Source organism: Anticarsia gemmatalis, chromosome 2, assembly GCF_050436995.1.
Source record: "Anticarsia gemmatalis isolate Benzon Research Colony breed Stoneville strain chromosome 2, ilAntGemm2 primary, whole genome shotgun sequence".
NCBI lineage: Eukaryota > Metazoa > Arthropoda > Insecta > Lepidoptera > Erebidae > Anticarsia > Anticarsia gemmatalis.
This window is the reverse complement of record NC_134746.1, coordinates 851673-995851: the sequence shown is the minus strand read 5'-3', so window position 1 is coordinate 995851 and position 144179 is coordinate 851673. Positions and strand designations below refer to the sequence as shown.

At 33.3% G+C, this 144179-nt stretch overlaps 1 protein-coding gene across 2 annotated transcripts; it reads left to right on the top strand.

Moving 5' to 3' along the window:
- The first annotated feature begins 24117 nt into the window (after positions 1-24117).
- Positions 24118-141134, top strand: Nlg3 (Neuroligin 3). 2 transcript variants are annotated; one of them, XM_076123780.1, is made up of 12 exons: positions 24118-24534; positions 83458-84020; positions 98300-98452; positions 109587-109784; positions 122970-123086; positions 123431-123556; positions 129935-130079; positions 132366-132578; positions 135022-135160; positions 137068-137219; positions 138065-138223; positions 138445-141134. In XM_076123780.1, exons 2-12 carry the CDS (start codon positions 83567-83569, stop codon positions 139292-139294), a joined length of 2706 nt encoding a protein of 901 aa, XP_075979895.1. In that variant the 5' UTR covers positions 24118-24534; positions 83458-83566; the 3' UTR covers positions 139295-141134. The 2 variants fall into 2 exon arrangements, with proteins under 2 accessions (XP_075979895.1, XP_075979885.1); XM_076123770.1 differs by having other exon boundaries at positions 24119-24534; positions 98297-98452.
- Positions 141135-144179: the final 3045 nt, after the last annotated feature.

The window sequence follows — 144179 nt, the reverse complement described above, 5'->3', positions numbered from 1 at the left end:
TTTATTATTTTCTACAGTAATAATGATTCTTAACTGCAAATGTAATCTTGTAATCTTATACATTTATATGGGATTACAAAGTTAATGTTGCAGTTAGTGTATTTAGAAAACTGGACCGAAATTAGAAAATATAGAATTTTTCCCATGATTAAGACACTTAACCCTATTTGTATTCTAAATTTTAAGGTTCTAAGTCTGCTAGAAGTACCTTATACTTTTGATGATCGGTGAGTCAGTGAGTCAGTGAGTCAGTGAATCAGTGAGTGACAAAATTCAAAATTTTAACAAGTTGTCATTTTTAAACTACTGGTTCAAATTGACTGAAATTTTAAATATACCGTGTTTATACAATGAATAATTAGTAGCTGAAAATTCAGGCTTCTTGTTTTATCCACAACGACATTATAGGGGGGTCGAAAATAGCCCGAATTGCTTCGAGAAAAGGATGGTACGGCCGTGCCGCTTTTTTTTGCTCGACTTGCGGGGGCACTTCCGTGCCCCCAGATAGGGACTGGTCTGTCAGTATTATTTCAAATCTGGATAGCTACGTACATATATTTTATCCTGATTAAACCACTAAAAAAAATGTCGCCTTGAACTTTCTAAGTTTCTAATTTGTTATAACATTTAATGAATGTAAATATGACAGGAATAGTGAGTACCATGCATACAATTTAAATTCATTTTTAATACTAAATTTTATTACTGCCAATAGAATATCTTTAGTGATAAAATTAACTCCCATAAACCAAAGAAAATGGGCCAAATTCAGCCAAACATACCCACTTCGTATTCAACTCACAAACAAAGCGAAACTTCTTGAATTATTTACCTCAAGACAAATCAATCACATCATTCCTAATAGGGAAACTTGTGCCGACTTCATACGAGTCCTATAATATAGACCGACAACTTGGTACAGAGTAGGTATTGTATGCGAAGTTCAAGGGTAGCGTAAGTTACCAAATAATGTATCTATAGTTGGGCCATTATAAACGTGCGAACTATGACATAATTAAAAGAATGACAGCAATAGGGCAGTGTGTAAGTGCGAGCGGGAGAGCCCGATTATGTGGTATGACGTAGTTCGCACGTTTGAAATGGCCCATCTATACATAGTACTTTTATTACCTCGTAGCCTTACGCAGCTAATGGTGGCCTGTTTGGTACAGCTACTTTGTTTTATAAAAACACAGAATATTTTTTTTATAATATAATCAAATCCTTGACTTCTTCACTTATGCCTTATTTCTGAGGCACATTTAGCGGTAGTTTATCTATTTCAACTGTCATTTCTATATGAGCTTAAACGTTATTGAATAGATAAACTACCGCTAAATGTACCTTAGAAATCGGGGTTTAATCCCTCACGATTTATCTATCGTAGATATCAAAGCTCTATACAAAGTCGTCGAACTATACATAAACCGTGGATACTAAGGTTCTCTACTAAGTTGTGGTACTATAGACCGCATTGAACATAGAACTCCAATAAAAAGTATATAAGTTGAACTTAGAAACTAGCTAATTCATCATTGTCGTTGCAAACGGTGGTCGGAAAAACTCACTAATGACCTGCCAAGGTTTTTGTTCATCATGAAGTGGAACTGACTTTCGTGTTTTAGTTTCGGTAATCTTGCTTTAATTTGCGCTGATGTTGGAGTGATGTTAGACAGCGTTTTAGTGAGATTTTAATGATTATTCTCTTTTATGGGAACGATTATGATGTTGTTACTCAGATGCGATATTGGAAATACTTATATACTAACCTTGTTATTTATTAAAAATAATGTAAAAAATAATAAATTGCCTCGTTCAGGTAAGTTTTTGAACATGATTCGATTTTATTATGTTTTAAACAAATATAAAACTCATCTCGTGTACTGACCCACCTTCAGCAAGCAAATATACGACATTTTTAGTGAGATTTTATAAACATTTTGAGAATGTGACTTAGTTATAAGCTTCTGTAGAAGTTTCCTCTGTTGGAACTGTATATCTAACAATTCTTATGTTTCAAAGATTTCAAATTTCTGACTTATATAACGTTTACATGTTTATACCGTGTATGTTGATATTTCACTCACATGAAAGTACAGGATAAATAAACGCAGAAGACCGTTACCATATTGGCAGGTGCCAATAATAATTTAATGAATATTGACAACCTGGCTTCAATAAATATTGAGTTTTTCACTCCTTTTTTTCATTGAATTCTACTGTTTCACTCTGATGCATATCGGAAAAAAGATGACAATGTGCTTAGCCAAAAAAAAATGTTTTGTTTATTGACAATGTATTTCAAAGTATATAAATATCTCTCCTAGGCGGCTCTTGAACAGGGTGATCTGAAATTTAGTACGGTTTTTGTGACAAGAATCATTAAAGTATTTAGTCATATAGGTACTTATGTAGAACCAAAAAATATCTCATTAAGCAACCGAAATATAAGTCATCTATCCAAACTTATGGTTACCTACACCACATTCACCATAGAAATAGTCTAATTATATGGCCTAGTCTTCATGAACAAAAATGTTCGTTATATTCAGCAACATTTTTATCTAAGTCCAAATCTATATGTCACTCTAAATTCACAGTACCGTACAAAAACTCATAACCTTACTTCATAATTCTTAGCAAATTCATAAAGCTAGGTCTACACGTGTATTACCTCAAGCCGTTTCATTACTTCGTCTGTATTTGATGAATGAGACGCACGCAATTTGTTGCTAATGGTGCCACTTATTGCTCAGAAAACATCTAGGGCAGGTTTTACTTTGGGTCGTGTAGACTAGGTTTTTCTTTTGGTTAGAAGTATGAGTTTGTGAAGTTCTGCATGAGATGAATATAGGCCAATAGTAATGATGATTTAAGAAGAAAATAATGCTTTTTGTCACTTTATTGAACAGTGTGTTGTGTACTACAAAACAGACATACTATACAAACAAAATCCATGCTAATATTTTAATGCGAATGTACATTCCTGTCCTATATAGGTATATTTACGGATAAATTGCTGAAACTAATACGATAAATATATTTCGAAAAAATATTGTAAAGAGTTAAGGTAGCAGTTAAATATTCGATGTCAGACATACGCTGTTAGTTATATTTTTCAGAATTTCCCCCTAAATAACTAAAAGAGTGGGTGAATTATTTTGCACGGGCTATCTAGTAAATTATATAATTCAAAACTAATTGCCAACAAGTAAGTCAACAATAATGATTCGAGTAGCTGATTACGAAAATCTTAAACGCTTAATCTGGAATAACTGTGTAACATTTGCAGTTTAAATCCAAGATATTAAAGGTTAATATTTGTTTTAATATCTTACTGAATTTAAACTATGAAATTGAAATTAGGTAAATAGAAACAATCTTAATGTATTTATTAAAACTACTTTGAGCTGCTTTCTTTGGGCCGAAAGTAATTAGAAATAAATTACTCCCATAATATTAAAGATCGCTTAGATTTTATAAAATGCTTAGTATTATTTACTCTGATAAAACATTAATTATAGAGCTTAATTTCTAAAATAAAGTAAAAATAATAGTTTTATGATTTATTAAGTAATTTAGGTGGTTAGAAATAAAAACTGACGGTGGGTTCCACCATTTCTAAACTAATGTTGGTATAATGGTATAATAAACACACACAAAACTGTTAATAAGCTTTTATTACAAGTTTTGTTTAACAATATTGTAATCAAACATTTGTTTTTATTTTATTAATCGTATAGATTACTTTACACCTTCCCATAAGTCCCGAAATTGCCCCTAAGAAATATCTAAAGTACAATTTCTAAACAATAAAAATATACTAACACCTCATCATAGTAAAGGTTTGCTGCGTATGTATTTATAACACTTTTTATGCACTCCTTTGCAAAGATGATAGTCTGCGGTCTATCGTTAGCTTCGTAATCTTAGCTTTACAGTTTAGATACTCATTATAGACGGTTAAATATTGTAAATAGAGCAATAAAATAGTAGCAGAAACAAAACACAGAGTGTTAATTGCTCCCTACCTACTTCCTCGATGAGAAGGCATGATTGTACTACGCATATACTTACAGTATATAACATTGAACAGCAAAATAACAACACAGTGAACATTAAAGAGCTCGTTACGTTATTTTATATGAAAACTGAAGCAAATTCGTTGCAATCAGCAAAAGTGAATGGTTCTTGAACATAACGTAACGGGTGAAACGTGATGTTTCAAACACTTCAACGTGTTATTTGATTTACGCTTGTTTGTATTGGTGTTACAATATATTGTATATTATACAATATGTTTTTTTTTGTTTCCGTAACCCAAAGAATATCAGTTGTGGGTCACGATGTTGTATTTTGACTATAACATTAACATCTACCTATCAATGAGAGTGCTTAAACATTTAAATTGTGGCAAATCATCGGAGTATAATCTTCTACTCCGCCAAATTTCATCGACATGGGCTCAGCTGTTTGGTGGTGGAATTGTAGCAGACGGACAAACAAACGGCTGTACAAGCAGCTGATGAAGTAATAATACACGTATATTGCAAACCAAATATAATCAAAATCTATTGAAAACACTGAATCGCAAATAAAAAACCCAACCAAAGAAAAAAATCCTCAGATAAAATAATCAAGTCAACGAAAATACCAACATTTTCCATGAAAAAGTAAATTAATACAAAAATATTGTTTTATTCAAAGCTACTTCCACAACATGGAAGAGCTTATAATGGACCTGTCAGCTTCAATTCCTTAACAATTGCCGCTGTAGGGAAACGTTTTATCGTAGAACGGACTCGACAGTATTGGTTATAGTTGAGGAAAGTATTTCTCTTTTAGCTAATGATGCAATTTATAAAGGTCAAGGTCTTATTTGAAAGATTTGTTTGTAGGTTTTTTGATTGTAGATTAGATGTTAGTTCGTGTATTAGATTTTTATTTATTTGGAAACCTACTCTGTTTTTTTAATACCAATTGAATTTATTATTAAAAATATTTGTAGACTGGTCTACAATGGTGTTGATGATTTACTACTATAATCAAATATTAATTACGTAATTACTAAATACATGAATCGTGCATTCATAAAATAATGTTATCGAATAGTTTGGGTGTGCAAAAGTAAAAAAGTAAGTTCTTAAAAGGTACAATTAATAAGCTCACAAAATTCCACTTTAGGGGATAAACTTTAAGGGTCCTTACATAATATTCTTTACTAATCCAACCTAAAATGAAGTAGCAGCATCTCGCTAGTTCCAGTAACTTAAATCACAGATCAGTAAAACTGTAAATGAAATATAAATGTTATTGAAAAGGTGTTTGTATGGAATAATTAATATCATATTGCATATTTATGTTACTGTGAAAGTGACGTGTTAATAAATAATTTATAAATCTGGGAATCGTATTGAAATTATTTCGAACGTTTTTAAAACCTTTTTTCATATCGAAAATGCTGTCTTCTATTTTTTTATGATATACAAAATCAAAATATTATTATTACATTTTCAACATGTTTTTGCTCATCGTTATCTCTTAAAAACAAAAATATCACAATACATACTTTTGATACATCGAAGTATAACATCAAACACATTTTACGAAATTTTGATCTTGAATATTTCTATTAAATCAACCTGATATTTATATTTAGCTTGATCCTTATAAACATTATTTTTACAACCCTTTTACTAACCTCAGGTCAAAGGTCAAAGGTCAGTGACCTTGACCTTGTAAATTAACGTTTTTATTGGACGCTAAATTAATGTGAGTAGAGCCCCAGGTGCAATTACTCTTTCTCGTGACATTAGATCACCGACCTTGGGCCGAGAAGACCTTGAAATAACATGTTACGCAACGTAACAAGGGTAATACAAAATTGCTTTGTATTATGTAGAATGAAGCTGAGAATTTGTAGGTAAACTTTAGTGAATTTTGTACATAGTTTACTAGTTAGAGAAGGTTTAGAGGTCGCTGTTGCATAGTCATAAAGTACGTTGCGAGATGCTTTGTACATAACTTAAATAATTATTTTACTTTTATACATTTATTTTCGTGATAGGGTTCACTTAGGTTTATCTATAATTCTGTATAGAATATCGTGTTTACTAAGCTCCCAGATTCAACTATGGTTTTGGATATTTTATTCTTTGCTAACAAGACGTGTTGAGATCATAAGTTGCAATTCCGATATGATTGTGAAATACTCAAACCATCACTACTGATATAAAATATTGCTTTTGATCACACATACATATACATTGTACATGCATCTTGTATTGTTTTAAAGTTACATAAAACATGCACGGGGCATCTTGCTAGTACAAAAGTTTTTATTGTTTTTTGATAATGCAAAGTGCCTCGGTTTTCTAGATAGGTTATTGCAATCGTTTGAGGCCCTTTTGGTATGTACTATAGAACATGTGTATAAGGCCTGATACCATTTAATCTAGACGAAAACTCATGGCAAGCAGAAGTGCAGAAATAGGTTAAACATTTATTAATATTTCGTCCGTACCTTACAGAACTCACCGCTTGTAACAAGGTACTCGTATCTTAATGCCAACGTGTCCTAGCCGTTATAAATATTATATTAGGCTAATAATTCTGATGCATGCGAGAGGGGCCTGGCGCGTGACGTCGCATGTTTCTACCAACATTAGCTCGTCAGAAGCGGTTGAAGAATTTTTTATTATTATTTGAGAGGCCCCTCCTGTTGACATTAGCTGGGTAATTTGGTTTTGAAGATTTTTTTGGAGAAGAATTTTGTAAAATTTTCTTATATCTTTAATTTAGTTTTAACCTTCAGATAGTCGACCGACTTTAATTTCTCTTGTGTCCAAGATGGTTTTTGTGTCCATCATCTTCAACCTAAAAAAACCTTATATTAGATATGCAGCCGTATTTTACGTGGGTGAAATAATGTTAGTGTTATGTAAGGAATATTAATTTATGCGTTTAAGCTAAATAAATACTTAGCATCTTGATTTCAGCAACCCTATTCATCCATAATATAATTTGAGATTGATGCAAAGCTTTCTCGAGTATTTGACATTGTACACTTATATTTTTAAATATGTTTCATACAAAAACAGTTTTAAGTCAATCAATTAATTTATTCAAAATCATTAATTACAGGAAGCGAAATTTACAAGTAGGTATATTATAAATACAACGTAGTATGAAAATGTAGATATTTATCGAAGTGGGCGTGGCGGTTCATGTAGAAAATTACTAGTCTCAACTTTAACGGGAAGGTTTAAGTTACAACACGCAACGAACGGTGACAGGGGGAGTGTAAATCGTTTGCTTTTTTTAGTTTGGTATACAGGGTGATGTTTTGATGGAAGTTAGCTTAGTTTTTGTAACATGTGCCTTATAGTCAACATACATAAAAACCTTTATTACCAGTCCAGTATTACAAATTTTACTCATTACTATGACAACCCCACCGGGCTTATTTTCTTAATATAATTAAATAATCATGTTGAAATAATAATATATTAAAATAAAAGGGGCATAGTTTTGAATTATTTTAAATAAGTTACTGCCAATCCTTATAATTCAATGATAATTTTATCCCATTATAAAGAAAATGAGATTTTAAGTTTTTAAGTTTTATAGCTACTAAATTTAACCATAGCCTAAAACTATAAAGTTGGTCGTCGAAACAGGCATAAATCACAGCTACGTAAATCACAACACCCTGTACAAACCGTTTTGTCGACACCTTTTGTACATGGATCGGATTGCGAAGGTATTTTGTAAGGAAATCTCACTAGTCGAGGTAAATTTCAGCTCTTTCCTTGATGTCTAGATTTAGAGAAAGGATTTTATTGAGTTCTATATCTGTTTTACTTTGATGTGCTTCGGTTGTTGTGTATTGGATGTCTTTTTGAAGTTGCCTTGAATTCTTTACATACGGCAAAATGGTTTTAGTTTTATCACGCATTGGATTTAGGTGCCAAATATATGAGATTTTTATCTAATTATGTTCTGGATAAGCTAGAATAATACGTCAACAGGGTAAGGTTTACTTAGAGATCTATTCTCAAAATGACTAGTGATCAACACAAGAGCGTACAACATTTTTGCGTTCCATTATTAAGTATTTCTTTGAAATTATAATTTATTTAAGTTTCGTTCAAAGTTGCTTGCCAGCCTAACTATAAATACTGCCTGTTAACTGTCATACAATTTTTTTTTATGATAGTAAACATGTCATTTATGTACATGTACATACATAAAATCACATATGAGTAAGCAAAGACTTAAAAACGCCACTAGCTACGATCCCTACCAATTTCCTTGCTTCATTCGCATCCACACATTCTTTCTAGAAACACAACAAAAACAATATAATTACATAATCTTATAAAACAAGAGAACTTTCAACGTTAATCTCGTATAACGCGGCACTGACAGTCGCCCATCATTCTGTGTAATGCGCCCACTTACTGACAAAACCTCGCAAATGTCCCGGTATTACTGACTGACGCGCTTCCACAAAGAAAGAAGTTACTTTAAAGTGTTCCTTAAATAGAATTGAAAAGATATAATTAAATCCTTGAAAGTGAATTTTAGCAGAAGTTAATCGTTAATGCAACATTTTTTCTTAAAACTCCTTTCCTTACAGGAATCATAGTTATAGGATACTTATTGTAAGATATTAAAAACATAAAAAATCTGAGGATTAGCTTACACATTAATGTTTCTTAAGATTTAAGAAGTCATAATTTCATAGGTCGTTTTATGGTTTGATAATAACTAATATTAATCAGGATTTGCAGGTTCAAACACTACGAATAAGTTATAACTTTGACTGTTTATGCCTCTGTAAATAAACAATAACTTTGATAATGGTTAGTTTTATAGAACGATATGTATTCACAAAGAAATATTCAAAATATTCTCTCTCGTCATGACATAGCAACAAAATAACACCAAGAAATTAGTCAGCAATTCACATCAGAAACCGCAACTTCGTTTATATTTGCTAAATACCTCGCTTCTCGCACTTTGTAGGCTCTGGCGTTAGAATACTAATACGTTATAACCACTAACTAAGCTACTGTTCGTACTGGATGTTGTTTGTTTAGTATATTAAGGTTTTGTTTGAGTTATCTGATTTCTTATAACGCGGTTGTTTGAGGTACTTCAGAAGGAAATAACGTAGACAGTAATTACTTAATATATGTATCTTAATGTTTCTCGATTGAATCTTATTTTGTCGCTTTAAGACATAAACTGGCTTTCGCGTTTAAGAGCTATGGTGCCACAGATAGACGCATAGGTCAAACTAGAAGGTCGGGTGTAAAAACAGTTTTAAATGTCACTTTAAAATGTGATTGATTGTTGTATTTATATTCTGTTACTAAGCAGTACATATTTTAGATAAAACTGAGATTTTGTTTTATGATTTTAAAAACCAGCTGAGCATCAGCAGCATCAGCAGATCTACCAAAGGTTTCACTGCTGTTTGGTTAATACGATTAAGGCAGACCCTGATTTTGTATGTAAAATTATCCTGAAAAAATAACAAAATCTAACTGGTTTTAAGATTAAACCTACAAGCTAATTAAGCAATATAAGGCTAAGCTGCAATCGGAGGCTGCGGTTTGTTAAATAAAACTCCCACCAATTTTGGACTTAAGCCAAAATCGGGCCGGACTTGTGAACTGGATTTAGAAAAAAAGTAAATTAATGAAAACGTTGTCTCAGCGAACATAAATCATTTGGATGCTTCCCCCGAGTGTCATGAGAGGAAACTAAAGTGTCAAGGACACTGTCATATTGGACATTTTTCATAATTTTTGAAAGTGGACGTCATGTTTTAACCACTAGTATAAAAAGAGTGATGTTTAAATTGTTGTATAAAATGTAGGTTGTAGATACTAACCCTCTTATTCATAAACACACTATAAACCTATTTTAGTTAAAGAACTACCACCATCAATTAGGATCAAAAATGCTTAGTACTAGAACTGTCATGTCTGAAATATACATATTATGTACTTCATACAATCTGGCCAAATCGCCAGTTACCTTTTTTTAAGTTTAGATTTTTTATGAAGTTTTGTTATCCCTATGTATTTTATTTGCGTTTCGTAATTAACTTTTCTCTCTCTTTTTAAAGATAATGAAAAACTTTGTGTATTCCATGACAACAATCTTACACTACAGTACTACCAATCCAGCATTAGTTTGCTACTAAATACTAAAAACCACGTCAAAATTTCTTCAAAAAATATAAAAATAAGTACCAAGTAACCTCGGAACCGTGTCTTTCTCTTTTTCGTCCAAATGTCCTTCGTACACTACAATGCGTTTCACAATCCCCCAGCCCGCGCCCAGAGGACACCGGAAATCTAAATTTTCTTCACGATACTTACAAAAGTCATCGACCCTTCGTGCATTTTTATGGACGAATATTTCTTTTTTGCTTCCTTTTGTGTTATTTTCCTGCTTCGTTGGTTCAAGTGGTAGTCTGTTGATTGCGGTGTTTAAGTTCGTTTCTGGAACAGGTAAATTTTATTGTTTTTTAGGTTGTATTTTAATAGTGAATTTTGGGGGTGATGATTTTTTCTATTACGGGGTTTGTGATTTGTCGAGATCAAGGTCAGGTCAGATAATAGCTATTTTATTTTTTTTTTATTATGAAAGTAAGTCCTTTATTTAAACTTTGTTCAGCGGTTTAGTTGTTAAAGCATGACTGACAAGCAAAAAGTTTTTTTTCGCATTTTTATTATTAGATAAAGATCTTTGAACTATTAAATTTGAACTTTAAACTAAATTTATTGAGGTAGTCTTTTTCATAAAAACATTTATTTTTCAAAGTAATTAGATAGAGTTATATTAAATGTATCTGTTTCCTTAACAAGCGGTTTTCTGTTGGAAACAAATACGTTTAATTACAATACAACTTCCTGTTTTGAAATGAAAAAAATCTTTGCTGATATATATTTTACAATGTTATTTGACTTAAGAAATGTTTTTGTATAATAGATACTTAATTGTGGACAGATATGACATTTTTTTCATTTTCTCAGATGAATAAGTGGTAAAAAGACTTAGATTCGATTTCCAAATCGAAGAAAATGTATATTGAGATTGTTTTAACCAGATAATAGATATTTCCAGGCTTTGGTAAGAATACTGTCACACGCTCTTTGCCAGCGTGGCAGACTTGAGGCCAAACCACCCCTACCCCTCATTCTGGGAGCAGACCCTTGCTTTGCAGTGAATATTTTGATTTATATAAAATACCCTTTTTGGAACTAAATACTGGACAGTTTTTTTGGAATATTTCAAAAGCTATGAAAAGTGCTATATTTTTGTTTAAAAAACAATATTATAAACAGTATTTAATAGAAATCAAAATATACAAACAAAATATATTAGACCTATAACAATACTAAAATAACTGGTAACATTAAATTAACAATTTTAATTAAAACTATTGTTTGTTTGGATCCAATACACCCTTGTCAAACTAATGTTATACAAGTACATATATGAAAATGTTTAATTACAAATTTGTTTGTTGATTCTCTTTAAATAATATTGTGATATGTACAATATTTTTTGTTGGAATTAACAATATTACGTCTGTATGTCTGTCTGCTTGTAATAATCATCTCTGAAAAAAAATAACTAATCTTACTGTCACTTTGATTGAAAGAGAATCTTATCCTTGAATCGTACTTATACTCGTGTGCAGATCGAAGTTCTAATTTTGTGTGCATCGTATCACATTATAAATACGTAACTGATATGTTTTCAGAGGTAAAAAGCTAAATTAACTGAGATTACACGATAGTTTATTATTGTAGAGGCAGGATATAGGACTACATGAAATAAAAAAATAAGCCTTTGATCTATTAATGTAATAAAATTAGTAAGCGACGAATTAGAAACACAATTTCATCACAAAAACGTAAGAATCTACGTGATAACTGTCTATCAAAACAACTCTCTGTCATATAAAAATCCATTCTCTCAAAAAAATCCAACCATCTTTCACAAAACCTCTCGAAACGAAGCCTCCAACGCTTTTCACATACAAATCAGAGTACACTCTCCCGTCACAAAGGACCGATTAATTGTTTAATTCGTTTTAAGGACACGTTCTCTTGAGTTAATATTATTGCGTTATATTTAGACAAAGCTATTGTGAGAGCGATAAGTTTGTTCTGCGGATTCGTGTGTGGAGGAAATGTCAATGTTGGATTAGAATTGAGGGTTTTATTTTGTAAAGCTCAAGTATTACGTGTGGGAGTTTTGTAAATCTATCTGTGGCAGTATAAATTGAACTGTTTAAGAAAAGATAAAGTTATATAACTTCTTCCTTTCTTAGTTTTGCTACACGCATATTCGGTTCGGCATTAATCGGCCTAGCCGGGTAGGAAAACTGAATAAGTGTAGCTGAATCCAAACGGCACAAAACAAGTAAGTCGAGACGATTTTGTTGTTTGGTAAATTTTGACGAAACGAATATGTACGTACGAGTACGTATCAAGCCTTACCACTAGTGAAGAAGTGGTTCAAGCCGCCCGAAGATTTAGTTGTAATATTTGTAGACAGCCAACTTTAAAGTATGCTGCTTTAAGTATAGAGCTTCTACTTGCATTAGCAAATACAAGTGTAAGAAATATCCATGGCACAGATTATTTAACCAACTTAAGGCTTATTCGTCGTCCATAATGATTTAACTACTAAAATTGCTTGTCATGAGTTGATTTTATATGACATTTTAGAAAATTAGCTTATACTAATTCAAAACAAATAGTTTCATTATATCAGTTTGAACGAGCAATTTATTAGCTAATTAATAATCTCGTCATAAGCCTTCAATTACATTAACGCATCATAGAATATAATAATATTATTTATATTAATATTAATGAAAACATCCAACAATGTTATTGCAATGAGGCACAATCGATAACTCTGTTATTATATTAGATTATAATTAATTTGTTGCATGTAATTATCAGTTTACCATTAGAATGATTACGCAATTTTATACGGTATTAATTTTATAATAATGTTCACTGAATATTTTACTAGTTGGGTGCATAATCAAAATATAATATTTACCCAAACGCAATGCAATCTGTAGCTCGATTCTCTGCCACTACAGACTACCGACAACCGGCTTGTCATCGATAAATGTTGTATGAAAATCTGATCAACGCCTCTGATGGGCATCGTAGGAACTATATTGGCAGTACATTTTAAATGTCAAACTGTGACTGCCGCTGTGGCGCAGTGCTTTAGGTCGCCACGCCGATACCACTGCAACGAGAGGTCGTGGGTTCGATTCCCACGCGGAGCAATTATTTGTGCGATCCACAAATAATTGTTTCGGGTCTGGTTGTGCTTTGTGTCCGTTGTTTGTATGTTTGTAAAAGTCCCCGCGACACAAGAGCAATTCTTAGAGCGGGAGTTGTCTTTAAAAAAAAAAAAAAAAAAACTATATACTCGACAGTATCGACTGTAAAGAATTGCGCTACTGTAAGAACTGTTTTGGCAGTACATTTTTGGTTCACCCTTGTTTGGTATAACAACGTTTTGTCGAAAATCGCTCCGTCGAATTTTAGTTACAATAAAGTCATTACGTATAATTATTCATTTGACCGAATAATTAATTGGCAGATTTTTATTTAACATATTTATTTCTTTGAAATAATGTCATTTGACCGAATTTTCAAAAGTACTAGTTTTATTTAAACGAATGTTTTACTCAACTAATAATGATTTAGTCGAAAAATCGTATCGAATATTAAGTTCATTATTAATTCGTTTCCTTTCATCTATAATATAAAAATAAGTCGGGTTTTCCTTCCTGACGCTATAACTCCAGAACGCACGAACCGATTGCCACGGTTTTGCATTCGTTGGAAAGGTCTCGGGCTCCGTGAGGTTTGTAGCAAACAAAATTCAGGGAAAATTTCACCGACCTCCACGCGGGCCGAGCCGCGGGCGACCGCTAGTTGTCTATAGAACTAACATTGTTCCTTCACCTACTGAATTAATTAATAATTATTTATTATTAACGCCACGCCGCCGCGAGCCATACGTACATATTACCATATTACGTAATTTTGAAACTTACACAGAATTAGATTTACTTAAAGCGATCGCATTTAATTTAAGATTAGTCTAAGTGTGTTCTTTTTCAAAATAAATATTTTGCAAATATTTACAATGTTTTATTTTCTGCATTACATTACACCAATTGAATATTCGATAAAATACATGTTATACCACACCTGAACATTACATCAAATGAACATTATACCATTTGATCAATAGCGCAAATGTTGTTATCGCAAATAAATATTCGATGAAATGAAAATTATGTTAATCGATATTATACAAATTGATTATTTTCTTAAACGTTGTTCGAATTAGTAACATTACATCAAAAGTTGTTATACCAAACAAGGGTGAACCTACATTTTTAATGTCAAACTCTCGATACACGGTATTACCGACTGAATTGAAAATTGCGGAATTGCGCTACAACTAACAAAATAAATGGTATGAGTAATTATGTCACCTTAATATTATAATTGAACCTAATTCCTTACTAGGCTTTTATGAAGACTAAGAATTAATCTAAAAGCGATTGAACCAAAGATGAATACAAAAAGTTTATTCATCAGTTTGTCTGTTTGTCGCTAACCTGCTATAGCGGTCTACGTCTGTAGTCTTTATAGTTCCGTGTATCATAAATACATTTTTATAATCTTTTGTACACATACATGATATGATTGTAATTTGGCACTTCCATATCACACTTAGGATTGTGGATTTAAAACCCCCAAGACACCTTTAATCCGAATGAAGACTCAAATAAAATGAAAAACGTAATTACCCCTCCAAAATATTTAGTTCCAATACTGCACACAGTAGACTTCATATCCACCTTCAAACTTATCTTTAGTACTAATTAGAGTTCGGTACTAAAGAACGTTCAATGAAGTAATTTGGCACAAACTATTGGCTGGAGCTGGCGAACAAAACTTACAAGAGACAATGTGGAGATAAGTCTGCCAATTTAGTGGTTTGGTTTTTTTGGTATTGTTTAGTAAAGAGGGGTAAATACTGCTCTATATATTTCGATAGTGTTTACTATTGAATAAATATCCAGTAACTAGCTGGCTCTTACTTAATGATATCGTTTCTGTTATGTCAAAAGGTGTGTGAAGAGACGTAAAACGGTATCCATTTATGTTGGTCCCATGAAATATAATATTCTGAAGATTACTTAGTTCTTACTTACACGCCTATTAGTATTGAAAAATATTCCCTAGCTGCTATTAAGAATATTTCTGTAGTAATTAATAACGCAGAAAAATTGTTCCCGACTCAAATCGAACCTGAGATATTTTGATTTGCAGGTCCTTTAAACATAACTTTGAAAGATAGTTACAACAAACCACATACAGAATAAAGTAATGGCAAATAACTGGAATTAAGTATAACTACGAACTTGTCCCAAAAACCGCAATAATCCGCCAAAAAATGTTATCGACACATTGGCTTCAAAAACCGTCCTATATTCCAGTGCAAAACAATACAGTTAGTAGAAACCTCTATCAATCAATGTTACACAGAACCTAGGCATCAAGTTTGATTGGAAACTTTTTCAAAGAACTGTCGTATTCAATTGTGATAGGCTTGAAGAGTAATATAGAGTGGTGGTTAGTTTATTACAATAGATGGATGTGGATATAATAAGATTATATCGTAATTAATGTCCCAAATAATAATAAACCTGAATTTTGTTCAACGGCACAATTTTGTTTCATTTCAGGTATTGTGCGATTTAATTCTTAAATGCTTAGAAAATATTATCTAAGTTTGCATTTGGCTAGCATATGGGCTCAAGGCCCAAAAGTGGTAAAAGACCGTTACTCAGTCGCGGGTTTTATTTTATTACTTATCTTTTTTTTAGTTAGTTAACAAAAGTTAGTGAAAATGGATGGATGTACGTTTGTTCCTCCTTTACGCAAAAAACTACTGAATAGATTTTCATAAAATGAGGTACACGTGTAGTTTATAATCTAGATTAAGAAAAAAAAAACCTCCTCCCCCACGAAATGTTTTCTCGCAGACGAAGTAGCGTGTAGAAGCGAGTTATAGAAAATAGGATTTTATCTTTCGGATTTCCACGAAAGTTTCAAGTACCTATCCTATGTTCTACCTCGTGCTATAATCGTGATTAATTTATTTATTGCTATAACTAGGCACTACTCTACAGTTTCAAGGCTAGATTTAGATTAATTTTATCTGTAAACTAATATAGACATTAGTGGTTTGTAAACTTGTAAGTTAATCAAAGCGTAGGCGAATATTACGCATGTACGTAATGTAATTGATTCATGTGAATTTTAATACCAATATTAAACTTAATGCCTGTGGTTTTGTGTTTCTGCTAGACGTTAATTAACTTTTTGATTTGATGATTTATTTAAATAAATCTTTAAATTATAGTCATTTTGACATTTAATCTTTTATAAACACAGACACACTTTTGAAAATTAAGAATAAAATAAAATAGACGTCTAGAGAACTAACACGAAGAATCTTTTAGTTGAAAAAAAAAACACTTTGTAATGGAATATGAAAAAGTTATATATGTCTATGGCGACAAGGGTAACAACCATTCTGATTTATCTAGAGAGCATAAATATATTGTTAGTAAAATTAGCTCCTTATTCATAAGTTTTCACCAATATGTTATAGGTGCATATTACTTCACTTTGAAACATTTTTCCATACATATCTGCAACAGCAAGATGTAGTTTAAAAATCAAACTACATAGAAAATGTCCGTTGAAACAGAACACTATAAAATTCACATTTTAGTTGAGTTTCAATGAGAATTTCATCCGAAGGGATTTACAGTTTGAGCTGTGGTTAAAACTTTATTACCTGCGATCGAGATTGGCTTTGCTAGTACAAGTAGTGGTGAAAAGTCGATGAGATGACCTGTTCTCGTATTCATTCGGTTTTAATAAAACTGCTTTAGAGTGTAGTGAGATGAGGGAGTATTGACATTCTAGAGTCTAGAGTAATGCTTTAAAAAACGTGTATGTTTCTATATGATTATGTTTTGTGACATTTTAGTCCGATGTTCTTTTTTGATCTAATAGAATGTTGAGTGCAGTGGTTGAAGTGCTCACCTCGCAGCAATAATAGTAACAAAGCTTAGGGTGTTCGAATCCCACCCAAGACGAATATTTGTGTGATGAGTACGTGTATCTGTGCTTATGTAAATGAATCTTCATATATTTATGTGTTAAGAAGTATATACGTATGTTTATCAGTGGTCTGGTTACCATAATTCAAGCTCGGCTTAGTTTGCAATCAGCTGGCCACGTGTGAGTTGTCTAAATATATTTATAACACTATAATTATAGAGTGTAAGTAAATATTTAGTAGCCAAAAGGTTCATAATCAAAATGGGGTTACTTACAACTACTAATAGAACTTCTACACTAAACAAAAAAAACTCACAGAATTAGTAAAAGTCAGATCTGAATTTCAATCCATTTTTCAAAACGACGAAATTTTTACTTACTTTTCCCTGCATTTCACTCTCCACTCTTGAAGATATCTATTGAAATCATTGCGTCATATCGTAATACCGTAGCTTAGGGATTCCATGCACTCTGAGCTATCTGTCTATTGACATAGTAGTTCATAGTACATTGTGTGCTTAGTGCGAACAGATACTGGTATTGATTTTGAATAAGGTCTTGTGTCATATGATCTGTTGTTGTGAAATAATATTTAATAAAAATTGAGGCTGAGGTATTTTTTTTTAAATATTTTGTCTATTCAAATGTTGTTTTAATAATCACGAGAGAAGGGCTAACAAATAAATACTTTCAGTAGTTGTTAGTCAGTAGTAGTTAGTGTTATTCCAGTATAGTATTGTGTCTGCCGACCTTGGTGAATACATTACATTGTTTTAATTTTGAGTATTGGAACCAGATAACATACCGTTCGATCTTATTACCACCTGACAATATAAATGGATGTAATTACCGGCCATTGGTTCCTGGAATGAATATCCGGATCAAACAGGGTCATTATGTTATTTTCTATTCGGAAATTCGCAGAAGCCCGCTTTAAGTCAATACTGTCCTGCACTGGGCAGAAGTGTTTAAGCCTCATAAGATACAAATTTAACCTTGCGTCCAATAGGCTGGCCGAAAGCGACTATGCATTCTTTCAAAAACTTACTTGCTTGTAAAATTTCAGTATCGCATGTGATATTATTTATAAACCGTGTAAACAACAAAATCTTCGATATATCGCTTAAGGTTTTGACGCCTTCGATCTTTAAATAAACATAGCAAGCAAACCAAAATACCTCTCACTACGCTGTGACGTCACAGTGTAATGCAAAGGAGTTTTTCTTTGCATTTGAATGACAAAGACAGATCGGCTGTCAAACGTTACTTCACCTCCCCGAGGAAAACATTAAGATAACACGCCGCAGCATGACCTACAAAAGAATTAAGGGGAGAAAATCTTTGGCGAAGATTTTTTGTTCCGTGTGGATTTTGTATGTATCAGCTTAATTAGTTGTAGATTGATACGTGTATAGTCATGAGCATAAATATATGTATACTGTATACCTGCGCACTAGTACTTCGATTCTCTTCCACTATCGACTACCGACAACCGGCTAGCTACCGAAATTTTGACATTTAGAATGTACTGCCAAAATGTTTCCCACGACACCCGTCAGATTTTCATACAAAATTTCTCGATGACAGTTCGGTTGTCGGTAGTCGATAGTAGTAGAGAATCGAGGCACAGCTGTCGGTGTAGGCAAAAGGCGGATATACATACATATTTCATACAACTCTGTTTTTTTTAGGTATACATTGTTGTTTGATGTGTTGCACATCCGTTGCAAGCACTTTTCGGTTAGCTTGGCTGTTTAGCTAAAGTGTTTGTCCTTTCTTTAAGTTTGTTAAACAAATCTATGGCAGTCTTGTAACCGACGGTTTTGTATGACAAGTATGTGAGTGAGGCATGGGAAGTTTGTAGATATTGTTCAAAGTGGCGTTCTTCGGTCTGTCCCTTCTCCTGTGGAAAAAGGCGTGATTTTATGTATGTGGTATTAGAATTATTTTTTAGGCAATGCTACTTATTTTTTTCTTTGTTGTGTACAGCGCTTTTTTAACTGTCTATAATAACAACACTAAACTATAGCTCAAACGTTTACTTATATAAAATATTTCTAAAATTCAAATTCGTTTTGATACCATCTCTGCTACATATAAAACAGCGAATAAGTACACCGCAATATAAATAGCCCCAAATATTTGTAACTGCACTGCACACAATAAAAGCATAATAATAAATAACTGGATATAAATATGAGCAAAACAACTTAGTGTACAATTGTAACGTATTTGCAAAGTAAATCATAAGTCAAGCAGTGCATGAAAGCTGTGCTTTGGGACAAAGAGTATGTAGGTCGCAGATATACTGCAGTAGAAATAGAAACTCAAGTATTTCTATGCTGAATTAGTACTTATAATAATTGAGATATTTATAGTTTATGTGACGAGATGCTTTCTCCTCATATGTAGTAAGGGTCAGGTAGGTCAGTAGACCAAGGAGAATTAACTTGGCTTAAGTACCTACTAAACAAAGGTTTACCGCTTTCGAAAGGAATTTGATGATTAAATGACTTCAAAATTAAGACAATAGGTGGTTCCTGAGATTGCCGCGATAAATCCAATTAATCTCTGCAACATAAAAATGTCTGCAAAAAGAAAATATTTGTTTTATTATTTTTATGTCATATGGATACATACACTCGTAATATTACGCTTCCTTCCCATAGGAGTAGGCAGAGACCAGAGAACACCACACGATCCTTACAAACTTCATTTGCTTCATTCACAGCCATACATTAATATCATTTTTAGTATCACATTTTTTCATAATTTTCCATTACAATTATAAACAAAATCAACTAAACACATTAGGCATTAAACTACTAACTGTCTTCCCTAATCTTTGTCCCGGCGTCGGCGAGACGAGAATTGGGTCAAGCGTTCCAGAAATTAACAATTTACTTACATCCCTTACTCGCAACTAACGTTCGTTTAACCGGAGCTTTAGTTTTACTGTTACGATACACGGACTGTGGAATAATAGTGTCCTAAGATGTGTGAGAATGAGCTGGATTACGAAAGAAGATATTGTATCTAATTGAATACATTCATACATATGTATGTATATGACATCAAGCCTTGTAATACCTGAAGATATAGGCACAGTTGCATAGCATATACCTACGTTTCTAATACCCAATGGTTTATGGGAATCTCAAAAACAATTTTTACTGTTATGACGCGTTTAAGATTATTCTGCATTGGCAAAACGAAAAAACTCCAGGATTAATTTTAATGATTATTTCACAACCACATATTAAACATATTTTGTACAGTGGTTTCTAAAGTTTCTTGAACTTAAAGTTGAACGTTTAAAGTGTTCTGCCAAAATAGTGTCTATGACGATCGCTAATTCTCTAGATGAAATTTCTCGATTGCTAGCCGGTTGTTGATACTCGATAGTTGTACAGATTCGCGCTATGGTTGTTGTCAATTAAGAAAACAGACGTTAAGTCATGTTCGTCTTCAGGCGACTTGACAACTTTGACCACTAACCACACGATGAGAAGAAGAAGAAGAATTCGTAAGTAAATTCAAAATGAGTACACTCGCAATAATTTTACATCCCAAAATACTTTTTGTTAATAGTGAGGGTACAGTCGTTAACATAATTGTTAACAATTTTGCTTAATGTTTTTAATGAGATAGTTTGTCGGTCTTGCCTAATAGACGGACAGATAATTTTAAGTTTATTACTACTTAGTTACAAGGTCCGAGGGTAATGGTAGTACTGGTTTTTAATAGACACTTAGAGAGTTAGCAAGGCTTTAAGTTTTGGTAAGAATTGTATAAGAAAGTGGCATGTATGTTGAACTATTTTTTTATATCTTTAATGCATTACTATATAATATAACTTTGCAGGTTTAATAAGTGATTACCGCGTCTAGCAAAGTATTACTAGGTTGTAAAGAGAAACTAATATTTTTGACGAATTTACTGACTTAATTGAATTTACATGTCATGTCACAAGCATCTTCAACCTCTTTGTTGACGTCGAATATTAAGAAGCAAACAATAAGCTGTAGCTCAAAATAAAATCTCATAGAACCCATTATTATATCCCAACTGAATGAAATTATTTAAACTTTATAATTGTTGTTCTTCTTCTGTCGTGTCAACGACTCACCATAGTGTAACAGATACAATTGTTGACCAGAACCCGGTGACGTCAATACTTAATATTATGTATTAAAGTTTAAACTACAAGGCGTAGTGTTTCATCTGAGTTATATCCTTACAATGTTGAAAAAACCTAAAAATAAAAATACCGAACTTAAAAATCCGATTACAAATTCAACGCTTCAAACACAAAGCGTACCAATACGAATAATATTTAATCGTTCGATTTCCAATTCACATTTAACTTTAAGATAATAATGCGATTATCATAAATTTCTTTCCCAGTTTCCTTCTAAGGATCAGTATTTAAAAGGTAAGGGAACAATAGAGGATTTCTCCGCTCTTGAGCAAAGAAAGATAATTACTTTCTCATATCTTTTCGTATAAAAGATTTTTTGTTAAGATACGAATTAAATGTATTAAGTACTTATTTTCTTGATTCTTTGGTTGTGGTTGGATTGTTTTTCAAACCTTTCTACTAAAACAATTTCAAGTAAGTTATAAAAATATATGAAGTTATGAAAGGCTTATAAAGAGTTTTGTTTCTTCCACTCCTTAGCGAATAGAAATAAAGAAAACATATTGTGGTAGATTTTTAACTAAAATAGGTTTATAGTGTCTTTATGAATAAGAGGGTAGATGTTTTATGGTATTATAAAGCTTTTAAATACATTACGGGGTAATTTTGTAACCAAGATATTATAATAAACAAGTTTTTTTTTTCATATAACACAGCCATAAACCATTCAGCCGACAAATGCAGATTCCTTAAAAATGCCGTTTCAAGGACTGTTTAAGGAAGGAACGAACATTTCTAATCATAAATGTGGAAGAGAGTTATAGAAAATGTTTCGTTTAGCAATCTTAATTTGCATGCAGAAAGACATTCGTATTCTAATAGCTTTTACCCGCGACTTCGTTCGTCACCTGAATTTTCCCATGGAAATGCGTCATTTTCCCTTGGTAAAAAGTAGCCTATGTCCTTTCTCGGGTATCAAAATATTTCCATACCAAATTACATGCAAATTGGTTCAGTAGTTTAGGAGTGATTGAGTAACAGATAGACAGTCAGACAGACAGAGTTACTTTCGCATTTATAAAATTAAGTATGGATAATCACTGTACCAATTTTTCAACCATTTGTGAACTTGCAGGACTGATTGATATGTTTAGGCAAAACCACTTTCATATCATAAAATAGTTCAATCCGATTTATCTACTTTATGTTTTAATAAAAAATCTCTTTCTAGATAAAAGCAAACATGATTGAAAATCCATTTTAATCGTTTTAATCCAAGGCCATTGTACAATCAAAGCCAAAAGTTTTATCAATTCTAATATTTATTTTTCATGTCCATTAGAGTAATGGATGAAAATTGTTCGTAGTTTTTTACTATTTTTTATCTATTAAGCTATTTTGTTTTCATCGGTGATGTTAGTTACAAATTATGATGTTGATGAAATCACCAATTTATCACTAAAATGTGTTGAAATAAAAACAAAATGTTGATTGAAAATAAATATAATGCTTGTAATTTTTGTATATCTTATTTATTCGTTACTATTCTATGTTAGTTATTGCAGTGTCATCTTATTTTTGGTCTCTCGTGTAGGTAGGTCTACGTATGTGTGTATATTCCTAGGTCCATGACAAGCGATATTGAGTTTCTTGGTATATTAATTTAAGGTTCAGTCCGGAGGATGGTAAGGAAGTCGCAACACATTAGATTGCAACGGTCATCTTTGCTTGTTGTGTCTGAATACATGTTTGTCAGTGTTAAGGCCACTATAGTCCGATATCACAGTGCATAGTTGAATGCGCATATTTTTAACTTCGTAATATACATATTTAAACATAACAACTTTTGAACAACCAACATATTCCATAAAGCATTTCAAATTTCAAAAGCGAACGAACAAATACATTTTTTTTCACAGCACACATGTTTATCCTTTTACTCAAAGAAAGATAGCCGGAAAAAATTCAGAAAAGGCTATCACGGTCCGATTCTTCGCTCACTCACAACTTACCAACCTAGTCTCCAAACAAAAATAAACCTTGAAATCATAGGCATAAAACTCCACGTAAACGCAAAGTTATCTCGGTATGTCCATGTAACTGTGTACTCATAAAAATAGCGTCCCGTTTACGACCGGCCGATGATAACCGAAGACGCCCGAACGTATCCGAACGGCTATAGAGTCAACAGCCTCCCGTTTTCGCTGACTTTGGGTACGAGCGAAAACTTTTTCAGTAAGGCAATTTGGAGTGGAACCAAATTTACATATGTGATTAGATAGTAAAAGGAAATTTGTCTTCGGCTCTTCGTCTGGGAACTTGGGATTTGCATAACATGGACCAAATCTTTTGATCACTGATAATAGTTTGTGTTTTTCCTACGTAATTGTTTTCTATTTGCTTCTTCCTCTTCAAGTTTTGTTTTCAAACAATGACTCGTAGAAATTCTCAGTAAATTAAAGTGAGTTTGAATGAGGGTGCGCTGGAACGAAATAGAAGGGATTCATGCGTCCATTGTTCCAGAAAAAGTCGTTTGAGGAAACCCCGTTTTAATTTAATACCAACCGCATACATTACGCGTGCTCGCATAAAATTACACAGTGCCATTATAAAGCAATACGTATTCACAATAAGCCAACATACCCATAAATCCGTAACACAATAACAGAATTAACTGCGATTTATCGCCGTACGACGTTACGGAGGTACCGTTAACGAGGGCCGCGTCACGGCAGCTGAGAAATATTCGTCACTATTCGGCGTTCGTCGTGCTAACAATCGGCACGCGCCATTTTCATCCCTTTTCAGACGAGGCTGCGCGGGCAGGCATGCGCAGTGCCGCCGCCCCGTCAAACGCCGTCAGAGTAGCGGCGCGCCTTGCCGCACCGTGTTATAACCGCGCCCACGACAGTGCCGATACAAAAATTAACAATAATATTTTAAATTGTCCAACGTCCAATGCCGCGAGCGTTCGAAAATCGATCGTAAAAAAATTACGATTTTTACTGAAACACTTTTGCGCGCGATCGTATCTTCGCGTAGTGTATACGATTTCGAATTTGTAGTATAAGTGAGTTACTGTGTATGTAAAAGTGCAATGGAGTATGCCGGTTTTGTGTGTGTGTTAAGACTTTTGACGATTTTGTCGTTGATTGTACTAGGATTATCCGAATGGTAAGTACATGCTTGAGAAAAAGTGATAAATAATTACAATGATTATTAAGTAGATTCAAGTAAGAAGCGATTTAGTGAATCATGTTTTTATATTGTGGATTTATGAAGGTATGACACCGATATAAACTCGCGCTTCGGTGATAAAGATTCTACGAAAGAATTTTTACGATCCATAAATTTAATCATACCTCATACTGTGAGCCGCTTTTCGGAGATTTCACCGACGAAATTCGATATTTACGGTTCATTTACGAACATTTTCTGATAGAGTTAAATATTAATTTCATTTGGATGGACAACTTTGGGTCTCTTACATCTCATATTTCACCTCCTGTAATATAAAATGTTTAAAATTTTAGAGAGCCAAAATACACGTGTGCTTATAACCTACATTTTACTTACACCAAATCCAAATAACAAAGTACGTATAACAAACCATTTTAAAGCAAAAAAATTAAAACACGAACTCACAACCAATAAATTTCTTCGACAACTCTAATCCATAAACATTAATCATCCCTCGGAAGTTAATCAAGTTATTTGAAGTAAAACTAAAAGCAATTAAAGCATCGTCGTGTAAGATTAAGTGTTCAAACGTTAGAACTAGGGCGAGCTAGACTGTGACACTGAATTGTGTGTCGACACTGTGTTAGAATAGCTATTTGATATCTTACGATTAGACTTACTGTAGTACCGTGTGTGCACTGTAGTGTATAGTTGGAAAACGTGTTTGTGTATTCTAGACTCGTATTGGTATTAAGTGTTTAACTTTACACAATAAGAAGTAATGCGTAGGACGACGTTTATTGTAGTGATATGTCAAATATTTTCATATTTAATTGTCTTTAGTTTTCGTTTCATGAAATAGCTTACAAACCTATTGATGTACGCTAGTCATACTAGCAGGCTTCTGGATGAAAATTAATACTCAACCCAGGAATCAAATTTGTCACTCTCCGATCGAATTTCTACTTAAGATTTCTGATTGCATTAATGTTTCTGTGAAAGATAGGGGCTTGAATGCCTTTTGCTAAGGTATACGTAGGTACTAGTCTCGTCTTAATCGGTTCAGCTTTTTAGCTATAAAACGGTACAGACAGACATACAGTTACTTTTATATTTGTAATATTAATATGTATGGGAATACAAAAGGTACACATATCGTATTATAGCCTCTAAGCCGTACGTCACAAGAATAAGCCGTTTTGATCCTTACTAACGAACTAAATAGGTTGAAACCTATTAAGTGTAGGTAATTCGAACTAACAATCGGTCACCGATTACTTTAATCGTTTAGCTTCTAGTAACGTTTAAAGTATCAAGAATATACGGTTTCTTAAGTTTAGTTAGTATAGTACTAGTATCAAGATTGTTTAAGCCGTTTGAAGGACATTCATTGGGACCAATGGTTTGGTGTTTTAAGATCAAGCTGCTGGAAAAATTAAATTTAGCTTGAAAGTGGTTGTACTATGAGTGATATTAACAATAATAGGAATACATTTACTGCAGTATGGTTATTTTAGTTTAGTTACTTTAGTAATAGTATCAAGACTATTCAAGCTACTTGAAGGATATAAATGGGTATAGTCAAACTGTTTGAGGGATTTACATTTTTCTATACAATTATTAACCAATGAGTCTGTTACATTCTGGCTACTTTAGTAATAGTATCAAGATTGTTCAAGCCGTTTAAAGGATAGAGACGTAGTTTACTGTCGTTTGTTCCAAGTTATAAACAGAAATAAGAACACATAGGTCTGTTACGGTATAATTTAGTTAGTTGAGTGATGGTATCGAAACTGTTCAAGCCGTTCTAAGGACATTGATTGGGCTCAGTGGTTTTGAGGTGGTTCAAGCTTGAAGGATTAACGTTTAGCTCCACAATTTGGTTATACCATGACCGATGGAAACAATAATAGGAATAGGTCTACTACAGTAATGGACATTGGCTATTAGAAGATGTTAAGCTTACTGTTGTTTAGATATTAATACGAATTTTGAGGCTATAAAACTGTGTTAAGGTATGATAACTTTTAAACTTTCGCGTTGCATGTTTCTTACATAATAATACAAAGGTGTCAGCGCAAACATGTATAACTTAAAGATATTGAGAACTGAAAAAAGAGCAAAATTAAAAAAAGAAGAAAATAAAAGTACAAAAAAAGGGACAGGTATCCTGTTTTGACCTTTCTTAACAACAATGGTATAGATTTCGGTTGCAGTAGTAGATACTAAAATCAAGTTTACACTTTTGCACTGCCTTTAACAATTTACTTAACCATATGAAAAAAAGGAAGAAAAACAGACTGTAATATTCGTATGGCATTTTATAAAGCGTCGGTTTTTGAAAGCACCATGAATCTACGAAACGGGAAGGTATTCCTTACAAAGGGATTATGCAAGCCCACGGAAAATGGCGATAGCTTTTATGAGTGATGCGTTCCTTATGGGTTGACAAAAGATAACTTGAGGTTTAAGATTGTATGGGGATCGTCAAACTTTAGTAAGTGGCTTGTAAACCATGGTAACAATTCAAGTTTCGATTGTAACTAGCTTTTGTTTAGAATCTTTTTACAAAGTGATAACGATGGTTGAATGTATTTTGGAAAGGTAGTTATAATCTTTCAAATCTTTTCGTATTTAAAAATAAACACAGTTTTTGATTTATTTGTTTTTTGTTATCGAAAAGCTTTAACTTGATACTATATGATGTAACAATTTATATCAAATGCGTAATATTTTCTCAAACGTTAAAACGAATAAGTATTTTCGAATGTGCTGTGATTGAACTATAGAAACAGTTTAATATATTGTATTATCGATGACTATTTTGAGTCTGTACTAAAATGTATCCTAACCTTTTAAATTAAATTTTCAATCGCGTATAACACCCGTTGCATTATATTATTATTATTATAAGCGATTGAAAATTTGTACTAAAAGTATCAAAATAATTTGACCGTACTATTTTCCATACATAGCTCGATCTACAAAACCCATTACATTCCCTTCAGCGTTTGTCAAACAAATGATCTATTACTAGTAGATTACACCTCTATTTAGTTAGTAGATAGTGAGATAAGCACATAAATTATTCACATTACGTCACTCAATACACAAATTACGAGGCAGATAAACACTATACACTATTAATGTATTTGAGTTTGATTGAGTTATGGAAAGTTTTGTGTATGGACAAATATTATTAGTATGTTCACTTTCCAGTGTATTCTATCAAAATTTTGCGAGGAAATTAATATATGCTTTAATTTGAAAGTCGATTTGCGATTGATATTTGTTTAGTCGATAGTGTGAAAGCTAGATATTATTATATTTGTTGTCAGAATAGAATAATTTTCATGTTTATTGTTTGCAAATTCTTAAAGAATATGATAGCCATCACAATAACATATTGAATTTTAAACATACTATTGTCATAATGATATCAGGCTTTTATCTACTACAAGATTTTTATTTTAACGGTCGCATTGCTGGGCAATGATATCTTTTACGAGTGAAGGGTGGTGGTGCCTTGAGTCCACCACGCTAGAAGTGCACGTTGTGCGGTACAAAAAGATTTTTTTTTTACCTAATTGAAGTTAACTTTCTACAAAGTATACATAAAACTTCAAAGCTACAAGTCACCCGACACCTGCGAGTCAAATCGTCCGAATTCAAAATAACCGATTCGATTTCGTCACTTATTTGCGTTAAAAACGATACATCCGTTCCCGACAGTCCATTAGCAGTGCGACGACACGATAAGTGTCCCTATTCTCGGATACAGAGTGCTTTGTTGAAAGCCTTCAAAAAATTTTCCAAATTTATTTTTCGGCCAATATTTTTTTTTCTTAATAGGTTTTGAGGTTAAGTGGGTCAGGCTTATTGGAAGGAGTTTTGGTTGCGAATGTACTTCGTTTGAATGGTGGAAATGTGTCAAGTACTTTTTTGTGAGGATTGCATTTTTTTATCATTAGTAACTTTCGTCCAGCAACTCGGTAGAGAAACATTTACGCAAGGTTAATGGTTATCGCAGTACACAAAATCATAATTTAAAACATTTGTGGTCTGTAGGTTTATGCAACTGACGATAGCCTTTCCAACACAGATACTTTATAATGGATATACACAGAATGAAAATATAATCAAAATAAATTATGGATACTAAGTCTTTACTAGGTTGTTAAACAATACAGTACAGTATCAAAATCGTACATCCAAGTATACAAGTGTACAGTCTTTAACAAATATGTTTACACTATAATATTTTACACTTGAAAAATACAACTGATATACTTTCAAGCTTTAAAATATTGTAAACCATAGATAAACATTTTTTGTTACACGCAAGCAAGAGCTCTTTATTCTTAAAACGAAAACACTCAGATAACAAAATTATTTCAGTCGTACTGTTAAAATATTTTTAAACAAAGATACTAAGCTTCGTGTTAAATCAAAAAGAAAAAATATATTATACGTACTGAAAGCGTGACAAAGGTGATTTGCATTTTACTTAGGTATATGCAAATGTGGGTATGCTTTTGATTCTAGAATAAAAGAAATAGTGCTAATGGCTGAGTTTTTATTCGAGCTTTGTATTGAACACGAATAATAAAGTTTGCTTTGAAATATAGAGTAAGTGTAGTTTTATACACGAGTGTAATATTTCATAGCGTAATCGTTTTAAGAAATCGATGATAGACGTGTAGTGGTTAATATTGCTTATCACATTCCCTGAATTGACGTTACATAAGCCCCTAAAATTGTATGTCAATTTGTACTAATCATATATTTATGTGGTACTGCTTATGATTTTTCCTAATTGATAAAATGTATGGATCTATATGAAAGAACGGAACTTTGCAGGGATACTAGCACGTGGCGTACTTTGGCCTCTGCCTACCTTTACGGAAAAAAGCGTAATCAATCAATCCCAAATGCATAAAGCAAATCTCACAGGAATTGCATGCTCTCTTTCGTATCCAATCAACTAACCTAAGATCTTACAAATCCTCTCCACACTACATACCAATATAACATTCTCTAATCTCTTAAAAGGGTAGCCGATGTTTCATCGCAGAACAAAATAAAAAAAAACACACAAAGCATTTTCACATTTTAAGTTCAGGCGGTATTCGTACCTCTAAACGCACTGTAATTGTTTTGAACGAGAAACATGCGTCCCCAGCGAGTTGGCAACGCAAATAAAATTGTGTAAAAGCCTACAAAAAGTATCACTGGGGAGTTTTTTTAAAGACATTGCGCTCACGTCAATAGTCTGTTGTGTCATGAGTGAGTTATAGCGAGATCTAAATGGTTTGGCATTTGATGAAGACGAATTGCTAGTGTTAGAACATGAGAAATTTTATATAAGAATTTTTGTAATTTTGTAATTTTTGTTACTTGAAGGCGATTAATTGTTGACTTTATTTAATAAGCTTACTGATTTTTCATTTGGCAGATAGCTTTATAGACGAATAATTTTGACGTTTCGACTGATATGGATTAAGAATCGGTCAATTCGGCATTCATTCATTGAATCAAATCATTTATTAAAGGAATATCTTCTTCTACCAGTATATTTAAAAATGAATCACAAATATAATAAAGGAATCATCATCAAAATCAAATAAAATCGACCTATCCTTAGATTGCCGCAACTAATCTCACTTAACCTCTTGTCTTTCAATAAAGAAATATATACCAACGCCACAGGATATAAGAAATCTTATGCCCATATAATTAAGTGCTATAGTTCTACCAAAGCCAACAACAGGGCCTACAATAATATTGTTCCCAGTAATAAATTAGTTACCAACCAAGAAACTTCTCAAATAATATTATTATAGTTATTGTTGTTGCATAAAATGTTCAAATAACACTACGTACGGTAGACCATGAACCATTTTGTATCGTGAAGGGATCGCCAAAGAAAACAATTGGCTTTTAGTCCATTATTTTTTTGTTATCTTTAGGTTTTCTGACGTTTGGTGGGAAAAAACGTGTAGGTTATATAAAATGGGAACGTTTCCGAAAAATAGGGTCGGTAACTACATTTATTAGGATTCCCGATAGACCTAAATTATTTCGTGTTACTATTATTACGTGTAGCCTTGGTACCCTGATTTCTCGGAAGGGTGTTAGAAAACTTGTAGTTCTTGGTGACCTTCCTATAAGATGAAGAAAATACGTGATAAAAGAAACGTGTTGGTAGCTATATGGCATACTGTGACAATATGAAAAAAGGGTTAAAAATTGAATGAAATTTCACCATTTATGAACAGTCCGAAACAGCGTGTTCTCATGTCATTCCATTTGTAAGTTTATAGTTCTGTGAGGATATACTACTGAGATATTATTTGGCATAAGATTTACATTTTACACTGTTCATACATAAAATTATGCCTTTTTTCATAGGGGTAGGTAAAAGTCGAAAAACGCCACCTGATTCACAATTATTTTAAAAATAAAAAGATGGAAGTCATATCACACCAAAAACCACAGTAAAAAACTGAACAATATGTTCCTGCAATTGTCCTCTTGCTACTTTTTTATTCATTTTTATACATTCCTCTCTTTTGGTACCAGCACAAAACAGCATCAACAAACAAGACATTTGCTATTAAAGAAACAATCTTTGAAGTCAATGTGATAGCACATCACAAAGAAGATCCCTGGAACAGTGCAACGGCTAACTTTAAACGTAGCGATACAGTTCTTTGATTTACTTCACATAATAGTTTCTAGGAGCTTCGCTTGAAGTTTCAAAGTATTCTTACTTGTTTTTAAAGTAGAGGAAATCGAAATCTAAAATATGTAGAATTGTTTTGATGTAGAGAATATTGAAAACTGTTCTGAGCTTCTTTCAAGAGAATAACATGTTCTATTTGTCGTAAAGATTATGGCTTGTTCACAATTGACTTCGTTAATGGTCATATTCGATTCTCCGAATTTACTGTTTCATCAATTATATAATCATCCGTTTACCACATTTTAACTTCAGTACGAAACATTATAAATCGTCAGTATCAAGTCTAGTTCCGTGACCGTCATCAAATTGTATTTCATAGTCAGTAATTGATTCATCAGCATCTCAGTTTGGAGTGCCTGAGTGTCTGAGGCCCTCCCAGGAGGGTCGACAATGACGTAGAATTAATGGTCCCTCACCCCTTGTAATCCGTTTCTGCAGAATAAAAGTCGTCACGTCGAGTTTGATGTCCGTTGTCGAGATTTTGCTGTTCATCTTTATCTGCAATGCAACGTCATCGTTTTGTTGCTAACAACGGAATAATGTTTGCAACTCCATTGTTTTACCACTGGCAGATAAAAGGTGATTTTATCTTAAAGTATCAACTATTAAAGCTAGAATAGAATTCATAAATAGGAAAATATAAAAAAAAAATATCTTTGGCTTGCTGAAAACTATAATAGAATATGAATGTGCTAGACCAAAAGCGTTTGGTTTTATATAAATAGACAACAGCTCGACATAAATCTCACTTAACGTGTATTTGAACACATAACAATATCATCAAAGTAAAACAACAACATCATAAATTAAAATATTTCCCTAATATTATCACATTACTCCACATTTTGCGAGTGAACAACAAATAATGCCGCACAAAATAATTCCCCAACGTTATAACAAAAACATTTTAACGCTTAAAATACCATTTATAATATACATCTACACTTGACAATAGGCCGCTAGCAGGGCATGTGTGATATATCGTAGTACAATGTGGTACAGCCGTCCGATGCGGGATTAATCTGTTATCAGTAGCGCGCATAACGTTCAACATTATTAATATAATGCAGATTGAATAGGATTGCGACAGTATAAATCTAATTCTGTGTACATGACGCGTGGCATATTCCCAAGGGCAGTGCTGTGTTTCAAGGAAATTCGCGGAATACTTTGTCCTTGGGATTTCTGTCTTCGAAATCAGTTATAAGAGAGCTTTGCTGTGTGATTACTAAGTGGATAACAGGTCTTCTAAGAACTCACTTATTTTAAAATTTCACGCAAGTCCGGTACTTACGAACCGAGAGGTTACTTTGCATTTATTACGAGTATAATGCATCAAATTCAACATTAATCCGAATTTAATTGATTGGATCCTGGCATGATACAATTTGCCAACCCAAGTGTTGGTTTCGTAAAATAACATTAAAAATAAAGTAAAATGTTTAATTTGAAAAAGGAACTTATCCAGCAAATCTCACTCAAATATCTGAAATGTTTAGAACATTTTATCAATCTTTTTAGTGATGTCAAACCGTCTACTCCCGACCTAATCCATTACAGATTATATAAACCTTACATCAAAAAGCCAACAATCTTTCGCCAGTCACTATCATCCCTTTTTAATCCAATATGTAACACCCTAAAATTATTACCAAAATAATCTCCCGATTTTCCCCGTAGGGAGAAAAGCGTGACGGATTATAACCATTAATTTTATTATCTAACATCTAAGCAGCTTACATCCATCTACTGTGTACTTACTACTCAAATATTTATCACTCATAAAATGTTTGATTATATCTTAAAATTGACGTAAAAGCTTCTTGAAGTAAAGAGGCCTTGAAGTCTGGATAGGTTTATGTGTTGTTGTGATTAACTCTATTATGAAGTAGTAAGCTTAAACCTCGTTTCAGCTCTTTTGAATTTATATTTGAATATTATAATACACAATGTTGTTTACTTTGTCAGTAGTTCCCAAGAATCAGGAAAAATTTAATGACTTTTATACCTTTAAAGGAATTAACAAAAGTAGTTACTAAGGAAAATCAACAGTATTTCTTCAATCTTATTTAAAGTAAATAAACACTTTGTTGGCCGGTTAATCACGATAATTATTGTTTGAAAAATCGACTTAGAAATTTTGATTTATTGGGAAATATAAATGAGATTCATAAAAGAAGATGTACTTTTTCAATATCCGATAGTAAGTGATATCCTTTTGTAAAATATCAAAATATTTAATAATATTCGTATCTGAATTTGTCTCTCTCATCGTTCTGTCTCCACATAACTCCGTATTACTTCCTAAACTAACCACACAAGTGATGAAACGTTCTAGTCCAATCAAGGCACGTGACACGTTTAGAGCTGCGGCTTATGGCTATGAATAGAAACTCTCATATATCTTCTCGAGAGCATGAATTTAGAATACCGCTACATATAAAATTGTATCATAAAAGATTTGCTTAAGCTTTTTTTAGCTCAAAATATTATCTTTTTTTTTCAATATTAGGGAGAAACGATTACAAATTGGAATACACTATTATCATGGAAACATTATAAAGGATTATTGACAGTAACAAACAGTCACAGAACAATTTAGTCCAGAGACTTCGATGAGAGTGGCACAGAGCTGAGATGATACACAAATTAAAATCTGAAGGTTCTGGCGAAACTAAGTCCTTTGTCACTTACGCTATTTGCATTTTTGACTTAAGGACTAAGTCAAAAATGCAAATAACGTCACAATAAAATGTGTAAATACTACAAGACGGTAAAAATATAGGAAACAAAGGTTGTACCTAAGCTGCTAAATCCTTGAGTTTTAGTCTAATCCTTTATCTCAAGATAAAAGAGATATGTCTTGGTATAGCTTTGATATGTCCCTGGTATTCTCCCCACCTCGTCCAATTACAGGTCTGACCAAATCATCCCTGGTTGTTAATATTAAGACACGTAATCTGGTTATTGTGTGAGATATTACCGACGAATGTGCGGTCCATTTCAACTATTACATGTGTAATAGGATTACTTGTCGTAATTGAAATGTGGGCAGCCATAATATACAATGGAGCGGATGTGAATTTTGAGTGACTAGGCGGAGTGCAGGCTTCTAAGTATCACTTAGCCTCATATTATTATAACACTTCTTCCGTTTTCTCAACATTTCCTTTCACTGCTCTGCTCCTATTGATTGTAGCGTAATGAAAAGTATACTATAACCATGAATTACTGTACCAAGTCCCCCAAGTTCCCCGATACAGGCTGCGCCCCGATACAGGCTGCGCCTAGTGGGGTTGTCGTAGATATAAACATAATTTTGTAATACTGGACTGGTAATTAATGATAAATGAAGTTTCGTAACAATCCGTCAAGTGAATTTGTTTCTATAAAGAATACACAGACAGACAGACAAACAGACAAAAATTTTACTTATTGCATTTTTGGCATCAGTATCGATCACTTTTCAACCCTGATAGTTATTTTAAAATAATATTAAATTTAATGTACAGCATACTCTCTACAGATTTATAATAAGTATAGATTAATACTATGTTAAGAAAATTCGTGACAAATGTATTTTTTACTTTAGCTATAGTAATGACAGTTAATTTCTAGAGTGTCCCTCTAGGAATAAAATGTGGTCATATCATATATTGTTTGCAGTACAAATTAATTCAGATATGTATTTTGAAAACATTAGCAATTGGATTTTATATCTTACTTTCCCCTTGATCTTACAGACAGGTTCAAATAGGAATACATAACATTTTGATGAAAGAGTAATCATTATTTGCTCCGTTGTTAGGGAGTAGGGACCCACACTCATAAGGTTGTGCAATGTTAATTGTGTTATTCGATATTTTAGGTACATTTTAGTGAAACTTAACTGCCTACATAAATTATTTTATTAGTTTGAAGTGCTGTGTGGTACTAAGAATTTTCTAGCTACAACTAGTAAATAAAAACGATTTCAAAGAATTTCCCTAACATAGCTGTAATTTGGTTGTGAAAATGTACTATTATTTGTACGACGTGATCGCAATGTAAAAGCAAAAAATAGCAATTTACTTATCACAAGGAAATTGTGTGACTTGATTCTGAGAAATTCAGTATTAATTACTAACTTAATATGTATTCAAGTGAGAGTCTTAGAGAGAACTGACATTCATACATGTATTATATGAATATATAGACAGAAACACATTTTCTGGGAATCATATCAATAATACAGTGATTGTATTTTCGAAGGACAACGACAAAGTTAAGAATATAATTCCTCGCATCATAACAATTTTACTTTAGTTACAAATTACTTCTGCAATAGGTATAAAAGTAGCTACATCTGGATAAATTGCATTTATTTCAGTTTTACAAGTTTTAGGTAAGTGTCGGTTAACTTAACAAACGAAAATATTGACCAAGGTTTTCATACATTTGCTCTGTGTGTTCGGGAAATATCTATTGGATAAGTTATCAGACACTGAAATATAAGCCATAAAATCAGCTCTTCATTTAAATCACTACTTTTTTGTAAACAGAATAAAACACCTTTTCACTTGCTCTAGTACCATGGAAACATCTTTTTTGTGAAATACCTTACATTTCATCCGGTATGATAAATTATTCTCAAACTGCTGATTCACTCTAGATATACGTTTTACGCCTATACGAACATTCACTGTCATTCTTATTTTGCACATATCACTTTGCATCCGTGATATAGATAGGCATTATTCTATCTACAACAAAAAAAAACAAAATCACACATTTTTAAAGAATACGGTTCTGTGTCGCGAGAAACCGACAAAGAGTTCATAAGAATGACTAACGCAAATGTGATTATTTTCTGTTCTTCTTCGTATGATAATGTATGGTCAACCTAGTGTCAAAGTTGTTCAAACCGCCCAAAGGCTTTTGACGTGGTTTCACGAATTTTAATTGGCAACAACCGGGACCGACTTCGATTTGCGTGCCCTCCGAAACACGGAGACGCCCAGTTCAAATACCACTATGCGATCACCTATCTATGGAATGACCGCGCCAAGGTTTGCTTAACCCACAGATCGTTTACCGACCGGTGAGCGCCACTGGCTATAGTCACCTCAATTGAATATATTTTCTGTTTCTCTGGTATATTAGAAGTAATCAAACAATTCAAGGAGAAACTGAAATTTTCTTTGTCGTCACAGAATGGATCTTGACTTTGTATCTTTCTACTACGTAAAGATTTCTCAATTGTTTTACCAATAGTCCAGCATCCCTTCATCCTCATCTCGGTCCATCCAACCTACATCTTCGGTAACTATATTATCTGTCTCGAGGGCCACTTATACATTACTGTAATTAATTAGCCCACTGTATAATGGAGGGTTTAATTCATTCAGAGTTAATTACGTATCGCTTTTGTGTCTATGTTTAGGTATTACTTAATTACTTCGGCCTGCTAAGGGTCGCTATGGGAGTTTAAGTTGGCATTGACGGAGCTCGACTCAGTGACTCGATAAGTCTGGCTTTAGAACTAAATCCGGTTTTAACAAATTTCGTGAAAGTTGAGAAAGGTTAACAAATAGATGTAGTTAAAAAAATAACACTTTAGCGAATAACAGAAACAAAAAAACATTCTAATATTTTTCAAAAATAAGTAGTAAAATCTGGTAGAAAAAATAAACAATAAAATTATGCAAATTTAACTTCTAGGTCAGCTCAAAAATGCAAAGTAAATAATTTTAGAAAAGTATTATTTGTATTAGTAAATATGCTAGCAAAAGATCATATTAACAATATTACCACCAACAGTTTCTTAACGTGCCTATTATCCTTAAATACCCACATTACACACACTTAATTTAGACAACAATACCCCGAAATATTCCGCAACATTATATCAATGTCACCTCCACAAACCCAACTGACCTACGTCAAACAAGATCATACAACGCTGTTATTTCACGCCCTACCGAAGACACAATAAAATAAAAGAAAAATAAAACAATTGTCAAAGGCGACGACCTAAAAATAATAGTGTTAGACCCTCGAAATCCAGTTAAGAATACAAATCTTTCGCTCCAACGGTTCATCAGACAGGTTTAATCAAATACTTCAATCGTTATAACGGTCTAAATTCAGGTTCAACGTAAATGTAATTGTTTTACGGCTGGACAGTGAAAAGTTTGTTTTAGAAATAAATAAGACAGCTATCGTTGGTTGTGTAGGAGGTAGATTTCTATAGACATTTGTTATAAATATCTAGTAAGGAGACATTTTTGTCTTCATTGTAATAGCTGTTTTGAAATACATCACGAATAATTTTGCAATCAGCGGTAAGGTAATTAAATTGTTTCTCTCCTTTTTAAATAAATGTTAAATTATCTAATATTCTTTCAAATATCAACCACTATACAATTTTTACGCTTGAACTTTCACCTAAAGTTAAAGATTGCAAAGAACTTAAACTTGTATAAGAATGCATAAAAATATTTTCCTTAAATAAAATTCCAGTAACGTCAAACACTATGAAGTCGTACTCAAATCCAATACCTACGACACCTAAAACAAAGCGGCAGTTAGACATCCAATAGCTTTTCAATGTTTTCCTATTCTCCAAAAGCCGTTTGCAGACGCTGCTTTAAACGCTACGTTTCGAACCGAAATTGTGGCCTAAATCGAATTCCAATTGACGTTTTCTATGTCCTCAACGTGAGATGAAACAGCTCTCAATAGCAGCTAAAGTAACGCGATTAAGTTGTTTTCTAGGATTGCAATAAGACTTGTTAATGAAGAAATAAGAACATTGTTTTATTGGATGCAAGGCTAAGTAGAATTTATTGTTTAATCTTCGTTGATTGGTTTGCTGTGGGTTGGATCAAGAATGAAATATTTGCTGTGAACGATCTTGAAAGAATAAGTTTGTAGTAAATTAGGTACTAAGGTTTAATTAAGTTTTTGCTCTACTCGTAATAGCAGCAAGTTGGTTGCTGCTATTTACCACTTTATTCCTATTAAAAAATCACTATTACACCTTTGTCACAGTGTTCGGTAGCGCAATCCTATTAATTCGGTGCTATTGAATCCCGAAAGTTTGACATTTTAAATGTACTTCAAAAATCATTTCTATGGCATCCGCTAGAGGCGCTGATCACATTTTGTTTTGTTTTTTTGCTGGTTGATAGTGGTGGAGAATCGCGGTACAATAAATAGATATCGTTATCATAATTCTCACTATCGACTGAACAACGTAAGCATCTCACTAATATGACCAGTCATATCTATTTTCTAACATTCCGTGACACAAAATCTATTCATATTACCAACTTCATCTCTCAAAACAAGATATTTTTTCCCACCATTTCTATAAGAAGACAAAAACAGTAAACTACAAACCTAATAAGATTATGAAGAACAAAGAACGTAAATAGTCAGCTACTTACGACATTTTCCATAATGGTTTATCGAGCGTAAGCGGAAAGATGCACATGAAATATTACTGGCGCAAAATAAAAAGGGACTTTTTTTACTTCAGCTTATAGCCAACGTTGTTTAAGTCCTTGAGATGATTAAGTCTGATATTTTGTAATTATTTCCGCATTTTTCTAGTAGAAATGTAGTGTTGTAATTCGGCCGTCTTTACGTTTTGGTTCAGACTGGGAGGCTTTTGTGTATTTCTGTTGACAACTGTCTGATACCCGCGATTCTATATGTCGTTCTTGGTTAAACTAACTATGATTAATTATATACTTCCTCAAAAATACTGCAGAGTGACTTTCAAACTGACATACATTAGTACCTCGATTCTGTACCACTATCGACTACCGACAACCGGCTAGCTACCGAAATTTTGACATTTAGAATGTACTGCCAAAATGTTTCCTACGACACCCGCCAGAGGCGCTGATCAGTATTTCATATAAAATTTCTCGATGACAGGTCGGTTGTCATCGAGAAATTTTATATGAAATACTAAAAATAACGTGTAAAAATCGACACTTACCTTGTACAATTTTTTTATCAAAATTTCAAAAGGACAAAACATTGGGTAACATTCACTTGTTTTTTATCCTGTCATAGATTAAAACTCAATAACCTCCAACACTAGATAACAAGTTGATGTTTTATACCTTGACAGTTGATATTAATAACTATGAATGAATAGCTTTATTGCCAACGTAACTACTGATCATGATAAATTGTAGTAGGATTACTAGGTCGGACTGTATAAAAGGTTTCTTTGTAAGGAAATTCCTAGTAGTAGTCTAGTTAGGCATTATATTGAAGGTTTCTTTTGGATTACGTCTTCGTATAACATTATTTTGATTAGTTTTTAAGGAAAGAAAGAATTTAATATTATTAAGGTCTGCGAATAAACAGCAATGAGAATCGTTGCCTCATATTATTTTGTACAAAAATAACTTTTCTACGATGATCTGCTCATTTAATAATAATAATACAATCTCATTTGGACATGTTTAATTTCTTTATCAGAGTATTATTTATCAGCCTGCCGAAAATATAATCAATTTTATATTCGTGTTTTGCTTCATAGATACTCATGGTTTTAATATTTTTAGAAGAAAATACAAATATCTTTGTTAATCTCCGGTTTCAAACAAATATGGATGTAATCCCCATAGTATAGTTTCAGATGTAATAATACTTACTAACCAAGTCCTTGCTTGTAACGTAAGTGATAAGATTAGAAACGATGTCATAAAACTGTTTAATGTTAACTAGACAACAAGAACAAAAAGAATCTTCCATCTTGAACCCAATTCTTCCCAGCTCTCAACCACGTACGAAGCTAACCACAATGATTCTACTTTCATTCAAGCGCAAATTTCGCGAACTAATGAATAATTCATGCGGGCATAAGGTACATTTAGAGCCAGAGGGGAATTACCCCTATCTATTGTTAAAATACTCCAGGGTATTGAAAATGTAGGAGAAATATTTTGCATATTCGAAGCTGATATGGAATCAAGGAACACGTGGTTTTGTGACTAGCCTAAGGATCGTTCTTTGTTTTGCCCTGTTATTGAAGGTCATTGATCCTATCCCGGTGAATGGTAAACGTGATTGAATACAACCTTTTAAATAAGCAATGACCAAGGGATCTCTGAAATTACAGTATTTGTTCTGCAGGATTCTTTTGTTTGTAAATTCGGGAATGTTTACTTTATTTGTTTTCTCTAGCTATTGTTTGCAAGAACTTTTCTTTGTCTTGCGTGCGTTTTGCCTTTGTTTGATTTGATTCTGGATCTTCAATTATCTCTGCCCACAATTTCAATAACTTAATTTGACACTTTTATTATATTTCTATGGTCTGGACCTTGACATGATATCCCCAAACTGTAGCAATGCGATGTACTAACGTGCAGTTAGTCTTAGTACGACAGCCACCAAAACAGGCTTCTCCATTTCGCCCGTGAAATATAGCCCAATACCAAACTGAATCGGTACCGTAACCTCTTAAGTGCCCTAATGCCAAAGACTCAAAATAGGCCAAAGCGGTATTCACGTAAAGACGTTAATTGCTTAGCAGTAAACATTTAGTCTAGGCTTCAAGAACGGAATAAAAACTAAGGCTAAGAAAATAAAAGTAAAATAGGTCATGAAAGAATTTAGGTTAATTGTTATAATTTAAAAAATCTTGTTAAGCAAATTACTAATTATAATAGAATGAGTTTTAGTGTTAGTTCGCTTAACTGGTTTTACGCAAATACTGGCAACTTTCAGTTTTGAAATAGAAAGGACTGTTTTAGTTGTAATAGTTTTATATTTATCTTTATTTCCACCTAGACTGGAGTCTGTTTGACTAAGTTGTTAAATATTTTAAAACCAGTAATTAAAGTACCACGAAGTTACTCTTTTTAATCCAGATTTATAATTCTGGATAAAATTATAAATAGCATGACTGTCATTTTTTAATTACACGTTGGAGTTTAAGATTAGAATACTCTTAGACCATAACTTTGTCTCCAAATGAATGTGTGTACAATTGTACATACTCAATATTACACAGTATACATTGAATTTATTTTGGAATTTTGCATTAGGTTCATACACCTCTGCCTACACCTTCGTGTATAACACCATTCATATTATGTATGTGTGTATTTGGAATTTTATAAATTCTCTGACGACGAATGACTTTTGAAATAGTAATACAGATTTTACCTCATCTTATATTTGATGCGTAGTATATCGTCTTAATTGAATTCATCCACCGCTGCATTCTCAATACACACATCGTATTCACATCAACTCCACTTATCATTAGCTGCCAGTCGTTAAGCCAAGTTTCTACTTCCATTGTTTCACTACCCGATGGTAAACAATCAGCATTGAATGCAACTGACATTACATACAAACATACAAACAATAGTACTAATCAAAATCTAATTAATGAACAGGGACATTGATGTTCATTCAGCTGATGTAATCCCTGAATCTCATTAAACAAGGGATCTGGTGGACCCGGTATTGTGTTATGTGATTGATGTAATTGGTTGTATAGGTAGGGTAATAATTACTTATGTTATTAAAGAAGACTGTTTAGACATGTTTGTAAGTTGGTGTTATAATTGTGCTAGAGTATTTTTCCTTTAATTCTTTAAATACAGTGACAGACAATCAATTAGACGGGGAAATCTTCATAGACTTTCCCAAAATTATGTTAAAAACTTAAATCTGATATTGTTAGCTTTTTGATGTGTGCCACTGCCGTTTTAAATGGACCAAATTCTAAATTATAACTAAAAATTAGTATGTAGCCTAGACGATAATAATATATCAAAACATTAATACTTTTATAGAGCACTAAACATACAGAAAAATATCAGTCAATCCAGAATCCTGGATTTTTCTAAAGTGCTCTTAGACCACGAAAGTCACTTAAACAGCACTCGCCATTAATTCCAGATGGAAATAAAATATAATAACGAACCCATAGAAACGTCGTTATCGTATGTAATATATATTAAGTTTCTCGTACCAACGGGAAACCGTTATGGAAACAGTTTCGATAAAGCTGAAAATTATTTTTTGGAAGGAAAATAAGCTGTAACGTCGAGATATATTGTAATAACTGCACATGCTTTTAGTGATACACGTTTTATTGCTGTCCTTATTTTTATATTTGTATAAATAAGATACAAAGATGTGCTTTGTGGTTATATAATAATATGTTATGTTCTTATAGTTTTGGTTGAATTTTACGTCTGTTAGTTTTTTTTTGTACAAGACTAGATCTTAAAAGAAAAAATGGCCTTCAAGTATTGTTCAAGCTGCCAGGAACCTACTTCAAAATTTAGTTAGGTTACTATTGTAAGGCTGAATACTTTGATATTGCCTGTAATCAAAATCAAAACAGCGTTACGAGATTGTATTCCACACGGCCCTGACGTCTAGCGCCATGATAAACAGTGTAACGAAAATAAGTTTCATGCATTAATACTTACGCCACAACATTTTACATAACCTAATCTCAACCAAGAATTTATAACCGTATTTCGCAAGAAACCAAATCCCAACTACAATCAATTAGCTGAAGTTGTCACAAATTCAAATTACAGATATCTGTTAGTCCTTGGGGCCGAGCAATAAGGCTTCCATTTCCTCAATATATATCAACTAACGAGATAGTTTCAGCTGACGGGGGAACGCACAGCCATGAAATTACTTCTCCTAGATTTATGGCCTTAAAATAGTTTGGTGGTGCAAAGTTTTTGTTTATTGTTGTGGATTATGGAGGGTATGACTTTCTGTTCTGACTTTATGGTCTTTTCAAAGTCGTAAATGAAATCTACTTTGCAGATATCTGAAGGAACTCAACGGGTTTACTTGAATTTTTATCATTTTTTGGTGTTTCAAAGATGTTATACATATCACGTTTGTTAACAAAGGTGTAGGCACAGGTATATGAAATACTCCTGCGTTATGCCATTAACAATAAGACCCATAGGGAGCGAGCATATAGGTATTGAACACATTGCCAAACTTCGGGCTACCATTGAGAATAGTCTAATATAAATAAGTAATTATATCGACCTCGGGATGTCATGGTCAGTATATAGTCTTTTAAATCGAGACTTCTTTAAATGCTAATAAGAGTAATAGACGGTTTGACACAATATTGATCACTAATAATTATGCATAAAACAAAACATTGCTCCATCAGTAAAATCCTCAATATCGCATTATTGGTGATGCATTTTTAAATCAATTATTTCTTGCAATTTCCTTTGACTACCGCTTATTTCATTCGATTTACATACTAATGCTATCAGTGTTTTTTTCAAAACATTACCATCTATTGCATTTGTCGGTTCATTGTCTTTCTTTCTGTCCCCCAAATTGATATTTAAAACATCTAATTTGGCAAAGGGATTCCCTATGAATTTGGGTTTTAAAAGCACTTAACTTCACTTTATCATGGTCTCCATAAGTTTTTATGAAGCGAACAATTTGCTTAATGTACTAGTCGATCGTATACTTTGAACGCAAGTGTAATTTTATTTATTGAGAAGTTTCTTTTGATGGGGATAATGCAGTGTGGGATTCGGATTATGTAATAAAATTATGGTTAATGGTGTTTGCGTCTTAGTATTTATTAAATATATATATATATGTATATCTGCTGTAGGGAGCTATTGAGAATTGCAGTATCTTATCTCCCTGTTTGGTGGCACTAAAAACTGCTTTTAATACATATTTGCAAACTGTTCATAACCTTAAACATCAACGCCCTCAAAACCTAGACACTAATTCAACTTCAAAACAACCTACATATCACCTCTCTAATATTCCAACAATGAAGACAAACAACAAAACACATCCCATTTTTGCCCCAACCAGCTAATCTTGTAAGCCGGAACAAATTCCTGAAAATACCTTGAGAACAAAGACATTCCCAGAATAACTGGCCCCACGTAAATTCTAACACGATGTAACTCTTCATATATTATAAAGGTACGTTGAAAATGTCTAATATATTACTTGGAAACGTGAATTGTGAAAGATCGTTACTGTTATGGCGTAGGGCGGAAATGTGGGTAGATGAATATTTTTTATGTGGTTTGTTACACACCAATCTTCGTTTGAATCCAAATGTGTGTAGTTGCACATAAAAATGTTGTAACGCATTTAAAATGTTGTTTATTTTACAGTTGCTTTTGTTTCAATGAAAATTATCTGGTCACTAAATGTACATTTATGACCTGAATCAATATTTGAATTACAAGACTAGACTACTAACTAACATCACGTCTGTATGTTATTACCCGAAAGCGTAGGCAAAGGTGTACATTTTGTACATTCTCATTTCGACTCGATATCTACAAGTTAATATATATTTCATTTCTATTAATAAAGACATTGCGAGAAAACATTATTACACTAACAAGAGACGTAACAAGCATGCAGTTATCTGAACTGCGTATATCTATCGTGTCTACGAATGTTCATTGTTACCGTTTATATCATACGATGCTTATTCCTTTGTTACTGAAAGCTATTGTCTTAGAAATACGGTTAATTTATTCAAGACTTGCATGTTGTTGATGAGTTCGATTGCCGTGTTGGGCAGTTTTAATATTTTTTAAGGAACAATATTTTGGATAAAGGATTATTTTTAGCTTTGATATGGAATTTTGAAAATGAAAGCTAATTCCCATCATATAATTTACAGGAAACCCTTTCGAAACAGAAAGGAACTCGGTATGTGTAATGTGGTCATCCATCCACTGGCCAATCTCGGCAAGCGTAGCTTAACTTGAGACATCGGTCCGCGTAGCTGTTGTTACTTAGAGACGAGCTCCTTATAAGTAAAAGTACATTTATAAAAGTACATTTTACATATCCAATACTGATTTTACGTAGCGTAATTGCAGTCAGTTATTACTCTCATAATATTTCGAGAACCAAATCTACTACGAACTGCCACAATTAATGTGCCAACTATATAAAAAAACAAAAAGCACCGGCCTTGAAAAACGTAGGTACCATAAAGCAATATCCTCTAAAAGGCAATCCATAATTTTATAACAGGCCATATAATAAAACTCTAAAGACTTTATAATATAACGACGAAAAAATTCAGCAAGTACCGTTACTAAGCACCGTTATTCTTAAAGCCTATCTCACGAAGACATTAATAGGCGATCACTTAGCAAAGTTTACCGAGTTCCCTAAAATAACTGTGGAAATTTTGAACGATAACAGATTAGCAACGAAACCTTATCAAGTGGCGAGAAAAGATTTCAAATAATTTAAATATATATATCAGCTTAGCCTTTCTTCCAAGCTATGTTGGAGTCGGCTTCCAGTCTCACCGGATGTAGCTGAATACCAGTGTTTTACATCGGGCAACTGCCTAACTGACCTCCACAGTCCTGTTACCTGGGTTGTAACACGATACCCTAGCCGGTAAGACTGGTTGCCAGATTCAAGCTTCTGACAGCCGGGACCAACAATTTAACGTGTCTTCCAAAACTCAGAGGAAATCGATATGCATAAGATGTCACCCGTCCACAAAACAACCTCGGCAAGCGCAGCTTCACTTCAAAGATCGATCCACGGGGTTTTTGTTAACTAAGCCACGAGCTCCTCAGAGCTCCCTAAAATAGCTGTGGAAATTTTGAACTATAGCAGATTAGCAATGAAACCTTATCAAATGGTGAGGAAAGATTTCAAATAATTTAAATACAATGTTTATTAAGATAGCAGGTTTATCTTATGAATTTAGTTCTGCTCGGTGATAAAATATTGGACTTATCTGGATGATAACAGCCCGCATTTTAGTAGGCTTAAGTTTTACTTTCGAAGTTTTGAATAAGTTGCGAACTGTAGATAGCATTGAAAATTTTAGACCAAACTTTATGTCAACTTAATTTTCTATTGGTCGGTGATAAATGGTGTCAAGTTAAAGATCTTTATTTGAAGTAAATACTACTGTTCTTCGAAAAATCAACGATTTAAGATTGACTTAATTGATTGGGAACCTCACCGCTCAGAATGTATTTTTTTGAAATTATAACATACGATCTGCCGACTAGAAGTGGACTACAGACAGGTCCAGTACTAGTGCTAGACTTAGAAAATAATATAAAAACATTTAAGTAATTTCCCTGATCATTACAATAAAGAATTACGGTAGTAAACCGCGTGCTCTATCGAATTAAAGGCTACAAAAAAACTAAATGGAAACTAATGACCAAATAACACAACAAAATTCAACCTTTAATTGAATAGCATGAAGAAGCAAGCGATAAAAACGACCACACCACTTCATCACTGCCAACTGAGAAATAAAAGTAAAACGTCACTATGACTGGCCGTTACGAAAACAGCGGTGCCAACCTAAAAATATCAGAAAAGGAAAACCTTTTGGGCTTAATAAAATACTCTTGGACGTGCAATGTTTGGAAGATATTGTCCGACAAAATTAAATTTTCGTTTTCTTCGCGAAAACTGACCGAGGTGGAGCGAAATAGATTTTTGCTTGAAACCTGACTTTGTGTCAAATGAAACTAGTATGAAGGTGTGCAAACGATTTTAATATTTTGATTGTGTATATCTTTTTGAACTATCCATTTCCTCATCTTTTAATTCGGTTATATGTATTTTTACCAAGTTCGTTTTGCATGCGAATCGAACTTGGTAAAAAGTTGCCAATCTTGTGTTTTCAATGAACACTGTTTTTAATCCCATGTTTCCTTCGATGTTGATTTTGGCATTACAAAAGTAAAAATTAATCAATTTATAATGTGAAATCTAATGATAACGTCAATTTAAAAAAAAAGTACGAAATTCAAAATACAGCTAGAAAAAAATGGATATCTTCGAATTTTGTAGAAATCATTGCTGAAATAAAAAAAAACACATAATATTACCCCAGAAAATGACATCAAATACAAAACTCCAAATAATTTAATTCCAAAACAAGGACTCTCAATGTAGTCTCCAAGTTAAAGTTGTCGAAGTTGTTCTCTATCGTAGAGCATAATTCCGTCCAACTGTTACATCGTTGCGTCCAGTTATGTCCCAAGATATTGTTCTTGCTATGAACTTGCCTTTATTAACTTACAGAACAAAGATTTATTTTGAGATTAAGTTTTTGTTGTTACAATGTTGCTTGATATTTCTCTCTTGAAAGAATTGCAGATAAAAAAACAAACAAATTGTGTCTGTCTCTGTAATCCAGTCCTAGAACTAGTTTCTGACTACTGATAGCAAGGTCCAAGATTCAATTCTTTGATCGAGAGAGAATTAAAGCGAACTATTTCTGTTAAATAAATCTGTTATCTTCAAAACATTTTGTATGACTACATTTTGAAGGTTACGTCATTTAATCCTTTTGATATATTAGATGTAGTAATCCGGAGCTTAATAGACCACTCGCTTAGTTATAAATTCTATAAAAAAATACAAAATACACACATCAAAAAATTACTCCACACTTACTAATATGAATGACAATCAAATTCAACAATTCTTGCCAACAAAACACTACCTTTAATAACCCACCATACGTCATAAAACGTCATCACATTCTCCCCACTTAAACCCTAATACCCTAGAACGAAAGTACCAATACACTTTATATTTATAACAAAAAGTAAACAAAGTCTTGACTCAATAAGAGCGCCGCCATTGTTCGGACAACGTCTCGCCAAGTTATTGTGAAGTTGAAATTATTTGCTCTTTCAAGACTTGAAAGTATTGCATTTATGAAATGTGTCTTCGAACTTTGAATCTAGAATAATGATTGTTTCTCCTTTAGTGCTAAGTGTTTTTTATTTGTTTTGTTATTGGTTATAGTTGTTTTGACTTTCATATATTATGGTCAATGGTCAAGTTGTTTAAGACCTTGCTCTTATGGCTACATAATCGTTTTCCAGATTATTATTTAATATACTACTACATGAATGCGAGAGTTTCAAAAAAATATTATATTAATGATGTTTGTTACTCTTTCACGAAAAATATTAATGAACAAATTTTAATAAAATTTGAAACAAAGAAAGTTTATAGCCCAGATGATCACAAGATTCTTTTTACGTAGTAGAAGGTAGTTTTTGATATAAATTTTAATAAACTATTATCAAGAATACTAAGCTTGTTAAACAAAAAAACGTTTTGAGAATCGCAATGATATGTGAAAATTAGTTTTATTTTTTAGTTACTCATTCAACAGAAGCAATATAAATTATCACCAATCAATCAAATTTTAATTCCGAAATTAAATCAAAATTGATCATTGCCAGTTGGGAAATGATCAATTTTGATTTTAGTTACTACTGTTCCATTCAAACGTTAATCGCTTAAACACCTTAAATAAACGAATAATAATGAGTGAAGTGTAAAATTTGAATCCGGATTGCAAGTTCAATATCCGTACAAGATAAATATTAAAACGATCTCCAGTCAGAATGTTTTCAAACAAACAGCGGGAACAATTCGCAGATACGCTATTTGGATAACGTTTTAAACGAACTAGGAACATACGGCATAGAATATTTTTCGCAATAACATTTTTGTGTGTTCTATAAATATACTATACAAATGAATGCTTGACATAGTTTGGTGTATTATATTGAAACTGTATCAAGTTTCTGGCCGAAAATATTTTGTATATAATTGAATTAACAGTTCCTTTTCTAATCTAGACATATTGCATTTGTTGACAACAAGAGCATTCATTATTACGAGTATAACCACTATTTCGCCACCGTTTGTAAAACTTATATATTCCTTAATCACTAAATATCTAATTGCTCATAAAAAACAAAGTACAAACATACACACGTACACATAGCAACTTTCCTAACCTCCTTACTAACGGTAGAATTCGTGATTAACAGAATAGAAATTTATAGTTTCTGCTAAAATTCAATATTATATCAATAAAACATACAAGTTTGCTAACCTACATATAGAACAGCATGTCGAATGCACTGTTCAAAACAACACAAATATTGCACGAGTTCTCCAAACACTATATCGTTTCGTTACTTATTTCCCATCTCTATCTATTTCATTGTTGTTGATCGAACGAGCAGAACAGCTCTTTTAATATTAAAGTTAATCTATAAAGTACTTGCTGCTACTCGAAGAGAAAAATATAACGGGAAATAAGGATTTTCAGTGCCTAGGTGGAAGAAATTAATATTGAAGTGAGTTATTGGTACTTCTAAAGCATTATTTGTAGTGTTGTGCAGCGTTCTGTAATGGTATCGAGTTAATAACAGTCTAGTTTTATGAGTTACATGGTTATAAGGAATAGGTTTTTTTAATTTTGTGTATGTTTAGGAAGAATTTTTTGTTTGTTGTACTTTAACTTATTATAAGAAAACACTCAGAAGCTTATTTAACATTTGTAATTTTATTCAATAACTTTTAATGTAATGTTATGAGTCACATGGGACTAAACAATAAAAGGCTTTATGAACAAACTTAAAAAAAATCAAAGGCATGTAATATTGCAATCAATTTTCTTTTAAAAACTACAGTGATAAGCAATCTTAACCCTACTCTAAATTTAACGAAAAACTAATGAAAATTAATTATTTTGAACAGTATTTTAAATAAACTCATAATAACTATACAATTTAATAGTCTATATGTACATTTGACACAGGTAATGAGGCCGAATGCACGCCACCGGTGGCAGCACTACACTGGGCCGTGATAAATCATGGTTCGCCTCGCCTCGTTACTCTCGCATTTCCTGCCAATCGATATTTACGAGCCCTCGGTTATCCAACGCTGGTTTATTATGTACCGTATTAAGGTGAGGTCTGAGGGAAAGCGTAATGGACTGCTACGTGGTTTTATTGTGGGATAATAGTGTAGTTTTATTGTACAAGGCGGTGTGTAGTTTAAGTGGAGAGGTAGAAGGAGAGTTTAGTGATAGGAAAATTAATTTCCAATAATTTGTGATTGGGTCTGTTTTCTATGGGATTAAATGTGACTGTCGACAATTGGCCAGCTATTTAAATGTTTTTTTTTTATGAAAACCTGATCAGCGCCACTGGTGGGTGGCGTAGGAACTAATTGTTCAAAACATTTTAAATGTCAAATTGTTGATACTCGTTTGTAGACTGAGAAGAATCGAGATACTGTTAATAAAATCCGATTAAATTCATCGCAACTAGGCCTAAGCGTCTTGATCTATTATTTATATCCAATTTAGAAATGTTTAAGTGCAAATGGAAAATAAAAGGGTTCGAAAAATAACACAATATTTTTTAATAAAATTCAAGCGACATAAAAACACGGCCACGATTTTTTATTATATTTTAATACTTTTAACATATTACTTTTCTACGAAACACAGACTAAAATGGATTCAGGTTTCGAAAATCGTATCAAAAACTTTACAGTGGGAAAATGCTTGTAAAAATATTTGTTTTAAAGTCGATAGCATAGATTTTTGGTTCAGAGGAAAACGTGCACTAAAAAATAATTTTGTTTTACGGAAGGTATTAAAAATAATTGTCGTTTCTTTTACACATTTAATATCTTAATTAATTTGAAAGAGCTGGGAATGTTGACTATATAATACATTTTGAGTTCCTCCATGTTTTGGAAGACACATTAAATTGGTCTCAGCTGTCTTTTTTTTAATGATCTTTTAGCGTCGTTGCGAGCTGTCAGAGGCTTAAAGGTCTGACAACCAATCTTACCGACGGGTATCGTATGATATCTCAGGCAACTGTGTTATGGAGGTCAGATAGGCAGACGCTTCATGTAAAATACTGGTCTTCAGCTGCATCCGCTGAGACTGGAAGCCGACTCCAGCATAGTTGGAAGAAAGGCTATGATGACTAACATCTCAATACATTTATACTTGCATTTAACCGACTTAAAATTATTGAAACCGTGTAAAATGTTTTGTAAAGATAAATAATGTTCACATATAGTGTAAATAATATGATACACCAAATGTGGGCATTAAATTAATCAAAATACCAAACGATTCTGCCAATACCAATGTATGATGTTACATCCAAATTTCAATCTACTCGAAGGCTCGCAATTAAAACGATTTTAGATTATACCGAACTTGGTTTCACAAATACCACCAGCAATTATAAAGCTATTTTGAAATTTAAATTGTATATTAATTGTTGTTAAATTCTATTGTTCGTAGAATGCGTATTTTATAATTGTTTGGATAAATTGATGGCTATCGAAAAGGGAAAGTTTTTGGGAACAATTCGTGATCTGTTTAATTAAGGCTGAGTTGAATTGTTTGATGAATAAAAATTTAATTTCTTCATTAATGAATTTCGAGCAATGATTATTATTTATTATGCAGATGAACATATTTTTTTAATTACCGTAAGAACTTCAAATTGTTCAGTTAGTGTTCTTCGTTTTAGATATTAACGGAGGTTTATTATCCAAATTGCAATTTTACAATATTAAGTAATATACAGAGGCATAATATCTGAGATCAATATCATTGCTTTTTAATTAGTCATATATTTTTGCAGCTCTAATAAATAATTGTCGTAACCCTAAAGCCTAAAAGTCCTTGACTTTTAAAACCCTACCTACAAAATAACGAATTCATTCGCCAAGTTTTATTAGAAATTCAAAAACACTATGAATTATGTATGTTCATAAAACGATACTAACATTTACTGAAAACAACGACTAGTTTCAGAAATTCACGCAGCATTTTGGGTGGAGTAAATTTAGGACATGGCATACATTGTGGTTCGTAGCGTGTCCCATATCGGCTACGTCGTAGCGCTACACGTAGCACATACATGGCCCGAATGTAGCACGTTCTAACAAAATGCTACGAATGCCAGAGATTTGATTTGCACTTCAAATCAGACCTAGAATTTTATACGCCTGCTTTATATTCACATCGAACAAAAACTGGTTAAAATTTTAACTTGGATTTTAGGTCTTTGTTCTGGATTTTTCTATGTTCTTTTGTGAGTATTATGAATATTTTATTAGTGTTTTTAATTTTACAAGCGAGTCTGTAAAATTTATTGCATATTAATGAGCTTCAAATTATTCAAATTTTCACTAAAGATTGGAAAGTTTTTTAATTATTTCACACTAAAAGCATACCTATATTTTTATTAACGTTTTTAATCGAATCGAATTACATTACGGTTGATGTTCGATCGACCCTTAAATTTTCAATCGAGTATAAGACCCGTTGCATTATAATATTACATTTTTATATTACCTATTTAATGTATATTAAATACCTACTATAACCTTAACTAAAAGTTAAACCACCTTTTACCTAATAACCCATTCACAACAACACCGTAGTAAATTAAACCCAATACAATAAGGGGTCCCTTAGAAAGTCCAATAGCTATAAAATGTCCGAAACAGAATTTATAATACATAATTTCCTCATTCTTCTATCTTACAAACGGTCATACATTTCAAAGCCACGTAAACGGCACTTACCTTATCGGTAAAGCATTTATGTCCCCACCTGTAAGGTGGAGTGCACACTGGTGAAATGTCAAAGGAAAATGACGCGTCAAATTATCAGTTAGGCGTTATATTTGGTTTTGATTGACTAATATCAATAGTATTTTTTGTTTATGAAATAGGAGGACATTGACAACCTTGAAATAATTCGTAGTTTGTTTGCGTATCTAAATGATTTTCAAATATTTGTATCATCAGCTAAGATTTCTTGAGTTCCAGTTGTAATCTGTGTTTCTAAAATTGATCATAATTAAGTTACTAAGTTATTTTTGTCACATTATTATTACATTTAAAAACGAAAGTGAATTTTTGAATGCAAAAATATGACCCATCACACGAAATTTCCCAAACATTTTAGTCACATTATCTTAATATTTTTTAGCTTCAGTGTGCATCGAGCTTTACACATTTGCGCCCTTAACTAGATGCGGACTCCCAAAAATAAGGGGCGTTCTAATTCTACCTTAAGACGTTTTCTAATCAAGCCGAGCCATTCAGTTTCATAGGGGGTGGTCGTTTTTCGAATTAATCTGTCGTGCTGGGGTTGGGGGTATAAAATATTAAGGGTCTGTACTGGTCGATGAATCAGACCTTGGTTGGGTTCATATGTCGTTCGCGATATAAATTGAAGGATGATTTTTTGGGAAAAAAATAGAAAATGTTTTTTGTAAGACCAATATAGTTTGGCTTTAGTTACCTATTTTATAGATTTTTCTACTCAACAATATATTGCATTTGTGCCGAGTACTTTAAAAAAATCAAAGTAATAATATCATAAGACGACAGTTATTCTATAATAACTATCAATAGTGGTAAAAATAGTCCGCCTGAAAGACCAAGTTTCTAAAATAACCTTAGTAACCGTAGTTTCTTTCTATAAAATGTATACCTACCCTGAGTCTGCTTTGTTTCGTTTTTTTGAATCTACATGCTTAATGTAAATTAATAGTCATTCATTTTAATGGTCCCGAAAAAGCGACAAACATATTAATAAAAATCACTGATATAAACGATTTGCTGATTACAAGGTTTTTAAATAACCATTAACACTTTGCAACTAAAGCAAAAATATTGTTTTCTTATACAACGCGACTGGATTTAATTTGGTCCATTGAAGAGACGTTTTCCAGCATTAATATATAAGTTTCTTCTTATAGTTGGTCTATGAGGAAAAAACCTGTAATAGTGTCTGTTACTAAACAACAACCGTATTTATACATAGGTACATATTGCTAATGAATGGTGTGACCAATTCTTACAGTTGTGATCACTGGCGCACTCGGTATAGTCATGCCATTGATAGGTGACCGCTTACTGGTATTTTAACTGAGCGTCTCCGTGTTTTGCACGCGTAAATAGCCGGTCCCTATTATTGTCAATTAAGTTAGCAGCCACTAAGTCATGTCTAAGGCTATTCGGGAAAGTTGAACCACTTTGATGGTAGGTTAACCATTAACGATACGATAAAAAACGTCGACAGATAACTAGGAACACAATCTCAAAATACCACCAAGAACCAAAATCACTTTTTCTACCTCGTATATTTTCTTAATATAGCGTAACACCTAGTACGAACAATAGGGTTTCAAGGGCTCAGAGCCTCTATTAAAAAGGTTCCGTAATGAAGCATTAACTTAATGGCAGATTAAGCAACTAGAACAATTACTTAGCCACTAAAATAGATTAAATAGCTCAGACCACTCCGTTTCTGGGTTCAAAACGGTTGAGTGTATAAATAATGTGCAGTTGTTAGGGATTTATGTGTTAAATAGGCTGTTTTTAGTAACTTTCTTCCAGTATTTTTGAGCAACTGCGTAGTAAGTAGTAAATGTGTTTTCAGTCGTAAGATAGAGTTAGATAGTGTAAAGCAAAATAAGTGAGTGACAAATGTGGATATAATAATACTAGACTGTAATTAAAGCAGTAAGGCACAATAATATAAGTCTGTTTTTACCTACCCTAGTTGAAAAAAAGATCTATTAGCTTATGAGGTGCACTGGTCATCACAATTCTATCACTGTACCTACCAAATATCATGAGTTTTAATGGGGAACAGATAATAATATTGCGTTTCATAGACAAGTCGTGTGCATATGTTGACCTGTACCCACTAACGTGTTAAAATATATATTATGGCTATTTTTTAAAGAACCTGTTTGGTGGGACTTTATTTCTGATTTAAAAAGTATCTGCCAATAACTAGTAAAACACTTAAATTCAAAAATGTGCTTGCTAATAAAATATACCAACTCATGCGCAACAAACTTTATACAAATTCTAATCCAAAATCAACACAATCGTCTAAACAACGCAACAGTTGATCATTAAAGTGGCTAGCTATTAACCGATAACGTTTGTGCACTAATGGCTGATGAACAATAATGTTTGGACTCCATACAACACTAATAGGCGAGCTCAAAATATGATTGTGTAATGGGAATGCAGAACATTGGGCGGTTGGATTACGTTATTATATCTATGTATTGGTTATTCGAATTTTATATAGATGTGGTTTAAGACTTATGTTTGCAACTCTTTTAAAGTTAATGTACAGAAACTCTTTTAACCGACTCCAATAAAAAAGAGGTTCGCAATTCGATTGTATTTTTTTTGTTTGAATACTAGAATGGCTGTCACAGCCTTTTAAATCTAAGATTCGAAGTTCTCTTGTAATTTGTAAGGTCTCAAATAATAATATAACAATCAATAATAAAATATCGTGATCAAAGGGTGTATTTTCCCAATAAAAGTCTTAAAGGTCAAGAAATAAACATTTAATAAAATCTACAGAATAATTTCGAACTAACGTTAAGTTAACTCAAAGCTCACTTTTACTATTACGAAGTTATCTGTGGACTAGTAACGGTCAAGAAAAAAAAACTGATATTTTAGTTCAGGCTTTTACGTAAAGTCTCAATTCTAAGCTGTAAAATCTGAATTTCCATTCCCAAAAGCCTTTTTAAGATCTATTAAAAAAATACATTTCATTATTCTGGTTTTTATCGTCTTACATTTTATAGCTTAGATTTGGGCTATAACTTTTCACGACTCTATAAATCAAATGACCTTTAGAATCGTTATATTTTCGGTAACTAAGAACTATTATTGAATATTATTTCTGCGTAGATTTTTATTGGTTCATTTAAAAATAGGATGAAAACTTGAAAAAGACTCAGTAAGGCACTACTAATGCTGCTTTAACAAATAATTAAATAGGCCGTTTCTGCGAATTTTCTTTTGAGCCACCTGAGTCATCAATAACCCTTACATAGATACCACCAGCCCCATTGCAGTGTTATCATCGGTAGTGATAAAAAGATTTAAAATAGAAGTGTGTGACTAAGGTGAAATCAGGCTAAAAAATAGCTGAATGGATTAATGTCTAATTGAGATCAGAGAAATGTTGATAGACAGGTCTTAGTCAAATAAATGAAAGAATCTTACACGATTTTAATTAAGTACATCATGCTTCTTTACTTTACAAACTTATTCGGAATGTACCATGTTCTCCGTTAACCAAAAAATATAGGCCACTTTTTTCTTAAAAAGTTTCGTGTGATCAAAACCTAAGGTACAGCGGTGTATTAAATATTGATCGGAACCTAAACTTTGCGCTGTATTGAGAATGAATTCGGAATTTTTTGTTCACCTAGTTCCTGAAAAGGTTTTTAAGACCTTGATACACATAAATACTAAATTATCGGGGTTCGGGTGAAATGGAGTTTCAGGAACAAAGGAACGCTTCTTTGTGTCGGTTCGTAAAATGTATTTTTCTTTCTTATTAAAATACTATTACAAGACTAACGAAATTTTGTGTTGCGGAAAATATTACCTTTGCAAAATCACGCCTTTTCCCATAGAGGAAGGCAGAGTAGTTAAACACAAAGTACAGTCAAAAAATTTAATATCTATACTATATAATATTATAAAGCTGAAGAGTTTGTTTGTTTGTTTGTTTGAACGCGCTAATCTCAGGAACTACGGGTCCAACTTGAAAAAATCTTTCAGTGTTAGATAGCCCATTTATCGAGGAAGGTTATAGGCTATAATTCATCACGCTACGACCAATAGGAGCAGAGTACCAGTAAAAAATGTTACAAAAACGGGGAAAAATTTTACCCATTCTCTCTTATGTGACGCAAGCGAAGTTGCGCGGGTCAGCTAGTTTGAAATAAAGATAAAATAATTCTCGTTCCTTATAAAATATTATCGTGTATATACTCGTACAGTAATTATACTCTGAGAGTAACACAGTATGTTTATTGTAAGTTTGTAAAAAGTGCTTACTACGCAAAATTACTATTTTTTTAGTGTTAGAATTCCATTTCAATAATCGTCTTAATTCCTAGCAAAAGAAACATTCCAACATCTCTTATAACCAATACATATGAAACAATTTGTTCCAAATAAACAATAATCCATACATTCCCAAACGGCAATATCATGCGTACCTGTAAAGCAAAATAAAGTAATAACAAAGCACTTGCATAAGGAAATGGGTCATGAAAATATTCGTATACAGTCATGTTAGAAGGCAATGTGAACGGTGAAAGCTAGTAATAAAACCGTCTACTGTATTAGCGGAACTGATCGAGACACTGTCTATGTTGCTATGTGTTTATGTTGAAATTTATCGAATGGGACTTCAACCGTTGATGCTTATTTTGGAGTTAGTTTTGTATGACAAGATGTAAAGATATGATTGAAGGTAGTGTCTGTGTTAGGTCTCTGCCTCATGAGAAGTAATGTCTCATAATCGTATTATCGTAAGCAATATATTTGCATTTAATTAAGATGTTTTGTCCTTTGATACACTGAATTATAGTTGGTGTTGACAAAAACTAGATATGTCTTTAACATCACGTGTTTTTCTAATAAAAAGGTGTCCGAAGGAAATTTTGTAAGTACCAAGAAGCATGGATCCCCTTACTAGTAAAATAAATATAATAAGCGGTATATAAAATCAACAAGAAAGATAAATAATAAATACAAGGAGAAGTCATTTCCACGTAATAACTTGAATCAATGAGTGGCAATCAATTAATATCTCTTGTACACCTCGTAAATGTCTGCCTAGAAATATTGAGTGTTAGCGAGCATGAAATAATTAATCGAATAGTTACATATTTATTTTAGTGCTAAGTATTGAAAATCATGAGTATTGAAGTATGATTTTAGGTAATTACAATCTAATTCATTTATTTATTGCTAGTGATAATCACATTTTTAAATATAAAGAGTATTATTGTATCAAAATCGAATAAACCAGCTAAACTTCGTTTAGCTATGTGTAGATTCATAATAATACGCTTAAAGTCTTTTTTTCAACAAATGTAATGAAATATTTATCATTATACAAAAAGCCTACATTCTTTTTTTTCGCCCTATGTGGCTGTCTGTGACGAGAACAGACGGTTTTAACGATTAAACATAATTATTAATATGTTAACGATTAACGATGCTAATTTTCAATACCTCATTTACGCAACAACAAAACAAAAAGCCTCATTTCACCTTCAAACAAAACCTTAATCACCGGTAGTAAGTCGAAAATAATTGCACACATGACACACACGTCACCCGGGCAAGTTAATTAAAAAATAAAAACGATTACGAAGAACCGGCCGTATTGTTAGTACGGACATATCCGGGTCAACCTTGTCATATCCGTAGTCCGGTAAACGTGGAACAACTATAATATCAGTGCGAAGGAATATCAATCTCATTGTTGAAAGCGTAAGGCTTATTTTCGAAGTGAAAGTAGAAGTAATAAGAATCAAGTTTTTATGTTATGTGTAAGTATAAAAGGAATTGTGGTCGCATGTTTTATAACTTGACAAATACAGATGTTATCGGTTGATTTTCTGCGAAAATGTTAACAAGGTTTACGATTTGCAAGATTGTTGTACCTTAGAAATTGAACAGAATATTTTGATAGATATAATTATATTTTTTAGATTAATATCAACGTTATTGTTGTGATGTAAACATGTTATAGAGCATAATATCATAAATTTTAAGATAGGAACTTAACTCTCATCTTAGTTTTATTATAACTCCTGATTGTCCTACTGCTGGGCAAGGGTCTCCTCCTGAAGGAGGAAGGGGTTAGGCTTTAAGTCCACTACCACACTAGGGGCTTGAAAATTATAGAAAAATATGTTCTTAAAGAAGAAATTATGACTCTTTGATAAACTTTAAACTCGATTGTTAAATAGATAAAAACATAACCCACTCAAAAACACCCTCCTATAAATTTTAAATTCACCAAAAAATCCCAAACAGTAAACCGAAATTCAAAAAACATTCCGTAGTATTTGTTTTCCGTTTTATAACGTACCGTAAATATGTACCGATTAAATCCGTGATAGATTCACCCATCACGATAAACTATGCGATATATTACTCAGTTGGAACACACGAATAAAAAATATCTGCATAATATTGCAATTTTACGTAGAATTTATTTTTTATTTACTCTTTGTAAATTCACGCCTGTTGTTCGGCATAAACTAGCTTTAAAGGCCGAGTTGGGTAGTTCAGTACTTAGCGTAACGCAATGGTAAAAATAATCGCCATTCGTTAATTCCTACATAAAAAAATAATCAAGCAATAATATTTTTTGTCTGTACTTTGTGTCCACTTGTATATTTGCGTAAGTCCCTGCTACACAAGATTTTTTTTGTGGAATAAAGTGCCTATATTTATATAAAATCTTGTCTTACGTTACACGGCGCGGCGATGATAGTACTCACACAATTACCTTATCATAATTCCAAAAAGTTACCTCGCAAAGTGATCAACTTTAAATACATCTAATTAAGCACGCTCGTGACGTCATCAAGCTACGCGTAGTTGACAGTAATTTCCTTGTCGGAAGCCGGACTGACGTACACCACAAACTTAGCGAACATCAAAGCCCATTCTTACCAACTGTGTGCCTAATTCTCTTAGTTTGTTATTTGTTTACTATATTAGTTTCTTACTGACGCGTGTAGTTTTGCTCACATGTAATTTTATATCACTTCGTATTAAAAATAAGAGCTGTAATTGTTGCTACATTTATGGTTATGGTAGCCTGTCGCAATGGAAAGGTACAGGCCCCAAGCCGAGTAATGGTTGAGTTCAGATTGAAGCTTCACGTTTCCATAGGAAGAAAAGTTTGTTTCTATTACCTTATTTTTCATACTATAAAAAATAAATAAATTTAACCCATTAATGTCCCACTGCTGGGCAAGGGTCTCCTCCCGTAATGAGGGAGGGTTAGGCCTTGAGTCCACCACGCTGGCCAAGTGCGGGTTAGGGACTTTGCATGCCCTCAATAAATGTATGAAACAGATTTTAGGCATGCAAGGTTTCCTCACGATGTTTTCCTTCACCGTTCATTTATTTTTCATACTAGGGATGAAAAATAAATTCTCAGTGTCAAAGTCTATGAAAAAGTACCTAATTAAAAATGCTTCATTAAATAACCAAATCGGCTTACAAAAAGTTATTAAAACAAATAACAAGCGCTTCCGATAACGCCGTGAATAAAAAACTTGGGTAGTATTAAAATTTCAGGACGGAAACGCCCCAAAATGTCCGGAGTATACATTATTAATGTACTGCAGACAGACCAAATATCACGGGGATAGATACTGTAGGCCGATATTATAAAATTTGTAGAATGCTTTTAGCTTTAGGCAAGTAATAAATTATGATAGGTTACGAGATTGGGGAGTGAAAAAGATTTTTGTTAAAATTTTTAGGGATGTATTATTTTTTGTTCGGTGTTCTTTTTTCCGGTAACCGACAGATAGAAATCAACATCCAGTTAGTTATTTATTTAAATTATTTCACTATAATTAAAAAAGAAACAAGAAATTAAATTAAAATAAAATAAACCGATATAGTAAAAATAAAGATTAAATAAATATGTAAATGAAAGATTTATTGATAGTGTCAAATTGCCATCATATCCTACGTTTGAAATTTGGTGTCAAAATTAGTTCTTTTATGAGACACAAGGGGCGCTGATCAACTTACGATGTAAGAATGCTCTATACTATTGCTATCGTGTTCTTGTTGGCATGACTGTCAGAGCGTCGACATGATAACTGTGTAATTGCTTGGGAAACTTGAAACCAATTTAGGTTTCAAGATTTTCGTGCTAATTATTGCGGTCGGTGGCCAAATCGTGGCACTAAACGACTTATTCACTTGCATTCTGCATCGTCACAATAACTTTTTATTGTAGATATGATTCAAATTATATTTCTGTAATCATAATTATTTCTTTATTAATCTTTTGAGATTAGCTGACAAATTTTACATTTCGTAATAAATAATTTATGCCAACAATTTTTTATTATAATATAGAAAGGTAATACGTAAATTAGAGTAAAATTGTCATGCAATAAAATAAGTAATAGTAAAAGGAACGTTCTATTAATTGATATGAAAAATAATACAGGAAATGCTAAAGTGAAAATGGTTCCATCACAATACAGCTTATCAAGCTCATCAATTTACTGCGAAACTCCCAATATACTTAGTGAAATCGTATGATGACGTATTAATACGATTAAAATCTCCCCCAGTTGTTTGATAATTCAATTTGAGAGAGAAGTTAATACATTTTAATTATGAAGCTCGCCCAATTATACGCATAATGTGAGAGGAGACGGCGAAAATTTAAAGGAAAAATTAAGGCTATGTTACAAGAAATTGTGAAAAACGCAAGTGAAAGTTTACTCGCACAAGGTGGGTCCCGTACCATTATTTATCAGACGCAAGAAAAACACGTTTCTCACTCCTAAACTACTCATCTTATTCGGTGTTTTTTAGTATTTGTTATTTAATTGGCAACAGATATACATATGCACATCTATTATGAAAATATCAACTGTCTTACTATCACGGTTTAGAAAATACAGCTTGAGTAGCAGATAGACAGCGAAGTCTTTGTAATATGGTCCCGTTTTTGCTTTTTAGGTATGGAACCCTAAAAAACCACTTGAAATGCTCCAGTGATAGGGAAAAGAATTATGCGTATAATATTCAAAGTAGTTGACATTATTCTACAAGTATTTTCGGTAAATATTACTTTGGATTTTTAAGAAAAACGACTTTGTTATCAATGTCGTTAGGTATATTTTTCAATGTCACCACGGTTTACACATAAAGCTTGTATTTTATCTTAATATAATGGTACTTTTGACTGTAATATAAGCTGAAGGTTGGCGCCAAGCTACTACTGGCGTACTAAGTGATGTGTATTTGATTTTAAGTTGGACATTATATGTTACTTATTTTTTTAAGCTATTTTTCACTGCAGTTGGCGGAGAATAAAGACGCGCAATGATTTAGACGGTTCATATAGAAATATAATGTTATGCCCGTATCTTACTAAATACAAAAAATAGTAGTTGTATAAACTAGTCTTCTATAACACATAACAGGCATATAGCAGGATAAACGACGGACTGATGTTTGTGTTTTCCATATTTTCAACTTTACAATTTTAAACATAACAGCTGACGTGATTAACAAAAAAATGAGGATTAACAAATATCTTTCAACAAAATAATCTTATTACATATAACTATTTCGTTGTTTTGATATTTAAGTAGCTAGTTATTAATACAAATAAAGTCACCTGACATACAAAATATCGTAAATAATTTAACACACATCTACATAAAGAGAACCTCCCAACTACTTAAACGTAGAATCTATTCAAACTAACAAATATGCATTATTAATAACGAAAAGCCACTGCACAGTCGATACATTTGATTAACGATGCGAGCGTTAATCGCGTTCGACTCGATTAATGATTCGATACTCGATACTGAGTAATGGACTCTCGGATCGGTAGTGATCCAACATCTATTATTGTAAGTTAGTAATGTAAAAGTGCTTTGTCGGTAAAGCTAAAGGTTTTTTTTTTCTGTTGTGGTATAATATTATTTTGTACTTATTCTAATTACACTTTTATTTTATCAATTTACAATAAGTACCTTTTATATAGTATCGCAATCCATAGCAAGAATTTTGCTGTATTATTATTCCCAAGATGTACTTAGAGGTTTATGTTGCTGTTTTCATAAAATACAAAGCGATTTTTTTGCCATATCCACTGGGCACGCCAGATTTCTAATTTCGGAGATACTTCAACACGAATTAGTAAACCTTGATAACTTACAACTTTTCAACCGGAGAATCTAACTTGTGCTTTGAAGTCGCATTCACTATCGCTCGGACCAAGGCATTTAATGATCTCTTAATGGAGAAATTACAATAAAAAAAATATTTCGAAAAAATTATTCAGAAATACATTTTATCCATCTATTTTTGGGTCTACCCTCTTTCCCACAACCGAAAAAATCAATAAAGCATCCCAAAAAAGAACCTTTTCACCAAAAATGTTCCCTTCAGTTGCGTGATCAGGGCTAATAAATCTACCCTCGTTAATATAGCAATGTTTCAGTGAGGGGGTCAGTACATGGCTGATAGTACCTCTTAGGTACAATGTACAGGGCTGATAGTACCTCGTAATATATAACGGTTCGGTCGAATGTTGACGTGTTAGGAAGTAAGGCTGTGTTTTTGGGAGTTACGGTGTAATTGGTAGAATGTTATTGGGGAAATAAAAATTAACTACTTTGCTGTATTGGGAAACCAAACTTGGGACCAAGAAATCAACTTTTACATCTATGGTTAATTTCAAAACTATTATTTCACCAGATACATATATGTCAAATACAAGTTACCCATAGATTGTTCAACAGCTGGGCACTAATTTCTTCTAAAGAGCTATCCACCAGATTTAAAAGCGTTAGTTCCAAGTTCGAATTAGAATTATTGAGGTAAGAGATGTTCTTAGAGTAAGTAATAAACTATAATCTTATAAATACTTTAACATACTTAGGAATCGTTAGTTCTTGATAAATAAATACATAAACTTAAAATTCTTTATTAATGCTCATGACTTTATCAGGCGAGCTAGCAATTTCGAAAAATGACATACACTATTTTATACTGAACATCAAATTATTCATACAAAAATAACTCCAAATTACAAATGTAAAACATCATGTAACGTAATTACAAGCTCAAATTTCGTAACGAAACTTCTATTAACTTAAAATTGTATCAACATAAAAACTGTGACTTATTGCGTAAAACGTCGTTATTTTAAATGAAAAATGTAGAGGCTTATTATTTAAAACTTTGGCTTGTTCAATGTGAGTACGGCACGACATTTATTTTAAGTAACGCGCTTATTGTACGAGTTTTGCGAAGTTTTGAAGTTAATTTTTTTTGGCTTGATGGTGTGTTTTTTAAGACTTTTGGTAAATATTTTTGAAAAATCTAGTACAATATAATTAATTTCTTATTTTATACATACAGTGGTTTTATTTTTGTAATCTTATTTGTAGTTTTTGTTTAAAACAGTAGACAGATATAAATCATATCAGCCGCATTTTTTTTTACTTTATTGAGTTTAATACGTCTGCTTTAAAGAGTTTTCGCATAAAAAATGGACTCAGATTTTTTTGGCTATGCTATAAGTCAATAGCTGTTTAACATCATTTTTGAATGAAATTAATTCAAACTCTGTATAACATAATTTGTTTCCTCAAAAAGCATAATGTATATTTTCCATAAAAACAAAATTCTTCATCACTCCACACGCATACAACATCGCGTGACAATCATAAAGCCATGACGCTACCATTTAATTATTCCATTCAGAACCTTAGGAATGAAATTATCATTTAATGTTTAACGCCCTCCAATGATTACTTTTTAAGCAACAATAACTCGTAAAACTCGAAACTAAGGGTTTACTAATTAATTTGTTCGAAGTTCCCAGTGACTGTTAGTTGAATATTTTATGGGTTATAATTCAAAAGTTTGTTTTCGAGAATATGCAAGAGCGATATTTTTGGGCTTTTGGAGTAATCATTTTTAATGGGTGATTTGAGATGAAAGTTTTGGTTGGCAGTCATGGTTCCGTTTTAAAATTCATGTTTGTAACAGATTTTGTTCCGACGGATAAAACAGTTGATGTAATTTTTGTATTTAACGCTTTTTGATGCAAGATTTATGGAGTCGTGAAATAATAACGACTTATTATAGATATCTCTAATAAAATCTTATGCGTAAGATAAGTGTTAAAACAAACTCAAATGTATGCAACAAAAATTAAAAGCATCTATTGGAAACTAGTATAGAAATTTATTTTCAAACTATTTGAGTGTTCTACACTAAAATAGAAATAGCCAAACATTTAATTAACATAACATTTGAAACCTAACCTAAGTCTACACAATTAGAATTCTCCAAAAATATCACAACAATGCTCAAATACCTGAACTAGATTCCTCTATTTTCTTTCAAAGTCTTAACTATTTGTGGATCTAATGTTGTACAACACATAGTTTCTTCGTATAAACAAGTAACATGAAAGGAAATTGATATGATAAATGTAATTTTTTGTTTGTAATTTATCTTGCTATAGTATAATTTTGCTCTTATTGGGTTTTTGTTTTAAAATTGATAATAAGAATTGAAATTAAATTGTTTTGAAGAGGCTGGTGAAATCTAAATGCGAATCTCTGAAAAATTTGTTATGGAAGAAAGTAGAGGAAGTTACATATAAGTAATAAGTAGTACCTTTCCCCGTGACCATGTCCAAAAAATTCTACGACTGCAGAATTTGATTGTAACGTCATCTTAGCTTGACAGAATTTAAATAATCAAATTTTTTATTTTATTCATTTAATTATTCATAAAATTACTTTACGCTAAAGAACACAAATTACAAGCATCGAAAGAAAAACGTTCATACTCCGTTAAAAGTCAACAGTTAGAACACAAAAGTTTTATTCCACTCGTAAAAATGCACTCCATTACTAACTACTGGTCATAAAGGAAAGAATACTAAAACAGTATCAAAAACGTCTTTAAAAAAGTGTTGTATAATTTGCCTACTATCACTTTAAGTGCCTACTTAACACGATTGAAAGCCGTTATTCTAATTCATGTATGTATGTATGCTAAAAAGGTTTTGCAAGTCTCACTAGTTTTTGCTACCCCTTATCAGGCTGGCCTCCAACTGTCTTTATATCTACTGTGCTTCTTTGAATATCCGTCCAAACGATTGGCAGGCGAGAGTTGCTGTTTTATTTATTGCGAATTCAGAAAAAGGAGTTTTTTTTTCGATTCGTTCAATTTGAGCAGTGATAGCTGTTTGGCTAAGCATTTACTTTTTATGCAAATGGTCGAGAGATAAAACCAAGATAATGACTTTCCGGAATCATGTGTGTGTTAAAAATAGTGATCAAGGTAATAACGGTAAACGAAAAAAAAATTTTACTTTAAATGCTCGGCAGTGGTTTAAAAAACAATTTATAAAGCGATCTGTAGATAATCCAATTTTGTCTTTTTTTCTCCTCAGTTTAAATTTAGCAATCTATCGATGAAGAATCCTATTTATTCCTTGAATATACAGTCACAATATTTATATACATATGTAACTCTATACTGCCTGTATCAACACAAACGTTACCTTAGGACTCAATTTAATTCCAGCCACACGTATTCCAAACAATATTGTTATACAGTATGTTTCAATTAATTCCACACATGTACCTACGGGTGTCTGCTTGACGACAACGTAAACTACTTTACACACGGCAGGTCAGAATATGTAAAGAAGGGTCAACGCACTCTACGTCATTTCATTCCGTAGATGAGTCTACGACGTAGCTACGTAGCTGCGTAGCAACGTAGCGTGCTCTAGATAGTAGCTTATTTGAAGTCTCATTGTGACTTGCTTAAATCCATCTATTTAAAATGCAACATTGATAAACACTGAACACATACAAACATCTATCATTTTATTATATGTATTTCATACGACACCCAATTTATGATACTTCAAATATAACGAGTCCGTACTAGTTTGTGTCTTGAATTTCACTTATAAGGAAACATGATGTTAACAGTTTTTTCTTCCACGTGGCAACTTCATTATTCGTTGCCTAGTAATATGTATTGAACTATGAATAAAACAAATAATTTTGTGATCAAAGAATAGAGAGACAAACAAAGAATTTGTTAAACAAGGTAACTTTGGTATTGAGAAAAAATCTTGTATCAGAAAGGTCTTCATAGACTTACTTTGATCATTATGGTTTAGGCCTGTATTCTATTATTGCAGGTGATGTAATTTTTAGCCACAAATAATTTTAGCCTGACATATTTATGAATCAATGCAAAAAAATCAATCAATATTAAGTGATACTCAAAATAATTTCTGTCATCATGAAACACGTTAAAAAGAAAAAAACAACAAAATTCGGGGGTTAATAGGTAATTATAATAACTGAATGCAAACAGGTTTTAGATGTCTATAATTATAATGCACTAATATTTTTGTTTTTGCGTGGATGGAACCATTATTTTTGGTGGGAAGTAACCACTATAACCACATTTAATCATTTATTGACATAGTCATAATAAAATCCTAGCGTTGAATATAAATTATAAATGAAAAGCTGGCATTTCCCAATTTAGGTCGCACACACAGACACATCCGCCCACGGACACACACAAAAACACGCACACACACAAATGCACCCCATTTTATGTTTCATAATTCATTAATTTTATTAATAACCTGTCACAGTTCGTTGGTAAAGGGCCCACGGGAGGGATAATTGCCTCATTTGGCAGGTGAATTAATATTAAAATCCAACCGTAGTAAGTTGAAAAAATACACGAAACTCTCATCCTGTGGATTATCCCTTCAGGTGGAGCGGAACGGAGTTTTAACAAGCATAAGAACACCGGTGCGGAGTTTAAGCCTGTTGTTTGAAAATTGCCCAAATTCGTACGCAAATGCAAAGTTGTGGATACGAATTTTTATTTGTCAGATTGGATATTGAGACTTGCTAAGAACTTTACGACTTTTTTTACAGAGTATCTATAGCTACCACTCTGGATTACAAAATCAGGAATAAACAAAAATTACAAATAAAACAGTTGCGACACATAATTCCGTTGGTTAGTAACTCTTCTTATCAAAATAAAAATATGTACTAAAATAATTGTTTTTAGTAACCATTCTTGAAAGTCTTTATAATCACAAGCTACTCCATCAACCCACAGTACAATTTATCAAAAACGTCACAAAACACACACATACTCTATTCTCTTCTATTCTCTCTCGCACACAGACTATCCAAATTTAGATCCACATCCATTTTACTCCCACAAAAGGATCTAAAAGGATGTAATTTTAATCCTTTAAAATACACATCCTTTTTAATCTTGCTTGTATAAAAATGTCAGTTTATTTTAACGTAATAAGCGCTCTGTATTATCAATTCAGTACAGGTAAAGGTGTGTCAACTTGAAAACGCTCACAGCGATTACATGATACGTTGAGAGAGCATACTAAGCTTTAAGGGGAGTGCATATTAGATGATCCTGCACGGTTTATACCCGGTCCGGTCACACGGTTAATTGGTTTGTTTGATTACGGAAAGTAAAGTAGAATTTTAGATGAGCAAAATCGCTTGCTACAACTTTTGTTAACGTAGACACTTTCGTAGTTACACACTACGAAAAGGCATTTGTAAGTGGGAGTGTGATATTTTACTTGTGACGTAACAAAAACAACAATTTTGCATGCTTTTAACATTTTTGTCTCGTGGGTGTTAAATAAAATATACTCCAGTACATTTTCATCTAAATTTATTTTTTGACATAATATATTGAGTGGAAATGTTATTTCTCTTAGGTAACTATCCTAGAGTAAGAGGATAAAAGGTACGAATATTTGACTCTAACGCTAACATAATTTAAGGCGGGCAATCGATCCATTCATTCGTACGTGACACATGTGGCCACAACCGGACCGGGTTCAAACCGGATCGTAAACCAAACGTGTATAATGTCCCTAACTTTAACTGTCAGGGGTCGCAAGCCCGCAATTTCCTGTAACAGAACCTCGCCGACACGACCGCTTCCTGTTGCAATGGACAATACGTTGCGGTTTTAATTTAAAAGCAGTTTTTACTGACGTAACTTAGCCAGCATTGGAGAGCGCATATTGCGATGTTCCAGCATTCATTCCGTTGTAGAGGGAGTATTATGGTAATGCTCTCTCGTTTTTAACGGTAATGAGAACTAGGATTTATTTCGTTGAATTTTTAGTAGGTGAGGGTATGAGAAATGTCTCGGCTTTTGAAGTTTATTATGGAATGGGGACGTGTTTTGATATTTATGTGTTGGATGAGGTGGCGAGCTCATTTTCTTACAAAATACTTAATGTTGTTCGGTCTTTGGAGATTTTAATAGAAGTTAATATTGCTGTGTTTTCAATCTGCATTTCACAGATGGCTTACTCCATTTTGTCGTCCCTTTTCTTAAGACGTTATATATGTCTCTTATACTTAGTTTCCAGACTTCCACCAAAACCAAAATGGCTGACCTATTCGCTAGGACCTTTATATGTAAAAAAGTTATAATATAATACGAGATAGGCAAGCATACAAACAAAACACACTTTCAAATTTGTCCGTAGTTTAAGTTTCAAGAATTCAATTATACTCCTTTCAATGGGCCATAAAATATACGTAGTACAATTTAATCAAGAAAAAGTCTACCTTTAGTACAGACATACAAAGAAAACCACAATAAAACTCTAAATGTTTTCCATTCATACCTGTGTCGTATTGTTCAATATCAATTCCTAACTCTCAATACACAGAACGTTTCTTTTATAATCTATTCGACCGCTTCATTTGTCAATAGGTAAGTGTATAGACTGTTGCACTGAATAGACATGTCTGGGGAATTGTCGTGTCATGGCTCGTGTACGCATTCAATGGTCTGTGGTATGACGTCATCGTTCTAATGCCGGGAAGTGGGTAGTGGAAGAATGGGACGTTTTGTGAAATGAATATTGTTGAATGTGATTGAGGTTGTGGCTCGGAATATATAATTATAGTGGATTGTATGTTGGTTTGCTGCATTTTAAGTTTGTTTAAATATTTTTTCTTAGTTTAAAGAATGACTTCGGGCAGTTCTGGCAGCTATATAGCAGAATGTTTTTTTGTTTTGTTGAATTCTTCAATTTATGCATTGGTAACTCTGGCTGGGTTTAAATGTGAATGAACTGTTGTGGAATGAGTCATAAATAATGGGTTCTATCTAATTTAACAATAATGGGAAATATGATACAGATTCACATTAAATCTTCCTCTATTGTAAAAAAGGTAATTCACCGCTTAGTAATAACCTTCAGTTTTCCACCTTGTATCATTTTCGTTTATATTTAAATCCTAGCAAAACAATCAAAATTAGAATCCTAGAAGCGGTTATCATATATCATTGCATCGTTCTTCGTCTCAGTTTCCTTATCCCAAAAAATATGACAGGATTCCATAGTACCATCTGTAAGAGGTGCTTAGTGTTAACGCAGCGAATCAGAGTGGTGATTACAATGACAATGATGTTAATAGCGTCTTGAGCTCAAATGTGACGTTCTGGGTCATGTATGTGCCCACAAGTACCACTGTTTACTTTGAAATCTCTGAGGAATTTGTAGTTTGCGTTTACGTATGTAGTCTGATTTGGGACAGTTTGGAATCAATTGTAAAGAATTATTAATGTGTTTGGAATTGAAATGCAAGTTACTATTAAGTGCACAGAAATTGGAAAAGTATGAGGCAGAAATATTCTTATAAGTTTTTATTGAGCTATTTTCTACTGAATTTTCAATCACCACTGTTATAATATAGCACACCAGTTCTTCTTTGTCTTTGTTTGAATTAAAATAGTACCGTACAGTTAAACATTTTATTTGTATCTATTGAAACTCTTCTATGAAAGGGCATATAATCTTGTAAAGTTAATTTAAGGTATTATTCTTATAAACTAGTATTAAAAACGTGTTTATTTGTTTATCTTGCAATGAATGGTATTCCAACTTATTATTTTTTAATATCATTTCCAACTTAACTACCGGGCTCTTGTCAATAGGAGTACATGAAAGGGGAGCTCATATTATTAATTTATAGTAAAGAAGTCTGACCTAATTAATACAAGTAGTGCGCCGTATTTAATAAGTTAATAATAAGGAAGGGAAAACCAAAGAGAATTTCTATTGATTTCATGTTTGTATTGGAATTTAATTAAAGTAAGTAACCTACTGTATTCTTCTGTACATTTTATCTTATACTTCACCTATCAATGTGTTTTAAAAACTGTATTGAATACATACATACATCACCCAAAAGTTTAGACAGAAGTGTATGAATTACACCTGCATTTAGACATTAATATTAATTACGCGTAATAGAGGGCGAGCCTGTTCCCGTATAAATAAATGCCATCAAAAACATTCTGTAAAAACCTCAAGTCTCGCCGTAAAAAGTTGTGAGATCTATATAATACCAAGTCGATTAATCTATTTAGTCTCTACTTAAAGGACCTTCTGTCTTAAGTTATTACGTATGTTATTATCATGCCAATTTAAAAAAAATACCTCTAAAACAAATAGACCGACCTGGCCATCGCATGATTTGATTATTAGTATGTATCACACTACACAGCACGACGAGAAGTTAATGCTCCTGAAATGTTAATGGCGAATTTGTGTTTTCTTGCGATGACCAAGTCGATCTATTTGTTTTAAAGGTATTTTTTTTAAAATTGGCATGATAATAACATACGTAATAACTTAAGACAGAAGGTCCTTTAAGTAGAGACTAAATAGATTAATCGACTTGGTATTATATAGATCTCACAACTTTTTACGGCGAGACTTGAGGTTTTTACAGAATGTTTTTGATGGCATCTCACTTCTTTTTGTTGAGGCGCCCGTAGCCAGTTGCGCTCACCGGTCGGTAAACGATCTGTGGGTTAAGCAAACCTTGGCGCGGTCATTCCATAGATGGGTGACCGCATAGTGGTATTTGAACAGGGCGTCTCCGTGCTTCGGAGGGCACGTAAAAAGTCGGTCCCGGTTGTTGTCAATTAAGATAACAGTCGTTAAGCCACGTCAAAGGCCTTCGGGCGGCTTGAACAACTTTGACACTAGGTTGACCACTAACCATACGATAAGAAGAAGACTTCTTTTTGTAGAGCGAATAGAGCAAACATAAGTCCAATTTGTATGGAAAGCCGTATTTTTTTCATAATTCAACATATTTTCCTATGGGAATGTTGTTCAGTTTCATGGGCTAAACACCCTTACCCACCCTATACCCCCTCCCGCTATGTTTCATATAGTAGATACATATTTACACCTATTTATTTTATTTTCTACAGAAATCATAATTTAATTCATTAACTGCAAATGTAACCTTGTAATCTTATACATTTATATGGGATTACAAAGTTATTGTTGCAGTTAGTGTATTTAGAAAACTTGACCGAAATTAGAAAATATTGAATTTTTCCCATGATTAAGACACTAAACCCTATTTGCATTCAAAATTTTAAGCTTCTCAGTCTGCTAGAAGTACCTTAGACTTTTGATGATCGGTGAGTCAGTGAGTCAGTGAATCAGTGAGTGACAAAATTCAAAATTTTAACAAGTTGTCATTCTTAAACTACTGGTTCAAATTGACTGAAAATTTAAATATACCGTGTTTATACAATGACTGATTAGTTGCTGAAAATCCAGGCTTCTTGTTTTATCCACTACGAAATTATAGGGGTGTCAAAATAGCCCGAATTGCTTCGAGAAAAGGATGTTACGGCCGTGCCGCTTTTTTTTTGCTCGACTTGCGGGGGCACTTCCGTGCCCCCAGATAAGTATTAATGCCATCAAAAACATTCTGTAAAAACCTCAAGTCTCGCCGTAAAAAGTTGTGAGATCTATATAATACCAAGTCGATTAATCTATTTAGTCTCTACTTAAAGGACCTTCTGTCTTAAGTTATTACGTATGTTATTATCATGCCAATTTAAAAAAAATACCTCTAAAACAAATAGACCGACCTGGCCATCGCATGATTTGATTATTAGTATGTATCACACTACACAGCACGACGAGAAGTTAATGCTCCTGAAATGTTAATGGCGAATTTGTGTTTTCTTGCGATGACCAAGTCGATCTATTTGTTTTAAAGGTATTTTTTTTAAAATTGGCATGATAATAACATACGTAATAACTTAAGACAGAAGGTCCTTTAAGTAGAGACTAAATAGATTAATCGACTTGGTATTATATAGATCTCACAACTTTTTACGGCGAGACTTGAGGTTTTTACAGAATGTTTTTGATGGCATCTCACTTCTTTTTGTTGAGGCGCCCGTAGCCAGTTGCGCTCACCGGTCGGTAAACGATCTGTGGGTTAAGCAAACCTTGGCGCGGTCATTCCATAGATGGGTGACCGCATAGTGGTATTTGAACAGGGCGTCTCCGTGCTTCGGAGGGCACGTAAAAAGTCGGTCCCGGTTGTTGTCAATTAAGATAACAGTCGTTAAGCCACGTCAAAGGCCTTCGGGCGGCTTGAACAACTTTGACACTAGGTTGACCACTAACCATACGATAAGAAGAAGACTTCTTTTTGTAGAGCGAATAGAGCAAACATAAGTCCAATTTGTATGGAAAGCCGTATTTTTTTCATAATTCAACATATTTTCCTATGGGAATGTTGTTCAGTTTCATGGGCTAAACACCCTTACCCACCCTATACCCCCTCCCGCTATGTTTCATATAGTAGATACATATTTACACCTATTTATTTTATTTTCTACAGAAATCATAATTTAATTCATTAACTGCAAATGTAACCTTGTAATCTTATACATTTATATGGGATTACAAAGTTATTGTTGCAGTTAGTGTATTTAGAAAACTTGACCGAAATTAGAAAATATTGAATTTTTCCCATGATTAAGACACTAAACCCTATTTGCATTCAAAATTTTAAGCTTCTCAGTCTGCTAGAAGTACCTTAGACTTTTGATGATCGGTGAGTCAGTGAGTCAGTGAATCAGTGAGTGACAAAATTCAAAATTTTAACAAGTTGTCATTCTTAAACTACTGGTTCAAATTGACTGAAAATTTAAATATACCGTGTTTATACAATGACTGATTAGTTGCTGAAAATCCAGGCTTCTTGTTTTATCCACTACGAAATTATAGGGGTGTCAAAATAGCCCGAATTGCTTCGAGAAAAGGATGTTACGGCCGTGCCGCTTTTTTTTTGCTCGACTTGCGGGGGCACTTCCGTGCCCCCAGATAAGTATTAATATCATTGGACAACTCACACACGGTCAATTGATTCCAAACTAAGCTGAGCTTATGCTTTGGGAACCAAAAACCGGTTAAACACACTTATATATTTTAAATATATACTTATATAGATAAATAAACAATCAGGGCCACCACTCGTGCTCATTACAATTATTTGTCCCGAGTGGGATTCGAACCCACCACACGCGGCGCTACGGTTATCGCGGCGAGGTGCCCACTTAAACCATTGTGCCAAGCGTGCAGTTACCACGTTACTGCGTTAAAACTACAAATATCTATGTTATTGAAAGTGGCAAAACTATTTAAAATCTTGACAATCTTTCAAGGCAACATCTTCAATACTAGTATTATTATAATCTCACAACAAACCTTCTGTTTACAACAGCTATTGTCAGTTCCAAGCTTTTTATAGCTGACTGAATTCTTATTTGACCTCTAGAACGTCCCAAGACCGCGTTATATAGTCCTTTTATTACAGAATGATACAAGGACGAGCTAAAATGATAGCACAAATGGAAATTATGTAACAATACTTCATGAGTCCATCGCCGATTAGTTTGGGAATGTTAGTTTTATGATGGTTTTGGTGGTTTATTATGATGAAATTATTTTAGAATAACACGTAAATTACATATTAGTCTAGAGTTTAATATATGGTATATTCAACTGTTCCTCCGAGGCTTATTTATTTTAGCATAGCTGTCTTAAGCAGGAAGACACTATGACGTGACGCATTAAAATTTGTCCTTTGGTCGCTAGTGTATTCCTGGTTTTAATAAACATTAATACTATCACTATCACTTTTGAGTGGCTATAATTTTTTTATGGAATGTCTAAGTGATTATTCAACATAAGTAGTCAAAATCCTGTTATTTTAAAATATTTGCTGTGCTTTAATAGTTTGGCCCCTTGACATTTTATTAAATGTTTACACGTAATTTAGCTGACAAATATTTGTAATTGAGTTTGACTATTTGATTACTTTGTGACCAAACTAAGTTTTAAACTATTACATTTTAGCTATCTAAAGCTCAGTAAAACGGCATTATGCCGTCTCTTTTAGATTTTAAGTTCATAAACTTTCCTAAAATATCTTCAAACGTGTTTTGTACTAAAAGACCGCACCTACTGGTACCAATAAATAGGTTAGCGCAATTTACCTTGAACAAGTTTCTACAATGTGCGCTGTATATTCTACTAATATCGTGGATTTTGTTTGTTTGTAGGAGGTAATCCTTGAAACTATGTGTATTTAGAATAGTGAACAAGGTGATATGGAGTTCAGAATTAGGTATTGGTAAATGATGATTTCCTACTACTATGAACCATCGCCAACCAGTAACCCATCGGCTAATTTGTATAACGAATTGATCAGCGCCCCTGTCGGAATTTACAAAAACTTTTCTGAACAATTTAATGTCAAACATTCGCTAGTTAATAATATCGACTGAAGGAAATTGTTCTCCACGATAGATAGACACGGAGATTAAAATAGTCATGAAAACTAAGTATAATAAGATATTTTCTTTAATGCACAAAACCAACTAAGAACCACTATACACACATAATTGCGTCCTTATAGGCATATTTTCTAGCCATTTAAATTACAAATGTTTGCTAAGAACACCATACAAAAATATCAAAAAGGAGAGTTTCTCATACTACTAAAAATAATATCGCATATAATATAAACGCTATTGTCACTAGTTCTCAACTGAAGTCAACTCAATCAAGGTAATGTCAGGGGTGAAAGCTTGTTAGCCGTTTGCAAGAGACTACCTATAAATAGTCTAAGCTATAAATATGAACACGTATACGTCAGCCGATGACGTAGGTTGTAACAACTTTGTAACTAGAATAATGAGTAATATGGATTTTTTACACGAGTATAAAATTAGTTTGGGTGTGTGTTGTTTGCGAAAATTGATTAGAAATGTTTGTGTATGTGTACACGCCCACGTGTGCAAATGTCTCAGTGTGTATGTTTTTGAGTGTAAGCGTAAGTAAACTAGTAAGTAACTTGTTACAATAAGTAATTATTTTGCTTTTCAGGAATATTTATTCACTATTTTAATTAGTCTTAGACCTAATTCTGGTCTGGCTTAAAGATCGGACATGCCACTACAAATAATGGCCAAGCCACGGTTATAAATTTATAGACAGTTTTAATAAACAGTTTTGCTTATTTTCTAGAGTTGTTTAAATGTTTTTGGAGTTGCGGATATGGATTACATTGATAGAATGCGACAAGTAGTAAATATGTGTGTTATAATCACCGAGGGCGTAACAAACAATGCGTATGTGTGCCTGCAAGTATGTGCTTTTATATAAGTGTGTGCTATTATGTGAGTGCGTTTGTGTGTGTGTGTGTGTGTTTTATAAAGATTAAGTTAACATTTAGCTACAACAGCAAACACAGATAAGCATTTTCTCCTCCATTTTATTACTTCTATATCTAAGATCTATAAATCAAGGCCTCAATTTTAGAGCTTACTCGTAATATTTTTAGTGCTTATATATTTTTTTCCAATACGCTTAAGAGGTCGTAATTCGTTTTTATCGGTACAAGAGGTTTTTAGTTTTGTACGTGTGGCTAAGTTAAATGTGTCATGTTTTTTTCTGTAGGAACAGTAACATTTTTTCAAATAACTATTCAGAACGAAAATTATTAGGAAATTGATATAAATCAATATGTAAGTAAGTCGGACTATTTCGCGGCTAAATTACTGGACCAATCTTTATTAAATTTAGCATGAAGTTAGCTGAGGCCTCGAGATCGAACCTATTTTTATTCCTTAAATTAGCACCTTAGTGGCTGAGGGGTAAATTTTTTTTATTCGAGTAAACCCACGTTGTTTAGCTAGTATCAATAAAATGTGTAGTTAGCTTATAACCTTTGACACTACATAACTGACAAACGGGGTTTCCGTGTGGTTTAAATGAGCTTGCGGTGAACACAATTATAGGCATGCGATTCAATGATGTCCATTGACCACACAATTATGGTTTATCATAATAATCGTACATCATGATACATAACACGTCAAATTGCAGTTTCCTACTATTATAAGCTAACGAGGCACGCACAATCGTATAAAGTGTATATAAATTTAAAGTTGATATTTTTTGCTGCAGCTGGACACAGGAATCAGTACCGCAATTCTCTGCCACTATCAACTACCGACAAATACCTAACCATGGAAACATTTTGTATGACAATCGGATCAGCACCTCTAGCGGGTGATGTAGAAACTACTTTAAAGTAGATTTTAAATGTCAATAACTCAATACTCGAAAGTACAGACTGTAAGGAATCGTGCTACAGTAAACAATCTAATACGAGATCCTAGTGCGTTTAGTGATAGTGGTGAGATTTTCAAGCGAAGTTGCGCGGGTAAGCTAGTATTTTCAAAAAATCTGAATCAGTATTATGTTTTGAAAGATGTCAGTTCAACCTTATCCCTTGGAAACAAAATAAATCTCCTATCTATCCATTAACACCAATAACTGTCCGCTCACTTGCCGATAAGTAACGTTACGCTACCGTAGTTCAGACGTAAGCTGTTTTGTGGTGAGTTTACATACCGGTGAGCTGTCGAATAGTTGTCAATTGTGGTTTTGGTCAGTGCAAGTTAGTAGATTGGCTTGAGACCACGGCTTTCCTTGTGTCCTGCTTAAAAAGTAGAATAGGGGTAAATATGCAGTTACGCGTTATTTATGAGTTGCTTATGACTTGCTGCAGGCTTAAAAAATATGCTGTACGCATTAAAATTAAATTTTTTCATGATTTGACCTGATGGTCGGGGGATCAATACCAACTTGAAGATATAAAATATGGACGCATGCGGCGGACTGACTTTACTTTTGAATACGATTTCTTAACGACTACCATCGCTTTAAAGTGAGGTTTTGAGGACACAAATCTTCCACATTATTTGTCTAATGTCGTAATTATTAGTAAGTACATAAAATATCCAGCGATGGGAATATTTATATGCTTCTATGTTTATAATACTGTCCATTCAGAAATATTCTAATCTACTATAAATGTGCATCACAATGCTTTAACAATTCATTTTCGTTCACGTCAAAACAGCACAAACACATCATATGAAACAACTAAATACATAATTTATAGTCAATTCATAATGTAACACATGTTTGTGATAGCTCAGACATAAATTATGATTTAATTATTAGGACTAAATAAATTCAAAGCATTTGCATACGTTATACGTGAAACTATTTAATTTTGGAGCAATAATTTATGTGAAAACGCAGTATTAGTAAATGCTTTAATTATATTTTCGTCCATTTTAAGCTATACAATTTGAAAAAGATAGTAATTTATACCGCATGACTGTCTTTTGTTGATATTTTGTCTTTTTTAATCAAAGTAGTTACATTATCAAGTGCACAAAGTCTGTTATTTTAATTTATAGAAACAAGTAACCAATTAAAATCCTTATATTTTGCCTTTTCCTACAAATACTTTCTCCCATTAGCGAAACAAGTAATCATTTACGAGTATTGTTTATTTTAATTCAAGTAAGTACGTCACGTAACAAGGAGACAAACAAATTCTCTCCCAGTTTTTATCAGACACAACTTCATTAAAAACAGTGTCATGTAAGCCGCCCTTACTCGGCTTATCTCTTGAACCGGGAACATTGTCCGAAAATAACAATAACACAATACAAATGTTTGAAAATTCAAAGGTTTTATTTACAATACATTGAGAATTGTGAATATGTTCGAATGTCCAATAATCATGTGTTGAATAGAATTCAATTCCTTTACGATAAAGTGATCTTGATTCGAGTTTTTTCGATTGAATTTTTCTACTTGATTTTCTCACAATGGGCTAAGAATGAATGAGGCTTTGTTGGCTATTGTGTTCTTAAGTATATAATAATTGTCGTGGTTTCTTGTTCGGTATTTATTTATATTTACCTTATGTTATTCAATGAGTATTATTGGGAGGTTTAACGACGTAGGATGTAGGTGGAATAATAAGCCTCTTTATATCACTTGATTTTCTAATCATAGGAGAGTGAGAATTCCCAGAAGCGTATTAAACTATTTTGATATTTTTTTGACAGAAACATGTCATAATGCTGTGATAGGGGAAACACATCAAATATTGTGAATTCTTTAAAAACTTTTTATCGAAGATCTAAAGATACTTAATAAATAGTTTGAAACAAAATGATAAAGCACGAAGTTATTAAGTACAAGAAATATAGTTTAACTTTACTCCAACGTATAGAAAAAATCCTTCAGCAAAGTTTGCTATTCACTTTTTTAATCAAAATAAAATCTTGTTTATCGTATCGATGACGTAAGAGAACCCTAATCCATATATTATCCTTTCACTAAATCATTCACATAGGAACCGAAGTTTATTGCAGGCCGGCTGTTTGTCCACTACAAATAAATATTCAAAGAATATCGCACGTTTTATGTAACGGGTAGGGTGGCCATGTTGTTCGAATACTGTTACTACAATATATTGTGGTACGTGGCAGGCTTCTGTTTTTGCAACCGTTCTGGGTGATTGATATTTAGTCCATTGAAATGTTACATGAATTTTACATTTGTTAGAGGACGCAATTTTATTTTTGGAACATGTAGGGGGGGTCAATAGAAGCTTTACTTGAAGTTTGTGGGGTTGCCACTCTTGTCCCCCGGCCGCCATCTTGGAAAAGGGGGTGGAACCACTTTATTCGCTATATCTCAGAAACTATGCGTCTTGCAATAAAACTGTAAAAGCATAATTTGTAGCAAATTATTTTTCCTACAAATATGTTTCATAACTTTTTGCCCTAAATTAACAATTAAAGAAGTTATAAGCAAAAAAGTGCAATTTTTTTTTTAACAATTTTCTTTATTAGTCTATAACTTTTTTTAACGACAGCCGCACGGATCGATCTCTGAGGTTAAGCCACGCTTGCCGAGGTTCTTCTGTGGATGGGTGACCATCTTACACATATCGAGTTCCTCTATGTTTCGGAAGGCACGTTAAATTGTGGGTCCTGGCTGTCATTTTCGAAGATCTTTGACAGTCGTTAACAGTAGTCAGAAGCTTGAAACCCTGACAACCAGTCTTAACGAAGGGTATCGTTTTATATCCTAGGTAACTGGGTTGTGGAGGTCAGATAGGCAGTCGCTCCATGTAAAACGCTGGTATTCAGCTGCATCTGGTGAGACTGGAAGCCGACTCCAACATAGTTTGGAAAAAAGGCTTAGCTGATATGTATAAATACAAAAAAATTACCTCAGACCAATCTTGTAGAGTATTTTTCGAGGAAAATTTATCCCTATAATTTTTTTCAACTTCATTAATTAGAAACTCAGTAACAGCGCTACGAAGTAGACCGGTCACGGAAAGAAAATTTTTGTAAAAAAAATCACACATTTTTGCTTATAACTTCTTTAATTGTTAATTTTGGGCAAAAAGTTATGAAACATATTTGTAGGAAAAATAATTTGCTACAAATTATGCTTTTACAGTTTTATTGCAAGACGCATAGTTTCTGAGATATAGCGAATAAAGTGGTTCCACCCCCTTTTCCAAGATGGCGGCCGGGGGACAAGAGTGGCAACCCCACAAACTTCAAGTTAAGCTTCTATTGACCCCCCCTACATGTTCCAAAAATAAAATTACGTCCTCTAATAAATGCAATATTCGGCCCTCAAATTGTAACATTTCAATGGACTAATTGGAATTTTAAGTTCTTGTTGAAACTTTGACTAGAAAATTTTTAAATAAAAAAAATTGAATTGTTAACCAGTATCTTACAAGCATAAAGTTATTTAGCTAATGAGTTAAATAGTTGAATAGGAAGTTAGTCTAAAGGTCAGTGATTTAAAAATCCTTTTTTCACCTCAGACTAATTACAGCTGATTGTAAACACAATTCGTGGCTATAAATAAGCCTTTAACCTTCTAATTCTATAATAAATAAACTATTTTTAGACCATTGAATTAGTAAACAAAATAAGGCGTTTTCGACAGACTAAAATAATTTAGAAAACAGAATTTCGGATTGAAAGAGTACTTTGAATCTCTGAATTATAAAGCCAAACCCACATTTGCCATATGAAATATCAGTTAGTAATATCTTACGAACTTAATTATTTTTCTGCATCTTAATATCGAAAAGCTTGCCACCCGAACTCAGGAAGCTATTTCTTAGGCAGAGGACATTTTACGAGCCACGTCTGCATGTACAAACGTACGTATGTTTATCTGTTACGTATTTATTGCACCAATAACTCAGGGCACAGCTATCAGGAAGGGTAAACAGACCAAGATATGTGGGTAAGAGAAAAATGGGTAAAGAATTGTGGGTTTCGGACGTGAGATCTTTCGGTGAAGAATGGTTTACCCATGGGTTAAGGATGCCTGGATTTATGGTGGTGAAGAATAGTTCTTGAACGTGTAAATTGAAATGTCGCAGACACTAATTTATGCTTTTAGGGTTATATTGTTCTCTTTTGGGGTGGAAGGGTTTGTGAATACTAATATTGAGTTTGGTTATTCGATGGAATGAGAGGAAGGAGTATGTTATGCGCTTGGGTGATAGTAATTATCTCACAACTTCCCGGTTTTTATATGCTCTTTATTTTCAACTGACGAAGACAGCAGACGTATTAGCGCTATTGAGCGAAAATCAGATGGTGTTTCATAGCGGAAAGTACTACCTTTAAGGTAAAGTTCTAAGGATTGTCAACTACGAAGCGTAATGACACATTATTAGCATGAAATATACACAAAATAATGGAACCACACTGAACTTTTTAATCAGCAGGTAAAATAGATACTCGTACATACTGACAAATTATACGCAAAGTAAACTTTACCCAAATCTCAAAGGTACCTTTTATTTTATGGTTCACAATAAAATTGCAATGCGTATTGCATTGACAAGTTGTCAAGGCATTGCATATCTCAAGTACAGTCGTAACCCTTCTCTTACATATTTTACGACATGACTGTACCTTTCAGTTTATGGTTCCGTTTTATTTGCGAATAAGATGTATGTATGAATTTTTGTTATTTGTATCAGTTGTTAAGGGTTCTTTATGAGAATTACTTTGTTTTGTTGATTTCAAGGGACGTAGAAATGTGTGATGAAAATGACCTGAAAATGACCGAATTGATTAACGGCGACGGCGAAAATTTAGCTACAATAGCTAATACTAAATGATCATCAAGAAATTTTGAGCAATCAATGATGTTGTGGATATTATTTTGTTTTTTTTTTTAATAAAATGGGAGTAAGAATTTGTCAGTTTCATTATTTAATAGGGGAAAACCGTTCACCATTTAAAAATTTTGCGCTCTCAGATGGATATTAGCTACACATTACGTCAAACTATGGAGTCATTCCAATCATTGGCAAATACAATATACCAGAAATAACAGGTTATGAGTCTAACCCGGCAAAGCAAAACTGGCTTGGTCGATAGTAAATTATATAACTTAGGAATCCTTTATTCAACTCTTGTATCAAATACATCAATAATTAAATTACCCCAATCAGTACGCCACATATTGCATTAATTAATTACAGTCAATAATTGATGAAATTAATTTAATTTCGTGAACTATGCACATTATGAACACATCTGGTTTGGAAAAGCGGTTTGTTATTTACATAGTAACTTAATTGTGAACAGAAAAACTGTGGTTTTGTTGAACTGTTGGATTTTGTAATAAAAAAAATATGTTGAATTCTGTTGTATGATAAACTACTTCTATCGACTATCGAAAACCGGTTAACAATTTGAGGTAAAATGCGTGTTCACGTTTATTCCTGTATTCATTATTTCTGTTTCTTTTATATTAAACATGCAACGTGAGAGTTTAAGAGTTATGAGAGCATAAGAAATAGATTTTAAATATCAATTTTTACCAACTAGGCAACTGTCACGAAGTTTTCCTGCTGAGACTACAATTTCAAAAGTAACAAAAATAAAACATACTAGATTCTCTGGTTTGTTAAACAAAAATCTACCCAAAAAAGTACATAAACTCTATTAAACCAGTTCCATTACATGTTTCCACGTTGACACGTAAAACGTGGCGAGTAATGAATTCACTGACTAAGTAAATAAAAGCATTGGCACCTGCGATGATCGATGACGGCCGACGGTAGCCGATGTACAAATATTACCAGTTTCGTGGTTATCGTTGATTCATTTGAGCAATTTGTATTGATCCGTTCAAAAAGATGACCATGGGTTCAGAGTAGCCAGATTCTTAAATAAAATTAGATCAAAGACGTTGACTTTCGAGACTACAATCTTAAAAACATCCATCCCTTCATTTATCTAAGTTAAACTCGTTACAAAACTTCAACTTTAAAATTAATGTTACAACTACAGACTTGAGGATCATAAATCTTTTTCTTTTGTTACAGAAAACCCAGTAAATGCTGTACAAGCTTCCAACAAAAAAACAAAATGGTCGACTTATAGCAGTCAGCGACCGAGGACAGTTGCTTGGACGGTGGCGTTGGAAGCGGAAAGATGTTAATACTGATGATCATCCACTTCATTACGCTACCAGTACTGACGTCCAGGCTCGTCAGAGGCGAAACAGCAATGGATGAGAAACAACCTCAACCACTCATAAGCTCCAGAGTAGTCAGAACAAAGTATGGAGATCTCAGAGGATTCATTGTCACCCCAGAATCAAGGTTTCTGGAACCAGTCGAAGTGTTCCGAGGAGTTCCGTACGCGTCTCCTCCAGTTGGTACACTGAGGTTCATGCCACCAGTTTCTGGGGCACAATGGTCCGGAGTCAAAATTGCTGAGGAATTCAGTCCAGTCTGTCCTCAAGTACTACCAGATATTAGGAACGAAACAGCTGTCTTAAAAAGAATATCCAAAGGAAGACTTGAGTACTTGAAGAGAATACTGCCGTTCCTGACCAACCAGTCCGAAGATTGCCTATACTTAAACATCTACGCACCAGCTCAAGGTAAGTCTACCAGAACAATATAGCTATTTCAAATTCACTCGACTTATTCAAATACGAATAAAAATCTCGCTGGAAAATGCAAAATGGAATGAAAATAATCCTTACAAATCCGATTTACCTTCCTGGGATTACTAGCATCAGTATAGCTAAGTAGAATGAGATACTTTTGTACGAACATTTTAAAATGTAAAAGGTAGCTAATAAGATTGTGTTAGAATATCATCTTGTTACAACTACCTTGATTGTTCTTCCGAAAAAATATAAAAATGAATGCACAATCTAAACGTCGTTCCCAACAGAGTCGCCATTTTCTCAACGCTGACAAATTTATTCCCTTACTTTGTTACAGCAAAGTGGCAACAGGGAAATATAAACAGGCCATTTTAATCCAAATTTCGTCAGGCAAGCATTACACTCGTAAATTGAGGGTGGTAACAAAAACTTGATTTATAATTTCAGTTAAAACCTCCCCGCGCTCCAGTGAGCTAATTTTCAAAAAGACTTTTGTCCTTACCGAGGGAGGATCACATTCATTTTACCAGTTAGTTGGACAGGAAAATTTTTTGAATAGCCGCGGACGGTATTAAAAATAAATGAAAATGTCTTTTATGACGAAATCCACGGATGTGACTAATTGGGACGTGAATGGTGGTAATGATGTTACGTTTTTTCGTCGAGTTTTTGTCGCAATTGCGGTTGAAGCGGTAAAAGAAACAGGAAGAAATCTCGGATTAAAATTGGTTTAACGAATTTCCTCCCTGGGTATACATGAACGGAATTCTTGAGGGAGCTTTGTGTCTTATATTTGGAGACAAAATGTTTTGGTATTTGAACGAGTACTGCATAAAGCAGCTAAAAAATTGGGTTCGAGAAAAAGTTAATTCATTAAGTCGGGCGTTACTTTACAAATCCATTGTGGAATTACGTTTTTGGGGACGAAGGGAATCAAAGGCAAAAAGGGGGATTGGTTTTCTCAGATTATGTTTATCTTGATAATCCGAACCACACTTCGAACAAAGATCGTCAAAAGATCGGATTTTGTCATTATGCTCGCGATTGACTATTCATGTCCCGGGTACGTCCTTAAAACAACTTAATGGAATTGCTGAATATGTATACGAGTACAAATATGTTCCTCTCTTTTTGATTTCCTGCTACGAAATTATGAGCTCATGATACATATTTAATAGCTGTAATTTACTGAATATTTGTCGCAAGTACGCATATTACCTGTTTCGTTGCTAAATAGATTTTCCTGGATTCAATTTCATTTTAAACTGTATTCGAAATGTGAAACAGAAAATATGCAACTTTATTCCAATGTAACAAATAACGTTAGCTTCTCTTACCTTATGCCTCTTACATTGCCTACCGTGAGAACATAGCTTGAAATAATGCATGCATACAACTTTCCTTCAAACATACGTCGACTACAACTTTATTTAAACTCCGAAAAACCAGAGCTAATTCAACCAACTTTCCGCCAGTTAAACTCAAAGTCAGATAACACGGCCACATCAAGGCGCCCGTCCTTCTGTCCAAAAAAAAAACCTTCGTGCCTTGTTCTCGCGTATTACTGAAGCCTTATACCTCCGTAGAGCCTCCACTAAGCTTTGTCACAAACGTAGTGTTGCGCCGACGTGCATACGAAATACTTTTTCCTTTTTCCACCAATGTTTTTGGAAGGGATTTGAGTACGGAGCTTCAAGCGTTTTTGCTTTTTTGTCGGTCCTGTGAAACTGCGGTCGTGTGGTTAAATGGTCAGTGAAATAAGAGAAAAATGTTACAGTAATTTATGATTATGTTTTATCTTCAATGCGACAGACATACGCAGAGGATTAGTTTTAAAAAATGGAGACCATTCACAGTTTTTACTTTCTTCCGTTTTACAATAATCATCAAGTTACTACTAACTAACCAAACAACGCTATCCATTTACAATCAGAAAATGGAAATTTGACGAGGCAGTTTTGGTCAGAAATAGCACTATTTGGAAGCATTATATAGATTGTTTAACTAAGAGATAAAAATGCCATCACCGGATTTTTTTGAGCTCAATTTGTTGATTGCATTACAATACATGAATAAACAATTTTATCGTAGGTGAAACGACATTTACTTTTTTCTGCAAAAAAATCTAGTGTATCTAAAAGAATGATGTCTAAATAATGAACAGTATTCTGAACAAACGTGTGCACATTTTCAATTACGGGATCACCCATCGTGTATAATTCTGCAATCTTGATACTCTATCGGCTGTAAGCAACAGCGAGGAAATGAGCTCTCAACATGCTATCTAATACTTTAACAAGGAACGTGTTTGTTAGAAAAAACACAATATATGAGTATGAAAAACCTATTTTTGTAATATATTGTGCTGGCAAGTAAATGTATTGCTTTATTGTGTTACTTGTTATTATAGTAAAACGACTGTATTATAATAGATATTTTTAATACAGCAAATTTCATGTTGATTTAAAGTCTTAGGCTTAAAATTTGAGTTTGTAGGAATAAGCACCCACCTCTTTATTTTCGACTAAAACCGACAAACGTATAATCAAAACATATTATAATAATTAACAAAAAATGTGTAGATGACAGGCATCATAACAATAAATAATAAGTTACTTTAGTACAATAGGCAATAATCAGGCGAACTGCCATTATGAATTTCTTCCAAGTAAGTAATGAAAGGGTGATGATAAAATATATTTTAAATCACCTCAAAGTAACTCCTATTACAACAAAAAATATCAAACTTTTCACCAACTTCCGAACATATTTCGGTCGTCCACCGAATTTATTAATCTCACCGTAAAAATGCTTTCCGCCCAAAATTTGCCCTTCAAACTCCAACCACGTATGAGGTTTTGAGAACCTCTGTCTTTTGGCTTTTTTAATAATCGCAAATGGCTCCCGCGACACCCTAAAATTCCATGGCTGTATTACCTGGGGTTAATAGTGATGTGAAATTGTAATAGGGGTGGTAATTCTGTGTTTGAGATTTTAAATTACCTGTGTGGTGCCTGGCTTTCGCGAATGGAAGGGTTGGTATTATTTTTTTTGTAATATAACTTCAATATATATTAAAAGCGTTGTATGAGTAAGTTAAATCTAGTCTGACAAGAAAATTTTAATGAAGTATGCCAAGGTAAAAATATTTGATGGCTTTTATTTCCGTTAATATTTTCAATAAACTGTGCTTTTATACAGAAATCGACCTGAATTTAATTAATTGGCTTTTAATAAAAATTGAAACAAAAGTGCAAAATATTAAATTAATTTTCTTTTTGCGGTTCATTTTTGTGTGCAAAGTGAAGTGAAAAATCTTGCAGACATATTCTATATTAATAAAACCTGAAACTATGAACTGAAAATGCCGAACTAAACGGACGATCAGCACGATTCTGTTCAGTCGGTACTGTCAAGTATCGAAAGTTTGACATTTAAAATGTACTGCCAAAATCGTTCCCACGACGCCCGTCAGAGGCGTTGATCAGATTTTCATACAAAATTTCTCGATGACAAGCCAGTTGTCGGTAGTCAATAGTAGTAGAGAAATGAGCTACTGAAAGCATTACATAGTTCCCTCAATAGTATGCGTGCCGGAAAACTTCCGAATTACAGACCTCCGATTCCGGTATTCGGATCTAAACGGTATTACGGTATTCGTACCCGCGTTCATAATTCCGGTACACAATTTTCGCGGACGTGGCTGTGTTGTTTGAATGCTCTGAATATGGTCTGTGTGGATCAGACGCGATGTTTTGTGTTGTGTGTGTGCAGTTGATGGTTAAATTGGTCAAAATATTAATGTAAGTAAAAGTGGTAAAAACAGAACAAATTTAAAAAAACATAAAAACAAAAGACGTATAATTTTAGTAACAATAATTAAATGTTAATATAAATATGCATAAAACTTATTTCTTATAGAGATAGGCAATTGAAAGTATTTCAAAAATCGTTTAAATGTATTATAATTGCCACATCTAAACCCCGCGAATTATTTCAAATATAAGAAGTGAATTAAATTACTAACTTTTTTTTAAAATTGAAACACCTAAAACCACAGTTTAACAGTACACCCAATATTCCCTATAGCAGAAAACATCTCAATCTCAAAATAGAATAACACGATAATCTAACCTTGCGGTTATGGCAAAAAATTGAGTTGACAGCCATGTGAAGCTTAGAGTTATATATCGTGGGTTGATTTATGCTCCCCGAGCGATCCATCAACGGATAACCGATAGCCATGGAGATATCTATCCACAATACGTGTTGCGTTTTTCTACTGAATATTTTTCTATGATGTATGAGGTACGGTCAATAGTTGTTTAGGCTGGGCCGTTATAATCCACTTGTTTACGTATTTTTTTTCGCATATTTTTATGCGTTTAAAGTAAAAATATATAAAAAAAACATTCTGGTCCTTAACCTCTCTCAGGCTCTCCAAATGTAAAATGATTGAATTTTCGAGTGGTCAATAAAATTTATTCTCGTGACTCCAGAAAGTCTAAGCATCATAACTAAAATCAACATTTTTGAAAAAGTATCGAAAAATATTTGGAAACCCAACCAGTCGGGAAAAATTAAGTCATTATAAAAGTCTACAAATAAAAGAATGATTCATGGAATTCTGCCAAAGTCTTCAAGGAAATGCAAGAATTACGTCACAGTAAAACAAGCCTTACAGCTAATTAGGAACTTGACGAAATTGCTCCATACTCGGTTCTAAAGAACGTTATTTTCAAAGACCGCAATTTTTGTTTGAAATGTAAAGTGCGCAGTTGAAACTGTATGAGGATGTATGAAGAAAGGCATTTCATGGGAATACTGCTTTAATTTTCGACTGAGGTGTTCGTTCTTCTATAGAACAGTCATGTGTTGTTAGAGATTAAATTGACAATACAATCATTCGATCAACAATAGCAAAATTATCTTGATATAATAAATTCTAGTTGACTTTTTATTATTATGATTGAAGAAAAAAGTTTTTATAGATGTATAAATATTTGTTCCAATGCACGTAAAAGAAGAAGCGAATAAATTTTACACATAATAATATGTATGTGTTTTAGCTTAGACTATCAAACTATTTTCTGACCCTTGAAACCTTTCAGATCGATACAGTCCCGAGCATAAGCTGGTATCAAATAAACTAGAAAAGTTAAACTATACACGTGGACGTTTTGTTTCGAACCAAAAACCTAAGCTTTCAAAGAAAACGTTTATCCAGACACATTCAGTCAAAGGAAAAGAAGATTTAAAAACTCACACGTGTACCAAAAATAACGAAAAATTACCCGAAGAAAGAAGTACAATTTTATACACAAATCCAGTTCGGAATTCACTTGATTCGTGACGTCATCTCGATATATCGAATAGATCATTGGATATGAGATTTTTCCTTATCCGTACCAGTGTTATGTGATATTAAGCTGCTTCGAGTGAATCGCTTACATTTAAAGCAAGTGATGTAGAAACGATTGAGGAGCGTTGAGTATTTGTTGATAACTGAGATTGTACAAAGTATAAGGACATTTTGATTCAATGATTTTTGGTTGAAATGTTTAACACGTGTATCATCTATAGATAGTTGTTTTGACACTGTTTGTGACTTTTGTAATAACTGCGGTAGATTTGAAAACAATCATAAATCAAATTTTACAAAGTTAACAAGATTGATAGACTACGCAATCAACTTTAATGTACAATTTGCACTAGACGATTAGACATGACCTTTGCGAAACAAAGCGAGATAATTATTTATATACACATTTCGAACAGCAGCGATAGCTGAGCGGTATTAGTTGGCACCTCCCACGTTAGTGGTCGACGGTTCAAACCCGAGGCAACACAATAATGACCTTTAGAAGTTATGTGTATTAGAAATAATTATCACTTAAATTACCGGTTATGGGAAACATTGCGATGGAACTTTGCATGCTTAGAATTTGTTTAATACATTTACCTGAACCTCCCGCGTTCGGAAAGAGACCCTTGCCCAGCAATAAGTCAGTAACGGGTTAGTAAAAAAAAATCGTATATGCTATAGGCGAACAAGTGTGTGTATAATAACGTCATCGAGAAAATCCCTTATCTCACCCCTACGCTGCCAAAACGTCTCATGCATATTAAAGAAACCTGAATGTCGCTGTTTCAGCAAAAATAGACTTGGAACGACCTCTCCGTAAACACTAACACGGTTAATCCTAGCCACGAGACCTGGATTCACTAGTTTATACCTAAAAAATAACCCCAAAGGACACCCGTACTACGATCGCTTCTCTAAATAAATATTTCTTTATTCAGCCGGAGATACAACGTTAAGTTTTCTATACATTTCCCAAGGGAGCGCAGTTTGATCGAGACTAAAAAGTTTGTCTAGATTCTTATGAAGACCGAGGCTCTTTTTACACAAGACGATTTAAGTATTGGCGATTTTGATTGACGTTTTTGTGATTTTCTGTGTTCAGTCGCCGTATATTGTAATAGTGTGATCGTGTTATAGCCTAAGTAACTGGGTTGTGGAGGTCCTTTAGGCAGTCGTTTTATGAAAAATAGGTGTTTAGCTCAATCCAGTGAGACTGTAAGCCGACTCCAACATAGTTAGAAGAACGGCTAGGCTGATGAGTCACCGTATATCGCCAACTTCAACTACGAAATTGGTTTTACATCGCATTTTGTCGTCTAAACGCATTAGATACTGCTATTGAAACCCTAACTTTCTTGACAATTTAGAGCAACAGTAAGCCATGTTTGGTGGAAGCGAAACTCACTTAGTTGCTGGACTACAATTCGATTGTGAGCCGGTGGCGTTTAGTCGTTGTAGTAAGACTAACTCGACTTGATCGTTACGATTGGAGTTAGTATGTGTTCGGAGAGAACGGCTTAGAATCGGAACAGAGCGGAATATAGCTTTCCTGATTGATGATGATCAAGTATCGAGTAGATTTTTAGAAGCTTAAAGTTTTACAGGGCTACTACTCAGTATGCGTATCAAGTATCTCAGTTGTCAACTAGTGTATGTCAAATTGATGGTCACTATTCTGTACATGGTTGCTATGACGTAACGTGTAAATCACTACAACGCCTAGAATAGTGGTTTTCAAATAGTTATCGACTGAGATGCGTGATAACAATCCTAGTCTTGATAGTGATGTTATTCTTCCATTTCCTCTAACAAAAATTATCGAAATAATTTCTGCTGATTGTCAATTTTGAGATGAAAGAAGGACAAACATGCGTTCATGTTTCTAATATCAGTATGAATTAAAACGTTAAGCGTCCACTCTCAAAGGAATTTCCAGGAAAATGACAGGTTTTGCTTCAAATTACGTTGTAAAAATATAACTACACTGAGATTTTCAGAATTTTCCGAGTGTCTTTGTAGATTGGAAAGATGTCGCGATAAATTCCAACATCTCGCTGGTAAAATGTAAGGTATTCGTTGCTTTAATAAGCAACTGCAGTCTGTTGATAACGTTTCGGGGAAGCCGAGTTTAATTTATAGCGTTTGTAAACTGAAACCACTTGCTTTTCAATGTGTGGGAGGTTTAGAATTATTCTGTGTAGCCTGAAAATACTTTATTTTAATTAAAATTTTCATTTGGTGCTTAATTTTATTTTTTAAAGAGACAATTTTTTGGAACGAATTTAATCTTTCGATGACCTTGAATCTGTAATGTAAATCTTCAATCCTTTTAACCCTAGAAAGATAACCTACGCCTCAGAGGCGCCCGCGTCCGTTGGAAATTGCTGTCTCTTTCTAATGAGCGCGCGTATCTACCTGTCCTTTTTAGTTAGCTTTTTAGTTAATTGTAGTTAAGTTAGTTCATTAAAAAAAAAATATTAATATATCGTACGCCTCTAAAGCGCATGGTTATCTTTTGTGGCAGTCAAAATATGGTTATCTTTCTAGGGTTAAGATTAATTATAGCATGTATCTGTCTATTGTATGTTAGATCACTTTTGAAATTATGTGTTCTTTTTAATCTGTCAATATGCATCGTACAGAATATAAATTACAGTTAACAATTACACGAAGTTTTAAAAATAAAACAAGAATATCTTGGTAGATATCAATGCGTCGCAAAAATCTTGGAAACTCTTAAACAAAGTACTGTTATTTTATATCACAGAGAATACAAAAAGAAAACAAAATGAAATGCCAACGCCAAATAAAGTGCTCGACAACTCCCACTCCAGCATTTTATTAGAAACATTTTTTATATCATCAACTGTATAAAACACGATGGGTACAAGTAAATTGTGACCCAAATACGGATTTATTACTATGGAACTCCCGCCTTTGATTTATATCCACCCATCAAAGTTCCGGACTGGATTGACTTACAACCGATTTTGGGAATTGCATTACAATCGCTGAGGATGATAATATGTTATATGAATAAGTCAAACCTTTTGACACGAGTACGTTTGGTAGAATTGATTTAGGTGTATAAGATAGCATAGTTTCATCTTTACTAGAAAAAAGAGTGGTATAAAATGTCACAGTCATAGGAGAAGAGACCATTGCGTAAAGAAAGAACAACTTTATGTGATTGGTTGTGAACTAACTATACATGAACAGCGGGCAAAAAATATAATGTAAATGGAATATTTAAAAAATGTAATACTCAATAAATTATAGATTAAAATCGTAAATACAATCAGAAACATCTAAAATCAATTAAAACATTTTCGTAAATTTCTAGAGCGAAAACTAAACTAAAGCAAATCAAACGAAATCCTGTAGATGATATAATATCTAGTGGATCCAAAAATCTTGCAAAACGATCCGCTATGATATTACCGAAGTCAAAAGAGCCATTCATCGTTTAAAAGAAACTGAAGCTATTTAAACAGTTTGAATGGAGTATGGCAAATACGGGTTAATCCCACGAACTGCTGGCCCTGGTTGGAGACCGTCCAACACCGTAATTGGTACGGATTAGGTTTTGAACTCACTATCTTTTGATCTTGGTGAATGTGTTGAAATTTTGTCAGGTTCAATTTTAATTTATGATGTTAAAACGGCGATTTAGGTGCAAAAATTTCAAACTACTTTGTAGCAATACTCTGGTGATACAACTAGAGCCTTATGTCAATTATAAATATTGCTTTGTATATTCGAAATGTAGTAGCTTTATTAAATAGGCAACCATCAGCTGCATAAACGTGCGAGTCACTTATATTCACAATTTTGGATTTAACCTCGACCAGCCGCAAACCTATGCGAAGTTTGCGGCTGCAAAGCACACTATTTTAGTTGTTAATTACAGAATATGACTTCGATTTTAAAACTGCAGTAATAAGTGAGCAGCTAGAGCTTAAACATTTGATAAAATGTAATTCTGTATTCACTTAAGATTATGTTACTATCTATCTTAAATCTAAGTGAAATCATTAACAAGAAAACTAAAACAAGAAAGGAGATGGATTTATTAACATCACAGGCATTAAGGAATCTAATGTCCAATTCGAAGAAATACAACAAATCTTATTAAACTACATTACCAAAAACAAATTGAACGGTCACGCTTTCAAAATAAACAGAGGATTCCATTACTTTCAAGGTATTAAATGATTTAGTGCAAGCAAACTACATAAAGTAGATGAAACATACTCAAGTAATTTACTCTCAAGCAATTTAGTGTATCTGCTTCTTTGAACTTGTTTAAGAAAATTGCTTTAACTCGAATTAAGACTCTTGAAATCTGAGACTCAAACTTGCATACTGTATCATGTTTGCTTTTTATTTCGAAGTAAAAGATTTTACTTTCAAAGTGAATTTAATTATTTGAATTCTTACAATTCGGTTAATTGCAATCCTCAGTTTGAGATTTATACGAAATAATTAATCAGCTTCCATCATTGGCTAGGGTTGAAATCTAATCGTTCTATTTTAATTTTGGTTCACTAGCTGGCTAAAATTTATTGATTGCGACTTAAATCTCGATACGAAATATATTTTTATTGGTCTTCGGTTGCTTTAATTTTAAATATAATCTGAGCAATCATTTTATTGATCCTTTCTTTTGTGAAATTTAATTTAAAATGAAGGGTCTAATGTTTAAAATAATTAAGAATTTCATTAGCTAATTTTAGCATTGAATCTTACAAAAAAAAAACATAAGTAAAAACAATTCGAAAGTCCATTTTATTCAACTTCTTCCCATTTTACCCGATCAGAAAAACCGGATAGACAGACTATTGAGGATTTGACTATTGAGCCTTACTAATGCTACTAACCTGCAAATACCCACCACTTTTTCCACAAAATCAAAACTGCTGAAACACGATTTCAATCAAAAACCCAACAATCATCGTCGAACCTACGTCATCTCAATATTACCTAGGCTTAGACCAGATCTCGAACCTTTCAAACCCTAAGTGATTTTTCCTTGGGTCGTTAACGTTAGTATCACATAGCATATCCATCGTACCCTCATTACCGGGCAGATTTGCAAGATAGCCTGCGATGCTCCCCAACCAGTGTTTATGAAAGTCCCTAATGTAACGGGTCTAAGTAATAAACTTTGTATTCTGGATGACATGCTAATTGTTCGTGTTTATGTTGTTTAGAATAATTGTTGAAAGTTTCGGGACATGTAGAAATGTTTTAGGTATCTAAATTGTGCGAATACTACTTGTTAGTTGGAAGTTGTTTAGTGTTTGGAGTTAAATAGATTTACTTTACTAGACTAGGGACACTGTTAAGGGTGATTTCACTTTAGAATTAAGTAGATTTTATGCACAGTCGGTATGGTTTTAATGACCAGTAAGACAAACATAATCAAAACATATAAGCATCTCCACATAAAGGGAAATACATGATTTCATCATCAACTTAAACCAGTAAAAAATATTCGAAGGCGAATATTCTGATGAAACTAACATACAAAGAAACAACATCGTTAAACACTCATTACGCCAAGATAAATCTTGAAAATTCTTGATTCTCGAATTTAAAAACGTTAAAAAGCACATTCACTCCCTTGGCTTGCGCCACACATTCTAACTTCGAACAAAAACTTGATTTATCCTTTTCTTCCCGATCCATCATGGCTGAGATAAGACGAGGTAGGGGGTTAAGGGGGGAGGGGAGAGATATCTCGAATCTTCGCTGGAAATTTCCGTCGAATCCGATAGACAGCTATTCTTTTTTTTTGTTTCCAGCCGACAATTTGAATGGAAAGATGTGAGATAGTGTTCAGTATTGTTAAGATTCATCGAACATTTTAAAATGTGGTTAAAATACCGATGCTCTTCTTTCTTTCTTTCTTCTATGTTTCTTCAAGTAAACCTTTTTTTGTATTCAAAAATATTTTTTAGAAAATAGAATTTGGAATACAAGACTAACTTTTTGCTATTGTGTTGTAATCACAATATGTATGTATGTATGATGAATCGATAAAATTGAATTATCCTTTGTAGACGATACTATGCATAAAAGTATTCAAATTCAATTTTGAATAAAATATCTTTATTATTAACATACTTTGTGAATAGCTTCATATCAACATAAATGAAATAGTTTTCTCTGAATGTGAATGTAAAACTCTGAGCCCAAATGCCAAACGAATGAGTTTCTATTCATCTTCATTTGCCATTTACTTCATATTCATCTCACTATTTTCATCTAATACCTTTGCTAAAATGTCTACATTCAAATTTAGCTCAAAAGCATAACTCATTTGCAAGTATCCCCAACATGCCCCACATTCGTCGCCTGCGATTAAATGTGTCATCTCCATGCAAACTGAAACAGCTCTTATATCAAATGCAGAAAGTCTAAAATAAGTATCGCTGACATAAGATTCAAAACTAACAAAAGAAATTCGAAGGGAAAATAAAGAAAAATCAAATAAGGTCATTCGGGTGAAAATAGGATAACTGGGTTATGGATTCTTTACAAAGTTTTTGCTGTTTTTTGCATTTTTGAGTATCAAAATGTTTTGGCTGCATATTTTGCTAAAGAAGGCACAACAGGCTAAATTTATTGAGGTTTTATATTTTTTAGTAAGAGTTTCATATTATTTGAGATGAATATCTACTTTTGAATTCACGTGAAATATCGATTCCGATTGAAGTAGTTATCTAGTCAAAGGCCTTTGAGCGGCTTGTATAACTTTGACAGAAAGTTAGCCCTAGAACGCATAATTGGTGTACATGTTGTGAATCCTACGTACAATTTCATTAGAAACATTTTCTTTGTGTAAATATTTTACATTATTTCTTGCTCTGACTGCGTACCTTACATTCAAATGTTTAGTTACTAGGTTTAAAAAATAAATTAGATTGTAAGTAATTTCAAGTAGATTAAGCTTTAGCTCCAAATAAGATATCCGTAATATTATAAAACTTGTAATGAAATTGATTATATGTAATTTAATTGATTTGTATGAAAATTTTAATTTAGGATTTAAAGTTTAGTTGTGCCATACTGTTCGGAGCCGCAGAATTTCTTTTACATTGGATCCAATGATAAACTCACGAAATTGGATAATATTGATAATATAATATGTGTTCACGCGTGCACGGGGGGCTACAGACGCGCGGGGCAGGCGACGCGCGGGGCAGGCTCGCACGGGGGGCTACAGACGCGCGGGGGAGGCGACGCGAACGGCGAGCGGTCGCCGACGCATGCATTCGCCCATGAATCATACTAAGCTACGGTTGTAGCGTAAATTATTAAATTTAATTTTGAAGTATTGTACTTGCATTTGTTGAAGTCAATAAGAACTGTAATTGTGTCATTGTCGTTTAATTGAAGAGGCCTTCCTCCCTAACAATATGTTTATAAGAACTAAGAATTATAATATTTGTTTCTCATCTTCTAAGTAACTTACTGTTCCACCTTTCAAGTATTAGTACAAAAACATATTACATAACAAGTAACAATAGATATACCACAATTGTCTCAGCACCCGTTAGCGCGATCATCTCAACATTTATTGGTTTCAAGACGGTCATAAAAATAACATATAGCAGAACATTTCTTGTCAGCTCTAGTGATGTAACGCTACTTTCAGGTATTCGAATACCTGTACTCGATTAAATACGCGGAATCGATTCTTTGAACGATATTCAAAACTATCTCTTTCTTTTCCATGCTATGACTCTCATGTGGTAGTGGGGTCAGCCTTCCTGATCCATCTCCTCCACTCCTATTTTTGGAGCATCGACTGCACTTAATTGCATTAAAAAGTATCCTTCAACCTTCGTATTATGGAAAACAAAAATACTGGCATAGTTTTAACGAAGAGCTTTAAATAGTGTTATTTTTAACGTTATTCTGTGCAATCCACTTGTTATTATCAAATCTGTTAAATTCTATTAAATCTTAAAACCAAATTTTATTAATGACTTCAATAGACTGCCATACAACCGATTATGAATCGATTGTTTTAAAAAGTAAATAATCGTTAACCACAATCGTATCTATTTCAACACATCCCATCCCTATCCATCCTTCTGCTATAATATAACGTATTAGTTCAGTTATGGCCCGTGTATATTGCTCTCTTGGACAACTTTGGTGATTATCTCCTATCGTTCTTTCTCCATTGTTGATTAAGTGCTATTTGTTTCAAGGGTCTTGTTATAACAGATAAATATATTAATATGTATTAGAACAAAGTGTTTCTTGCAACCTTTGTTTGCGGTCGGTTTTGTTGTTTGATTTATTGTTATTGTAGATGTGTTATTAATTACGTTCTAGATCTTTATTGTTTATTGGATAGGGTTCTTTTTATTAAATACCTTTTGATATCTGTTATTGTTTTAATTATATTGAATGAATACGATAGTCAATTATAGTATTGTGTTATTGTATTGTTCTAAATTACTATTTCTTTTTTATTAAACACATAGCTTTTGATATTTGCGATTATTTGAATTATATTGAATAACTTATAGTCAATTACAACAATGTCATTTTGTATTATTATTTTTGATTGTTGCCAAGCAGTAACGGGTATCTTAAAAACACCATACCAGGAACAAACTATCAAAGGCGACTTGGTGGTTGAACAATTATTAAATCAACGTTGCATTTTAACAGTTTTCCATTATAAAAGTAGCTTCGTGTTTATATATTTTATCTACACAAAAATTTCCTGTAGCTAATAAAGCTTAGTCAATGAGACATTTACAAAAAAATACACAAAGAGCCACATAATGTGGTTCAACGAAATTTAAGGTCTCCTATATTGCAAAATATCTGTCATACATTTAGCCAACAGATCTAACCAAATCCTCTCTTTCAGCAGGAGTAAGAGATGCAGTGGCTCGCTATCCAGTCCTGGTGTTCGTCCATGGTGAGAGTTACGAGTGGAGTTCTGGAAACCCTTACGATGGAACCGTCCTCGCTTCCCACGCTGGCCTCGTGGTGGTCACCATCAATTACAGACTTGGGATTCTGGGTAAGTTTATGAATAAGCTAGACTTTGCCCGCAACTTTAATATATATTGCAATGCTTTTTGCAAACTTTATAGTTGTGTTCTCTGAAATGTAAGTTTTATCCAAATTGGGAAGCCTTTTTTATAAGTTTCGCATTTCACTTTTTAATGAGAAAGCCCCAAAGATGATATGAAATTTCAAAAGAATAAGTATTCTTGTAAACATCTGAATCTTGAATACTTTAAATTTACTATTCAAATAATAAAAACCTTTAATGCAAAAAACTGCGATAGTATTTATATTTCCTACACTTTCTACTTTCAATTTAAAATCTCATTAAACATTTTACGATTTCATTTTCCTTCACTTAACTTTTATTAGCACTTTCATTTTATTTGATATTCACTTCAGTATTCATTGGACAAAAAACTATTTATATGACAAAAGAAAATAAAGAACACTTTTTCGATCCAATTACTGTATTGTCCAGTGATATAACAATGATATCATCAAAATAGCCCTTATATCTTGGAAACTAAGACCTCATTAAGAACAAATACATCTTAGGATTCACTACTCAGTGAATTGCGGATAAATGTGTTTGAATAATAAGTAGGGTAAAGTACCTCTCATGGTCTACCGAGAGGTTTCGGGCTTAGAGTAGGACACTCCTGCCCTCTTGTGTTTGACCATCAAGATTGAGTACGGAAAGGTATCTTCAGTTTGCTGTGTAAGAGGTTTTTGTTCGTTCATGGTGAATTTGTGATAAATATTATGTGGAGGACAGGTGGGAATAAAGCTTGGTATATTGCATAGCATTATCTAAATTCCACTGGTGAGATAAATTATTGCAATGCAATTATAGTTCATTAATCGCGATGAAACACACTAACAGAAGGTTTAATTCATTTTCTAAAAGAATAGCTTTAAGCTTATGACATTCGTTTTGGTTAATTTAATAGACCTCTATAACATCGAACGTACAACTGACGACAGTCTAAAAAAAATTAAAACCTTTTTAAACCACCTTAATGTTGTTTATTGTTGTCTTTAGAATTATTGTTTGTTAACCTAATTAACAATTCTAAAATTAACATTAGTAAGCGAATACTTTTATCAAACATTTGAAATTAAATGTTAAATAGTTTTAGAAGACAAACACTACAACTAATTACATAGAAACAATTCAGAACATTTCGTACCTGTGACATTTCAACAAATTGAACTATGAGGTTTTGACTTTGACATTCAAAACCGATGACATTTAAAATAGTGTATTTGTATTTACAACTTACGAACTCGATTTGCATAATCTAAATTTTAAATGGCCCGAACTATGATTATTTCATCAAAGTGATGTTTAGAATTATTAAATCAAGAAGTTTGATTGCTAAACTCTAGATAGTTATTTAAGATATTCTAAACATAAGTCAAAGTAAAGTGATTCGGTCAGTGTTTCTCTAAGACGTTTATTTGAATTTCGTTAAACAGTTGTCACTTGTATCTAATGAAGATTAGGTTTTAAGTTGTGAAGTTAATGATGACAGGATTACTTGGTATTCTGCTTTAGCTAAATAAATTTACAAAACTAACAAATAATCACTAAAAAGTATTTTGAGACGTTTATGAAGTCATTATAATAATAACAAGACTGTACTTAATACGACTCATCATTTAGGCCCTAACAAAAATATTTTTAGTATGTGCGTTATCATTTCAAATGTAGCTACACCTGTCAAAGGTAAAAGCAAAAATACCTCAGCATTACCCACATACCGTTACACCCTTTCGTGACCTCTAAAATCATCCCACGCTATGTCAAACGTTTATTTAACCCTAAAAATACATACTACAGAACCGCTGAGCACATTCCACAGCATACTTAACAAAACAAGAGAGCTTCAACGACCGTTCTGTTCAAGAAAATCATTGTTTCAAACGGATAATATTCTACTTAGTAAGACAATCCCACTTTATTCGACCATTATTCGAGCTGGGATATTCTTTGTGTACGCTGATAGCCATAAGGACGTTTTTGATAAGACCTCGTTGTTAAAAGGGAATATCATAAATATAAACAATGGACTCAAATGGGCCACTTTGATTGTCGGTGATTTTGTGGTACTTAGAGGTTTTCCTTAACCTTGGAGTTATGTTGTTTTGGTTTTGATGTGAAGAAACCATAGCAATAGAGTTATACAAAGGGTCTGTTTTAACTATTTGTATAGATAAATCATTAATTCAACGTTAGAAGTTTGTTATCTTAGTATTAACTAAAACAGTGTTCCTTCGTAATATATCACTAACATATTATTAAGTTTCATAAATGTTTTTCAAATATTTACCGTTAACTACTGAAAAGTAAAACGCAAGAGCCATCGCAACGAATGTCTAGACGTTCAAATGAATAAAATTGGTCCCAAAATTGCACCTTGTGGCACCCCTTCTAAATTGCCAGTATTAAGTACCAAAACTTCTTGTAAATGGTACATATACGAGAAAATAGCTTAAAAACATGCAATTCGGTAATAGTAGACAGAAGTAATTAAAAGTTTTGAATTGAATTCGGATTTTTATTGTCAAAATGTTGAGTCAGTTGCATTGCTTTGTTCACACGCGATATTTTTGGGTTTAAAAGGGACTGGGTGATGGGACTGCGATTGTATTTCTGTAGTACCTAATAATATGTGTAAATGGTGTTTTAGATTGTATGAGGTAACGGAAAAGATTATCAAAGTGTACATAAAGATTTTGACATAAAACTAGGTAGCTAATATACACTTCTGCAATAAAATATTGCACAATAATAAATTGGTATAATGAACTAAGTAAATAGCTAATAGCTCTGCTTAGTTTGGAATCAAATGACCGTGTGTGAGTTGTCCAATAATATTTATTTATTTATGTATTTATTTAATAAGGTGTGATAATATTTATAACATTTTTTTTAATTTGAACGTTTTAATCGAGAGTGGGGTTCATCACCATATTGTGATTTTGAATTCAAAATTAAGAATACATGTAACCAAAGAATAGGTTTGGTAATGACGCAATTATAATACAGTAATTTTTAAACTTTAAACGAAAAATGGCCTACTTTTCATGAAATTTATCACTGCCAGTTTAAAACGTTACCCATTTATTATACCCTGATTGATACCTCCCTGTTAATTTTCTGTTCAGAATTTTATGAATTTATAATGAGCATTCTTCAAAATTTATTTAGAAATCACTGCATTTAGAATCCGACACTGAATTTTAACTAAATTTCGTAAATACTTTTGGAATTTTTGAATATTTTGGTTAAATTCTCTTTGAGTCTTAATTGAATAAACACCTCGTTAATGAAGTTACTAATATAAATAATTAATGTTTGATTTTGGTCTGAATTTCGAACGTTGAAAACTAATATTTTAATTATCTTGTAAATTCTGCTAATTACTTATACGTTTTACAAGAATATTTCGATAGTAAATAAAGTTTTCTTTGGTTAGTGGCTAATATTAAGTTAGACTATTTCAAGTCTGGAGTCTGCATTTAAAGTTTTCTTTTGGTTTGCAACTACACACCGCAGCAGCTTTTATAACCAACAAGCATAACACTTTAGTTTTATTACTACGATTATGTAAATAATATTGATAATATTGTAGTCTAGTTGTAGTAAAATATTGTTGTATGTAAAAAAAATTCATGGAACTGTATATTTGCTTTGTTTGCATATATCATATAGCTGACCCGCGCTACTTCGCTTGCGTCACATAAGAGAGAATGAGTAAAAATTTTCCCCGTTTTTGTAACATTTTTGGCTGCTGCTCTGCTCCTATTGGTCGTAGCGTGATGATATATAGCCTATAACCTTCCTCGGTAAACGGGCTATCTAACACTGAAAGAATTTTTCAAATCGGACCAGTAGTTCCTGAGATTAGCGCGTTCAAACAAACAAACAAACAAACAAACAAACTCTTCAGCTTTATAATATTTATATCATATGACTTATTCTCGACAGTCATCGGTACTGTCGAGTATCGAGAGTTTGTAATTTAAAATTTACTGGCAAATTAGTTCCCAATGTGTCCGCTAGGGGTGCAGATCAGATTTTTTATTGAAATTTCTCTATTCGGTTGTCGATAGTTCATAGTGGTAGAGAATCGCGCTATAGAAATTCGGTATGCCTTACTCGTAATTTACCTTGGTTTTCATGGTTCTTTGTCGATCAGGAAGAACAAAATTAAAAAATCTTTAAGATTTTGTTCTGAGAAATATGTTAAGCGAATAATAAAGTTTCCTTAAATCATTATCTCAAGAAAAAAGGTACAAGCAATAAATTAAAGGTTTTGTTGCAAGTCAAAAGTTTTGTTTTCTAATTAAATTCTCAGTACTTTGAGTTTGTAAGTGTGATAGGGATAGGCTCATCTCATTCAATTAGTCGAGAGTAAATAACGTCATTGACAAACTAAGGAAAGACAATATTTGTTTCAAGTTTGATTGTTTTATTATAGGCTTGTTGTTCTGAGATTGATAATGACGAGGTTCCATTACTGAAGTAAAGTTGCAAGAGAGAGTAAATTTTCTTTAGAACCAAGTAACTGTTTTAATAGTAATTAATAATTCAAAAAAAAAAAAAACAAAAAGTTTTTATTTCGTTATTACGCGATTATACAATGTTATACAGTTGGTGGCGTCTCCTTTTAAGCATATGGATGCCTGTGCCAGGAGGCGCTAGGATTTATTAATTGGATTCTTTATGCATCGTGCTAAAATTGAGCACGGCTCAGTGCTTAAACTATGAACGGCTAACAATCACTATCACGTCAAAATAGCTGAAACATTTGGGTAGAATTTTACAGAGAGTTATATTATATTGCTCGGGAAAGAAAATAGGCTTGAATATTCGGTGTTTTTACTAAACCTGATGGTTTCCAATTTTTCTTTTTTCAATATTCATAGAAACAGATTTGATGTAGAATAACAATCATAAAACACTATTTTTATACGTAAAAAAATTGTGAACAGAATAATTTGTGCAACTGGAAAGGTTTTCTAAATAGTTCCTCACATTCAAAACAAGATTGGACTACCGCAGCTGACATTTTTTCTTCCAATATTCTATTTGATATACAACTACCCTCAAAACGTAGAACAGTACACGATACATTTCTTTGTGTCACAGTAAATGTTTATCAAACGAAGGCTTCAATAAAAACAAAGTGCGCATACCTCAGTCGGCATCCTTTTGTAATAGAGAACGTCACAAAAAGGGAAACTTGTCACATTGTTCGCGTTTTCTACTTTATACCGAAATAACTTGATGGGGTGAGCTAGGAGGCAGCTTATTAAAGTGAAATTATTTTATGGAATTTGTCACTTCTTTTGTGGTCTGAGCCCTCGACTAGTGTACCAAACTACATAAGAAGAAGTGTTGAATTCTCGCCGAATTTTCAAACTTAATCTCTATCTCTACCAAGCCACATACTGGTAGAAGATGTTTTGTGGCAGTATATAATAATTATGATTTGTAATATAAAATATATTGCGATTTTTACATCTGGTATGTAGATTCTAGAGATTTACAAATCACAGACTTAATAAAAGCTTTAGACTAGAAAATAAGTCGGTGAAAGAATAAGTCGGTGGAGTGAGAAATAATAAAGGTGGAATAATAATAATTCATTCGGTGCATTTTCCATTAGTCAGATTAATATTGAATCGCATAATACTCATTTTTATTATGGCTTGACCTTTAATCTTTGTTGGTAAAGAAAAAATAAAAGAAAAGAAAAATTACGTTCTAACAATTTTCAATTTAGATTATTTTGAGATAACTACTTTTACAGTCTATTCAGTTTCATCTGTCTTGACATTTGGCGGTTTGAAGTCTTGTGAGGTATTTTTAATATCAAACGCCTAGAATAAAGGCAGCCTGATACCTTCATGTATTGTATCTCCCCACAATACCACGTTTAAATAAGACCCATTCAAAAATAGTACATAACTACATTATGTATAAAGCATAGAGACACTAGCGTTTCAAATGTGTCGCGGTTCCATTACAACCAAATAAGTGCTTCTACGAACTCGATAGCACTCATAACTCATCTCTTATTATCCAATATTATCTTAGCTAAGCTAATTTCATTTCTAAATAGCTCTAAACTGTACCCCTTCTGCGCGGAATCCATTTTAGCCTCAATAAACGCGTACATAATTGTTTGCATTTAACTCAAACGTTATGGTTATCGTTTCTACGTAGATTTTATAGCGCTGACGACGTAAACCCGGGTAAGTTTGGTTTTGCGTTACAGACTTGAAAGTTTTGTTTGAAGACCTACATTGTGGGTGGAGTTTGGATCATTATTTGACCCAATTAGAAGTTTGTTAACTAAATATTAGGCTAATTGATACAATAATATTGTAGTATGTTATTTCAGACGAGCGATTAGGTACAGGCGCTTTCGTTCGCTTGATAAAAGTTGGTTTAAAACTGGTCTTAGAAATAATAAATTCTCACTTGACGGTCAAAAATAACACTGAGAACAAGAAATTATTGTAGGAATGCAACGTTTCTAATCTGCACTCGGCTGGCAAAGTCTTCTTCTACAAGATCACTTTTACTCAAAAATTATACAATTTATAATACGACAAAGAAAATTAAGATATTCATACTTCAATCACGCCAAAAGATTGTACGGATTTAAATATAATTTCCTATTATGCTATTCCTAACGCCTCCCTCGTTTAGGAGCAAACCTTTGGCCAGCAGTGGGACAGTCATGGGTAAAAAAATCATGAGCAATCAATTTTTGGCCCTGTAGGTTGTAAGTTGAAACAAATAAAAAGAAGCTAAACCTTTTTCAAAACACCACACAGTTCTAACAAAACAGACAGATCAATAAACTCGAAGAAACTCATTTGTTACAATAAATAGTCGAACGTCTTCAAAGCGAGTTTGTAACTCCTTTGTTTAAACTAAGACTAATTTTAGCTACGACTAATTGCTTGCGCCACTCGGGTTTTGTTGTAGTACTATGAATGGCTGTATTCAATATCGTTGGATGAAAGTTTTAGATATTTATAGTATCAATTTTATTTATAGCAACAACGACTGTTATACCCGAAGGTGTAGGCAGAGGTGTTTGAATACACCCTCGATTTAGCCCTGTAATATTAGTCCTATGTTATGTGCTATTCTAGAAGCAATCGAGCATAATGTATTCTTTATACCAGGCAAGTATTGTTACTTATTCTTACTTTTTAATCTTTAATTCAAATAACCAACCTCAGGCTACTAATAAGTAGTTCTATTGAAAACATTTCAGTGAGTACTTACTGAAAAAATAAGGACGTTACCTAATCTAGGAATCAAACCCTCAGAGTCGCACAGAGGTAGCAAGATACCGATTTCTAAATATGAGTAAAAATATTATATTAAAGAAGCAACAATAGCAAAGTAGTCTACGTATATCCCTCCGACATTAGTGGTCGACGGTTCGAACCCGAGGCAAAACACGGTTGTTTCAACGGTTAAAAAAACATTGTAATAAAACTTTGCATGCTTTATAATGTCAAATTAAAATATAACAAAACCAAAATCGTTCCCATCTAAATGAATTGTTTATTTACAATTTATATCATGTGTCGTACAAGGAAGCTCCCTCGTTGGGCCGAACATCGTTAATTCCGCTGCGTCCGTCCGTCCGTAATTACTCAGTATTATCTACACGTTTCTGTCCCTACTCACTGGTTTTTTGAGCTTTGCAACACTTGAATTTGTGTCACGCCGTAGGTAACGAAATAATACAATGGAAATTCGGTTGTGACGACCCTTTAACACGTATTTTTAATATTATTAATGCGAAAGCGTATTTTTAACACTCACAATAATAAAAACAAAAAATGTGCTGTTAATATCCAGTATAAATAAATATCCAGCGAAGGGCATTACAAGGTGCAAAATGTGTGTTCTCGTTAATTCCCGTTTTCTTTTATATTATAAAGAATGTATGTAGCTTGTGTGTTGGTTTGCGTGAAAGAATAATCTTTCACGCAAAATCTATTGAACAGATTTGGGTGAGATTTGGAACAAAAATAGTGTATAGCCTCGATTAACTCGTAATATACTCTTTACCCCGAGAAATGGCAAACGAACGACGAAGTTGTTCAAAGTCACTCGTAGAAGCTAGTACAGTATAATAAAGCATTGTTGCACTGTCATTGATCGAACGTTTCTAATAAAACAGGGTTTCAAACGACCAAATGAACACATAAGAAATAACTATTGCAGTTTATAGTAGTTATATTTTTGTTAAGCGCTACCAAAAAAATAACATATCACAGCTATTACAGTTCAAATTCGTTTGTTCTTGAACAGAATTAAGCATAGCATAATAACAGTGAAATAACCAACTCATAATAAAATAACTTACCAATTACCTTTGTAAATTCAAAATAAAGTGGTAAAATTCAGTTTGTAAAACGTTATTACATGCTAAAGGAATGTTTGCACGTCCCTACAATCTCTTTGAAGGCTTAAAAGCATTACATTTGAAATTAAATTAACGCTATTCTATTTATTTAATAATACCTGCAGAACCACACAAACGCTTAAAACGCAAATACCGTTTCGCTTATCATTTTATTTCGCTTAAGCGATATTAAATTAAGTTATTCCGCTTAAGCGGAATATAAGCTTTAGTAATTAAATCAAGTGTTCTCTTAAATTAATTTGTTTTTATTGTTTTGTTTTCGTGGGTTATTTTTATAACCCTCAAGGGGTTGAAATTTTACACCCACGTCAAGTGTTTGTAAGGGACCCTCCCTTACCTTTAATTAATTTAATTTAAATTTTATGTATTTTGTTAGGGTTGTCTGTCATGTTTTCACGCGGATGTGTTTGTACAAATCAGAATGAAAATAACAAGCGTCTTTACACCTTGTGGAGGTCGTTAAACTGGATTTCCTTGTGCTAAAAGATTTTCCTTTAAAGCTCTTTCGTAACATGTCTATTTATAAGACACGTCGGATTTTTACACTGCTATTGCAAGTACTGTGAATTTCAAACCCACACAAAATTGTTAGAACACAAAATGAGTGTTTTGTGATCGACACATACCTATCGGTAAAATATCTTATAACAAGGTATTGCTCTTAAGTTTAAGGCTGATTTAATTCTCCTAAAGGCAGCTAGGCGGTACGAGAAAATCTTTACTAATAGGACTAACCAAGTTAACCGGTGCAATGTCCGAAAGGAAACACATAAGTGAGACTTGTTCTCTTGCATTACTTTGCTACCTCGCACATATTTAGTGGCAATGAAGATAAGATCAAAATCAAACCATTAAATCTTATGATAGTCGTTATAAATTTGTGCCAATACGAAAATAAAATTGTCAACCGCTCAATTTGCCACGTCTTTCGGTCTAGCAACACGTCGCTCAAATTACACTGGCCTTGGTTTCGGCCCCTCGCTCTATCGGTCAAAGCGATTGCTCGATGACGTCATCAGATACCGATACGTCACTGATATTGGTAACACTTAGACGCTATTGTCGTTAAATGGTTAGTTATCAAAATGTCTGTATTCTGACAGGTTTATGGATAGTTAATTTTCTAATTGTTGTATTGTGGAATGTTTATTTATTTGCTTATTATTTTTTTAAGGAGGTCCTGTAGCTTATGCCTGTATGACAATATTATTAGGGGTTTTTAATTCGTTTTAAATGTTATTTGTTTTTAAAATTAAAAAAATGTACTTAGGTATTTTAAATAATAATTTTATTATTTGAGAGATTGTCAGATTCAACTGAAAAGTCTAAATTTTGACCTTGAACTCTTGTAACAGTATGTTCCAGTTTTGAGGAAAGCTGTCTATAAGATAAGATGCAAAAAAAAGTGCAAGTATTTTTTATTTTAAATTTACTTTTTAAATACATTTAACCAATAGGTGACCTTGACCTTGAACTTAGGTTTAAGAAAAGTTTGTAAAATTACACATCTATGTAAAACACGATAAATGTATCAAACCTCCATAAAATATTCAGTCCGATTACATTGGGCTACACTTAGTACAAAACTAAATTATACGCATGTATTCTTAAAAAATACAAAAGAAATTGATAAATTCCAACTTGAAAGTTTCCTTTGATTTCGTTTTATTGTATCTATTCTTATAAAGGGGTGCTCTGACATTTACATAAGTACTTGAATATCTCACGATTGAATGACTTTCGAGTACCTATTTTCAAAGCAGTGACTTTATTATTTTCTCTACTTTTATTACATACTGTTTCTGCAATGTCGTTCACAAAAAGGTGTTTTGCGAATATTAAATTGATACTTACAGACGAGGTATTATTACCTTTGTTTCCCCCTAAAGGGTTAAGCAGGGGTGAAAGCATTTCACTTATATTTTGTCACATTCTATAGGTATGAACGTTTTTGAAATATATTGCTGACTGTTTCTCTTAGATATTTAAAGTGTTTTTACGTATCGTCTATTCTCAATTTTTTGTTCTATAAGCTCTGTTTCATTTAAAATATAAAACTTTACAAGTAAAATGAAAATTGCGACTGTGAAAATTCAATCAATTTATATGATAACGTGTGAAGATTTTTATTCAAATATATTTTATAGGCGACCTTTAGTGATATATTTTTTGTAAAGTGCTAAACATTATCACGTAACACAGTTTATTTTGATGAAATATACGAAAAAAGATATCGTTGAAAATTTTTGATGACGGCGGGATTTTGAAGCAGAATATAAACGCTTTCGTAAATTATGTTAAGAGTATGTAACAACGAAGTCTGAAGACATCTTAAGTTGAATAAATCTTAGCTGAAGTGTATTAATATAATATACAAGAATTTTATAGATAGTTGTTTGTTTATCTTTGGTAATCTTCTTGGCTGTTTGCTAATCAGGCTATTCACAAGTAAATAGAAATGCTGTATAACTAATTTACAGCACAGGAGATCCCCTAAAATTATCAAGTACATAAAAAGAGTCCCATCAATTAATATTTTTTTTCTAATAAACAAAAATATAAATATTTTTCTCACTACATTTACTTAACACTGAAGTAATTCACTGAATAACACTATTCTAGAATCCCAAAATTAGTAAAAAGACACACACTAATCTTCATTTTCTTCCACAGGTTTCCTGAACCCACGTTCAGACGACTACCCACGTTCTCCAGCGAACTACGGGCTGATGGACCAGATAGCAGCCCTGCACTGGATCAAGGAGAACGTGGCCGTCTTCGGCGGAGACCCTACTAACGTGACTCTCATGGGTCATGGCACTGGAGCTGCCTGTGTTCATTTCTTGCTGACTTCTCTGGCTGTGCCCGAAGGTAAGATAGCAGTAAAAAGTTTTTTAAGTTATAGTGATAGGTAATACACGGAGATTAGAGGAACATCATTAAGCTTTTGTATCCCTAAAATTGTGACGAATTAGAACTAGCAAAAATGCAATAGGTTAAATGATTCACATTTCTCAATGAAAAAATAACAAGAAGACCAAAAAATCCTGATGTTACTGGAGTGTGCCGATACCTAATTATTACATTAATAAGCTCAAGTTAAGAAATTGTCGAAAATAAGTATTTTTAGGCTATCTTAAATTCTAGAAACTCCAGACTTTATCAACCAACCCCGAAAATGGTCAACACCAAAACCGAAAACCTTAAATATTTATTCGGTCATCACGGTCACACGCTAGCAAAATTTTGGCACAACCACTCAAGCCTTGCATCGGATCCCCATTACCCTTACTCTCATACATAAACGCTGGATAAGATGTTTGGCATCGTACTAACGTTAATAGCAGTTCGGTTGCGCCTGTCATATCTTCGAGTGGTGAATTTTAAAGATCAACTTGAAGTGGAGTGTTTAAATATTGGAGGCTGTTTCGGTTTTCGTGAGAAGGAATAATACTTTTCGTGTTGTTGTATTTTTGTATGTGTTTGAAATACCTAACTTTATCTCGTATGCAAGTGGTATTTCTTTCACACAGCTATAAAGGAAGTTTCGTGAAACGTTTTTCGTTCTCTTACCAATGATTATTTTACGCTAAAATAGCTGAAACGGTTTTAGTGTGATTAAGTCGGTTGATACATTTTATTCCAGATGTTGGACATGGGCAAGTTTTTCTGTAAAAATGCTAATGAGAATTTACTGCCACTTTGACAAAACTTATTTATGACATGCAATGTTTAATGGCAAAATTGTAGGTAATTTGACCACCAACTCTAGGATCACAGTACGCTTTAAAACAAACATTACACCTTTATGTCCACGAAGCCTAAACTATCGAGCGTAAGCTGCTTCCCCTAGCAATATAACTCGTACTTTTACAGCCGGTCCTGAGTAAACCGAGCTGTATCGGACAATGTTTGTGTTACCTAACATATTAGTTTGTTTTGTTTACCGTTTAACGGGTGATTTGCTTTATTTTACGGATTATAGCCACGTTTCGTGTTGAGGTGTTATAGTCTTTTGATAGTTGTGGTAAGATATTTAACCAAAACTGTCTTTGTAGTCCAATGAGTAAAATGTGTAGAGAGTTGATTAATATGTGGTTTTGATTATCGATATCGAGCTATTAGGGTTTTCTAAGTTTGTTAGGATATTCTTAAGCAGCTCCGAATATAATAATAATATAGAAACTTACCAATATAATATTTTTTGTTGTCGTGTTTTCTTAAAGTAATATATTAAGATTTTAACTCATTTAACTGCTTTTCATTAACCGATAAAAATTAAAATAAATACTTTATCTCAAGTAAAGTAGAATACTCAATTCAACCTTACAATTTCAAATTTCTCGTTATTTTTTTACGGGTCTTAAAATATACAAACACCGCGTATTTATCACATCAAGTTTAATATATTAAAACTCTTTCACTGATTTTGTTTTGGGTCTGTTCCGACCTTAATTCCTAGATTGTTTGAAACAGGCTAATTACCTAGTATTTGTCGAGACTGGTCTTATCTAAGCCTGGGTTCAGACACTCGACATTTTAAGCATTAAGTCCAACGGATTTAATTTCACAGGAATTTTATGTTATTTTCAAAGTCTGTGTAAATAATAAAGCGCGGTTTTGGACTGTATGTTAATGTTGAATTGTTAGGTCCGTAGAATATTTTTTCACCTTTTGTCCAATTATATGGTTTGAAATTTTTAAGCCTGCCTATTTATGGACATCATAATATGAAGATTTAAACGAACAATTTTAAACAAACTAATTGTAAGCGCACTTTGGCAAGAAGAATGCAAACAACGGTTCAGTTTTACATGCTGTCGGCCCACCGAAATAAGAAATATTCTAACACATTAATGTAGAAAATAATTCTTATGATATTAATGACAATTTAAATACTAACACTTAAGTTCTAACAAAGCTATTCTTAAAATTTTACTTTTATCTTGAGCAGTTTTTTAGGTACTCATAACTTACGAGTAAAACGAATTCATCAAAAAATACTTTCATATTCTCAAAATCACAAACCTAAAGCCGTGTTAATTCAGCTTCTTATTTCACCAGTCTAAACTACATGCTCCAACAGCCAAGCGTACAAGACCATCTACTTCAAAAATCCCATATAACCTTGAGAACAAAATTGCCACGGGAGCTAAAGTTCTGTACAAGTTATAATGAAGTTATCGACGCAGCAACTTAACAGCCTCATCGGAAACTTAGCCGGTTAAGTGTCGCATTAAGTTGCAAGTTTAAACTCGACACTGTTCGTGTGTGTAAGATGAGAATTTGATTGGTAATTACTGGATGCGAAATTAATTGGTTCGAAGGTGTTTTGAATTTTGGAGGTATTATTTTCGAAGTGTTTGTTTTGGACAAATATTGATACTAGTGACTGTAGTTCTATGAAATGAATCTGCCAGTAACACGGAAAGAGGTATAACGAAAGAGGATTCACATATAAGATATAAGATTTCCGTTAAAACTTACTAATACAACAAGTTTTAGCTTGTGTTGTGACAGAGCCCTGTATTCTCTTCTAAAACGATGTAAATTACTAGCCAGGTTTCTTAAAGACGATTTTTTTTACGGTCAGTTCAATACGGTGATAATTGTTTTTAATACATTATCTTCCAAAAGTTTCAGTGTGTTGTCTGATGCTTAAACCGTTAAACAACTTGCGTAAGAGACGAATGCTTAAATGATCTTAAACTAAACTACAAGTTACATAAACAATCAGTCTAATAAAGAACCAAACAAAATTCCCACTATCACATTCATAAAACAAAAAACTCCTACAAAATTCTACAAACCACGAACAAGCTCCTATCATCTAATCCTCGTCAGTATTCTGTACGTTCAGCACATAACTTTATAGACGTACACCATAAACTCGCAGGCACCCTCGCCCTTTAACTGGAACTGAACTGAACCAAATACTTGTGGGGAGTTATAACTGAGAGGATTACGTGCTATGGATATGAGAAGTATGAGGCTTATAGGCAAAGTAGCTTGTAACTGTGACTTTTGCTGGGAATATGATGTTCTATGTCAATAACCATTTTTTTGTTGCAATGCAGTAGCGTAGGTTTAAGTATATACCTCCCATAGCATGTCGAAGTAATTTTAGTATTTAGAAAAAAAATGTCTCACTCTTAGACGGTGAAAGAAAACATCGTGAGTAAATCATACATATATGTATAATCGTTCTTATATTTAGTTTTGAAGCGAAACATGTCTCTCTCCTATTCTAGCCCTGCAAAGTGAAATTAAAGTACTCCCTAGTTATTGAAATACGATTAAGTTATGGTAGTAAAATAGCAGTGGAACAGTTGCCTAAAATTTTGATCGTACGACGGTAAAGTAAACATTGTCCTCACTTGTTTTACATTACAAATTCTTCAAAAAGGAAACAATTTCCCTCCGAGGTTTAATCACTAACCATACATAATATCACGTTTTCACAGAAACATGAATATATAAAATGTGCAGAGCCTCCCTTACGTGTCGCGGATAAACCTTGGTATCTCTATAATATCGCTTGAGGTAAGCAGTTGCGGGGCAATGGGAACAGCGAATTATTATGCAGTATTCATCTTGTTATGACGTCATTTTCTTGCTATTAAGATGTGCGTCCTTGAAGTATCTCTCTACCTACCTCAAGAATTTAAATAAGCAAAGCACTAATATATCTGCACAGATATATTTTATTATTTAAACCTGATTTATTAATTAATTAGTTATTTAATAACATCATCATCATTTTGCCAAAAAGCATCCTTCGCTGGAGGAAAATGATCACCATACAATTTCACAACCACAGTTCCTGCTGAACAAATTATTTATGTAGATCGAATGTCATGGGTCAGTCTTGACTGATCAGTCCTCAAGCATTAACAGTAGTATACGAAAGTAGGTAAAAGTAATGTCTAAGTTAATTTGGAAACTATTTTTTTATTGTAAAACAAGCAATAATAGTCAATAGTCAACGTTAATCAGGTCACAACTAACGTAGACATAGATAGCTGAACCTCTAAGCACAAACAAAGCCTTTGAACTTTAAAAGGTCAAAAATCCCAATAAATCGTAAACCAAAACCGCTGCTTCCAAGGCCTCAATATAAGGAAGTAATTTTGAGTTCAGCTCACTCTGAACGCCCGCTCGGCATACCTGATGAAGGGAACAAAACAATTTGGTACCCCAAAACTTTGAAAACTAAAACGAATTTCATACACCTTATATAAACGTCATAAAGACCATTTTTGCACGGCACATGTTGTAATCTAAACTTTGCTGATTTGAATAAAAATAGACTTTATTTGAAAGGAAATAGAGTTGAGTTTTGAATGGGCTTTTGTTAATTTTCTTCTCTTCTATTTATTTGGAATGTTTGCTTATTACGAAAGTGTACGTAATGTGGATGTAATGATGTTTAGGAATTAATGAGTGGCGCAAAGCTAATGTGCAGTTGGAATAAGGAGAATAGAGGTAGTTTATTTAAAAGCAGAATGAAGTAGGTCACGGTTTTTACGTTCCATTGTGAGATAGAATGTTTTGTGTCTATTCTTTTCGCAACAATAATTTACTTTAATGGCACTGGAAATATTGTTTTTCGTACGTATTATAGAAAGTGTATCGACAGTTAGAAAGAAAGATACGTTAGCTTAATATAGGTGAATTTTATTTTGCCAAAAATGTACTTTGCTTTTAACTTTTATGTATATGACTATTAAAATAAGGCAAATTATGAGTTTGTCTCCCCAATAAGGCAAAATACATAAATGTAGATAAGAATATGATTTATAGCAGTCCAAAAATCGGTGACGTGACTTGTACATGACTGTAGGAGCCTATATAGTCAAAATTCCATTGCAAGGGACTAAACTATTCAGTGTCTTCTTTACATTCAGAATGTTTATTTACGTTCAATTTATCTACTCTAAAGCTTAACATTTTATTTTACACAGATATGATCCGACATAAACATCTCTATTGGATTTTGCTATCGAAAGAATTTTCAATGAACAAGTGTCAAGCGATGCAAGCATATTATTGGCACGTTTAATATTTGACACGTTTATGAACCAAATGAATGTCGGAAATATCTGTTGACGGCCGATTAAAGGGATGAATAGGTTTTATATTTTAAATACAGTGCTTTTTTACACTGAATGTGCATTCATGTGCTGTTTGGATGTTCGGATTACTATGTAGTTTTTGTTTTTGACGTTGTTTGTAACATGTTACCTTTTGGTACTACGCACTAACGCTAGTGTGTTATTAGTCTTTCTTGCATACATAAGATCACGCCTGTTAAATCGGAAAGTGTAGTTAGAGGTTGTTGTTATCGTATGGTTATTGGTCAACCTAGTGTCAAAGTTGTTCAAGCCGCCCGTAAGGCCTTTGACATGGCTTAACGACTGTTATCTTAGTAGAAAACAGCCGGGACCGACTTTTTACGTGCCCTCCGAATCACGGAGACGCCCAGTTCAAATACCACTATGCGGTCACCCATCTATAGAGTGACCGCGCCAAGGATTGCTTAACCCACAGATCGTTTACCGACCGGTGAGAGCAACTGGCTATGGGCGCCTCAGTTCGCGCTAGTTAGAGGTGTATAGAATACATCCGCGTTTCGCTATTAACAATCATGTTAGTCCCGTGTGCCTATTGCCTGATAAGAGGAGAAATCCTTATGTACTCTCTAGCATAGCATAATGCTATTTATTTATATTTATAGTCCAAATTTTCGTTTGATTAAAGACTAAATTAAATTGGTCACACATAATGTTAAGAGAAATACAGAATCAGTTTAGTCGTATATCCTGAAAGATCCTATTATCAATGTAATCCGTATTAGTTGAATTAGTAATTGTAGCACTAAATTATGTACCGGCTCATTAGTATCAAATAGCCCTATAATTATATTAATTGTACTCAGTATTTCTACACAACTAACATCATACCACGACTTCGGTTGCATCCAAATTTGAATGTAAAATGTGAAAAGTAGTATATGTATATATTATGTATAAGGTACTTGGTACTCTTGTACCAGATTTCTTAATAATCGAATTTTATTAATTAGGTCAGTTTTCTTAAACATTGCTGTTTATTGTAAAAATACATATTAATTGTAAAAAAATATGGATAACTTTAATATTTAATAATTTCCAACCTAGATGCAATAAACATGTTTAAAAATTTCAGTCTATTGCATAGAATTATTTAATTTTGGGACTTGTAGCAGCTCTAAAGCTAAGGACTGTAATTATAGGACTGAAAATGTTATCTCGAATCTATTTAAATACGATATAATCTATGGAATACAATAAAAACTTTAAAACTAGCATTCACATAAGTAGGGAACTTTATAAACATGAATTAGTTTTAACTCAACACTCGTATAAAAGTTATAAATCAAAATTGTCCTGGGTTCAATTCTCATAAAACCCAAGCAGGGGTGCTTCAATCTGACCCATATTCAAACCATCTGTTAATACAAAACTATTTTATATTACTTCCGAACCATGACGTCATCATAAAAAAGAAAAGAAAATAAATTTTACCCATTACTGTCCCACGGCTTGACTACGGTCTTCTACCAATGAGAGAGGCGTTAAGCTCATCATGCTGACCAAGTGCCGGTTTGGGACTTCACATTCCTTCAATAACTCTACTATATAAATCTCAGACATGCAAGGTTACATCAAAATGTTTTTCTTTACCGTTAGGACAAGTGGTAATTATTTCTAAAATATAACTCCGAAAATTCATTGATGTGAGGTGCCTCATGTTCGAACCTTCGACCACTTGCGTAGAAAGTCCATGGTTTTGACTGTCACTTCTCTGTAAATAGGGGGTTCCATCTGACCAAAATACAGTCAAACCTATTACAAAACTATTCAATATTACTTCCAACCCGTGCCATCATAAAAAAGAAAATAAAAAATAGTACAAAAATATGCTCATCCCCTATCGAAACCAATCCGAATAACTTTCAACTGACCTAGTTGAATGCTATAAACTTAAATATACACCCCTATTCATTCGTTGTACAGTCAGCGACAAAATGCGGTGATTCTATTGTAGTTGACTGAGCAGAATTTGTGATTGTATTGATTTTTGTCACTAATTGTTTTTATTTATAACCATTTGATAAGCTAACTAACATTTAGTATTCATTTGAATAATCAAAAATGATCATTTAAAACAGTAAAATTTTTTAACAATTATATGTACATACAGCACATCTTTTTGTAAACGACCATTGTATAAGGTTAATTAAATAACGAACGAGCCATCAGCAAACACAAAAAAAAACAAATTTATTTATTTGTTGTACATCAATTTTATAACAACTGAAAGCGTCTTGAAAAATTGTTAGAGATTGATACTTTTAACACATTTAATATACAATAAAAACAGTTTTACAAACAATGAACATTACCATTGACTTCTGTCGGTAACTGTACAAGACACGCGTCATCGGTTTTTATAATTTACCGTCGCACGGCGGCTCTACACCGGTAGCCGGCGCTCCACGTAGTCAAATTCAACGATAAAAATCCTCTATCGTGAATCTTTGAATGTATGTATGTCAATTTAGCTTTCGTTATGAAAACTAGAAATGTCAGTTACTATAAGCACATCAGTAGCGCGATGCTCTACAGTCGGTACTCTCGAGTAACGAAAGTTTGACATTTAAAATGTACTGCCAAAATAGTTACTACGACGCCCGTTAGAGGCGCTGATCAGATTTTCATAGAAAATTTCTCGATCACAGGTTGGTTGTCGGTAGTCGTACTAGTAGAGAATTGTGCTACTAGTGTATATTTATATACTTATTGTATTCTGAACATGATGAAATTAAATTCCAAGAGATCCTAAAATCTTGACAATGTACTTAGGATTTCTAGTGAAAATATTTCACTACCCCTTTTTGAGACCACCTGTCACAACTCAGAACTATTTCTACCAATTATCACTACTTCAATTTTATTTACTCTAAATAATCTAACTTCTTCAACAATTGTAGTACAAAATGTTTTACTAAAAGCCTCTATCAGTTGTACGGATCCTTCATCTTTATTCGCAGGAACATTTCCTATAACACAAGTTATATTCAATTCGAGCCGGGATATTCGTACCGCCAACATATTACCTGCAATGGATATATTTTAACAACTTTTGAGATATTGGAAAGGGTTTTGTTAAATGTATGTAGGTCTGGTTTTATGGTGAAGGATAATAGTGCAAAGGTTTATGGGGTACAGCTGCTGAATATTGAATTTGGAGTGTATTTAGTTTGAAAATGCTATTACCGTTCGTTGATACTTCTTACATTTTTATTTTTTGTTTAAACGTAGATGGTTACTAAGTTTATCATCACCGTAATACAGATCTTTTGTAAATATAACTTAGTAAGTAATAAATAATCTAAATTTAATGTGTATAGAGAGCAAGGAATTGTATTAATCGTACCAAGTGGCGTTCTGTGGTCGCTGCCTACCTCTATGAGAAAAAGGAGGCGATTTTATGTTTCTCTATCGATGTATGATATGTATTTTGATATAAAATCGGTGGTAATATGGGTGTTAGAAGAACTATAAATGTGTTGTCCATGTTTGATATAGAATTTAGATGCGATGTGGCTACAATCTAAAATGTTTTTTACAGATTAAATAGTGAGTATAGTGTTAAAAGAATAATAGTTATCAAAATATTAACAGAACAAACAGTAAAACAACCAAATATGCAACATACAACAGACAACATTAAATAGTATCACAAAACTAAAGCTGAAAGGTGCGAAACCAAAACAAAATAAACAAAATCAAATTTGAAACTATACAGACTGCTACTAATCCATGCCAAACAAAATAATTGCTGCGCAAACACTACCCACTTCCATCTACAATTCTATCGAAAGCAAACTCTCTCGGAATATAAACCAAGTCTGCAGTCCGGTCATTAAATTTTTCTATACCAAAACAATATCTTCATTTATTAATGTTTCACTGCACGTACAAAACTGGAGGCTGTATCAACAGCGGTATATTTATTGTTAGTTCCGTAATTAAAACGAGTATTCTACAAGTTTCAGTTGTGCAATTTGTTTTCCAGTTTGTAATTGTTGTTGAATGCCGATGGGAATTGTCATGGTTCGCTGTTTTTAGTTTCGTTATGGTGTTGATTTCAGTACTTGTAACTTTTGGATTCTCGTACCAACTTTTGGTAATTAGTCGCTTTAAGCTTCCAATTTTGTTAAGAGCTGTTTTGCATTGAGTAGATTACTGTTCTGCTTTATGGTCTTTTAGTGAAATTCATACGTTCATTATTTGAGTCAGCGCTACTAATAAAATTACACTTTTTTAATTTCATAAACGTTAGAAATATTGAACATATCGCAAGGCCCGTTAAACCCACGATTACACATCTCAAATAGTTTAAATTCTTTAAATTTTATACTTCCTAATAAAATTATAGTACTGCTTAAAGATTCGCTTACAACAGTAGCTAGTATTTTTACAGAAACAGATTTCATACCAAAACGAACAATAAATCATTGTAAAACCAATTTTTAATAATTCCCTTCTCTCAAAAATTATAAATCTCCAACAAAAAAGGTAAAGCGAAACCATAACCGACGTGTCACGAATCCGAGATAGAACAATAAAAAATATCTACGAACATAAATTACGAGGTTTAAATGAATAATGGTTTCTCTCGGACATATTGAAAGAAAACCTAAAGATATGAAACGATACAAATGTAAAAGAATAAATCTTAAGAATAAAGGCTCCGATAACGAATGCTGAAGAATTGTCTTTAGGTTTTAACACGATGTTGAAGATCAAATAAATTGAAAAGAATGAGCGCGGTCTAAAGAATTGTTGGATTAATTAAGATGAATGATAATTTTTGTGTTAATTTTGTTCATGTAAGATATTAATCTTTGTGTTCATTTTATCCATTTTTTATTAAAAAAAAGGCGTGCTGATGCGGGTTGCAGGTGATGTCACAGAAAAAGCAAGTATATGACATATCAAATGTTCAAGAAATTAAGATTTGATCACATAAAAATGTGCGAATAAGACAACACGCAATTGCGATTTTAATTTCGAACAAATTCAACTCCAATAAAATCCGATCCTCGTCCTAATAAACAACGGCGACCATTCAAAGACGAAGCAAAACAAGCAAAAATATATTTCTACAGGCGGACGATATAAGCAAGTGCTTCAATCCAACGTATGCAACGTTCAAGTCCATGCAATTTCCACTGAATAGAGTTACTATTCATCTTATTTTACGGACACCGACCTAGATTCGAACGTCTGAGAAATGTGGCTATTTTGAACTGGTCACTGCCTTTGTCCGTTCGATCGAATTCAACTGAATGATGACTATCATTTTTGCTTGACGTGTTATGTACGAGATGCTATCTGGGGACTTGATCAGCTCGTGTCCTAGAATAGTCAAAGCCGTTCTGAAGTTATACTATGATGATTGTTATCATCTATGGTATATCTGCTTAAAATTGTTAATCGTGAAAAATCAAAATTGTTATTATATATTATTCTCCAATAAGGCGACATACTTTTTATCATGGATTTTTTTTAAAAAGATACTGTCTGATGATGTCTGGTCTAATCCTACTGATTCTGCCAAAGATAGAATATTTTTTAAACTTCAAAATATTAATTATACGGAGAATTGTGGCATTGATAATAAATGTTTTTTATAAACCGAGAAAAAATTATATAGACTATTTACAGATTCAAAATGATCATACTCTTAATAAAGTCTTCTATTCAAAGCAGATTTACTGGATATAACTGCACTTCTACCGTTTCAAAATGTTAATACCCGGCAAGAATTATATCTTAAGACTTCGTTGGCCGGGACATTCTCGGTCCTTTCTTATTTTGTCTCGTTTCAGTCGCAACTGTAATATTCGCTTATTTTTTAAGTCCATTACTAAAGCCGTACAGAAAATCTCCTTTGAGTTCCATAGGATCTTCGAGATTCCTGCTTGTAATATTTTGTACATTCTTTTGATGTTTATTCATTTTTTAAGATCGCTACATCTAATGTCTGGAGACTTGTTAGGGATTTTTATTTCTGTCTTTTTCTTTTATTACTGTCACTGCTACGGTTGCTATTATATTTTAATGAATTATCGTCTTTTCTCTGATATGTGAACTTGGGAGTTTTTATTTTCCTTCCAGAAAATCCATTTGATTTATACGATGTTTAACGTCGTTTAGCTCTGATAGTGCAATTTCGAGAAACTACAAAAATACATCCATTTTATGTTCTTAAACATTTCTGGACGCTGTGCAGCATATAAATGAGTACTTCTTAACAAGATGTGAATGCAATCTAGCTTCAGATTTTCTCAAGAGCTGCAGAATTTGTTAATTTTATAGTCATTTGGTCGTGTTTGAGATTAAAAATATTGTTGGTCCAGTCTTTTTCATTTGCAATAAAACTCTCTAATTAAGATAAAAATATATTTTGATGCAAACATGATTCATTTAAAAGTTAAAGCAGAAATAGTTTGACGACGTGGCAAGTTAATGAGAGATTTATAATGCGGCAAATATATTTTTCTTGAAGACTGTTGTAGATTACAAGTTTGTTGATGTACCCGGCGGTAGGTTTTAGTCTTTATTTAGTAAAGTTCGTTGAAATTATTTGAGACAGCCTTATAATTTTGTTGATTTATTATTTATCTTAAGAAAATACTTGGACAATCACAAATGGATCCAATTATCAGAAGCAATGATCCAATTAGCCAATATCCTTCCCAATACCCAACATAGTACAAAATCATCGGTTTCCAAATTGTATTTTTTCCCACTCACCAGTTTAACCTTTCATTATCGACTCCCAATTAACAATAATGAAGTCGAAATTAGTGCTTACCATAAAAACGTTTACCAAAACCCTAGAGGGTTTTCCCCAAAAACCCAGTAACACTTCCATTTAGCAAGAAGCTTAAATACCAAGCGACTATTATTGAGATTACCACTTAGTCCAAAATACCTCGCCAGGGAGTTCCGTGGTCGTTTTCACACAATTGAAACTGTTCTGTGTCAATCGAACTTTCTGGAATGGTTCTGCTATAGAAATAACTATCTGCTGTAGAAATTACCATCTAGTTTGATATTTAGTTAACATTTTGGTGTTAAGATTGTGATATGAGTATGATACATCTAAAACTCTTTGGGTTGTGGAATTTAGTTTCTAATTTTCTGCTTTGAAGGGAATAGTGTAATGATGAGTTAGTAACTTTAATATTGTGGTTAAATTTTTTCCGTGAAATATCTTTTTAAAAATGTTTGATTAAGTCTAAACAGGTCACTAAACAATTTTTTTTTTTGTAAAGTTTTTCTAATGTTCGGGATTTTTTAACAGGACAGTTGTTCCATACATTCATACACGTGTCAATTAATTTGAAAGTTACTGTCCCACTTTCTTCAAATTCTACTACTTTGTACACACTTAGAGCGATTTAGCTACAAAGTTACGTATTTCCATACGAACAGCTTAGGACAATAACCCAAGCGTATCTCCGCTTACAGTTTTATTGTGCTCAAAACAGACGATACAAACTATTTGAAGTGTTGACAAGTGAAGCGTTTTGCTACAGTTTCGAGATTTCCCTCGCGAGTGCTTCGGCTTAAAATGTTGACGTTTAGTTGTTCAATGCGAGAGATGCTGATGGTCGAACAAGCTTAAGTGTTTTGGTATGAAACAATTCTTGTTTCAACGATTGAGATGATTTTAGCAATGTTGACGAAGATTCAGAGGTTTCCGATCATTCTGTAAACGTTAACACTACTTTAGATTTCTTTAGGAGTCAGTATTACTGATATTGTAAAAGATAGTGCAAAGTCTTTGGGTATAATGATTTTAGATTACGATTCCAGAACATAATAAGAAAAAAATTTTAAACAGGAATTTTTGACATTCTAGTCTAGCAATAAAGGAAAAATTTTGGTAAATATAACATGAGATAGAACTAAAGTTATTTTTCTTTTGTTACAGGTCTTCTCTTCCATAGAGCTATCCTGATGTCAGGATCTGGACTAAGTCCATGGTCGCTTGTTGCCGACCCCAGTAAATATGCAGCAATAGTTGCAACTCATGCCAACTGTTCACCAGGTAAGGAACTTTCAAATAAAATTGAACTAGATTTTACCTCTCTTAATAACAGCTAGAGTCCGTATTTTTAAAGTGCTCACATTTTTAAAGAACATTAGTAATTGTAAAAAGTGTTTTTCGGTTAAATTCATAACTTAAAAATCTGTTCATACATTTCGAAAACCGAATTTAAAGCACGCGCGCTAACTTAAATTATGTCGTATTTAAAAAGAAATTGATAGACAATTTCACATTCATCATTTCGTGTTTTTACTTACTAGAGATTTCAAGAATTGCACAAAATTGTATTTTAGAAATACAATAGCAATAAGAGAGAAAAATCTAACTGAAATGTTTGTCATCAGAATTGACACCTCCAGCGTTGTTGAGGTGTTTACGAGAGCGGCCGCTAGAGGCGCTACTGTCTGCGCCGGTGCAAGCACCGGATTTCGCGTATGCCTTTGGACCCAGTGTCGACGGTGTTGTTATAGGTAAGATTATAGTCATTAACAAATAGAAATAAGTACTTATCTGTGACAGGTCTTGATGTGAGTCATTTGTGTCTATGACTTTGCATTTACAAATGCCATGAAAACGTAAACTATGATTATGCCTACATATTTATGGATTAAATTAACAGACCACAGTGGTATGGTATATAACACATCACTGAGTTACGGCTCTGTGTAAAAATGTGAGCATACAATTTTTTGCCATTAACTGGTAAGTAGGTTACGCAAAATCTTCACCGTCATTTACACCAACATGAAAAAAGCCTTCAACACAAACAAAAAAAAACATTCTTATTGACAACTTCACTTTGATATCGATACAAAAAAAAAACTAAATACATTTCAACAAAAAGCGGAACGGAACCTCATTTTCTTATTACGTTGAAGCTTCAATAAACTAGTTGTTCGCTACAAGAATACGTATAAAAATATTTATTTGTCAATCGGTAGGGAGAAGATCCTACGATTGTAAGTGTTCCGTACAAACAGGAAAAAACACATGTATCGTTATTGATATAAAGTAGGAATAATTTTTCTGGCTTCAATGGGTAATATATTTTTGTGGATGGTGAAATTTGATGTTTACGCGTGTGGGTTTCTGTCTAAAATATCAATGTTAGCAGAATCGTGGGTTTTGATGTAAATAAAATGTATTGTGGTTTAATCGTGGATGTGTAAATGATGAAATTGCTAAATCTAATAACAATATAAGCGAATAAATAAATGTAAGTATAATTATTACAGATAATTAACAGAATTAATATGTTGTTTTACCTATGTTTACTTGACGGAACTGCCTTTCTTCTACTGGCGTTGATGACCTAAAAATTTACAAAAAATCTAAGTACATACTCACCTTAAAAGCCGGATTAAAAGTTTATAGCAAAAGTTTCTAGATTCAGCACCAATTGTGAGCAAAAAACCCTAATAATTAAGGTTTCGTAGATTTCCTGTTAGTAGGTTTTAAAATACTTGGTTAACTAACTTTATTTTTAATTTGTCGCCTTAATGTAGTCCGAATCCTTTATTCCTAGTCGTTGGACCATTCACATCGTATTAACCTGATAATCCTCCCTCCATCTAAGCACACAAACATATTGAACACGTTATATTGGTAATTAATATTCTCTTGGAACGACCATTGTTTGATTTCTGTAAACCAATTTGTTGGAATACGAACTTAGGCTTGTTTTCAGAATAATTGTAGATATAATGATTTATACTGGTCAATATGTGTGATTAAATTAACTATATGTGTTTAGTTGTTGCTCATTATTAATTAAATTTCGGACTTGTGTTGTGCGATTAATATAAAACGATAGTATATACAAACTTGATATCACGCCTGTTATACCCGAAGGTGTACGTTGTATGTGAAATACACACGCGTTTCGTCATTAACAATGTCAGTTCCACGTAAATACTAGAGGTCGCCCACGACTTCGTCCGCGTGGAACCCCTTCCCTTGTAAATAGCGATCACTCTGAAACTTCGGGATAAAAAGAAGCCTATGTTTTACTCTGAGTCTTCAGCTACCTACATTCCAAATTTCATCGTAATTGATTCAGTACTATTTGCGTGAAAGAGTAACAAACATCCATACATACTTACAAATCTTCGCATTTAAAACATTAGTAAGATTGTTTTTTTTGTTGTTTGTAATGTCAAGGACAATCTAAAGTAGTATGATAAGTTACAGTAAAATTTGCCATGATGCATACAATGTCACTGACATAAGGCAAAGCAAATTTAATGGCACAAATTTAATATTTGTGTAACCTAACCAATTGTACCAAAGTATTGTCAAAAAAATAATGCTTACATTTTCTTTTACGGGTCCCAAAAAAACACTACAACCAACTTCAAGATACTTGGTTACGCTATTTGATTGGCAAACACCCAAATAGTTTATCAATACATGTCGCTCCTCGGGGAAAATATAAGAAAACTAATTACGAAAAGATTCTCAAATATTCCCCCTTGTTGATTGTATTAGTACTGTTCTTCTTCGAGTTTTTGTTGTAAGTGTTATTCAAAAGAAAAATGTAGAAATAAATATAGCTAGAATTAAATATAACAAAGACAAAGTGATTTAGTTGTCTAGAAAGTTCCAGTATTAGAATAATTTGGGACAAAATATTGTCATAACTCAACATGAAGCTTGTTTTTTACAAATCCAATAAGCAAAGCAAAGGCATTTCTATTTACTGACACTTAGTTAGTAATTGTAGGACTTATATCTAATCTAATATATAAAATTCTCGCGTCACAATTTTCGTTACCGTGCTCCTCCGAAACGGCTTGACCGATTCTCATGAAACTTTGTGAGCATATTGAGTAGGTGTGAGAATAATAAAACTTTAAATTTTTTTTTTTATGGCAAAACAACGTTTGCCGAGTCAACTAGTAAACAGTAAATCTTGCCATCATTGCCATTTACTCAGCAACTGAAAATATTTATTCTAACGATCAATTAAATTAACAAAAACTAGATATCAAAGCAATATCGGAAGCTAATTTCTACAACTGTACAAATAAATTAAATTACCGCTATCAGCTTCCAAGACGTACTTTCAAGGAACTAATTTTGGACCAGGAACTTCAAATGCCAAATACTTGACACAACTTGTATCTGTTATTCAAATCGCTACAGTTATCAAAGCAGTAGCCAAAGTGACTATTCATCGTCAAGTCCCATTCAACAAGAGTAGAATTACTACTGTAAGTTCAAATGAAGAGCTAGTGCAAGCGAATTCTATGAATCCACCTCGGCGTAGTGCTTAAGCAAACATAGGCGTCAATATCTATAATTTCCACTTGAATATAATAATTTCCTCCTGGCCGATATTTGTCTACGGCGACCAGTTTCGTTGAAGCCAGCCAACTGTACAGGACTTTGTTTACACAATTCACAGGTACGACACGGATGTCAGGCGCAGGACTGACGACTTGACGTCCACTCCGAGGCATGGGGGTCTACGACTTTCTAAGTCCGGGCAATTTCTAAGAAATTCTTAACAGAAAATTTAGAAGACTATTTGGCCCGAGCTTCGAACCAAAGACCTCTTGCGCGGCAGTCCACTTTAATATAACTTAGTTAAACCACTTACATAATAGTTAAAATTGAATTACTTGAAACATTAAGTGTTTTCCCAGGCTTACATAATACTTCCATCAAAAGTAAATAACTTGCAAATAGATTTCATAGACGATGAACCTTCTTAAACTTCGCTTGAAACTTTCTTAGTCCTTTAACTTTATTTAGTTTACATTCATTATTTTGAGAGTCGTACTATTAATTTGCATGAATATTTCTGGAAAATTTGCTTCTTCTAAAATCCTTTACTTAATCGTTTACACTAGATAGTCATGATAAATATTGATATTTTAGTAACAAATTTCTCAACTGTGTACAAATTTACAAATAGTCATTAGTTCTATTTTGAAATCCAAAGTTGGGGACACTCAAACAAAATTCAAAAGTAAATTTACAATTAGCACATTAAACTTAACTGGAGAGGCTACCAGGATTAGAAGATAATAAAGTACATCAATTTTAAAAATAAAAATACAAAGTTTCAGTCATAATACATTGCAGATGGCGGCTGACCTATTTCCAGAAAAAATCTTAAAAATAAGCTTCTTATAACCAATAAAACACACGACCTAAAAAATACACAACATCTCCAGTCAAACTTCGTCATAATGATGGCACGGTCGCAAACATTAATTGTCCCTGAGAAACGGGATCAGCTTGCAAAAAATCCTTGTTCAACAAAGTGTGCTAACTGAAAACGTTGACGCTCTCCGAGCTGAGATGAGAAAAGTTCTTGCCGACAATTTAATAACAGCGGGTGGACGGAATGCCGATGCGGAAACAACGAACTTTGGTGCGACAGATTTATCTCTAGTGTTTGCCGCGAGATTGTATATTTGCTGTGATGATACTGTGGGAAACAGGGAAAAAATAGTTCTTCAAGAAGAATGTGGGAAGCTTGGAACAATTTCGGAATTTCCTTTTAAGAAAATGTAGTGCGATGAAATTTGGAAAATCTGCAGTTGGCTAAAATGTGCAACAATAACCTTATAAAATATTTAATACATGTATAAACTGGGAGCTTATTAGCTGTGTTTTTGACGATTAAGTAAATTTATGGTAGCATTTTTTAGTTGAAACCACTTTCAGGAAAAAATCTTGATTTATACTGTACTTACCAATTCAACTACACTCAGCGGCAGAAAAAGTGGCCCAAGCGCTTATCGTGAATTTGTAAACAAATTAAGTAATATATGAAAGATATATTGTTGTAAGTAGTTGCGAAGTGATCTGTTTAGTGTTATGAAGTGTTGAATTTCAGATTAATTTAAGTGACGGATGACTTTTTCTAACAATGTGTGTTAGAACTGAATTCAGTGTTGATTCGAGAGGTCAGTTGAATTCTGTATTTTGAAATATTGCTGCACGGAAACGAATTTCTTTATGATTTTTATTGATTATTGGTCTATTTAGATTTTAGAAAAGATTTGAAGATGCCACTTACTGCTGAACAAGTGGCTTAGGTGGTCTTGTTGTCCGATCAGGGCCATTACCATTGAGAGGTGGCTGCATTTTTCAATGTATCACGTACCACTTTAAGGTCTGCGATTAGGAGGTATCGTGAGACTGGTCTCTACACGCGGCGACTAGGAATTGGACGAACACGATGTACATCCGCAAGAGATGACCGATTTGTTAACCTCGAGGTGCTGAGAAACCGCTTTCTGACAGCGTTTGAGATTCACTAGAGGCTTCAAGCGGCACGCGGAGTCATTCTTAGTGAACGGAACATGAGGCGAAGGATAAAAGAACGTAATTTACAGGCAGGAAGACCAACCCGAGTACCAGAACTCGAGAGACACCATCGAGTTGCGCGACTACGATTTGCTCGTAAACATGTGAATCGGCTATCGACCAATGGAGCAAGTTCTTGTTAACCGATGAGTGCTGAGTAGCATTAAGAGCACCAAATGGTCGTGAGAGAGTGTAAAGACGCCATTAAGGACGGTTTTTTCCCAACACAACACGTCAGACGGTCAGTTACAAAGGTAGGTCTGTTATGGTATGGAGAGGTGTATGTTTGGAGGCACGTACGGAGCTTGTCATCGTAGATCAGCGCCTAACAGCAGCCGGGTACATTGAAGAAATCTTCCAAGACCATGTTGTACCACTTATGGATTTCATTGGTCGGGAGGATTAACTCTAATGCAGTTTAATGCGCGCGCTCATAGCGCCCGCGTTGTGGAATCGCACCTTGCTGATATCGGGATTCAAAAACTGGCTTAGCCTGCTCACTGTCCAGACATCAACCCCATAGAACATGTCTGGCACATGCTAAAAAACAGTGTATGCGCACTGCCCAACCCACCAGAATCACTTGGTGAGCGAAGAACCGCTCTAGTCAGAGTGTGGGATAAAGTTCTTCAAGAAGTAATTAAAACATCCTCCAAAGCATGCCAGAATGCATGCAGGTCACCATAAATGCTAGAGGAGGTAACACGCGGTATAAACTAGATTTTTTCTTTGGTGCAGAATTAGGTTTTTGCAAAAACTTTCAGTAAGCGATTTCGACAAAAGCTGTATTTTTGAATTTTTCCCATTTTTGATTTAAAATTACGACTATTTAGTGTAAATTGTAACTAAACTTGTGTATAAACTGTTTAACTAATAGTTATAGCCAAAATAGTAACCATATATTGATATTCTAAAAAGTTTTATCGTAGTTTTGCTTTGGGCCACTTTTTCTGCCGCTAAGTGTATTTCATAATAACTATTCAAAGTAAATGAAACGAAAATGTTTTAAAACATAAACATTCTCCTAACTCAACATCAACAGGACTTTGCTCGACAAAGTTGATACTTTTAATAACATTTTCATATCACAATGTTTGTTCTCATATTTCAGACACGTGTGTCCTACAGTTTCAGGTCATGTCGGAGGCAACGAAATATTTGGAGAATTTTCGCAACATATCTGACAGTTGATGTTTTTATTTGATAAAATATTTATATTTTATTACAAAGAAAAATCCTAAAGAGAAATGGCATGGCATCATACACATAAATAAAAAATATTTTTCAGTGATTTAAAAATTGATTTCGCAAATAATTTTGTCAATTGAAAACATATTGACAGTCGAATTGTAGTTTTTTTCCGGTTTATAGTATACAAAATACCGCAGTCGTTCGTGCGTTTTTTTACCTTCGCAGTGGTGCTATATTTAAACACACAAAGCTGAATGATCGGTATATTATCTAAATAATATGAAAGATATATGAACATTTTATTAAAAATACTTATAGCATATTTTGTTCAACAGACACCGGTGACCTGCTAATAAATCCAGAGAATGGTTACGAATGGGGCGGACAGATGGCGCACGCGCCGCTTGGTAAACAACAAAATGCTATCAACATCATCAACGCTGTTCTTATGAGGAAAAGTGCCGTTGCACAGCTTACTAAGTAAGTACCGAATAGAATAGCCTGCTTGCTGTGATTGATTTTGCTCAAAAATGTCTCAAGTCTGTAATTATTTATTTATTTATTTATTAACTTCATATACAAAATGTATAATGGCGGACTTAATGCCAATGGCATTCTCTACCAGTCAACCTACGGGTGATGCAGAGATAAGAAGAAGTAGGTGTATAATAGAAGTGAAGGAGTGAGTTGAGCAAAATAAACAAATAGTTAAGAAAGATTAAAATGGAAAGAAGTATACAAAAATACATAAATATTAATAAATACACATAGCTACATACATACAAAATATAATACTAGGTACATAAATAAATACGTTATAATACATATTATTATTAGGTATTATAAATTATAAAACATGTAAAATAATAGAAACCTATATAAATACCATAAATATATACCAATAAACTATGATAAAAGTGATGATTCTGCAACTTTGTTCAGCAAGAGATCCCGAACTTTGGCCTTGAATGCCAGACGGTTAGTGGACGCCCTGATTTCGAAGGGGAGTGCATTCCATAATAGAATAGGCTGAACAGGGAAGGAGGAGTTAACAAAACCAGAGGTGTGGGAGGGGCAAAGAAGAAGAAGATTGTTTGAAGAGCGGAGATGGCGATTGTGGTTATCGCACAAGTATTGAAAGTGGGGAGTCAGGTAGGCTGGGGGGGTGGGGGAGCCGAGAAGGGAGAAAAGTGTTGTAAGAGCCCGTAAGTTACGGCGCTCACGGATTGGCAGCCACCTGAGTTGGGAGCGATAGGAAGAGACATGATCATACTTTCGAAGGTTAAAGATAAATCGAATGCAATTGTTAAGAAGCCGGTCAAGTTTATTGAGGAGATCTGCATTCAGGTCAAAGTAACACACGTCACCATAGTCGATTAAAGGAATAATCAAGGTTTGTACAAGCATTGTTTTTGTCCTGGATGGCAGAAAGTTCTTAAGGCGATATAGGGCTCGCAAAGTACAGGTAACCCTACGACAAACATTTGCCACTTGGTCTCTCCAGCTAAGAGTGGAATCGATGTAGAGGCCAAGGTTTTTAACATGGGAAGATACATGTATTGTGGTGCCATTAAACAAGATTGGAGGCATTTGCACATCCTTTAACCGGCTAATACTCCTAGGACTGCCTACCACAATGGCTTGGCACTTGGCAGGATTAACAACCAGGCCAAACCTCTCTGACCAGTTCCTGATGTGGTCAAGGTCAGTATTAACCGAGTCAATCGTCGTGGATATTGAGTCCACGGTTCCTTGTGAGTAAAGCTGCAAGTCGTCGGCATACAGATGATACGAACACTGAAGGTTGTAAGTTACATGGTTAATAAAAAAAGAAAATAAAAGAGGGGAGAGGATGCCGCCTTGAGGAACGCCAGAGTCGAGTTCACACCAGATCGATGATGATTCACCGACACGAACCGACTACCGGCGTCCTTGAAGATAACTTGAAAACCAATCTAGAACTCCGGAAGACATGTTAAGATGGGAAAGGATGGAGGCAAAATGCTGCCGCGCCTTGGCAAAGGTGATTTGGCGGGGCCTAGTCAGGAACTCCTTCACGGATACTGACGTCCCTCGCAGTTTTGCCTTGGCTCTCCATACTGAAGACCGGACTTCGGCATCTGCAAAACGTACCAGGACGGGACGATGGTGTTTACCTCCGGGAGCTCCAATCCGATGGCAGACTCTGATTGACGTGGACGCGATGTTGGTCATTCCCATCTTGCCGTGTAGGATGTCAATGGCAAGAGAATGACTGTCCACTTTGGTGGTCTCCGGTATCCCCAGGAACAGCAAATCCTTCCTCCGGTGTCTGGTCTCCATGGAGTCAACCAACCGCAAGCATTCGCCTATTTGCTGCCGAAGCAAGCTGAGTACACTGAACATAAGCTCCCGGAAGGTCCGGAACTCCTCAGCCACCTTCGCTACCGTGTCCTTGGCTGCACCAGTCTGCAACTGTGCAGCTAAAATATGTAAAATGCGTCAAGGCAATACTTTTATCTCGATGTAGAGATAATGTTTTAATTTGTCTTAGTTTCATATAACTGTTGTTTGTTTTGATATGAGAAATATTGTTCTCTTTAAAATAATACGAGAAGAAGTAGATACAAAACAACGAAGAAGAGTATGAAAGAAAGCAGACACCTTCCCATTTGTAGTAAAAACTAAACAGAATATGTTCGTATTCGGGTTTATCGTACTAGAATTCCAAAGAAACAAATAAAACTGTTTCAAAATTGTTTTTTAATACATTGCTTTTCTTAACAGGTACGATTTAATGCTCGGCGTAACAAAAGCAGAAGCGTACTTCGCCTTCAGTGGAGACGACGTACAATACGGCATCGAAGCTGACAGAAGATCCAAGATCTTGAAGTCTTTCGTTAGAAATACCTACAGTTATCACCTTTCTGAGATTTTAGCGACTATTATTAATGAATACACGGATTGGGAAAGACCTGTGCAGCATCCGATTAATATCAGGTGAGTTGTCTTTCAAAGTTGAATTACTCGCTTAATTTATATAAAAAGAAAAACATGACGACTTTCTATTATTATTTGCAATTTTTTTTTACTGTGCAATTCAACGACTTATGAACAACAGGTATAGTCAAGCTGCAGTTAAAAGTCAAAAGCAATGATTAGTAGCTATCGAAACATTTTACACGAAAATCTGATTAGCGCCGCTACCGGACTCCGTAAGAACTATTTTGGCAGTAGGATTTAAATGCCTAATTCTCGATAATCACCAGTACTGTCTGTATAGAAATGCGCTAAGGATAATAAATGCTTGTAAAACGCATCACGTAACGTAGTAGATCGTCTAAATACACAAAAAGTTAAAACTATAATGTGCAAGAAACACGTGTAATGGCCTTAGGTTCAAAGCTATAACTACTGTTGGCTAACTTAAGACTGCATTTAGAAACTGTTTAAAAGTAAATTCCACTTTAATAGGTACTTAGAAAAGCTTAGAGCGTAGAGAATTGCACTTGGAAGAAACTTAGAACAAAATCCTAAGCAGAAATAAATTGTCTTTTCGTTTACACATAAAACTGCGGTTTCTATATTTTATAACAATTTTCTTCGGTCATTGAACTTTTCCAAAACCTAAAATCTGATAAAAAGATTAGTTTTTAATGTTTTGAATTTTGTGCTTTTATCCATTCTATCAGCTTAATTAACTAACGGGTTTGGGATTGATTTCATTCCGGTTGCGCAATATGTAGAATACACAATTTCTTAATCGTAAGTCATTAGGCTACAGTTTCTTTTTAATTTGTTTGTTTCTTCAAGGTCGAACGAATTCGTAATTGCTGAATCGATTTCGATGAAACTTAGAAAGCTCCACAAAGTGTTATGTTTGAGATAAAGCAATTTACCATTCATTAGTCCAGATTTTCATGCTTAGCAATACAAAGAAGTGTAAAAATCGAAATATTTAGACTAGTAAAACAAATTGTAAATAGAGTTTGGCACATAAATGCTTCTACGCTTTTGGCTCGAGAAATGAGTAATGGGAATGTAGAACTTGCAAGTTTTGAGAGTACGCGATCGCTAATTTCTTGCCAAAGGATGGAATGAGAGCACAAAGTACATGTTCCTCGGAAACTTGTATGCAGTTAATTTATTATGAAATACGTATGGAACTTGGTATGTTTGAAAAGTTGCAACACATCTTGATCTCATAATGGCCGCCATTTAATTGGTCCTTAATAAATTAAAGTAATATTAAGTACGCAATGTTTTTGAACTTTGGTGACCTTTGCAAATGTTTTTATGTAATTAACTGAAGTTTTCTCCGAAACTAATTATTCCCACATAATATTTTTGTTGATAGTTTACTAAAGCAAAACTTAAATTATAATATGGAATTAATTGAATTCTGTTTCGAAACCCACACCTATAATAACTTATTAAAGAATAATATTAGTTTGAAATTCAATCAGAGTTACTTAATAATTTTGACATACAAGAAAATGGTTTGGTAAAAAAGATTTTTTTCTTTAGATCCAACCACTGCTTAAATATTTTTAAAACTATCTATTATAGATCTAATAATTGACTTACTATCAGAAACGGGGGGAGGAGTAGTCAAAAAATATCTCAACTAATAACTTTTACAAAATACTTGTTTTTTTTCCTCCAAAACCAAAATTCTAGATTCATTGTTCTTCTAGGATCTCTTACTTTCTTATTTTGAATTAAAATAATCTGATAATAATTAACTTCCATTTACAACGTCATCAAAAAAATGATACATCATTACACCGTGACGAGGTTCATTAATATTTCAATTAGTTAATACACGAACAGGAATCCTATTGGGGAATAATGACGAGACACTCGAGTGTAATGAGAATTAATTGTTTAGTAGCTGTTCAGTTTGTCTTGTCATTTGCTTGTACTAATAATATTTGATCAGGTAAGAATAATACTGTGTTACTTGAAATTGATGCGGTTGTAGTGAACTAAAGTACTATCTAACGTCCTAAGGATTTTGTTTGAACGTAACTCAAAACGTTATGGCGCCATGGGAAAGTATGATTAAGTTTTAGCCATAAGTTCATGTCGTTATTTATAAGTAATAACAACCAAAATATTCCTATATAAAAAATTAAACCTGTCTATAAGGAACTGTTTAGAATAGCTAACGTATTGTGCAGATTAACTGTGCTACTCTTTACTTTTCCAACCGGTGTCTAGCTAAGAGTTCGATTCAATTTTTCTATAAGGAGTCCCCCAGTTTTTGATCGCATACAACACAATTATAACATATTACAATCTTATATGAAAAATCCAGGTTAGGAGAGCAAGTATTCTCTAGTTATATGAATAGTTTAATTCAAGAAACACTTCAATCTAAACACAAGACCTAATGTAATTGAAGTAGACAATACCAATTACTAAGTGACGTGTTTCACAGAGACGAGACGTTGGAAGCTCTAAGCGACGCTCAAGTAGTGGCTCCAATGGTACTGACAGCTGACACTCATTCAGCACTGCGAAGGAACTCCTACCTCTACGTGTTTGACTATCAGACTAAGTACGGAGATTACCCACAGGTTAGTAATTAGAATGTGAATATTGTAAGGTGTGTTGCTAAGGATGATGAATGAATGCTACTTGATAGTTTGCTGCTACCAACCTGTTTGGTGTATGAAGTTGTATTTGTACAAGAAGTGAAGTGATGAACAACCAACATTTGTTCTTGAGATGATTATTTTTCATATAGTCGGAAATAAGGTTTTCAAAATCACCAATCCTGCACATTCTGACATTTCTATTTCTATAGTTTCTTTTTATAAAGAGAAAATGGTATGGTTTTTAAAAAAACATAAAATATACTTAAATGACGGCGAAAATCACGATAGATATGATTTCGTACTATATGTATGAAATCATTAAGTTTGCAGTCTGATAATTTTCTAAGATTTTTGAAGCTCAGAATAATACATTACCAAATAATATTTCAGAATAAAAGTTCTAACAGAACCCAAAACCGTCATAATAAATAAAACTATTCATCAAAAGCTTATCAATTTCGGCGTCAAGAACTAAATTTCAAACTTCAAAACTAAGTAATGTAAAAGTTCGTAATGGTATAATTTGATAAATCTAATTTGTTCCGAGCTCAGCTCGTTAGTGCAAAATGTGGGCACTTGAAGGCCAAAGCAATTGTTCAGTAAACTCCTATGAAATAAGTTTGGAAAGTAACGAATTTGTTTGTGAAATTATTGGAGTATTGTGTTTATTGAGTGCGTTTTATATGCTTGATTAATTCAGAGTAATATTATAAGCTTATTTAAGCAATAACTTAGTTGTTGCTATGGGCTCTTACATTTCTTTGCGATTATTTTAGAGATAATTTAATTCAAAGTGTGAATAACATTTGTTTTACAACATTTTTGTTAGGTAAAAATCAAGTTTATAACAAAAGTTCTGTTAAAAAAAAAAACTACGCCAAGATACACGTAATATTAAAAAAAAAAACAATCAAAATATGTAACTACACGAGCCTAAACTGCGATATAAAGTAACAAACACAACGAAACACATGATTACTCTAAAAACCAACTCTAAAATGAACGCACAATAAAATTTTATAGATAACATCAATCGTATCGAAACAGCTCATAACCTATCGGCAATTGTCCAGAATTATCGGTTTAACGCACAATTGGCACCACAACACGAGATTACACCAACTCACCCGTATAATATCGAACATTAAACTACTGATTAACACAGATACATAAACATCACACGATCCAAACTACCCACATTTTGAGGAGCAATTACTGCACCGTTTAATGATGACACCTGGCACCGTATAATTGCTTTGAAATGAGGGTTCATTATAAATTGGTAGTTAGGGTGTTGAGTTCGTTTGCGATAGATGAGCTAACAAGCGGTAGCGTCTTGAACAATTTAGTATATTGGAGGGTTAAATATGATGCAATAACGGTTGCAAGGGTAACAGTTTGGTGTAGTTTAGCTGTTTAGTTGTAAGTTATGATGACAAGTAGTTAGCTAAAATGGAGGTGCTCTTGTAAGAGCTATGTGTTAATATTTAGTACGGTATTTAAAGGAGATTTTAGATATGGTAATAAACTTTACTTGCATGGGTTCTTCAACATTTGTAGTAATGTAGTTTTGGTCCAAGGGTATATTAGTTACGTATGTGACTAATAGTCTAACCGTTTTGCGAATTTTGTCTACTAAACTGTCTATGATATATCTATTTAATCACGTGCGATAAATATCAGAAAACTGTTGTCAAAATAATCGCCCTTTTAAAGTGGTTACCATGTTTTAACCATGTTTAAACGTGATTATAATATTATGAAAAAATAGTCACGATATAATGATACACCTTTTATGAAAACCTTCTAAATAGTAATTCAACAAAGCTACATTTCTCTTGTAAGTACTAATCTTGAACAATAACTAAACTCAAGTCTGTGTTCAGCGTCAAGGCTGTATACACGGCGAGGAGTTGCCGTACGTATTCGGCGCCCCTCTCGTCGGGGGCCTGGCCCACTTCGCGAGAAACTACACCAAAGCGGAGATAGCTCTGTCCGAGTCCGTCATGCTGTATTGGGGCAACTTTGCGAAGACCGGGTGAGTTACTTGTGAACCATGAAATTGGTTTGTTGTAGAGTTTTGTTCAGTTTCATTTGTTTTTTGTTATTATGTTCCGTGTAATTATGTAGGTACTTCAATGTTTATATTTTGTATCAGTAAGATGTAAAAGATTTTTTCAAATATTTGCGACCACTTTTTCTGTTAGGTATAGTTTACATTTAGGTAGTAAAATGATGACCAAAATAGTTTCAGCGTGGTTTAGAAAGTGTCAGATAACGTCCCTAGCGGATTTTTGACGAAAAATATATTTATGAAAAGATTTCTTTAACAATAACTAAACATTTTTTTTTCGTTTCTGAAACCAGTCACTAATAGTTTGTATAAAAATTTCAGACATTTGAAGTGAAAAAAACTAGATTTATAAATGGAATAATTTTATCAGTAAAACAAAAGATAAAAGAAGACATTTGAAAAACTAGTTTTCTTAATGTCCTGAACGAATAGAACAAAGTCAAAAAGATTTGATAGTGTAAATGGCAAGAATTGTGAGATAAGATTTAAGAAAAGCTAAAATAATTTATTATTTAGTCAAGGCTTTGTTTGAAAGCTATGTAATTTTTTTACTTTTGATAAATTGCCAATTTTGAAACGAATCTGATTCACATAGTTAGTCTTGTGACTTTAATTAAATATATTATTTATTTGAATTTCAACAAACAGCAATTGATGAAATCATTTTTTATTGTAAACGGGTTTTAAGAAACCTTTGTTTGGTGCCCTTGACGACCGTATATGAGCTGTTTACAGTAGGATAGTGTAAATTGCTTTACATCATTAATTAAATCAGGTTCAATAAATTAAAACATATAATTTTTGTTCAGAAATCCGAACGAAGCTCAAGAAAGTGACCCAATAAGGGCAGGCAGACAGGAGCGGGTACGAATGAAGAACATTGAATGGACCGCGTATGAAGCTGTTCATAAGAAATACCTGAACATCGATACTAAAGCCAAACTGAAGAATCATTACAGAGCTCACAGGTAAGAGAAAATACAGAAACGTGTAGAACTTTTTAACACCCCTTTTTTCTACAAAACTGTGAAACATTTAATAATTGTAAAAGATATTAAGAATTTCAATTCGGTCCATTAAGGTTAACTGAATACGAAAATCTGCAGTACCACTTTTAATTCTGGTGTGAATGAAATTGTTAAGCAATGTTCTTTTTACAAAGTTGGTAAGGGAATTTCTTTGTCAACAGGCTGTCGTTCTGGTTAAACTTAGTACCAGACCTTCACCGCCCAGGTGGTGAAGATGTGCCACCATCACATCACCAACTCGAACATGAAGAGACTGCTCTGCAGCCGACCCTCAAGACTTTCAGTCCACCGTTCAAGAAGACCACAGACATGGTCATCACCGATACTGGTCTAGCAACAAAAATACCAGTATTAAGTGTCTTGAATATTACTTCACCTCTCAACTTTAACATAATTGGTATAAACCCTCCAACTCAAAGCACTGCCGGTGTCGAAGTACACAAACCAGACACAACCACTGCCAGTTCGCCTGAAGACGGATTCGCGGCTTATTCGACCGCTCTTAGCGTTACCATAGCTATAGGATGCTCACTACTTATACTTAATGTCCTCATTTTTGCTGGCGTCTACTACCAAAGAGACAAAACAAGAATGAACGGGCAAGACGGCCATACTAATGGAGCTCATTTGAAAAAACGAGCGGAAAATGGCCAGATGCCAAATAACATTTGCGGTGACCTGGAAGGGGCGTTGACTTACCAAACTAGTTTAAAGAATGATCCGGCTACTATTTTAAGTCATCATCATCATTCCCATCATCAGCTGCCACCGCCTGAGTTTGCTGATTTGCCGAGTAACAACGTCGCTGGTATGGCGACGTTGCCTCGGGCACCTCCACCGCCCAAACTAGGTAAAAGTAACATAAATACTTTGGCTAGTGGGCAGCTTCAGGAGAATCAGCCGTTGTTGTCAGCGCATCAAATGCAAATGATCAACACTAGTACTTTGACGAAGAAGAACACGCAACTGAACGCTAAGTCGAACGTGACGATGGAGGAGTTGCGTGTGTGACGTCAGCGGGCATGACTGCAACGAGCCGGCAGTTGCAGCGACGTTGTCCATCATGACGAGATCGTGTGACTTGAGCCGGACCTTCTCAAGTGTGTCACAGACTACATATAGACATTGACTGTGACTGCTTGAACTTAGAAGGTTATTTATAAGTGTAGAACTAATGAGACAGAGTGAACTGTGAAATGTAAACTCGAAGTGAGAATTAAAGTGATAAGTGACGTTCGTGAATATCATATCTAAGACGTTGGAGTGTATAGTGTGTTACCGGACGTATGGACTAATGTATATGGTTGTAAATAGCGAAATAATTGTATATAATTCAGCAGCTCAGCCGCATATCCATCCTAATTACAATATGATATACTCAATAGTGAATTTAAATATTAAAGGTTAATCGTCGTTATATTCGGACGGCTGTTAAAATTTGATTAATTTATTTGTGAATAATTTGTGGCGTATTTTTGGTTTTCATATAATTTAATTATTGGTATTGACATTTATATTGAATCTGTACATAGATTAATTTGTAAATTATTAATATCGAAATGTTTATATTGAAATTAAAATGTTTTAAAATCGTTACTCTACTGAATACATTAAAGTAAATGTTTCAAAACATTTTACAACATCATTTAGTTCTGCCAAAAAAAAACATTTTTATAAGATTGTCAGAAATTTAACAGCCGCCTGAACTTGAATTTAATATTGAATTTAAAAACTAGATATTTGAAGAATAATGAGACACCAATGTAATCTTCGCCAAAGGTTTATCGAAGTTAGAAGCAATAATGGTTCTTCGAAAAAAAGTCGGTTTTTAAGCGTGTTTAGTTTTTGATGAAAAAAAAAAAAGATTTTGCTCAAGAAACAGGTGAACGTTTTGCTTATTTTATTTTTCTTTTGGCAAGTAAAGTCAAGGTGATTTCGTATTAAAATGTGTGTACGACAAAGGGGACGAAAATATACGTTGACTCTTATGAAAATCGTAGTGTTTATTGTTAAATTATGTGAAGTAAAGTAATTCTTTGTGTCGATTTTTCACACCTGACTGGTTTAAATGTATTACTGATTCTTAAACTAGAATCGTAAATTATTATATGAAGCGTGAATATATTTAATTCGTGTCATGAATTTGAGAACTATGAAAAGCATGACATTATCCTACTTAAGCCTATATTCTCTAACGTCAAGTAACTTTATTCAACTGATAATTTAGTCAGATTCTTTGTACATTACCTGTCTATAAGTATTCTTCGAATAAAAATCAATTATCTGAATTCCAACAATAGGAAAAATAGACTTAAACGAAGTTTTTCTGACAGAAAAAAAGTCTTGAAGTGTTTTGTCTTTACCTGTTTCTTGAGCAATACGTCAGTTTTGTTTTCAACATAGATGGACCAATAGCGTTTGTACATATGTAAATAAACTTAGGAAACGGTACGACAGGTTGTATAACATCCTATTTTATTTCTATTAAGAACCACGACTGATCCCGTTAATTTTAAATGTAATTTTATTAGTCAAATTGTATACTTTCATTTGTTGACTAGTTTAAATGACGATAGCTAAGTCTGACGTACTTGGACGACTTTCTGATAGAAAGTTGTGTTCTCTCTTGTCAGATACTCTGATAAATGTAGTTGTAACATAAAAATTATTATTTGTTATTTTTGTCCCATTTTTATATACTTTGTTAGATGGTGATTCCTTATATCCGTAAGCACTAATTTTGTTAAAAACGTAAGTGTATTTATAGATATCAATAAAGTCTGTACTAAGACTTCATTATAAAGTACTCACCGGAATACAGACTAAAAATTTTAATAAAATAAAATTGAAAATTTAATTATGATGTTTTATTGAAATTTCTCATTAGCTTTCACAAAGGCATACATTCCTAATGAAATGAAATGAATAATAATCTGAAAAGAGGCTATAATAAACCAAACTACAATGAAATTATAATAAGTCTTTCTGTGAATTACAAATTCAATTACGTTAGTCAAAATCGTATATTAAAAGAATACCTTAGTTCTATTATATTTCAGTTAATTAACATTTTCTGTATCCTGCAATTTAACGCATCAAAAACTAAAAACATCAATGAACAAAATTCAAACGACAAACTTTACTCTAGAGAATATTCTCAAGAAACGCAAAGAACTAAAAAAAGTGGAAAGAATCCTCTACAAAATGTACCTCTATTTTTTTCACGCAGCTTAAGCTCAGGATGGTTTCCGACACTTCAAAATGCTTTCCAACGGAATCCTCTTTATAACAAAGCTCTATTATAAAAGGGAAATATTTAGAGCACCGTCTAAGTTAAGCGGGAAAAATAATAAGGTATGAAGCATAACGGTTACTAACGAACGTAATATGAAAAGGACAGGATTTTTTTCATCTCCAACTAATTTACTTAGCTGTTGTTGAAGTAAAATGCAGATGAAATAAGTTGTGAAATGGAACTGACAAGTTTAATAGGACTGATAAAGTTTTAGTATTTGTTTAAAGATAAATATTAGTGTAGGTAAGGTTTAAGTCTAGTGAAGAACACATTACTTGGCTGATAATACACTTGTCTCTGCTTTTGCACAGTATTTTTCAATATCTCATAAATATAGTCATACATTCTTCGAACTCACTGTACGGTTTATAAAATATGGACTTGAAATTCTACTAAAATACCGCCTGACTAATTTACCTGCTAAAAATCTGTGACATATCCCCGTTGGATATGTCACAGATTTTAAAAAGAATCAAAATGCAAATTGTAAGTGTTTCAACCACGCTCACAGAAATTGTATTTCGTTCAGATTATCTTAAAGTTGAAGATCCGATTGCAGTGATGAAAAATGTTGAAATAATTATACCCATAACTGAAATAAGCCAAATAACATTATTTATCATCTCAAAGAAGCTTTAATAGTTAAACGAAACAACAAAAGTTGTCCAAGAATAGAAATTTAACGCACCGTCACCGTCTGAACTAGTTAATGAATAATTAATCTCGCTTGTTTGAACTGGAGTAAATAAATTATTTAATACTTGACTGTGAGCATTATCCGTAGTTATCCGGGTGGACCGTGGTTTGGGTGAGACACTTCACATTAATTTTACTTTGTTTGCTCGAGGCAGTAGCCAGTAAACCGGGTGGATTCCGAGTAATAGGCAGGTAAATGCCATTTAAAATATTAGGGAAGATTAACTTTCCGTTCAATTTTGTTATGTCAACTGTGTCTGGACTCCGGACTGTTTGGGTTTTTATTTTGTTCCAAAGTTGGTTTGTTTATAAGCTGTTTCAGAGGAAAATTTGCTTGAAGGTCTCATGTATTTAACTCTTTTTAAGTCTAGGATAGAATATTTTTGATGTTATGCAAATTCTTTAAGGTGTGCGGTTTCCGGAAATTAATTATACCTTTTCATTAGCTTATAATTGTTTGTTAGTGCCGAAAGTATTCGCTTACAATGTGCTTTCTTTTGAACGGTAGTTACGATTAGGGTAATTAAAATTTTTCGTTCACTTCGCAACATTTTCTCTAGTTTTTTCTCCAAAGAACTAACAAAACATCCGATGCATACCAAAAATACTTCAGCAGCAACATTCTTATCACTCACGCCGCCTCCAAAGGCTCGCTAACAGAATATAACATCGTTAGTGTAAACGGGTGAACATTTGTTTAGAGCGCACGCGCTCGTAAACTTGCATTAATTTCGATAATGACCGCTAGATAGTTCGCCGACAGACTTTATGACGGAACCCTCGGAAGGTCATGGACGTAGGAAGTTTCTTGTACAACTGATTTTATCTTTTACTGTGTTTTCCAGTAGTATAGCGTGTTTTCTTTTTAGTAGTCCAGTTTTGAAAGTTTAATCTGATTGTGTTATCAGTAGCGCGATTTTCTACTACTAACGGCTATCAACAGCTACCAAGTACCTATTGAGTAATATTGTACAAAAATATGTTCAGCGCCTCTAGCGGACGAGGTATGAACTATTTTTGCAGAATATTTTAAATGTCAAACTCTAGATACTCGATAGTACCGACTGTAGAGAATTGCGCTTTAGAACCGACAATTTAATTGCGCCCAAAATAGAGATACTTATTTTAAGCTTTCATCTCAATTTAATGTTTATTCCCTTAATCCAAAACAATTTGCAAGACGAAAGCGAGTTCAACTTTGACTGATCACACAAATAGATAATGTAGCGAAGTATGGAAGTAGCAATCCAGAACAAATCGAAAACCGACTCGTATCTGAACATCAGTACCGCGATTCTTCGTAATGTTGTACGACAATCGGGTCAGCACCTCTAGCGGGCGTCGTAGAAACTATTTTTGCAGTACATTTATATGTCAAACTCTCGTTACTCGATGGTTCCAATTGTAAACAATCGTGCTACAGTATTCCGAATAAATATATAGCAGTATCAACATAAAATAAGCAGCAAAAAACTAATACAAAAAGTAAATCTCTGCATCTGCCGTTGTCAAACTGACTGAACTCTTGACAATGGGCTGAAACTCATTGACAAAACTTTGTATTAGAACTGTGTAGAGGTCACGGCCGTAAACAGGAAGAGATTGTTTTAACTGATTTTATCTGAGTTTGTTTCCAACCATTTTGTTCGTTGTTAGGCTTATTTCAAATGATTACGGTGGTCGTGGTTTTCAAGGCTACGGTCTATAAAGTTTTTAAAATTTTGGTCTGGTAATAAAGCTGTGACCATATTGTTACAATTATAGAACACTACTTTGACGGTAGGAATATAATACTTTTGCTATAGCAGAATTACACCATGCAGAAAACACGTTCACTTTCGACTTGCTTGGGATATTCTCACCACATTATTTTTCGGAAAAAAACTACGACTATCACTATACTTC

Coding starts and splice junctions, on each gene's coding strand:
- Nlg3 (XM_076123770.1), top strand. CDS start 83,567: ATGTTAATACTGATGATCATCCACTTCATTACGCTACCAGTACTGACG. Junction 98,453..109,586: donor TTACAGACTTGGGATTCTGG/GTAAGTTTATGA, acceptor TTTCTTCCACAG/GTTTCCTGAACCCACGTTCA. Junction 109,785..122,969: donor TTCTCTGGCTGTGCCCGAAG/GTAAGATAGCAG, acceptor CTTTTGTTACAG/GTCTTCTCTTCCATAGAGCT.